Source organism: Ylistrum balloti, unplaced genomic scaffold (genome assembly GCF_031769215.1).
Source record: "Ylistrum balloti isolate Yb309-2 unplaced genomic scaffold, AGI_CSIRO_Ybal_v1 Utg370280, whole genome shotgun sequence".
NCBI lineage: Eukaryota > Metazoa > Mollusca > Bivalvia > Pectinida > Pectinidae > Ylistrum > Ylistrum balloti.
This window is the reverse complement of record NW_026782215.1, coordinates 17,298-161,476: the sequence shown is the minus strand read 5'-3', so window position 1 is coordinate 161,476 and position 144,179 is coordinate 17,298. Positions and strand designations below refer to the sequence as shown.

Here is a 144,179-nt window from a genome sequence, read left to right as displayed (position 1 = left end):
TGACCCTGTTAAAACTTAATCAAATTTATGTGAAAATATTCGAAATAAACTGAAATTTGAACAATTTGTACAGACTTAATCTTGATGTACTCAAACAATTAGAAAAGTGATTAGTTATAGTTTATTGATGTTTCATCTCTGGATCTGCAGAAATTCATTTTTGTATTGAAATCAGATATATTTTCCTACTATCTGCTGAGTCAGGTGATTTACCCGAATTTTCACTTGATCATTGATTGTGTAATGTGTCATCAATCATAACAGAACTGAACTAATGAACCAGTTTTGACAAGAAGAACAAGACTGATTTTACCTGTTTATCTCATCTCTCAGCAACCTACTCAAGTCTACCAGATCAGCGGTTTATAAGCAGTCCTACCACCCCTCCTGGACCTATCATCAAGATGCCACCAAAAGATGCTAGAAATGTTAATGTTGAAAAACAACTGGAAAAAGGTGTGTATAATGTATGGTCTTTTGAGATGATAAAATTGTTTTGGAAAAATGTCACCATTTGTTCAAAACCACTCTGTTAATATCAATTAAAACTTGACCCAAAAAATTTTAAAAAGCAACCAGGAAAAAAATAATCATTGCACAAAGACCACTATGATCATGCTGTCAAGATTAAAACACCATAAATGATGTACATATACATTATTCCTATAAACATTTAGTTTATTGTATTTTGTAGTGATCCGTTTAGAGAGTCAGAACCTTTCAAACGACTTGCCAACAACAGGTCAGACCAGAAGTTCAAAGGTCATTCCTCCTGATGATATTTCAGGTGAACTCAGCCAAAACCCTCCACTTTCTGACGAGGAAACATATGAGAAACAGGTAGCTGACACTGTTAGCACGACAGTTAAAAGTAGCAGTAATAATACTGTCACTTCAACTTCAGATTCTGGACTTGGATCTTCAGATACGACACCTAGTCCGTCCTTTGATCCTTACTCTGCTATGAGCTACCAGTTTGGAGAATCTTTATCTTCACCACAAAAAAAGCGGGAGACAACATTCACCAATCAGATGTCTGCACCGCCTATTACACAACTTACTAGTAAAAATCGAGATGATTCAAGGACACTAGAACCACAATTGCCTAGCAGCACTGCAGATTCCCAGTCAAAGTCAAATGTCAGTTCAATTGAAAATGCAGCTATGTCTGAAATTGGTGAATCATTGAGATCTGATAGAAAGTTTGACTCCATTGGAAGCATGAAGAACCAATCAGATTTGGATTTTGATCACGGAAGCTTTCCTTCAGGGGATGGTCCTAAAGCTGTCACAGAGGAAAAATCTGAAAAGGATACTTCTACTGCAACTCCACAGAAGGGAGATATCTCTGGTCAAGTATCTGCAAGGGAAGATGATACTGCTCAATCAATAACAAAAAATTTGTTGGAACAAAGGCCTGTGGAAAATGCTGGGATTGATTCTGAACACAGCATTAATGCATCTTCTTTGTCAAGATCTACAAATCCTGTTGAAGAGGAGGAAGATTTAATAGTAAATAAGAAAAAGCAGTTATCCTCGGAAAAGGAAGCCATTTTACAAACACTCTCCAAAGTAGATAAAGATGACTCTGCAGACCCATGTATGGACTCAATGAAACAGACTGATAGTATGAAGTCTGAAGATGGGAAAAATTTAAACAAGGAAGAAGAGAACAAATTAAGTAAGTTAAATTTTATGACTGAAGAAGCATTCAGTGTATATGTAATACAAAGTATGAAATTCTCATAGGTTATTACATACACTGCATAACAGTCAATGTACTATGTCCATTGAAATATATCTGAAGTTATATCCTCTATAAATGTAGCTGTCAGAGAAGGAAATTTACGACACAGTTGGATGTGTAAAATGTAGGTGTATCCACTGCCAGCATGTTCACCTCAAAAACTGGAAGTACATTTGTATATCAGTGAAACTTCATATTTCATTATTGGTGGTGCCATGGTCTTGTTTTATCACTTGAGGTTTTGCAGAAAAAGATTATTAATAATCATCTTTTGGAAAGATATTAGAATATGTTAGATGTTTGGCCTGTGGAAATTATAACTTCAGGGGCAAATTTTGGTGTGATGTCCTATAAGCCTTTTGTTCAGCTCCCAATTTGACTTTCATCAGGCAGAATATCTATATAACACCTGTGCAGTGATCGATCTAGTGGATTCACAGTTTACATAAAACATTTTGTCATACCCCTTCCATCTTCTTGAGAGGGGCATATATAATGAAAGTGTTACCTATATCAGTCCATCCTGTCACGTTATGTCATTGTTGCAGTCCATTCTGAATTAATGTTATATATTAAGAACTTATTGACAGATTTGGTTCACATCAACCCCTTAGTGATGTGATGTCAAGTTCTACAATATGTACTTCTTATCAGATTCTAATTTGTATAAGACATTCATGTTTTAGAAATCTTATAAAATTAATGTTGTATTATCATTTAACTCTCCAAAATTCTAATTAATTTTCTCCATTTTCCTATGTATTTGCATTTAAATGAGATTGCCGTCCTAAGGGTGTACATTTAAAGACAAACGTTAAGTTGACATTGATTGTTAACACCTGTCAGTTATACAATTGATACTTTAAGTGTTATTGGCAATGTATTTTACAACTGTTAATGTCCTGGTGAAATGTCAAGATTTTAGGTCATAGGACCATCCATAGTACATGTGGGTGCACCATAAGCACTTTCAAAAACAAAAATAAACAACATAACTGTAAGTGTAATGCTGGTGTAGAATGAAATTTATATGACAGAAATGTAGAGTAATAACCTATTTGTATCTTTTCTTAAATTAGTTTTTTCAAAGTTTTTCTAGGCCTATAAACCGCACCCATGTATAAGCTGCAGGGTTTTAGCAACTTTCACTGGGAAATGACACTGATTTTTATGGAGACCATCCAATTCATCTCTTTTAGCTGGCTCATTTACTTTTTCCTTGATATTTTTGTAACCCCATCACTACTTTTTATTTAAATTTGTTGCTTTCTTGGACCTAATAAAATTGTGTTTCATAATTTTAGAGTCATCAGCTAAAATTGCTGATATCTTTAAGAATGGCAAACCGAGAACAAGACGAGCATCAATGAGTGAACTGGCGCGACCTGCCATGAATTTTCTTGGAAACTGGATGTGGAAACCAGCACTCCATGTGATCAATGGGGCCGACCAACTCTATTTTTAAAATCGAACTTTGATTCTACTGAGTTGGAACATAGATGGTAATATATCCTGAAAATAGATATGAAACTTTGAATGTGATAATCCTAAAATTCTGAAAGAGTATATTGAAGAAGTTAATATTGAACTCATGCGGACAAAGTATAAGTTGATATGATATTTTATTTTAAAAGTCAATCCTGTTTATAATAGTTACCAAAAGTAACTGAAAAGTTAACCTTTATAGACAGAATGATGTTACACACAGTTTGCAGTTGACACTTTGTACTGATTAAATTCAAAACACACTTGGTGTGAAGGAAGTATAAATGTGACTAGATAGCTGTAGAAGTTGAGAATACAGGCCACCTTACTAGCCTCTGACAGTAGGAATGTCACTCTAGTCAAGTGGTAGAATGTCTGGCTAGAGTCTGAAGGGTTGCTACTTCAAACCCCAGCGATGGCAAGTTTTTTTTCATTTCTCCTTCCTATTACAGATTATTTGCTGTCTTTTAAGACAGATGGTTTAAATACAGAAATAGATTCTTAATATGGAGGTTTGGTTTTACCTATATATATATGCAGAAGTCACTTCTGCAGGTTCCAAGAACTTTGTATGAAGTGGTCAATGATGTGTTGCCATCAGGGAAATCGGGGAAGACAACTCTTAATCAGAGACCAAACTTTAACTCTTACTTCTATTCAGTACCCCTGACTTTCTCCAACAAGCTTGATTCTTTTTTATGATGTCTTCCACAATGGCCTTAATCCTCAGACCTTGGTTGTTGTGAATCAATGAAAGCTTGAACAAAGCAGAAAATACCTCTATGGACAGGTATTTGTCTGGCTTCTGGGAGGTGTATACATACTTAACAATGAGAAATTTCTTTGTCTCACCTGAGAGTTGAGACATAGAGTTCCCCTTTCGTGTTTATGATGTTACGTCAATGATGCACAACATTGTGACAACCAATACATAAAAGGGTCAGTGGAGTAAAAGAAGTAATCATTCACCGCGTTATTGTTGGGATTCGAGGATTTCAACCTTCAGGAGAATATGATCAGATTGCAAGCACTCAGAAAGCCTCATGTTTGTTAACTTTTCGCTAATGGGCATAAATATTGTTCCAACATTGTACAAAGGCATGATCTTTATAGACAAGTCTTAAGGATTTAAAGATGGCCTTAATCAAAGATCTTTCTATAACAACAATAGTACATCATTTCTGATTTATGTTGTGATTGCTATATCATGATATAACTCTTAAGGTTGTTGTTCTCATTAAAAAGTTGTATTTACAGGCAGTTCCTGTTAAAAATGTCCTTAATGTTGTCTTAAATATATATTTCTTGTATAGAGGGCATTTTTTAACAGGTTTTGCTGTTATGTATGTTATCAAGGTAAACATTTGTAATTGTAATAATAAGAAAAAATACTTAAGAAATATCTTTTGCTGTTAAGATATTCTTACAAGCTCTTCATGTGATTATAACATGCTACAGATATCAACTAGACAGCTGGTAACTGGAGATGTTTATTTGCTAGGATTTTTAAAATTTGTTTAGCTGTTTGTTGATTTTAATGTGCCATATAAAATGATTTTTGTTAATGGTCAACTTAACACTAGGGACCAACAATTTACTTGTGTGCTCTGGTTTGCAAATTATATTTTGCAAGATGATTCTCACCTTTAAAAATCTGGTACCTGCCATTATGATCAGCACTGGTCAGTTGACTTGAGAACATATCAAATGTACCTTATATTTTCTTGAGATGTAAAGATATCATTATTATAGATGAAAAGTGACATTTTTATGTGTGAAAAGACCAAACATTTTTGAAACATTTCAAAAACAGATTTAATTGTGTCTGAATCATTTGTGTAAAGCACCACCATTGTAGATAAAGCAAAAACGCAAATGTTAAAAAAACATTATGTAAGTTCATATCATGTAATCAAAATTGATTAGCTTAACGTAGATTAATGACATACATAATATGTTGTTATAGATTACTATGGTTGATGTGAAAAGACAAACATTATTTATCACAGCTGAAGTTTTGGCAGCTTAGAATTTAACTCAGCCATGAAATGAAATAAATTTAACTACGTCAAGTTGAGTTGGTTAAGTCATATCAGCTAGCTTATAGCGAATTAATATAAAATAATTAAGTTTTGTGGGCTTTTATTTTCATTGGTTTTAGGAGTAGTCTAAATCCACAAATTCATCAGTAATTAAGTCTAGGAATTGATAAATTGACTGAAATTTGATAGTTTCTTTTTATCAAAGTGGATTTTATTAGTTTCTCTTCAATCCAGTAAATCTAATGTCCCAAGGGCTTTTCTGGAGATTAACAAATGAAATTTGGGCTTTTCCTATCTTTTTTTTGACATTTTTCATGTTCATTTGCTTGATAATGTTACAATCAGAGCGGGAATAAAACAATTAATTCCTGTGAAAACCAACAGCTTCAATTGTTTTCAAAACCAAACTATTACAATCCTGCTCTATCTGGACCAACAAGTGGGAATACACATGTGTAACGTTGTACAGAATAATGTTTTGTCTGATTTTTACTGGATCTTTATTAAAACATAAATCCTGTTTGAATTAAACTTCTAACTAACAAATCAGTAGAGCTGTAAATAGTATATTAGTTTCTGTCAATAGGACTTTCTTATACATAAAATTAATTAAAGTTGAAAGTATATTTATACAACGCTTCTGAAATACTCAGATCCTTGTGCTTGGATGGGCAGGATCATTGACATATACTTTGTTCCTCTTTTAAGTTATCACAGGTCATCATAGGTTCTTGAATAAAAGTGATTTTTTTATTCTTAAAGTTTATAGAAATAAAAGAAAATTGGTTAATTCCTGAAAAAAAAGAAATAACACGAAAGATGATTTATTTGCCAAAATCTTTTTATGGAAAAGCAAATCACCTCCACAAATTAAAACTGATTTTATGAGACAAGTTCAAATCAGAACAATGTGACATCTGAAAATTCTCATCTCCTTTAATGATTATCATTGATATTCTAAATCAAGAAAAAAGTTATTATATTGAAATATTTTTTGAAAATAAAGATACTGTTTGTCCTCTGCTAATTTTGATCTGCACCATGGAATGATAGAGGTACAATATCAAATCTAATGACACAGCTTTATTATATTCCTGCAAACAGCTAAATATCAAGTATTTTTACAATATTGAATTGACACTTTAAGAAAGTATGAAGACGCATTTATGTAAATACTTAATGTAATGCTTTTACCTGTGATAATAATTTCTTTATGTCTTAGAGTACAGTGTACAGTGTAGATAGAGTACAATATTAAGAGCTTCAGAAATATTTCTTTTGTAGTTATTGCAAAACAATATTTAGGAGATTGAAGAATGCTTCCTTGAATTCTTTGTTTCGTATGTAAATGATATTAACCTAGTCTATTGATAGCCTCAGATGGTAGTGCCTTCTGTCAGAATTTATTGCTGTGATCATACTGAGGTATAGACCTATGTCCAAATCTAAATGTTTTGGGTTATTTAACAAATTTATGTGTAGTATGAGGATATCTCTAAAAACTGGAAAAGATGATAGCACTCAATATTCTCTTTATTTCACCATGTTTTATGGTAGAAATCAGGTTGCAGTCATGCTTGTAAATTTGAATTGCCATTGTACCTTTTTGTTAAAAAAACTGAAATTTTAAAACACAACAAACACACACACACCTTCACACAAAAAAATTATTTTTGTTGAAGTCACCTAGTTGTTATACCAGATGACAGGTAATATTTTTTGTAAGAATTCAGCAAAGCTAATAGCATGTAATGCAGCAAGATAAATTACATGCAAAACAGTATCATCTGTATCAGCCATTTCTGTCAAACTTTTGAATTTTGATCAGCTAGTATTGCTAGGAACATTAAGCATATTTGATATGCTTTAGAATGTAGAATTTAAGAGCTCAATTATTGATAATGTGAGCTTAAACTTTTACCTGTGAATGTGTACTAAAATGTACATATATTCATCTGGATGAATATCAGTATCATATTTTTTTTTCTTGGATATATCTTTTTTCAAAAATATGTCATGTTTAAATTTGTGTTATTTTGAATATTCATGTCGGATTGAAAATGAATGCCAGAATAAAGTTAGCTACAGTGCATTTGTGTTTAGGCAATTAATCTCCTGATGCAGTGAAATATATTTCAAATGAAGTTTTACAGATTGAAAAATAAATGCTTTGGTTATTGAAATACATATATATATAGTTTTGTCCGTGTCTTGCTTGATTGTCTTCATTTCTCATGATATAAAACAGACAAAATATTAAGCAACCTACACATGAAATGGGTTAGTATTTACTCACTATTTAATATAATTCACAACTGTGTAGTTTAAAGTTTGAACAAGTTCGGAAGATATTTTCGTCTACTTGCCAATGCAAAAATAATCGTAACCATTGGATTATCCTGACAGAAAACATATCCTATCTGATATGAATATTCAATGTGACATTTGTTTTTTATTGTCTACTTAATCTCACAAATTATTTTAATCAAGAAATAAGGACTCATTGCATTGTTTATCGTTAGGTTTAAGATATCAACTCATTAACAATCATGTTAAGTAGAAAAATCTGGTACTTTTTATTTTACCAATATTTTGTAAGTAGTGGTTTTATAAGGAATGGACTTACCATTGAGAAATTGGGAAAGATAAAAAAAAAGGGATTTTACTGTAGTGATAATTACAAGAAATTGTTACCGGCTATATTATATATGTTGTTGTCGTGATAGATTTAAGGACAGGTGATACTTGGGATTTTTGTTGTCATTGTTATTTGAACCATAAAACCGGTTTATTTTGCTACTCATCAATTTAATAAAATCTGAATATCTATATATTTCAGCATTGAAAAGTGGGAACTGAGAATATGTAATGAGCTCTTTCCAAATTGAAATTGTTTTGTTGAATGCTCATTGTTCAATTTTATGGCGAAAACAGAGGAAATTTTACACTGGTGAAATGAGCATGTTATATGGTGTGCTCCTGTAAAAGTTCCATGTATAACAGCAAATGAAAATCATATTTTACTTTGTTTTGTAATACATTACTTATGTTTTTTATCTTACCAGAAATAAAAAAGATTCTGTATATTTTCAATTGAATCAGTTGTTAAAGTGTAATTGTACATTTACTTTCTGGCTTGACTAGACAAAATATGTCACATTTATTCATTTCTTAATATTGGACATGAAAATATTGATAACTGTATATTCTCTTTAAATTTTGATAACTTGTGATATTTTTGTACTGTTATTTGTTTGCAATATAAACACAGCAATTTGTAACGTAAACATAATTAATCTGACATGACTGCATATGTAGTTCCTTTGTAATGGATTTTTTTTTCTTTTGTTAAAATGCATATTTATTTTTGTTGATATATATATAATTATAAATGTGCGACCGTCAAAACTCCTTTTTCATTTAATAATGATTATCTCGTGCTTAAAAGCCAAGAAAATAATAATAAGAAGCTAAAACACTTTGTTTTATGACATGAAGGTTCAGTCTGAAAAAGGTAATCAAAAACATTTCAAATAGCTTAGCCAAGGTCACTTCATTTATTCCTTGTTTCAATACAAGACAAAAACCAACTTTGTTTGAAAGTAATGACTGTTAAAGATCAATTTTGAATATTTCTCTTCTTGGTTCTCTTGGATGGATTTTGGTTGAGGGGAAAAAAATACACTCACTAGAAATTTCGGATTAACTTGAGAGGAAATGCAATCAATATTTTAGGTCACTTATAGGTCTATTGAAATACTGCTGCTTTATGATAATAGTTCAATTTAAATAAATTTGCTGTTAAAGTGATACTTAAGGTAACTAAAAGTGATACTTCAGTGAAACTAATGTAGACGGTAACTGCTGAGAAATTTTGATGACACAATATACATTTTACAGCAGCATAGTATGAAACATTTCAAAATATGATTTTTATTTGTGTTGTACATAATCACATCAAACTAAATCTGGAAAATAATGGATTGAGGAATTTTTCAGTAACATGGTCAATACATGATGTAGAAATTTGGGTTAACCAGCTGGTCTTGGTGTGACATGTTATCTTTCGCCTCAATACTGAACATTGAAACCCCATATTGTTTGATGTAATTGATAACACTATGAACATATTCTTTTTAGACATACATGGATAGCTTTTTGTTTAAACTATATCATGTACCACTTTGATGTCGATTGACTTTTTCTTTTTGTATCATTGGATATTTCAAACATTTTTTGTGTTGCTGAATTATAGCATTTGAACTGTGATTGATATTCCATTGTGCTATTGTTAATATAAAGTTGTCAATGATCGTAATAATAAATCATGAATAATCGAACATTTTGGAAGATAGAAATTGCCAATACGAAATAAAATCAGTTTAGATTATCACAATATCAAGAAATTAGAGATAGAAATTTATATTAAATCAAAAAAGGAGAGGGATATTAGGAAATGTTGAAACAAAATGAAAAAATTAATTACGGTCCAACCTCATATTGCATGGGTTACGACACCTCAATACACTCCAGAGAAATACTACTAAATATTATGTATAGTTTTTTTTATGTATTTAGAAAATCATGAAAATTGACTGAATGAGTCTGTTGAAATTGATTCAAATTGATAGCTCAATATATACCATTTTTTGTGAAGATATCCCTGAAACAGATATGTCTGTCTTTAAATAGAATTCACATGGCAGGTTTTTGGTCTCAGATTTATTAAAAGTAATCATTTATTCTTTCTAGTCTTTTTTTTTTTGTGATAATATCAATCCTGTTTATGTTTATATATGGAAAAAATGAGTGTTTTCATGACTATTTAAACTACTTTCTGGATATGTTTGTTTCGCAGGTAATTATTCTGGGATGCATATTATGTTTACCCAAGATGCTGATAATGTATGTTATTTTATTGGACTTTATTTGGTCATGGTATCGACACATTTGATTTTGATTCATATGGACAGTAAGATACAATTAATGTAAACATACTTTATTTGCCTATAAAATTTTAGTGCATGATTGTTTTTGTCAAATTTGAACTATGATGAATTTGTGCATCCACAACAATTATCGCATAAACAACATTCCAAAACTGTTATTAGCGCATATTGTAGCTTAATATTGCAAAAAAGAAAAAAAAATTGGAAAGTAAGATTACCATTAGGTATGTATGTTTGCAGAACAATAGAAATGTGTCAGACTAATAAAAGGGGATGGTATTAAACTAGTTCCTGATATGTAATACAAAAATGAAGATGAGGTCTGCGAATTTAACTTTTCTTTTAAAATTTTAAAATACTTCTCATTAGTTTAGAACAATTAAATTTCAGTCAAACCAAATAATGAGAGAGATAGGTGCCTTTGCAGGCCTCTTGATATTTTTTGTTCTTTGTATTTACTTGTAGTCTGTTGATATGTGCTACAATCTGTACAGGAATGCTCAACACTTCAGTACCTTGGGTGTCGGTTTTGATGCTGCTTGATTATGTTATATCTTTCTTGTTTTGGTGTCACTTGTAGGTGCTCCCTTTACTTTTTCATGCCATTATTAATTTCAGATGATGTTGTTATACGTAATCAATGAAGTGGAACATTTTCTCTTATAAATTTCTTTTCATGCACTTTAACTGCTTAATATGTTTACAATGTTATTTTTTTAGAGTTAGGAATGGTATTCCAGATGTCACTATGTTGGTTAACATGTGCATGCCTAATTTTTCATTTCAGTTGAATTCCTCCGAAAGAAAATAAAGGAAATCTTTACGTGAAAAAAAATACGTGAAAATGTCAATTTCATTTCAAAATAGCTTATTGTTACTGTTCAAATCATGTGTAAAACTGTCCATTAAAACATAACAGAAGCGAGATTTTTACTTTTTATTGGTCTTTATTCGTAGAAAGGTGAATCAGATAATGATTATGTGACTTTATAGACATACTATGGTCTATCTGGTCAGCTAGCGCAGTAAGCGTTTAGCGATGAGAGCTTTTCATGAAGTGTCCTAAATATTATGAAACCCTGTCCTTAACTGGAATTTCAAGATAGATATGGATTCCTTTGAAACTATGTCAGAGAATAAATGAAAGGCAAGTTTTAATCCATTAAGTCCATCATACTTGAAAGAATTTGCTTGAAATCCAAGATGAAAACAAAACAAGATTTACATGACAGGTATGTTATTTTCCCCGCAGATAGTCATCTAATAACTTTATCCTTGACAACAGACATTATTACATTTTCTGCGTGCAAATAAAACTTGCTTATTAACGAAGGAAACCCCACCTATACATCATCCAATATTTTCAAAGAAAAATAATGGTTAATCATAATGCTTAATGCATTCATTGATTTATTGATAGTAAGGAAACTGCCTCTTTCGTTTGTATTGCTTTCCTAAACTTAACAAGAATCCAATCCATATAAACAGCGTTGTATTGATGGCCCATCATTTTCACAAACTTATTATGATACTATTTACTCAAGAAGTGGTATTTATGGTACGTGGTTAAAAAAACTAAAGAGCTCGGGACCAATTGTCAACTCCTTCTAAAGCATTTTTTGTAATTAGAACATTCGATTTTACCACTTTGAACACCACCTTACCCATTTTAAAACTAAAAATCTCGTTCTCTTGTTTTGAGACTTTTTCTAAGAAAGATGAACATCAGTACAAATATGAGGTTGTGAACTATACTGAAGCGTATTCGTGAAAAAATAAATCCATATTGGAGAAGAAACAGAAGGAGGACGAAATCACCTAAGTGATCGAGTTTCTGGTTAACCAAAGTTTTGTCGAGTTTGGTGGTAAGATCTTCCAACTGACTATTTGATCACCAATGGGAACTAACTTGGTTGATGAATATATTATGCACATTTAAATGCACCAATCCATCTTTATTTTGACTTTTCTTTCGATCACTTTGGATTTTCCTTAGTCGCCTCCTAGGCTTCAAAATGTATGCTCTTAGCATCACCGACGAGTTTTAGAAAGATGAAACAATTGTATGATATAGTTAAATTCATTATTTGGCTCTGCCGTATATAACTCAAAATTATCAAAAGGTGCTATTCATTCGTATACCATCTTTGAAATAGCAAGTGGCAGACACTGCTAGTGGACTCCGAGTTTTGCCTTAACCTGCATACCGCTTTTTTTATTCCTTCGAATACTAGCACGGTTCAGAATATCTTAAAGATCATCTCCATTTGGTTCCTAACGCAAATTTCAATGTTGTTTTGGTACATCGCTAAAGCGGACGTATTTGTACTTCGTCCATAAAAAAAATCGCAACACGAACGGGTTTTGTTGCTTGTGTGATGAAATTGTATATGAAAACATCTGCCGAAAAACGTTCCATCTCAAACTCAAAACACCGGGTCGCTGCATGACATCACGTCCATCAATGGAATCACATAAAAAATCAGAGGCTTATCAGTGTCGCTCTTGATTTCCATAATGCGACCATGGTTCGGTTCTGAAACGAGTGGTAATGTTTTTTTCATGTACAGAAATTTGATTTAAATGTTTTATGCTCGATTTCTTGTTTTAAATTGAATGTATGCCTGTAATTCGGTTATTTGATTACGTTTTTATGACAAAAAAGTAAATCTATAGAGTATCTGGGACATGAAAGTCAGTCAGTATTTTTTCAACGAGAATATTTGGGCGCTGTGACTAAACAACCTTTTCACGACAAGATGTATCGGCCTTTTATGCCATATTTCTAATCGTGATATCAATGGAGCATTTTTTCAAAGTAACTTTAATACCTTTTATGCTCGTTACTTAGCCTTTTGGTTCGGTTGTTGTATACATTTATCTCATTTGAGAACGTGACATTACTTACTCGGATTGACCAAGGTTTAGATTTTCATTTGTCTCCGTATAAATCTTTCTTTTGTTCATATTTTGCCCTAGTTTTATGGAATATGAATTTGAATTATGATGATGTTTCCATGTTGGTATTATCTTTATGTTTTTTTTTCACTTCTGGGGTTTTCTCGTTAGTAATTGCAGCTTTTAAACTTTCCACCATGAGAGAATAAACTGAGAATGTAGAGAATATAGTTTCTGCATGTAATTCTATGTGCTACAAGGAGTTTCAGCTACCAGAACAGAATTCAACTTTACAATTTTTGCACCTGAAAGGTTTTAATACGCAAACGAGGGTAGTTTCTGAGACTTGATATAGGAACAAGGATGGCGAACAAAAACCGTTGTACTACGACTCATTTGAAAATGTTCTGGCCAGAATTTAAGATACAACAAAGAATACTAAATATCGACAAATGATGTGATTCCGAATAACAAATAGATCAATATATAAATAATTATGATACTTTCGTCAAAATACTTACGGATCTATAATCAATATTTTTACGCGAATTGAAGGAGCACATATCAATTAAAGATAGAATCAGTCCTTCGAACTTCGCCGTCACATGCAGAATTCAAATTAAGGCTTTACTGAGACAAAACCAAATGTGATTTAGTATTTTGGAGTAGTATTTTAGAAAAATTGTGGCTACTTTCCGTGAAGCGAAGTATATTGGTGCCTTGTCGTATACAGACAAATCTACACTTGGGTAAATATGGCTATGATAAAAAGTTAATTACAGTATGTGCTACGTACCTTCATAACACTTCAAACCAGAATTACAGATACGCTTGTTTAAGCCAGAACAGATGTCTCTTCAAATAGTTATAATAATTAATAATAATTATTAAATTATTATCAAAAATGTATATCGAATTGAAACCATCCTTTGAGATACTAGTGTTATCAAAAGTTAGACTCCGCCTTTGATACTAATCCAAAATGGTATTTCCCACGACGAATACGTTTCAGCATTTTTTCCCAAAACAGTTTCTTAGCAGCGATATCTTTTTCCACATTTATTGTGTTACCTGTTATTGGCCAACGTAACGGACGAATCATATCCCATTTTTTCCGTACAAGTTTTGGAAATTCGCTTCTTTCTATATCACTTAACAGAATAATTATGTTCATATTCTCCCTTCCGTCGCGAAATGAATAAACACTGGTCAATTTCAGCGTAAATGTTGACCATTCACGTTCCAAAAAAGTAAAACTAACGACAAATACAGTTTGCCGTGAATTATCTATGGCGTCCATAATGTTATCAGCTTTGTCTCGACCAGGTGCAAAATTCTTATCTTCGCAACAATATTCGATTTCATTCTCTTCTAACCACGGGATGAATGTTTTTGCAACCCAACTGGAATCTTCGTCACAGTAAGATATGAAAATATCATTTGCGTATGTTATATGTTCTAGTGGTTGACGACAAAATACTCGTAAGCGCACACTCCGCTTCCATACCTCTCGGGTAAGTATACCGAATAAGAAGAAAACCATTATAAGGGTCAAGGTGATTATTAACCACAATTTAGATACACAACTATCCTGGAATTGGTCAAAAGATTTTAAGAATTTTCCAATCTTCATTTGGCTGCCTCCTGTAGTAAAACATGTAAGTTCTTCCTTTTTGTATATAACCTTTGTTGATTCTATCCACGAAATGAAGTTCAAATTGTCACAGCTACACACAAGAGGATTCCCCAACAACAAAATAGTGAAGTCTTCTGATTTTGATTTCAATTTTTCTAGGAAAAAATATTCTGTATCGCTTAGTGTCGTAATGAAATTGTTACTCAGATCTATTCTCTCTATCGCAGTAACATTTTCCAGCATTTGTAAAGGAATGTGGTCCATGTGATTTCCAGCAAGACTTAACGACTTAAGAGATTCCACTTGATCTGCGAAAAGGTCGACGTTTATGCTAACGATATTGTTTGACGAAACATCGATGACAGAAAGATTATACAGTCCCTTGAATAATGAAGTCGCCGGTGTAGCAAGGAACATACCTAGATTACACTGACTTGCTGTGAGTCGTGATATCTTCGGAAATTCAGAAAACATTTTAGGGTTCGGATTTGAACAATCGATACCGGACATGTTCAAATCTTTCAAATTTACAAGGCCTTTGATTATTGAATAAGAACAAGAAGGGTGTCCATTTGAATAACTTATATCCAACACTTTGAGATTGTTATCTGCAATCGTTAAATTGATTAAAGATCCTGAAATTCCACTGTGCGTCATGTTAAAGTAAATCAAGTTCTTTGGTAGAAAAATGATCTTTTTCAATCCAGTTGAAATGCTGCGTTTCCCAACAGAGACAATCTGTGTATATTCAAAGTGTACATGAGTTAACGACGAGAAAAGCACCATAAGAGGTAGAATGTGTGGATAATAGACCCGATTATATGAAAGATCTAACACCTCAATGCATGTCTTACTACTCCATGTTGTTACAGCCTCGGTGCTGATAGTTAGTATAGCATTATGGGTAAGATATAGTCTTTTCACACATATAGATCGAAGGTAAAGTGTATCTGTTTTCTCAAGACTCACACCTTTAGTAAACATCCGTCGGAATCCAACCATTGTCAGGGAATTCATGACTGTGTGTCGCAACCCGTAGAGTCCCTGAAGGGCATCCTGTATTGTCATGGTGTAATTGCTTTCGTGTAATTTTAATGTTGAAAGTCCTCTAAAAGGCGATAGGGCGTTTTTCTCAATCTTCCTGATATATGCTCTTATAGACAATTCTGTTATGTTTGATTGATTTAAGCCTTGAAATGACGCATTTAATAAGGACACACTTTCTATCCCAATAAATGACAGCGATAGCTTTTGTAGACAACGTAGGTTTAAAAAGCCATCTCCGAAGGCAAACCCATCAAAAATATCCATAGAAAGAATTTCAAGGTGTGAAATGGTCGATAAAAGGTCCTCGGGATACATTTTCTTTATATGAAAGTAATTGCTCTTAATATCTAATGATTTCAGTTTATGCAGAGATTCAATACTTTTCGGAGAAATTGAGAAATGATTAATTTTGTTGTCTGAAAGATCAAGGTTTTCAATATTCCATACGTTGTCGAAAGCACCAGATGAAATTCCTACCAGTCGGTTTGACTGTAGATTCAATGTATGCAGGAAAGGCAAAATTGGAAAGGAGTCCTGGTGTAGACTTGTCAAGAAGTTGTTTTGCAGACTTAACATAGTTGTATTAATAGGCAGATCTTTAGGTACATACCGAAGATGACATCCTGAACACGTGACACTATTCTCTGTTTCTGTACTTGTGACATAGCAACAGTCGAGTAACGCACCTAAAAGTAAATACCAATTAACAATAGAAGGTTAACGTCTGTTGTAGGTGTATGGTCATGTGTTAACAAACGCTTGTGTATCCCAGCACCACACAAAACTAAATAATGGAGTAAAGTTTATGAAAAAAACTTGTATATCTTATTTGAATCTTTCACTTGAGTTAGAAGTCCCAATGAAATATGTTCTTGTATAAAAACAAATCTTTATCAATTCGACACCAAAATCGTTGTTGTAATAATGCGTTCACAATTTGCAGTTGTTTTTAACCTGTGTAAATCAATCTAGATTGTGACACACAATATGAATCATAGTTATATGTAAAACAAGATGGGAAAGCCGTAAAATGGGAATTCTAGATGAATTTCGAGAAATGATTTTGTTGTATGTTTTTCTTTATTTTGTTACATTGTTTTCCCAACATTTTGTATTTTAAGTTAAGCAAATATAATGAAAATTGGCAAGCATTAAATGTACATCACAATGCTTTTAATTTTATGCTTTTAATTATTAAAGTTAGACAAAAATAGATTAAGCTTGAATGTTTTATCAACTATGCTGCATCATGCTCGTAATTAACATCGGTATCGTTGATCTCTCCTCGATTCACAACAAGGTTATTGTTTTAATGTTATTCACGATTATAAGGCATCACAACAGAAGTGATGAAGCCTGTATAATATCTTTTTTTACTTAACTCTGATTAATCTTCAGTTAAGCAAAGTCTAGATATTGATTTAAGTATCATCGGTTATAGTGTCATGGTATCACGTTGGGGAGGGGGTGGGGGTTTCGTTTGTGGACAAAAGCATATGCAATGCCTTTTATGTAATCTTAACTGCTACACTATAGACAGGCGCGGGACGTATTGGTCTCAAAAAGGCATGAATTATATATTGTTCAACCTCGTTCAGTCGGTAATAACATGAAACAAACATGATCGCAGGCCAGTTTATAAGATAATGCTAAATTCGGGTTTTCGCGATATTTGGTACTTACCTGACTGTTGTATTACCCACAGAAAACATAATATCGTCATATAGTCACCGTATTTCATCTTGTCTAATTCATTTACCGTCCAGGAAGTAGTTCCTGACAATCGGGACTTCGTCTAAACACAGTAAATGGCAGTTACACTACTTTTGGTTCCGCTCTATTGAATTGCCAAGGATCATGGCATTTGTTATTATATAAATGTGTTCAAGTTAAGCTAAACTAAGTTTTAACAGCTTGCTCATTTTATCGGACAAAAGTTATTTGAATACTAACCACAATATGGGAAAACGTTGCGTAAGTGAAATTTTGTATTCCAAATTAGCACTTCATTTGTTCAATCAATAATATCAGATACGTTTTGATAACACTTTGTGGAAATCAGGATGACCATATTAAAACAGGAAGTAACACTGTGTTTCGATAGGTTAGGTTTACCTTTCATACGGGCCTTACCTTGGTGGTAAATATGCCATACAATTGATTCAATACTTTAATTTCTATATAATTATCACAGACGAAGGACTAATTCTAAGGAATCTCAAATGTTCTTCAACAACTAGGTGTCCTGATTTTTCTTTACCTTTACAGAACTTATGATCATATAGCGACAGCACAAAAGAGACGATCATAAATCCAGACAAATTTGATAGATAAAATCGATCATGCTGTTAAAGTAAACAATATACGTTTAAATCAGTTCTATTTCTTCCGAGGTCCCGTTTAATAATTAGAACTGAAAGAAAAATTGGAATAGAATGATAAAAATCGCTATCTAAATAGACCATTAAGGGTACATCTTCACACACGATCGAACGAGCCCGTACTAAAATAAGTAGATCAGAAAGACAGCAGTCAGGAAAAAGACCAGTTTTTAATCTTTGTGTACCACTGTCAGGGAAATGATATGGCATTACTAGCAAACATGAATAAAATATTTGGCTATAAAAATATGAAGATCCCAAGAACAGTCGCCACATGCAGTTTATCATCTTCGTCAGTCCCTGGCTGTTGCTGGAAAATAAAACCTCAAACAAACAACGTTGCCTTTTGTTAGTTTTTAATTTACACAAATATTTCATTATATATCGCAAATCTATTATGACAAAGTCCGGACCGCATTTTGTAAATCGTTCTAGCTAGATCTATAGAGAATTTCTGCAAAACAAATATGATATGCTTGTTTAAATGGTAAACTGAGAGTTACGATTTCCATAAGAAAATAAGTAGATGATTTGGTACAGTTTTCCTCAAAAGAATCCAATGAAATCCGAACTTGTGCTGAATACCCCTTTTAACATGCAAGTATTGTATGTATATTAATAATCAAATGAATCTGACACGGAAATGGTCGATAGATGTAATGTCAAAGAATGGGCATGATTAAAATTTACCACCACAAAAGTCGAAGAGCGAGTTTTGAATTAAAAAAACGATGGCAAGGTTAGACGTTCAAAAGGTGCAAAACTAACAAACTGCTGTGAAATATAATATATCTTGCATCTATCATAATATCAGCTATGTCAAATTAATTTGTTTTCGTCCAAAATATGGATTTGTTTTGTTTCCCATCTGGAATCTTTGCTAAGGAAAGATATGGAAATGTCAGTTTTGTGTCATATTATATGTTCCAGCGGATGGCAGCAAGTCAGTTGTAAACATACACTTCGTCGCAATGCCTCTTGAGTAAGGACATTGACAGCTAAGCATGCTTGAATCTAGTAGAGTGTCTTGCCATCATGTTAGTGTTGTGACCCGGGTAAAATACAAGGCGCTTCATACCGCTCAGTTTCGGTTGAACATCAGTCTAGGAAGCCAAAGGTTCCGGTTTCGTATCCTAGCGAAGGCAATGAAATAAATAATGACACCTTTGTAAGAGTATTGTAGTGATGTTTGATTTAGAAATAATCCACATGTAGGCGTTTATCACGTCAAATATCTTTAAGAAATTCAATGTTAAACAAATTATTTGTCGAAAAACTAATAAGCAGTCTGAGTTGCAAGTAAAATGAAATGTTAACTTACACGGTAAAGTAAAAATAATACATTCAGGGAGCAAAATGACTTGTTCCTTTTATTAATATTGGCATGAATGACAACCGAGCACATGATGGTCGCATCAAGTAACGACGAGTGGAAATGATAATTAACTAAGATATGGTACTTTAATATTGCAAATGCTCAAACATTTTCAAATAAAACAAATTACATTGAATCCAAGATTTATGTCTGGGGCTGGCCTGCTTTAACTGACCACTCGGCAACTGACCACAGTGGATACAATATTAACGAAACCAAAACATATTAATGGTAAATTTATTAATGTTTTACGGACGCGGAAAGTATAGAACATTTCCGTTTTCCAAGTGAAAACCCCCGTTTCCCAATGGATATGAACTGCGTGTATTCATAGTGAAAATGAGTTAGTGACGACAATAGCACTAATGTCATCACTTGTTGACTAAGGAACCGATTACAGAAAACATCTAATACCGCAATGCATGTCATACCAGTCCAGGAATGTAAAGCTTATTAAGCCTATAAAGTTATTAATCAGGTATAATTTGTATCGATATATGATCATACACATCTGTTTTCACAAGATTTGTGTAGATTTTTTCCGAATCCATGATTCTACCTTACAGCCAGTACCATCCAAAGAAGTCGTCCATTATAGTCATGTCGCCATCTGATGTATATGTTTTTAATGTTGAAATTACTCTAAACGGAGAAAGTCAGTTTTTCTCCATCTTTTTAAATGTCATTATTGACAGTTAAGTTATGCTTGATTGACTGATACCTTGAAAGGATGTATTCAATAAAGACACGTTATCTATCCTAGTAAATGAAAGAGATCACTTTTGGAGGCGAGTTAGGTCGACGAACGCAAATCCTTCCAAAATGTCTACAGAACGAATATCAAGTTGTGAAAGTTTCGAAAAAACATACCAAGGATATTTTTGCTGCTATAAAAAATATTTCGTTGAATTTTCAGTTCTTTAAATTTTCATAAAGATTTAAAACTTGCCAGATTTATTGAAAGGTACTCAAGTTTGTTGTATGAAAGGTCAACTCTTTCTATGTTCCTAATATTATCAAATGCTCCGTGTAAAATTCTTACAAGACGGTTTCATGGGAGATTTAATATGTTTAGTAAAGGAAGTACTGGAAAAGAATCCCGATGAAGTCTAACTAAATTGTTGACATAGAGATTTGATACCGTTGTATTATGTGGCAAATCCTAGGAAACATCCCGTAGACGACATCCGGGATACGTAATATGATAGGCGTCTTGTATCCCTGTCAAATGGCAACAGTCTTATAATGCATCTAAACAGCACAATTATGATATTAATCTAACATCGCATTTGTTGTAGGTCTTTAATGATAAATTTACCGGCTGGCTATTATTAGTTCTCATGGCAAATTGAAATATGAATATTGCCCGAAAAAAAATCAATCTACACCGGGAGAATTTCGCCCTCGTCTAATTTTTGTCAATGAACAGGGAGGTCGAATTTCAGATGGATGCGAAAATTTGTTTTATTTATATATATATTTTAAAATCGGGCAAAAATATCCCGGTATACTGAAACTTATTCATGTCAATATCATAGTGTAGTACTAAGTGATGGTATCTGTCTGTATTTTTTTAAACAAAGGACAATGGTGATAATAATAGCAGAATACTGTTCACGTAGAACGAGCGTAGGACAGTGATCTGGGAAATCTGGGAACACCGAAAAGATTGTCTATAATGATAAATGTTTATTTACAATAAAACAATAATAGGTGCAGTATATATACCAAAGGCGCTCACTAATTAACACACTCCCAAACGGAAAAATCATCAAATAAAAGTCTAGCTTCACAATGTGTCAGATCCTTGAACGAAAATAAAAAGTTCTGGAAACATACGAAATCGCTGACCCATGACAAACGCTGACGCACGACAAAGCAGCTCCATGCTTAAAAGGTTCACTGTTGGTTGAATCACTCGAGCCAAGAATGACATAACACCTCTTTAAATCATTAGGCAAACCACAACCTCTGCGGGTCACAGATCACGATATTTTGATTTACCTCCACATCAGACATTGACCTCAGCCCGTGCCTTGTCCACCCAGACTCCTGATATTGGATTGGTCTATCCCGATGCTCAATGGGATATAGTTGGTGCCGTCCTGACAATTAAGAGGTAGATCACTGTCCCGTTATGTGAAGCACAGTCAGTCATCTGTGCCTCCCTCGCATGATCATAAACAACGAAATTTGCATAATAACAATAGTTAAGTAAAAGTAACTAACGAAATATACAAAATATACATGCTTACCTGACACCTACTTAACAATGAAGATTATACAAACAAGCGTATTAATTTGTAAGAATCAACAATATAGACATCGCTAAATAGAGCAATTGTACACAGTTTGTTTGACTGCTTTGTTTCTTGAGGTGGGTATCCCTGCATTATATGGGAACTGCCTTACAAACATGCCTGGTGCGTACCATTTTTATCAGTTAGAAAAAAGTGTCTTGTCCGTCAGACCGACCTGTTCCTCAGCTTCATGAGAAACACAATCCACCACGTTATAGGTTGTAAGCATGCTACGAAGTAATATGCTATGTTAAACTTTTTTTATTTTTGATATATATATAAACACTATTTACATGAATATCGTAACAGCAACAGAATACAGAATATAAACACATCATTTCCCATATTGTCTAGATGTCTGCAATACAGGACAAAGTGAATCCGGCGTTAGTGTGGCGGTACTTATTGTCTGAAGTCAATCTAAACAATTTAGTAACGTATAACACATTTTATCTATCAATTACATCAACAAGTGTGTAGAACGCTTATTAAGTTTTCCTGTTGAACATCGTATATCGTTACTATAACAGTATTCTGATATACTGAAAGATTACTGTCATCCGACAAATTCTTCCTGTTGCTAAAAATACAACCATTTTTCATGCCTCCTAATTATAATTGAATTAGCCTGGTTGATTCGTGGTTTCATCATTGAGGTTCAACGATCAATTTCGAGTATGGAAATAATCAAACAAATGAAGAACGAATGTCAAGATTAGATTTGTTTAAAATGTCTTTTATTCATGATTTTTTATTTATCAATCATATGACTTTGTGCGTGTTTGGATAAGTTGGGTATTTAATATTCGTGTCTCATTCGTCTATCTATAAAGATAAAACTTCCTGGTCGTTGGGTACTAGATTGTGCAAAGGACACACGTTAATAGTACCTTCCATTTCAAACTTATATATACTCAAGGGATAAAGAAGCGCAGGGTGACATTTTTCACGATATCTTGCGATACTCTCTAGATTACAGTGAACGTGGTCCTGTATCGAATGTTGTATTATTGTATTGCGTGACGATGTCTTCTGTGGAAACCCCGAAACTGGAAAATCACAGCAGTGTTGTGACATTGAGTTTCACCGCTCATCAAACCACTGCTTGTCATACCATTAGGTTGTCTTCATGGAGACACATCATTTTCCAATACCGACCTATTCCCTTTTTAGCATTTGTGGGACTAGCAGGATAGACAGGTTCGACGACGACAGTCTCCCCCTGTTACGCTGAGAGCAACCCTCTTAGAAGAATGGGCCAATGTCGCAATGAGGAGGATAAACTCACTCATGAACTCCATGCCTGGGTCAATCAGAGCTGTGGAGCGAATGGGGGACATAATTGGTATTGACTAGCCATCTAGCCATCAGAGTTCTATTTCATTTCACTTCAATTACTCTTAAAATCACTTATCAGATACACATAATTGATTCTGCGGTTTATTCTGTATGAATTAATCTTCATTCTTACTTTAAAATGTTTAACATTATACTGTTTATCCTGTGTTTGAGTATATATACAATAGAGCTGAAACAGGCACAACCCTTATGATTAAATATATTTCATAACTTCATATATCTGATAATTTTAGAATGACGATCGTAAAACTTGCCCGTAATTTTAATCAACCTGCATCTACTGAAACCCTGTATTACGAGCTTTTCGGTCCGTTGACAACTGTGACAAATCGTGATTAATAAAATCTGTTACCTGTAACTGAGCGGGATCGGGTTATCTCAGTCTCAGGCTAAGTCATTGTCATTTTACAGAGAATAGTTTGCGTTTGAAATATGTCAAAAAAGACGCCATAACCTCCAATTATGAATAGGCATGGTACGGCATCCATTAACTTTTGAAACATAAATCGCTATTAGTCATGAATAACTGAACCGATTCTTACCCGAATTTGGTCAGAGGCATCCTTGGGGAAGAGGGACAAAGTCTGTATAAATGCGGGGTCTCGGCCGAACGCTGCCGGAGGGGATTGAAAATCAGTTTTGGATAAATGGTGGGTCCGGACCCAGTGAAAAATAACTAATTGGAGTGCAAGACATACCATATATTTCATCCACGAGTTTGTAACCCGTTTCTACCACCATCGAAATCTATTTCAGGTTTGGATTATCCCGTCCTGTACCAAATGTGTTTTATTTACGATATGACCTTTGGTGAAATGCCGCCATTTCATATTCTAAACTGATAATTTCAGAAATGCAAGAAGATATTTTAACTTATTACAAACTATAAGTAGAAATTGATTGGTGTGCTATCTTCAAGGCATTCTAATTTCCGTGGTTGCGTGAAGCACCCGTCGGGTCAATGTTCATTTTGCCAGCTCATCAAAACATGTTGAAGTGTATATATGTTTATACATTGAATTGATTAATAGATACCGTGGGAGTCGAACAGCACTCAGCACATTGTGGTAGAAATCAGAGTGATAAAATTTTATTGTTTTTCTTTTCGAAAAGCTAGAGTTGATACCTCTTATTTCAAGAGAGTCGTCCCTATTTTATATCAGCTTAAAGTTATCCAACAGAGTGTAATATAGAAGAAATCTGTGCTAGTTATCGTAAATATTTCTAATTTCATACGTAATGAAAGCACAACACTGACTGGTTATTGCTATACTCAGTACAGACATTTAAAACCATGCGCCAGGTAAAACCAGTCGAGCGAAACGTAATCTAAATGTTTTCAATACAGTACCTTCTTCCTGAATGACAAAACAACATGGAAAAATACAAATATGTGCTCATATTCTATATTCTGTGGGTATTACAACATTCAGGTACGTGTCTTTTTTCTCTATAATGTGAAAAAATGTAGAATCACATATGATAGGGAAAAATGATGTTTTGATGGAGTTCGTCATCCAGACTAGCAGATTGTGAGTTGAATGACCAGTGTCAATATGACGGCTCGATTAGTTATTATCAATATGGCTACTTCCTTGTGCTTGATTTTACCTTTTAAAACAACGTTACATAGACACATTGCAGAAAGAGATTATTCCTTCGATGATCAGGTAATTTATAACTATTTGGTACATCATTTCTTTAACTCGTTCATATATCTACAGCTTGTTAACCTTAACCAGTTATTACTTATTTTTTTTAAAGTTTAAATGCCTTCATGTCTATTTTGATTACGTTAACCGTTGTTAACAGACAAGCGAGTGTATGTGATTATAAATAATAATGTAGACTTTCCCATCCTTCTGTGCTCAAAATGATTGTTCGTATTGTCTTCAATTTATTCTTGCTGATTATCACCATTTTACCAAGAAAAGTCACAAATGCTTGTAGGCCGGGAGCTAGAAGGGTCCACCGTGCCCTCCCCCTCTCCACAAACCAATATTTTTCTGAAGCCCTGATCACGAAAATAAATGTTAGCATTGCGGAAGTTGGGACGAACATCCGGTTATGACGTCATCAAGATGGCCGCCATTGGGAAATTTACCAAAATGTGAAAACACTCATAAAATCGTTATTTTTGCACCCAATTTTAACAAATGAGGTAACAAAATGACCGCAATAGAATAACAAACAGATCTATTAACAAAACAAACTACTATGAATAGACTCATTTCAACAAAAATGAATTTATGTCGATTTTAAGGTCAAAATTTCAATTTTTCACAAAATACTTGTAATTTTTGGTCAGATCTTTACCAGAAAGCAAACAACCTCAGTCATGTTTCAGAAACGTTTTATTCACACTATTGAGCTGAATGACCACACGCTATTTGTTCATATACCATTTCTTTGTGTCTAAATATCTAACAAACACAGTTCATGTCATTCGAGGGTACAATCCAGATCACTGTGCTTTCACCCTCGGTTTGTACGCTAAACTGATCTAACACATCTGTCATCTGGTATTCAGTTTACTGCAGGTAACCCTTTTTGTAGTTACTGATAGTATCGTCATTTAATGCTGCTGTTTCTATGAGCGATTGTAACACATCATCCAACTTCATCATCGCGTCTGCTGGGATGAACGAGAACAGTTCCTTCTAATCTTGTTGAGCCTTGTATTGTTCCAATAGCAACCTTTCCAAGCACTCAAGTATGGTCTTATGGCAGCGCATCGCCCTGTCATAGTGCTTTCTGGATATCACACCTTGCAATGAACCTGAGGCAATTAGCTCTGCTTCAAGTAAGATGTCAGACAAACCAGAGCAAACCATCTTCTTCCCCACCACCATCAGATAAGCACACACGAGGTGGAAGGTACCAATCAATTCAATGTGCTTCTCATACCCTTGAGGGTTGTTCCAAAGCAATGGATACGCCTTCATGCAGACTCCCAGGTCGAAGGTTGTTATAACATACGGCTGGTTTACTTTATGTGTGGCCTCTTCAGCTTATCTCTTTTTTGCATTCTTGCACGGTCTTATAATCGGTGATGGGTTGGGTGATGACTGGGTAATAGTCAATGGTGGTGAGATTTGTTGCTTGGATACCAGTTACGTATGGGAAGCCTGACCAACCAGGTACGTCCTGTGAGGCTGTGCGCATCATGAGAATGAGAACCCCGACAAAATTGCGTCTCGTGGCGCGTTTTAGGGTTTCCTCGCCTCCAGGGCATGTCAACTGTTGGATTGTGAGGGACGGACTCTTTCGTTGTGTCAAATAGCATTCAGCAAGATTCCCAACTTGATCTGTTCTCAGAGAGCGCGCTCCACTTCTGCTGACGGTCGGGATTTCAGGACGAGTTACCCCCTGTTGCTCTCGGTTTCCTCCGATGTCCTGCATCATAATACCATGAGCAGTGTGAATAAACCCCATGCCTGTCAGATCGTTCAAGAGCTGATCAAGGAGGTCAAATCCTGAATGGAACACCGATGGAGCATCAAGATCACAAACAATTTGGGTGGGCAGAAAACTTTATGTTTCTTCTACAATCAGAGCAATAGCTGTCTCAAGTTCAAGAGAGAAGGAGTAACTATCTGAGTGTCTCATTCTGTTCAATAAGGTGATCAGTTGTTTATTTCTGAACAGATGTCGCATTGTCATACAGATAAGCACATGCTTTGGTAATTTCCATTCTCCATTGGTAGCGGCACTGGATATGTCTTGGCCAAAGTGCCACCCTGTTGGCTGGTGACGTGTCAGCAGTTGGTGTCCCAGTGATCACAGAACTTAAGTACTTCTTCAGCTGCAGTGGGTGTATCTCCTCACTGTTGTTGGTGGCCATTTCAGTTTTGCCGATTGTTCAAAACTACTCAGAATCAATTGGTATAGGTGGATGGCGGCATTCTTAATAATGTCAGTGGAACCTAGTGCATATGCACTCTTGACAGCACTATTAACATCAATGTCCGAGCTGTATACAATGCATGGTGTAAACTTTGTCTGCTTATCAAGTTGGCAGAATGATAATTTCCCACAATAGTTGACATCCTTCGCCAGTTTGACCCTCAGTTTCTCACTGCGGTAGTTAGGGTTGGCGAACTCCGTCTCTTGCAGGCCCGAAATATAGACCTGAACAAACTCACAAATTGTGACAAACTTTTTGTCACATATCACATCTTTGTTAATCTTATCACACATACACTGATACGCTGTCCTATGTGCCAGTTCAAGCTTTCCCTGCTCTGTCCTCTTCTCACCATCAGTGCGTCTCCATTGCTTTGGGTTTGTAATGTATTTGGCTCTACAGCTCTTGTGAAATTGCACCTCGCATGAAAACAAATCATGTCCTCTAATTCTAGTCAAGAGTTGTTCATCGGATTTCTGCTCTGCTACTTCTAGAACTCTTCCCCAACCACCAAACTCAAACTAAGAAGTTCCTTTACTTGTCCAGTTAACCTTCATCTTGATTTTTTGCGAACTTCGGAGTTACAGAATATAATATTGGGCTTGATGATAGTGGTATCACTGTCCTTTGAAGATCGCCGAATTGTTCTAGATGAACATGTTGCTTCTGGCGTGTCTGGAGGAACCTCAAAGTGATCAAGATCAAAGGTGAACCTCTGATAACATTCACGATGATATCCATCGGAGTCTGTATATGTTTCGGGAATAAGGTCGCACACCTGCTGCATTCTATGTATGGAACCGACTGGTTGGCAAATTCTTCTTTTATCTTGTCCAATGTTTTGTTACCATCTTTCATGTTCACAAATAACTGCAGTTGACCACTTTTTCATCCTTGAATATGGATGACACATCTTGTTTTCATATCAGACGTTGATGCTTTACAATTTTCACCACGCCTTCTCTTTGACGGAGGGCCATCATCTTTTGGGGGATCCTGGGTATGAGAGGAATATTGCATCACTGTCCTTGTATGTATTGAAACCAATCACTATATTCTTGATCTGTAACATACAAAAAATGCTATCCTACACTTGCTTTTGACTTTGTGTTAAGTCGTTTTGGCATACATGTTCCAATCCCATTTATATGGTATTTAGCTTTACAAACTTGTCGCTTTTGAGCATCTCTGAGGAGAAATTAGTTTTCGAAATGTGTCACATAGTGTGCACCAAAATTTGGGTATCTTATATCATATTATATCCAAATGAAACAAGAAAGCTAAGACTGTATTTCTTGTGTTATATGATGGCGTCCGTCTTCATGAAGTTGTGATTGACTGCTCCTGGAAATTGACATGAATCTGTGCATGTAAGAATTTTGACAAAAAAAATGATGACAATTAATTTGTGAAAATGTTAAATTTTGACCTCAAAATCGATATAAATTCATTTTTTAAAAATAAATCTTTATAGTAGCTTGTTTTGTTGCTAGATATGTTTTTGGTCATTTTGATACCTCTTTTGTTTAATTTGATCGAAAAATAACGATTTTAAGAGTTTTTTCACATTTTGGGTAAATTTGACTATGGTTGCCATCTAGATGACTTCATAACCGGAATTCGTCCCACCTTACGCAATGTTGACATTGATTTTCGTGATCAGGGCGTCTTCGGGCTTCAGAAAAATATTGGTTCGGAGATTTGTGGGGAGGGGGGCACGGTGGACCCTTCTAGCTCCTGGACTATTGTTATTTACTGTTTCAGATGCGTTGCCCGCCTGTTGCCGTGTCAAAAGTTTTCAAGACAGGTGTCTTGTTACGTGTTCCGGGTGTCGTCTGCGGGATATACCACAGGATTTGCCAGTCAATATGACAGAGTTGAATTTACCTAACAACAATTTAGTTAGACTACACCGGTATTCCTTTCCAAAGTTACCTCTACTAAACACACTGAATCTTCAGTCAAATCATCTCGTACGAATTTCGTCTGGAGCATTCGACAACACTTCGAACATACAAAGCCTGAATCTCGCAGACAACAATCTTGACCATCTATCCATTGATCCGAAAAGTTTCGAATCTCTGAAAAAGCTTAATTCGTTAAAGATTCAGAACAATTATTTCCATTTGAAGAAAATATATCCTGTGCGTGCTTTATCAAACGTTCCGCAACTTTCGGATCTTTTCATGGATATTTTTGAAGGGTTCGTCTTCGGAGAGGAGTTTGCAAACTTAAGTATGCTGAACAAACTAGATTTGTCATTTAGAGGGAAAGATAGTGTATCTTTTCTGAATACATCGTTTCTTAGCTTCAAGCAATCAAACATAACAGAATTATTTATACTGGCATACTTCAGAAAGATTGAGAACAATTTCCTGTTTCCATTTAGAGATCTCGTTTCGTTAAAACTGGTCTCAGTTAGAAGTTTCATCACTGTTAGAGAAATTCTGAAAGGACTCCACGGAGTACGAGCGAAAGTAATGGATTCACTTGTAATAACAGGTTTTCGACACAAATTTACGAAAGGTTTAAATCTGGTGGAGACAGATATTCATTATCTGGCAACTTTATGCGTCAAAAAACTAAAACTGAATAATAATGGCATTGCCCTTATAAGTACAAAAGCGCTGACATCCTGGACTAGTAAGACTTGCATTGAGGAATTGGATGTTTCAGAAAATAACTTCTTTAACCCACAGGGAATTTATATATTGGCTCTTTTTACTTCATTAACTCATCTCGAATGTGCATACCTGCGCGATATTCCGTTTGTTAAGCGAAGTGTTTTGACAGCCATGGAAATGATACTTTTTATTCCGGAAAATTTGATATATGTAAACTTCACACATAGTAGAATAGGTGGAAAGTTGCCTAATATTACAGTTGCCAGAAATAACAATCTTCAAGTATTGGATGTAAGTTATTCAGGTAAAATAATGAGATGTTCACATGGAATTATCAAAGGCCTTGTCCACTTGAAAGAGCTAGACATGTCCGGCATTGACTGTTCATTGCCAAATCCGAATATGTTCGTTGAATATTCCAATTTATCGAGACTCACAGCAAAGCAATGTAATTTTGGAAACGCCCTGGCTACAAACACGACTTCGTTATTCAAGGGACTGAATAACCTTTCTGTAGTCGATATTTCATCAAACAATCTTGTAAGCTTAAGCATTGACCTGTTTGCAGATCAGAAAGACTCTCTTAAATATTTGATTCTTGCAAAGAATCATTTTAATCACATTCCTTCACTAACGATAAGCCATTTTAGTGCGTTGGAGAGAATAGACCTCAGTTCTAACCTCATATCAACATTAAGTAAATCAGAATATTCTCTACTTGATGACTTTAAATCTAAATCGAATAACTTTAAAATTGTGTTGTATGGGAATCCTCTGGTGTGTAGTTGTGAGCAATTGGATCTCTTGTCATGGATAGAATCAACAGAGATTATTTACAAAAAGGAAGAACTTACATGTTCTACTCCAGCGGGGAGTCAAACTAGTATTGTCGAATTCATGGAAGATTTTGATCAGTTCAAGGACAGTTGTGTTTCCCAAGTCTGGTTGGTCATTTCAATAATACTCATTCTTGTTTGTTTCGTCTTTGGTGTCCTTGCACGAGAGGCATGGGGGAGAAGTGTGTGGCTACGATCCACCTGCCGTCAGCCGTTCGAAAATTTGACATACAAATATGACATTTTTATATCTTCTTGTAGTGAAGATTCTAGCTGGGTAGCAAAAACATTTATCCCATGGTTAGATTCCACGGGCATTGAATATTGCTTTGAAGATAAAAGTTTTAAGCCTGGTTATGACCTAGCGGATAACATTATGGACGCCATAGATAATTCACGGCAAACTGTATTTGTCGTAAGTTATACTTTTTTGGAACGTGAATGGTCAACATTTACATTAAAATTGACCAGTGTTTATTCATTTCGTGATTCCAGAGAAGGTATGAATATAATCATCCTATTAAATGATATAGAAAAAGGTGAGTTTCCAAAACTCATAAGGAGAAACTGGCACATAATTCGTCCTTTAAGATGGCCAAGCGACAATAATCCTGGAAAGGCTCTCGCAGCCCAGGAAGTTTTTTGGGAAAAACTATTGAAACGTTTTCAGTCGGGAAAAGGACACGTATCAACATCAGTTACTGAATCCATCTTGTAATTAAGGAGTTGGAACTAACAAGTGTTTATTCATTTTGTGATGGACGAGAGAATATCATTATCCTGTTGAATGATATAGAAAGAAGTGAGGATAAAGTTGGATTTGGTTCGTCCTGCATTTTGGCCAGACGAAACATCAACACAGACAAAACTGTTCAAACGTATCAAATGGGCAAAGAACCAACATGTGACAGAGCCTACTATGGAGTTCAGCATATAAAATAATCAGTATAAAAACTTATTTGACACGATGCATGCTGTTGTGTTACATAATAGTAGATCACAACCAAGTTAGACGTGGACCACCTCCAAATTTAGCGATGAGGAGATATAGAAACTTCTATATCAAGGTCCTCTGGAAAACTACGATTGCAATCACTTTGGCGAAAGTTTGTCACATTTTAGTGACCTAGAGTAATTATTATTTCTTCTGATAATGTATACATACTATCGAAGTTTATATTATCAAAAACAAAGAATGAACGGTATCTGCATAATAACTTGTATGTATACTTCTGTATGGTATGTTTTAGTTAGTTTTGAAAAATCATTTTCCAGTTACATATGATAATCTGTACCCACTCATCTCAGCTATGATCCGTCACGTTGTCCTTCTCTTGAACTGATCACACCTAATTCTCAGCTATGATCCGTCACGTTTTACTTCACCTAGACTAGTTACACCTGTCCTCAGCTATGATCCGTCACGTTGTCCTTCTCTTGGACAGATCACACCTAATTCTCAGCTATGATCCGTCACGTTTTACTTCACCTAGACTAGTTACACCTGTCCTCAGCTAGGATCCGTCACGGTTTACTTCACCTAGACTAGTTACACCTGTCCTCAGGTGTGATCCGTCATGTTTTACTTCACCTAGACCGGTTACACCTGTCCTCAGCTATGATCCGTCACGTTTTACTTCACCTAGACTAGTTACACCTGTCCTCAGCTATGATCCGTCACGTTTTACTTTACCTAGACTAGTTACACCTGTCCTCAGGTATGATCTGTCACGTTTTACTTCACCTAAACTAGTTACACCTGTCCTCAGCTATGATCCGCCACGGTTTACTTCACCTAAACTAGTTACACCTATCCTCAGCTATGATCCGTCACGGTTTACTTCACCTAGACAGGTTACACCTGTCCTCAGCTATGATCCGTCACGGTTTACTTCACCTAGACCAGTTACACCTGTCCTCAGCTATGATCCGTCACTGTTTACTTCACCTAGACTAGTTACACCTGTCCTCAGCTATGATCCGTCACGGTTTACTTCAACTAGACTAGTTACACCTGTCCTCAGGTATGATCCGTCACGGTTTACTTCACCTAAACTAGTTACACCTGTCCTCAGGTATGATCAGTCACGGTTTACTTCACCTAAACCGATTACACCTATCCTAAGGTATGAACACTAATAGGTTGGGTTATGTTTTTGTCAAAAGAATGTTCAAGTATAACTTCTTTGCAGAAATCATGAAATAACTTCCTTAGTCCAGTCATAACCAGAGCTGACCTGATCTAAGTTCCGTATCTTTACTGCGGATCAACGATAATTGAACTTCAGTTTTCTACGCTTTCATATAGTATTTTATAATAAAGTTTTGACATTGGTATAGCGTACTGTCAAATGCACTCTTCATATTCGTTATCATTTTATCTTCGTTGGCTAATTTAATAACTATCTGTTATAAATCAGTTTCGTGGAAGAAAACAACCTTAAGAGCGGATGGCTTGTGTATCAGAATTGTGCTGATCAAAGATGTAGAGAATTACTAAATTCAAGCAAATTGCAGCTTCAGTTCTAGTGATACTTGTGTAATACTCAACAGGAAACTGTATGTAGATATATGTATCTACAGTTTAACTTGATATAAACGATGCTCTTTAGTAGTCTAATTTGGGAATTAATCTCAGACTGGACAGAGTTATCTCCCTTCCATCCTTTATAAGCGCTACCTCCCTACATCCATTATATGGATGTATCTTGTTACGGTAATATGACTTTTTACGTTTCATTTGGAGTGAACATAGTAAGATTTAGTGGGCCTATTAAAATCCATCTTATAGGTGAAAAATACGAAACGAAAAGGTAGGACTGTAAAATTTATCATTCCCATAATTGAGACTTTTCATTGTTGGTTTATACAGATTATGAAAAATGTGTGAATATATTTAAGTACCTGAAGTCAGGTGCAGGCTGACCAGACGTATGCTTCAAGCTGGTTTTCACGTATAGACAAATTTCTCTCATTTATGTATGTCCACTTGTTTAAGTGTATATAGTACAACAGAAATATGTAACGAATGTTCTAACAATTTGTATATTTCCTTTGAGTGATTGCTTCACATATCACTCCCATAACAGTATCGCCTCATTTGTAAATGATACAATCATGAAAGGTGTACATGACAGGTTTACATGGTAGAACTATATCTTGACGTGGTCACTCCATAATCCAGCTTTTTCTTACTGCTTTAAAGTAAGGATAATAAGAGGACCGGTGTCAAAACGGCCAATAATGATGTCAAATCAAGGATTGATAGAAATTGAATGAGCATTTCTAATAACAAAACCAATTGTTCAGTGTTCATGAAAAAAATACTGATCTCATGTCAAATTGTTTCCATCTGAAGTGGTTAATATTTCATGATCAAACTTGAAAACAAAGTTGGTTTTGATTTTAATGCATTGTGGAGTGATCCAGGTCAATTTTCGTATCCAAACAAGTATAACTGGTAAACATCTCAGTTGTACATTTCCTGCTTTGAGCCTCTTACAACATATACGAGTCATGGGAGGACAAAACAGCTGTATGATGCAGTTTTTTTTCTTCAATCCTTTGAGGTGAAATAATATCTGTTATTTATCCGTTAATTTAATTCATCTTTTTCAGAATACAGTATCAGTTTATCATTATCACTTTTTTCCATCTTGTGTTGTTACCATCACTACCTCTTTCAGTGAGAAGACACGATATAATATCTTAACTTAAATTCCTTTCGTTAACTTGCAAATAAAATATGTTTAAATCAATATATTTTACATATATTACATTACTAAAGAAAAAAAACACTTTTTCCTGATTACATGAAATTATGATTTAATGAATTTCATCAAGATTTATAGTTTAATGCCTTAAAGGCTGACCAAGACAGTTATGTTTGATTTTAAACACCAGCCACCAATAAATTCTGAATGCAGTTAAAAGAAATTACGAAAATTTCATCAAAGACACTCAAAATAAAAATCATATGTGAATTCAATTTCAAGTACATTATGGCATTGAAATAAACTGCTAACAAAAATTCATGTTTCATCAATCATGAAAAAAGTTAACTTTAAATTGTGCATATATGTGTATTGAAAATGCTGACTGAAACAAACCTTTTTTTTTTCATGCATTACAAGTTACAAATCAATACAACAATAATATTATTTCTATGTAGATCAGGTTTAGGACATTTATAAGTTGCTAGCAAATTGACAAACAAGGTCAAATTTTTTAAGTTAGATAATCTCAAAGGGTTTTTTTTTTTTTATAAATTTTTCGATTATTATTATATTTGGCTCAATGAATTAGAAACAAAACAACCAACGATAAAATTTCACAATCACACACATATCAGAACATGTAATAAAAATCCAATATCAATAAATGAATAACATAATAAACAAGAGTCACTATGATATATATATAATATTAAAATAAATATCCATTATGACCATATACATGTAGGGATGTCCAAAGCTGGAAAAGATAAATCCTTTCTATTGTAGAAATATCAGTATGTCACATGGACAGTAATATGGCACAGAAGTTGAATGTAGTATACGATTTATGTTACACTGACCAATCCTATAGTTACTGGAAAACACTCTGGAGATATACGCGATTTTATTTTTGTATTGATTCTTAGCAAATAACATCACAGTTAAAACCCTTGTCTATCTTATAGTACACTACACTTACCTTCATGTAATAGAACTCATCTGAACTTTGATACACAATCAATGTTACAAAAATTAAAGATCATTCAATCAATGACAACAAAATTGTCCTGCTTTCTTTATGATTAATTATTCATAATTTCTTTAAAAAATTTTTAACATGAAATTTAGATATATTGAATATTTGACCAATTTTAAAGTGAATCCTTTTCTTTCACAGAATAAAAATATTGTAATGGAAAGTTATTTTTCTTTTTCCTCCACTTCGTCAATGTTGTAAATATCATTTCGCTTTTGGAAACCAATGGGAATCTGGGCACGCACTTCATCAACATATCTGGGGTCTACATCACTGTATATGACTCCCTCCTCATGTTCCATGGTTGAAATGACTGACCCCCAGGGATTTATCAACGAACTGTGTCCCCAAGCATGGTAAGTAGCAGTTTCATCCCTAGCAGGTGAAACTGTGGCCACATACAGTTGATTGTCAAGGGCACGCCCTCTCTGCAGCAGCTCCCAATGGGCAGGGCCTGTTGTCATATTGAAGGCTCCTGCAATGCAAAATGAAATATTTCATCTTTATAACTACTGTACTGAAGTATAAGGATAAAATTGATGAAGCAAATAAGATAGGGAAAGTCATACCTGGATACACAATAAGCTTGCATCCTCTTTTGCTATAGATTTGTGCCATTTCAGCAAATCTGATATCATAACAAATGCCCACTCCAATTTTACAATATGGTGTTTCAAATGTTGTAAAATTATTTCCAGGACTAAGCGTTTCGGATTCTTGGAACTTGATTTTACCCGGAATGTCAATATCAAACAAATGCATCTTTCTATGTTTAGCTATCATTGTGCCTTCTGGATTGTAAACAGTACAAGTGTTGTACAATTTGTCACCATCCTTCTCTGGTATGGATCCGCCTATCAAGAAAATCCCATTATCTTTAGCAGCTTTTGATAAAACTTGTGTCGAATCGCCTGGGATTTTTTCAGCATATTCTGGAAAATACGACGTTCCATATGGTGAGTTGAAGCATTCTGGAAGTGCAATGACCTGTGCTCCTTTCGACGCTGCCTCTTTTACTAGTTTAGCAACTTTAACAAGATTGTCAGCTTTCGTTGTAGAGACAGCTAATTGTACCAGGGCTAAACGGAAAGTAGCCATTGCTGATGTGAGATTTTAGAGTAGTCTCCCTTAAGCAGATTTTCGGAATTGCTCGTGTTTCTTCTTTATCGGCTACGTGTCATCCGAAAACTACGAGTGGAAGGGGAGGAAGATGGCGGCTGCTACTGCTAGAGTTGACGAAATGGTGAAAGATTACTTGCTGTATCGAGGTTTTACCAACGCACACAGATCGTTCGAAGCGGAACTGAAAAATGAAAAAGAGAGAGGTTTAAGGGTAATTATATGCAATGACATTGATTGATTAAAGAATAAGCAACGAGTCTTTCTAGTTTTATGGTTAGTAGTGCGAGATAAAGCTTTTCGAATAAGAAAATAATTGGTACATTAGCAGAATACTTTGTAAAAGCTGTTTTTTCATGCAATTCTGTGTTAGTGACTGAAGGGCTTACTCTCTGTATTAATTTGGCCTCTTTTGCATATGTTTCAACGTGTCGCGTGTTCCATCTTTTATACAATCTCCAATCAATTTGGACACATATTCTTAATGCAATGTGACCCTGGTAATGCCCATGACTGTTATCAGACTTGTTTTTATATTCAACATAGGTACTTTTAGTTAGAATTTTGTGTAGTAGGAAGGAGTGATGAATAACACCTGTCACCGTAGGGGTTCGAACTAGCGACCATTTAGTCTCTAGCTGGAACTGTCCCATTCGATGAAGGGAAATTCCCACTCCCTAAGATCCAAGGACGGTAAGATGACATATACTCTCAAGTTCTACACAACTTCCTCCTTTATAAAGTCTTCAACCCCTAAAACAACAACCCATATTGAACATCAACACAGAATCATCTTAACTATAATCTTAACAATAGGTGATAGCTTCTACCCTAGAAGTAGTCAGTGACATCAAAGCTTCTACACTTGAAGTAGTCAGTGACATCAAAGCTTCTACCCTTAAAGTAGTCATTGACATCAAAGCTTCTACCCTTAAAGTAGTCAGTGACATCAAAGCTTCTACCCTTGATGTAGTCAGTGACACCAAAGCTTCTACCCTTGAAGTAGTTGGTGACACCAAAACTTTTACCCTTGAAGTAGTCAGTGACACCAAACTTCTACCCTTGAAGTAGTTGGTGACACCAAAGCTTCTACCCTTGAAGTAGTCGGTGATACCAAAGCTTCTACCCTTGAAGTAGTCAGTGACACCAAACTCTTACCCATGAAGTAGTGGATGACATCTCATGATGACTTATTCTAATACCATTGATCTGGCGTCCTGCATTGTGTATTCTGCATCATGCATCGATAAACAATTTAACACTTTCGACTTCTTCTCAAAAACCCTGGATTCAATTTTAATGAAATTTTGCAGAAACCTTCCCTGGCCTAAGATGAATCTAAATTGTAAATTATACAGTCCCCATGCTCTAGAGGCCTGACCTGCAGAGTCAAAAGGGATCAGATTGACTCAGATTTCAAAAACAACCTTCTCAAGACTCATATATGGTAAAATCAAAAACTCTTCATGATTGGAAGCATCTTTAAGTGCTTTACCAAAATTGTGAATTTCATGGCCTCAGGGTCTCCCATATCCCCGTGGGGAGGGGATAAAGTTTACTATATTTTACATTAGAAAACTAGAATGTTGAGCATAATTTGTTTGATTTCCATTGGAAGTATTTCAAACTTGGTTAGAATTATAAGTGAAGGATGACAGCTTGATGGTATGTCCATTTTGATCCTGACAGACCCCCTGGGGGCTGATGGGTGGGACCAAAAGGGGTCAAATCTTTTTTTCAAGACCCAGATATGGTAGAATCAAATGCTCTTCATGACTGGAAGCATCTTAAGGTGCTTTAACTACCAAAATGAGTCTCACATTTCTTTCTGGGGAGGAATTTTTCTTTGGACTTTACTGTAATTTTCATTGAAAAATAGTATTTTTTAGCAAAACATTGGTTATTTCCCACTGAAAAGAACTATAAGAATGATCAGTATAGGATGACAGTTATGTTTCACGACACTTGATAACTATTCTTTAACCTTTATATTCAATATTGCTTATCTGAGGTGACCATCAAGGCTGCTAGCCTCTTGTTTGGATATTGTTGCTATCAATTTTTAACCAATTACTTTAAAGGTTAGGTTTTCAAACCATGACATGGAGTTGTGTTTTTCTGAGAATCAGTTTTTGATTCCACAATTTTTGAAAGAAGTATCACATTTTCTTTTTTCTGCATTTGAATCTTGTCAAGAGAACTCTTCAAATTACTGACCATTTTCTTTCAATCTGTATGCTTTATCACAATTACACGATTATTGTTTCATTTCCACATTTGTATTCATAATTGTACAATCATACAATATGGGTAAGGCGTATGATATTCTGCCCACAATACTCTTTTTTATCTAAGATCCTGTCTTTCAGTTTTCAGTCACAATAACATGAAATTGTGCTGTATGGATGACATTTTGATAAAACAATTATTGTTTATCTGTTTCTTACAAATTTGCATTCATTTCACTCAATTTAGTTTCTCTTAGACATGAAACAGAACATATATGTACCCATATTGTAAAGTTTCTTTATTTCGACTTAAGGCTGACAAGTTGGTGGAACAGCTGTACACCTATATAGTAACCTATGACCTTGCATCATTACGTGAGTTTTGGAACAACCTGAATCATCGTTTGTTCTCACGACTAGAGCAACGATACATGCCAAGTGTTCGCAAACTGGAAGTCGGCCTCCTAAAGTTCTACATTGTGTATGCATCACAGAACAACCATCAGGACAAAGTTAGAGAATTCTTCGAAAAAATGACACCAGAAATTCAAAATCAGTCAGAATTTAAAGATTGGTTTTGTAAGTAAGATTATGTAGATATTATGGTTTCTTTTTTATTGTACTGATTTATAAGGACAGTCTTACCAATAATAATATCATATACTTATTTTAGGAATAAGCCCATACCTGGAAACAAGCCTACTCATATTTGTTATTGCTCAGTAAAATTATAATTATCTTGCAATGACATAAACATAATATATATACATGTGTGTTTCATGTTTCACTTCTATACAGACTTTGTCCTTCCTACCTGGAACATAGTATGAATAAATTTAAACAACCACTAATAGAGACAGGATCCATTCTCTGTATGATATTGGTAAAATAATTTTTTTTAGCAAAATGAAATGTTCTGCTTTATCTGTTTTCTCTTAAAATTTTGTATTTGGGCAAGTAAATTTTTATAATTGCTATAATTTACGTAATATTGAAGGTTAAAATGATGTGAACTAAAGACATTCGCTCAATACAAGAATAAATTGTCTTCACTAAGAATGAAATTTATAGATCAATCAAATGCCAACTAGGTAAAAGTCATTCATTTTAATTGTTTTCTTGTAGCATTTCCATTCATCAAATCTCCAGAGGAAAATTCAAGCTTTGTGATGTACTTCACAAAGCCCTGGCAGGACACATATTTCTTGTCCCTTCACAACTTCCTCAGTGTCATCATACAGGCTATGCATATCCTTTTGTTTCATGTGCAAGAAACTTTCCATTTAAGATAAGGGATGTTGAAATCATATCTTTTAGAAATTTTGAAAAGTTTTAGAAAATACAATGTGTTCGTTTGTTTGTTAGTATTATACCATACATGTAGATTATCTCATTGGTGTGTAATAAAGTAATCTTTGTGTTTCTCAGACTTCTTACAACTTTTTGTATGTTAACATTTATTGGAATTGTAGCTGCATGATGTCAATGCACAAACTGATCCAAACAAAAATTTATATCCTTGACATTTTGGACCTGCTCCCACCCTTCTGAACTTTGATATTGAGCACAAAAGGATGAAGAATTTACAAGAGGAGAATGAAATGTTGAAACAAAAGGTGAGAGTAAAGAATAGTTGTTTGCTTCAGTTTTAATATCAGTATTTTTACTAAATCGCCTCTATCTACCAAGTAGTACTGTCATATAATGCGTGTCATTCCAAGACTACCTGAAGTTCAATACATTTCAATGAGTCTCAAAATGATGCTGGTGAATTTTGCTAGAGTCCACAAAGAAAGTGTAGATATGTATCTCTGAGTCCAGTAACAGACACCTGGGTCCAGAAATACACTCTCCTTGGTCTACCCAGAGGCTTTCCTTGGTCTAGGAAAAGGTCAAAATCTATCATCAAAATGATGGAGGTTATGATTGCCAGCAAAAACCCCTAGTTAAAAAATGCTCATCTAGGTTTAGACTCTCCTAATGTATGTCTGAATCAAACACTGCTGTTGTGAAGGAATAGCTAATTCTATAGCATGGCTGAAATGATTACACCACCAAGCTCTGCTGCCTTTTAATACTAATATGTTTACACCTTTCAATAAATAGAAAAACCCGTCAGTTTTTTTAGCTCACCTGGCTGGAAGGGGCAGGTGAGCTTATGCCGTAGTGTAGTGTCCATCATCTGTCATCAGTAGTTCATCAACCGTCATCCATTGTCAACATTTTTCTTTAAAAAACTTCTTCTCAATAACCAATGGACCAAATGTTTTGATATTTGGTTGGTATATTCCTAGGCAGAAGCCCAACAAAGTTTGTGAAATGACCTTGACCTATATTAAAGGTCACAGGTGTCAGATTTCTTAAAATGACTCAATTTCTCAAATGACTTCTTCTCATGAACTGACAAAGCTCAGAAGCATGATATTGGCTTGTATGTTCCTAGGATGAAGCTTGACAAAGTTTGCAAAGAGAAATGACCTTGAAATGTATTCAAGGTCACTGGGGTTCAAATTTTAAGGTATATAGATATAGATATATACCAGGTGAGCGCTGCAGGCCCATTGGGCCTCTTGTTTAATATTTTCTCGCATATTAGTATTAAAACACATGCCTTCAGACAAGGATAAAATAAAATCAAATCATGAAAGATACTGAAAACCATTGTACTTTTTGTAATTTCTGTGAAAAATACAGCTTGCTTAAACTGTCAAGCAAATTATATATCATTGTGCTGTAATGCTCTCGAATTTGATTAATATTTTACATGTTGAACCCCTTGGGATTTTCATAGGACCACAAAAATTAAAGCCTTCAAAAATATTCTTTACTGCATAGTCAAAGTTACAAGAAATTAAAACAGATAGTCAATATTTCTTCTTGATTTATTCAGCTTCATGGCATTACCACCAAACCAGAGACAGACAGCCAAATGAGAAATCAACAGCCAAACGAGCCCATTAGCAGGGGAGCTAACTCTATGGATCTTATCTATGACTTTTCAGCATTGGCAGAGTATGTATGACTAGGATAATCTGCATTTAAGAATTCTCTCACTTTGCAAATACAATCTCATAGCCTGTATTTATCTTACAACAAACTCATGCCTTGTAATAAGCCCACCTGCATCTATTGCAGTTTCCCTAGATATTCAAGCAAATGCCATATCATTGTGCTGTAGTGAGCCCAGTTACGCAACGTAATCCAGATAGTATGTGTTGTCCCTGAGGCTTGATGCAGGATATTAAAATCTTTTCAGCTCTTCCAAGTAAATGTTACCTAATGTTGGTATATAGTCCCCTTGAACTGTAGTTTACTGGATGAAACTTTCCTTTCCAGTTACCGATAGTTCTTCTCAGTTCAGTAATTCTTAATGAATACCCTCATAATCAAATTGACTATGGAGGTTATCAGCATCGTCAAATACAAAGTGGTACAATGTATTAATGATACTGGCATTCAGTCCAAAGGCTTGAAGGACAATGAAACATGTTAATTTATTGAATTTTACAACGTTTACAGTGAAAGTTTTGAACAAGAAAAGCAACAGAAGACGTCACGGAGATTCCCAATCAATTTCCCTGCACCCACACTCCTTGGGAAAAAAACAACCAATAGAACAGGGGGAAACAGTAATTCCAAGAAAACTGACCAATCAGCATCAAAGGCAGCAACTAAACCTGTTGCCAAGGCAAAAGTCTCAAGCAAACCTGTTAACATACAGACCAAGCAGTTAAAGCCTTCTCAAGTCCAGATAGGGGCAACCCCTCCCCAAGGACCATCCAGAGGGGGAAATGGGGGCTCTGATCAAATAAAACATGAAGGGGACCATGGTGACCATACTGTGCAAAGGTCGCCAGCCAAGAGCACAACGGTTGGTACCGAGGACTCTCACGGAAGCCCTGGCTTGTCCAGCAGTGTACAACAGCGACGGAAAGCCATCGACCAACATATAAATGAAAGGGGACAACTACTGGGTAACTCTGACACAAAAACTGAGAAGGTACGAAGAATTATTTCTGCGTGTGATAATACTGTTATAATGTCAAGCTCTGCAACACATGTTAAGGAGTTTAACATTACAAGAAAATAGCATGTAATGAAGGTGATTTACAGTGAGTTATAAATAGCCTCATCAGTAACATATAGTCATGTCTTATTCTGATTATATAGCCTTATCAGTAACATATAGTCATGTCTTATTCTGATTATATAGCCTTATCAGTAACATATAGTCATGTCTTATTCTGATTATATAGCCTTATCAGTAACATATAGTCATGTCTTATTCTGATTATATAGTCTTATCAGTAACATATAGTCATGTCTTATTCTGATTATATAGCCTTATCAGTAACATATAGTCATGTCTTATTCTGATTATATAGTCTTATCAGTAACATATAGTCATGTCTTATTCTGATTATATAGTCTTATCAGTAACATATAGTCATGTCTTATTCTGATTATATAGTCTTATCAGTAACATATAGTCATGTCTTATTCTGATTATATAGTCTTATCAGTAACATATAGTCATGTCTTATTCTGATTATATAGCCTTATCAGTAACATATAGTCATGTCTTATTCTGATTATATAGCCTTATCAGTAACATATAGTCATGTCTTATTCTGATTATATAGCCTTATCAGTAACATATAGTCATGTCTTATTCTGATTATATAGCCTTATCAGTAACATATAGTCATGTCTTATTCGGATTATATAGCCTTATCAGTAACATATAGTCATGTCTTATTCTGATTATATAGCCTTATCAGTAACATATAGTCATGTCTTATTCTGATTATATAGTCTTATCAGTAACATATAGTCATGTCTTATTCTGATTATATAGTCTTATCAGTAACATATAGTCATGTCTTATTCTGATTATATAGTCTTATCAGTAACATATAGTCATGTCTTATTCTGATTATATAGTCTTATCAGTAACATATAGTCATGTCTTATTCTGATTATATAGTCTTATCAGTAACATATAGTCATGTCTTATTCTGATTATATAGCCTTATCAGTAACATATAGTCATGTCTTATTCTGATTATATAGTCTTATCAGTAACATATAGTCATGTCTTATTCTGATTATATAGTCTTATCAGTAACATATAGTCATGTCTTATTCTGATTATATAGCCTTATCAGTAACATATAGTCATGTCTTATTCTGATTATATAGTCTTATCAGTAACATATAGTCATGTCTTATTCTGATTATATAGTCTTATCAGTAACATATAGTCATGTCTTATTCTGATTAATCAGATTCATGTACTTAATTGTCATTTTACTTCTAACATCTATCATTTTCTATTGTGAATCATCATTTAACTTTATTAAATTTAAAAATTTTGACAGCTTTACAAGATAGTGCAAATGTTTTTACTTTCAAGGATAGGATAAATTCTCCATAAAAAGTATTATTTTAAAGATAAGATTCATTGGCAGTTCCTGATTTGTTGTTTAAAAAGACATACTGTTTGCTTTAAATTCTAGCAAAACCACAAAATATTTGAACCATTAAAATACACCAGATGTACACCAGACCTGAAAGTGAAAAATGTTTTACAAATTTATCATAAGCAACATTGAAATATTTCTGATATTTTATCTACTGTATTTAACTAGTTTTGGTGAATTCTTTAGTAGATATATTCCTTTGTTTATTGTGAATTAATTTTCCATTATGGATGCTTTGAGCAATGATAATGATGATCTACCACAAAATATAGACTTAACATTGGTCTATACAAACCTGTAAATGATTACAGAGGGAGGGTGATGTTAGCCCTGTAAAGCGAGGATTGATAGGGAAAGCCACACCCCCAGTTACCAGAGCCCAATCAGCAGGAACTTCAGACACACCCACTGTTACAACTCACCACACAACTAGATCTGTGAGTGTTGTAGAGTCATCCAGGACTTCCAGTCACACTAAACAAGTGGAGATGGTCCAGTTTCCCACCGAATCTAAGGCTCCTGCACCAGGTATCAGACAAAGATCAGATAATCTATTTATAAGTATCCCTGTACTAGTTATGTAATTTGATACTAATTTTTAAAATGTTACCTTATACAGCAATAATGTTTTCTGAACTTGTTTTTCACTATCTTTTAATCAATTAGTTGTAACTTTCAGGTGCTGAATCCTGTCCGTTTCTGCCACTGAGTCAAGTAAGTCACAATACAGACCTAACACTAATACAGTGAAGCCTTAATGTGTAGTGTGATTGTATCATTACTGCATTCAGACATAACCATGTGATAGATACCACAATCAGCTCATGTATCAAAATTGATTTATTTGAAGCAAACTTAAATTAATTTATGACAATTTTGGAGTCATTTTTTTTGGCTTGAATTGACGGGAAGAATAAAGACATCTTATACTTTGTTGAAACTGAGTTGTGTAGCATTACTGTAGAATATATAAGATATGTGCAATCAATATTTGATAGTCTTCATTACTTGATGTAGAATTGTATGCGAAAAGAGGTTTAACTTAAAGAGTTACACCATATCTTTAATAATATTCTCTTGATGTATGTCCTGTTTTGTAGGAGGAATATTGTGAGCACAGAGCTGCATTGTCCTATTGTCGATTCTCAAACACTGGTCAGTATATTGCCAGTGTGGACGTGGATGGAGTGGTCAAGTAAGTGTTGTGTCCAGTGGATTGTTTTGTTTATTATTTGCTTACGGTGAGTCTTTTAGGGTCCATGACATGTATCCATGACAACAGGTCTGGCAGGGACATGGGATTACTTTTTCTAGAAAAAAAATTTTTTTTACAATTGCTTAAATATCAAAGTGAGTCTCTTGAGGTTCAAAACTATTTGAATGAAAGATTATGTTAAAAGGATGAAGCTGATTCACCCAAGAAAAGGGACAGCTGAGATTTAAAAAAAAAGCTTCTTTTGATCTTCTTTTCAATCTTTGCCATTGTTTAGGATAATAAATACATTTTAGTATCATATGATAGCAAATAGATGTATTTGTATTTGTACCACATTGTCAAAATGTGAACATAGTCAATTTTTTGCTCAAGGTAATGAGACAAGAAACCGTACAAAGTGTGTGTATGTGTAGTAATATTGTTTTGGTCACAGTAAACTGTAGTTCTGTTATAACTATGCAATATCAAAAGAAAAGAACAGCATTGGTTAAGGCTATTCATATTCCTATTTTGTATTCCCATTTCATCTTTTTGAAAATTTGAAAGACAATAGGACATTCTTTAAATTTCTTTACAAACATGCAATGAATTTTCAAATTACATACTGCACAATTTTGTTTCGAAAGAGAATTGACAGAGACATGAATGTTATAATTATGAACCTTCAAGGTGGATAACAAAATGTTTCAATTTTTTGGTCCTGGGAGTCAGTACAAGATTACAGACTAATTATCAAAATGTGTTTAGGACATTACTTAGTGAAAAATCATGTCAGTTTATCTGTTTTAAAGAATTTGTCCTCAGATCTTTTTTTCTGATATTGTCAGATTTCATATATATTTCCTCTTATTATCATAGGGCTTGATATATGTTGTCTGCACAGGCTTTTAATAATGAAGATGTTTAGTTGGTATTTCTTCATGTGCCAATTACATCAGTTGTGTCAGTGTAGAAATAAGAAATGTCTCTTCTCAGTAATTGTCTAGAGCTAAATATTACAGAGTTTGGACATGGAGTCCCCAGCCTACCACAGCAGCCACTGTCATGTCTAAATCAGCTTTTCTATCCTTGGAATGGGCCAGCAAGTCTGACAGATGGGTATGTTTAAAGTGGTCTGCAATGAATCCAAGTCAAGGGTGTATAACCAATTCTACTCATGGACTGGCAATATATGTATTTTAAAATGTTTGCAATCCTGGAAACAAAATGAAGGCATTGAAATGCAGATGCTTGCGTTTCTGCTGTAAAACATTTTGGTTAAAGGACAGGTCTTCATACTATAAAGTAATTTATTGATGAATATGAATTACATTTTACAATAATGAGACCAGATTTTATTTTTTTTGGGCAGTTGTTACTAGGCAACAGATCTGGAAACATTAGATTGTTCGATGTTAAAGAAATGAAGTCCTTCTATGAAGCAACAGCTGATGCAAGCTACCCCAGGTAAAAAGACATAATTTATACTAACGACGACTTTCCAGTTAATCAGTTATGTAATTGTTTGAAGGGAATTCTTTTGTCTTTAAGTGAGCAAATTTCTTTTCCGTTGTTTACTGATACGTGTAACTGGTGATAAAAGCATTTCATGCCTAATGACCATCATTTCAATGACATCATTTGATGATAGTATGGTGCATGTCAGGTTTACGTCTTTTGAGTTAAAAGGTGAAAAGCGATAAATTACATGATGAATGTGATGAAAAATTCAACCATTAGTGAAAATGTTTTTGAAGTTCAACACTCCACAAAGTGGAATTAAAAATCTGACACCTTGGTTGAGATTTCTCCTTCAACAACCTAAAGGGTAATACATTCAGTAGGATTTTAAGGAGTCACAATCTTTCATGTTGATGGACTTTTTATAATGTTTGTTTTTGGGTTTGTTGTAGGGTTATAAACCTATGTGCAAGTCCTGCGGGCGGATCTTTTGTGTGTTCAGCATCTGTCAATAGAGCTCGGTCTGGATCCTCAAGTGGAGAAAGTGGCCCTTCCCCATCCATAAGCAAGGTTGGAAAGCTGACTCTGTGGGATCTACGTACCATGAAAGTCAATGTGAGTTTATTAGTCTGTAAACAGTAAAGATTTATATCAAGAAAATCTGATACACATTTTTTAGGCACCATGAAAATAAATATTTGTTTGTGACGGTACAGAATCTTTATAAAGAATTTCAAAATCCATAGGAAAAACATTCAGAAGCCTTGCTTATTCTATTCCAGTGAATCATAATCTAAATTATGTATTTATATTGTGAAACCCTATCATTTGAATAGTCCAGATTTCACAAAAATAAGTCGCAAATAGTGAAAAGAAAGTTCTATAGAAAATCACTTTCAAATTTTTTTTTATGATTTCTGATATCAATCCCTGGCGAAATGCCCTCAGGTAATATATGGCATTGGGGAAAAAGAGAGTTAATATTTTTTATTCAATAGGCAAGGTCTTTTAAATAAAACTTCAAGCCGACATGAAAAATTTGAAGCTGGAAAAGTTTTGTTTCTTTTTAATATTTAAATTCCAAACCTATGTCCTTGCAGAAACAACTGCCTATTGATCCTGGCCCTATGGCGGTCAACTGTTGTGCATTCAACCATAACGGTCAACTACTTCTGACAGGGGCTGCTGATGGTCTCATTAGAATGTATGGTGAGTTTTTCTTGTTTAATTATTGATTCATCATTTTATGACAATAATGCCATGAAAATTTAGAAGACAAATCACTTTGATCTTGCTTTCAGAAAAAGATAATCAATTATTTGTTACATGTTTATAGATTTAATTGAACAGAAAAACTGAAATCAAACAAAAGTGAAGAATGTTGAAAAAATTATTGTTGCCTATTTCACTTCGACTGCCAAAGCTGACAAAACAGTGTTATCTCCCTTTACTCATTCCTCTCTCTCTCTCTCTCTCTCTCTATATATATATATCTAAGGCAATATTTCATCCAACCAGCTTACAAGTTGTATTACATTGGTAAATGAAATCAAGGATCCAATACAACCAATAGAACTTCCTCTGCTACAAAAGAAAGAAAGGAAGGGGAAGATTTCTTTTGTAGAGTGAAGAAAAAGTTCAAGGACATTTTCTTTTCAATGTAGTGCTGTTTATTTTGTACATATAGCTTTCAAAGTTTGAAAATGAAAGACTTTGAACTTATGACATTGAATGTCTGTTTTTCATCAGAAATGATTTCTGATTTTCACATTTGTTTCCTCTTTTCTTGTTAGATTTTGAAGAAGAAACAGAAAAATCAAATTTCTTTCATATTTTGAATAAAACATAAACAAAAATTTGAGGGTGAGTTATTATTTATGCTTTTAGGATTGCACACTTTTCATTAAAGTGGTAGGAAAGAAAAATGATTGTCTTTGTTAAAGAAAATTCAGGGGAAGATAAAAAATGTGTCAATGATTTTTTTTGAGTACCATACACTGATATGTGTGTTTGACAGACATCCAGCAGTGCCGTTGTATTTCACAATGGGAGGCCCACAGTGGGGAAGTTCTGAGTCTCCAGTTCTCCAATGATGAGACTACATGTTACAGTATGGGATCAGATTCCAAGGCAAGCTAAAGATTTTCTGTGTGAATTGATCTGTGTGGCAAATTTTCAAGTAATTTTCAATCGAAGTATCTAGTCTGTCTTTTTATTTTTTTAAGAACAGGAACTACAAATATATAGTGTAACATTTTCTCAATTTAAATAGGCATATATAGTGTTCACCATGCTATCTTCTTGTGGAAATAGGAAAAATTAGCACTGCAATGGTAATGAGATTGTATCTTAGCTTCTGTGTGGCACCTTTCTCTACAGTTCCTACAATGGAGTGTTCACAAGCCAGGACTGCAGCAACAGGAATTGCCAATCCATCCTGGAGCCTCACTTCCATTTCTTGCAAGTGGACTTTGGGGAGGAAAAGAGATACCTAAGGGGAGACTATTCTCGTTTGATGGAGAGGGCCAGTATGTCTTAACCTGTGACAAAAACAAAGGCTTAATATACAAGGTATCTTAAATCTAATGCTACATATAAATACAGGACTTTACTGATGAATTTTTTTTAAATTCTGGCATGTCTTTTGAACTCATGTGAAATAAAAACAAACTAAATACATTTTGAAAGTTTAGCAGAAGCAGGTGATATCTTTTGTATATTTTTAAAGTCATCTTGACTATTTCTGTTGTCTTCTTTGTGACAACATAATGTAATCTGGACGTGTGATGCCATCATTTCATGACAACAAAGTTGTGACATCAATCTACAACTATTTGTTTCATGCCAGATTGATGAAAGTAATTGAAAAATCTTTCTTTGAATTAGGTTTTCGTATATTGCTAAAGTATATTGAACTTTCAAAGAAAGAAAATGTCATTTGATGAGACTCAGTCTAGTTATATGGAAACTTGAGTTCAAAAATGTCATGTGACTTATCAAGAAAAAAATAAGAATCAGTTTTCAGGATTTGTGTGTATATATAGTTTTCTGTAAGCATCTTTAGCATCACTATTTTGACTCTGACATATCTTATGTCTTCACTGTGACTTTAGCATCACTATTTTGACTCTGACATATCTTATGTCTTCACTGTGACTTTAGCATCACTATTTTGACTCTGACATATCTTATGTCTTCACTGTGACTTTAGCATCACTATTTTGACTCTGACATATCTTATGTCTTCACTGTGACTTTAGCATCACTATTTTGACTCTGACATATCTTATGTCTTCACTGTGACTTTAGCATCACTATTTTGACTCTGACATATCTTATGTCTTCACTGTGACATGGTCAAGTCATGATGTCATTTGTAATGCTGGTACACTTGAAATGTTACAGCATTACAACCCCAAGGTCATAGTTCTAAGCATATCTACTTTTGTCCATCATTTACAGTTTCAGTAGGAATGTGAACAAGTTCTATACCATTTTCCTGTAATATGCCCACCTATAAGCTTTGAATTCAATGCTGGTTCCCTGGGTTTTTTGTAGCACTGAAACTTATCAGTCATGTGATGAATATGTATCAACAGTTAGTCACATTGGTTAGATATTATTTTACTACAATACCTGTTATATTTTTGTTGCCTGGTTAGTGGTAATAAGTCCCAGATACAAAAAAATAGCAACAGAGAACTTCAAGTATTTAGTCTTTATAATATTTTAATAGTAAATTCAAATATGCAAAAATGTAAATAATAATAATAATGAATAAACATTTTATAAACACATTTTATAGGCAAAATATGTATTATTGCAGAAAGGCCCCTTTATATATAATGTATGTATGTGAGAAAAATTTTGTTGACTTTTTGATATCACATTTGTCTGAAAATTTTGTAAAAGTCATACTTAGTATACATTTCTATGTTTTTTCTAAGCTTTCTACTTAATTTGATGCTCTCATGGAAGTTTTAAGGTCATCTGATCTATAGATGTCATGTTTCATCATTACTGTGCACCTTGCCTAAACCTTTTTACATTTTAAACTTCTCAAGTAACAATAGTGAGAATAAGTTGAAACGGTCTGAAACTTGATATTGTCGTCATTTCCGCTATCTTGGAAAACAACTTTTACACATCTTCCACTCTTCTGTTGCTGTTGATTTGACATGATGTCGGAAAGTTGAGAATTTGAAATGGATTTTTTTTCACCTTCATGTATCAGATGTTTAGTGCAACAGAATGTTTGATATCTAGCTGCCAGATGTCAAAAATTTTCATTTGGGCCTCACCTCAGTGAGGAATCATACCCTCATATTCATTTCAAAATTCAAAATTCCAGTTTCTAAGGATAAGATAAATTCCCAATAACAGGGTCAAACCCAAATTCACCGTTTTTAAAAATATAACAGGTGATACACAGGTGCCAATATAAAACTTCATAGGTAGAAAGATCACAACAAGGAGAAGTGTAATGCATGAAAACCATCACTCTCTTTTGCATAATGTAGGAGTTATTGTCCTTTGATATTTTTCATACTTAAATTTGTCCCAATTGGGGAGCATAACTGGTCTCTGACAGCCCTTGTCATTGATCTACTCATATAAACTTGGATTCCTCAAACTCTTCAAATACCACACATTACTTGACCCATCCTTTTTATCCCCACCTCTACATGTTTATAGTATTCCTCCCTCTGTTCGTTGAACAGATGTCACGCTTGTCAAAACTTACCTGTATGGCTGCATGTTTATAATGGTACAAAGGTGAAAATATCCCTGTATAAAGTATTGGAATGTAAGGGGCTGGATTGTCGTATATTGTCCCTGTATATGTGAATGGAAGATTGTAGTAGACCTAGATTATGCCTAAAGGACTAGGACAACTATTTACTAGGTTTGTATGATATGATTAATTAATTAATATTTATAGGGATATGATTTAAATTTTTTGTGTATTGTAGGTCAATGGTGGGCTGTCCAAAACATTGGACTTGAGTGGACACAAGTCAAACTTGACCACTGTGGATTGGTCACCTGGTATAGACACGAAGGTTTGTCTCACTGGAGCTATGGATGGAAAAGTCAATATATACACTCTACTGTCACACTGAAAGGATTCTAATGGACAGTGTTAAAAACATTCTCTTGCCTCGAAACATCAGTGTGATTAGACATTGTGCAATGAGGGCAAAGGTCATCACAAAATGTCAACATCATTGGGATTCTTGTCAATGTTGCAAATACATTTAGTCAAGTGTTAAGGTCATTTTTGAAAAGACTGTTCCATATCATTTATATCATATTGGAAGACTTAATACCTTTATTTCGCCCTGTGATCTTTTACTACAAAATATTCTGAATACTTGCCATATGAAACATATCGTAATCTACAAAACACAGTTGACCATATTGTGTAAACCACTTAAGCAAATTATATTATATAAGACACAACACTGTACTGTGGTAAAAAAAGTTTTTTTTAATTATTTGCTTATATAGAATGATGTTTGCTACATAAAGTGTTGTATTTTGAATTCACACACTACTTGTGTAAAGATATCTAGTTCTGTAAATGTTGAGTTTGTACTGTTGAGATTAAGGGGATATTTGAAACTTCTTGACTGAAAATTTTTCTCGTCAAAATTGAAGCATAGATTTGTGTTAATACAAGAAAATTCTGGTAAAAAAGCCATAAAAATTGTTCTGACTTTGACACTACATATATTAGATAATAATGATGTTAGTGTTAGCAGTGTTTTGTTGATCTGACATATCAGAGAAGACAGAAAAAATCAGAACTGATATTGATTTTTGATCTCTTGGGTATAAGTGTATTGACACCTAGATTTGTGTATTGGATTTTATTGTGTACTGAATGAACTGAGACGACTAATGCATCCTTGGATGAATATACATAAAATATTTGGAATTAATTAAGTTTAATATTGTGAGATATTAGCATAAATGGATGTACTTTATATGGACAATTTTCGTATGTAAAACTGGTACATTAAACATGTGTTCTACTTATGCAATAGCTTTTGTGCAATAGGTCTGAAGGCCATCTGAAATTTAAGATGAATTTATGGAGGTGAATGGAGTGATATTAAACAAGAAATATGAGTTCTTTTACCTGTGAATGGATTACATACCAAGTAGTTTGCAAATTTTCACATCAGTATGGACAACAGTTTTCTACTTTTGTTTGTGTTATTTTGAATCTTTCGCTATCTCAAGAACACTTGCAAATACAGCTTTAGTGGGATGGACAGCTGCCGAGTGTTAAGTAATGGAAGTAACTGAAGGTGCAGATTTCTGTAAAAATACTTTAAGGAAAGCATGGAGATCAACAAAAAGTATCTATTGTTGAATGGCATACTGCTATTTGATGTGAAAATTGCAGAAGATCTTGTAAAATATTGATAACCAAAGCACTGTTTCCACTAGATTTAACAAAAATATTCTGTTAGGCTTCGCTTATCTGATCACTTTCCTTGTCACTCTTTGTTATTAATGTATTTGTTATGTTTGCCTATTTGTGTTAATTTTATATTTATATTGTCACATTCCAAATTTTGTGTTTTTTAAATTGAATTCTTGTATTTCTGTGATTTTGGATCTACTTAGAAATAAAAAGCCAATTAACTCATTTGAAAAACTAGAGAATATGTTGATTTTTTTTGGCGTTTACTTCATTGATAATAAAAATATTTCGTGTCTGAATAGTTGAAAATAGACCTCTTTATTACAGATTAGTTTTTGATTAACGAATGCCTCGTTATGTGTCATCGTTGTAAAATTATAATGCAAAAGCAACCAAAGTAAATATTTGGAAATATTTTACAATTTGAATTATTTTTCACATCATTATTTTAACAGCTTTGAAAAAAAAGTTTGTTGGATGATGCAGTGCCTCTCATGTGTCCAATGTCTGTCATGTGTTTTATTTTGCTGGGTTTATGACGTTCATTATAATTTGAGACAGGGTTCCGATGCATTATCTAGTGGATACCTCTATGAATATCATGCGAGAGGCCAACCACATTTTCTATGGAGTAATTGGAATTAACATCTTGTCCAAGGTTGCAACCACAGCAAGACAGGAAAGACAGCTTCCTGAGAAATACCAACCAACCAGGAGAGGGATCTAACCACACTTTTTGGATTTTAAACAGTTTGCGACTTTTTTTTTTGGTCAGCTAAGAAAAATATATATGTATTTCATAACCTGTGGCAAGCAACACCTACTAAATGTTATATGATTGAAAATTCTATCTTCCCATGCTCTAACAGCAGAGAGAGGCAGGGCCAAACATGGGAAAATGGGTAAAAAAAGTTTCGAAACTCACTTTTCTGAAATAACTTCCTTAATTGGGGAAAATTTGTAGTTTCCTACTTCTGATCAATCTTCTTCAATGTATCTGCAGTTTTCTTCTCTTCGTCCTGCAACATATGGATTGTTTTATATTGCACTTCTTCTGTCTGGTCTTTGCCTGTCTGTATTTGGTATAGTCCTGTCGTCCAGCAATGGTCCCATCCTATGGTCTTTATCAAGAAATTGTGTAATCAACCATTGCCTTTGACCACTTTTGAAATAAACAACTTTGTAAAAGATATCTCATGAACGCCCTTAATGGATTAACCCGCTCAACAGATTAAGATCAGATGAAAATGTGAACCTCTGCTCAGTTTGTTTTTAGCTCACCTGGTCTTAAGGACCTGTGAGCTTAAGTCATGGTGTGGCATCCAGCAACAGTACGGCATCCTGCAAGTTCTTTAAAATCCTACTCCCCCTGTAGGATTGATGGATTTTGCTCAAATTTAGTCTGCAACTTTCTTGGTTGAAAGAAAATCAATCTTTCACAGTAGTAAGGGGCCCAAAAGTGGAAATAGTTCTTTGAAATCCTACTCCTATTGGAATGATTGGATTTTAGCCAAATTTGGTCTGCAGTATTTATGGGTGAAAGGGAATCAGTTCTGTATCAATTGTGCATCCTGGCCCTGATGAGTAAGAGGGTTGGGCCCTATGGAGGGAATGTCATTTCTTCAAAATCCCTGTTTTACATCAGGATATTGTCCAAGTTTGGTCTAAAGCAATTTGTTTGAATAGTGAATCTGAGTTCTGTTAGACCACAAAACAGGGGCCCAACAGGGAAATCATATAAGAAATTGTCTGTCATATTTGAAATTCTTTATTCAACGGCTAAATAGCTCAATTAGCCAATGCAGGCCCCTTAATGACTACTCTGATCAGTTTTCAAACAATTCTTTAAACAAAATTATCATTTTGTAGTGCTTATGAAACAGGTACCATTTTGCTTTGTCTCGAAAATGCTTGTGCCCAATATTGTGGTGAGGTTTGTCTTGTTCTTTTCTTTCTTGTACTACCAAATTTCATGCTTGTATTGGTTGAAATTTGTTTTGTATGCACTATTAATTTGTTTGATGTGTTACTATGACTTTAGTATTAAGGAAGGTTGCGATAGCTTAGTTGGTTACAGAGTTGGAACCTGAGGTGAGGATCCAAGGTGCATAGCCTGTGACAGTTTGTTTTACAGAAAACTGAGAAACAGACCAGTCAGTATTTTCTTAATTGTGTTATTGGACGAGCCACAATACCCTAATTGCTCTGGACAGCATTAAACAGGCCAGGGCAATAGACCTGGCAAAAAGAAGACCCCCAGTGTTTATACTCATTCCATTCCTCCTCTGATTGTATTATTCCTGTTTGGTGGTCTGCCTTGGTTTTTAGTTCACATAGCCTTGCAGGCCCATGATGAAGCCAAGCAAAGCAAAGTTTGTGAAAAGAAATTATCCTGACCCATATTGATGGTCACAGGATCAAATTTGTTAAAACCTGTAAAAGACTTTATTTGGTAAATGAATAATCCAAGAAGCAGGATATTTGGTAGAAAGTGTTTCCAGGTCAAAGCTCAACAAATTTTTAGAAAATCAGAAATGGCATTTTCCTTTAAGTATAATCCAGGTCATAACTGTCACTGTTTAAGAGTTGGGTATTAGAAGCTATTTGTTGTGGAAATCTGCCAAAAAAAAAAAAAATTATTGGATGTGCCTACTTTGTATGGCAATAGTGTACATGCCAATATATTTGTGATATAAACACTGATTCTATTTTTAGGTCACAAGAGACTTCTGATGGCCTATTCTAATCACCTTCATCCGGTGTTGTGCATTTTGCATTGTGCATCTGTAATCATTTTCAGCTTCTCAAAAACCCCTGATCTGATTTCATTGAAATTTTGCTGAAACCTTCTCTGGCCTAAGATGAACCAAAATTGAAAACTATACAGCCCCACCACCCATGAGCCTGAGGGGCGGGGCCAAAAGGGGTCAAATTGACTTAAATTTCAAAAATCTTCCTCTCAAGACCCAGATACGATAAAATCAAATACTTCTCATGAATGGAAGCATCTTAAGGTGCTTTTCTAAAATTTTGAATTTCACAGCCCCAGGGTCTCACATTTGCCTGTGAGGAGGGGGTAAAGTTCACAATAGTTTCTATTGAAAACTAGATATTTGAGCATAATTTGTTTAATTTTTATTGGAAATATTTCAAACTTACTTAGAATTTTATGAGTGAATGATGACGATGTGAAGGTATACCCATATTATCATGGCAGACTCCCAGGGACTGATGTGCGGGGCCACACAGTGTGATTCTGTTTGCCAATCCTTGTACAGGGTGTCTTGTCATTAACCACACTGTGTTATGCTGTTTGACAATCCTTGTACAGGGTGTCTTGCCATTAACCCCCCCACACTGTGTTATGTTGTTTGACAATCTCTGTACAGGGGGTTTTATCATTAACCACACTGTGTTATGTTGTTTGACAATCTCTGTACAGGGGGTTTTATCATTAACCACACAGTGTGATTCTGTTTGACAATCTCTGTACAGGGGGTTTTATCATTAACCACACTGTGTTATGTTGTTTGACAATCTCTGTACAGGGGGTTTTATCATTAACCACAAAGTGTGATTCTGTTTGACAATCTCTGTACAGGGGTCTTGCCATTAACCACACTGTGTTATGTTGTTTGACAATCTCTGTACCGAGGGTTTTATAATTAACCACACTGTGTTATGTTGTTTGACAATCCTTGTAGAGGGGGTTTTATCATTAACCACACTGTGTTATGTTGTTTGACAATCTCTGTACAGGGGTCTTGCCATTAACCACACTGTGTTATGTTGTTTGACAATACTTGTACACAGGGGTCTTGCCATTAACCACACAGTGTGATTCTGTTTGACAATCTCTGTACAGGGTGTCTTGTCATTAACCAGACTGTGTTATGTTGTTTGACAATCTCTGTACAGGGGTCTTGCCATTAACCACACTGTGTTATGTTGTTTGACAATCTCTGTACAGGAGTCTTGCCACTAACCACACAGTGTTATGTTGTTTGACAATCTCTGTACAGGGGGTTTTATCATTAACCACACTGTGTTATGTTGTTTGACAATCCTTGTACAGGGGGTTTTATCATTAACCACACTGTGTTATGTTGTTTGACAATCCTTGTACAGGGGGTTTTATCATTAACCACACTGTGTTATGTTGTTTGACAATCTCTGTACAGGGGTCTTGCCATTAACCACACTGTGTTATGTTGTTTGACAATCTCTGTACCGAGGGTTTTATAATTAACCACACTGTGTTATGTTGTTTGACAATTTCTGTACAAGGGGTTTTATCATTAACCACAAAGTGTGATTCTGTTTGACAATCTCTGTACAAGGGTCTTGTCATTAACCACAAAGTGTGATTCTATTTGACAATCTCTGTACAGGGTGTCTTGTCATTAACCACACCGTGTTATGTTGTTTGACAATCTCTGTACAGGGGTCTTGCCATTAACCACACCGTGTTATGCTGTTTGACAATCTCTGTACAGGTTTTTTTTATCATTAACCACACTGTGTTATGTTGTTTGACAATCCTTGTACAGGGGGTTTTATCATTAGACACACTGTGTTATGTTGTTTGACAATACTTGTACAGGGGTCTTGCCATTAACCACACAGTGTGATTCTGTTTGACAATCTCTGTACAGGGTGTCTTGTCATTAACCACACTGTGTTATGTTGTTTGACAATCTCTGTACAGGGGTCTTGCCATTAACCACACAGTGTTATGTTGTTTGACAATCTCTGTACAGGGTGTCTTGTCATTAACCACACTGTGTTATGTTGTTTGACAATCCTTGTATAGGGGGTTTTATCATTAACCACACAGTGTTATGTTGTTTGACAATCTCTGTACAGGTGGTTTTATCATGAACCACACTGTGTTATGTTGTTTGACAATCCTTGTACAGGGGTCTTGCCATTAACCACACAGTGTGATTCTGTTTAACAATCTCTGTACAGGGTGTCTTGTCATTAACCACACTGTGTTATGTTGTTTGACAATCTCTGTACAGGGGTCTTGCCATTAACCACACCGTGTGTTGTTTGACAATCCTTGTACAGGGGTCTTGAAAATAACCACACAGTGTGATTCTGTTTGACAATCTCTGTACAGGGGTTTTTTTTTGATCACTTGTCATTAACCACACTGTGTTATGTTGTTTGACAATCCTTGTACAGGGGGTTTTATCATTAACCACACTGGGTTATGTTGTTTGACAATCTCTGTACACGGGGTTTTATCATTAACCACAGTGTGATTCTGTTTGACAATCTCTGTAAAGGTGTCTTGCCATTAACCACACTGTGTTATGTTGTTTGACAATCTCTGTACAGGGGTCTTGCCATTAACCACACAGTGTGATTCTGTTTGACAATCTCTGTAAAGGTGTCTTGCCATTAACCACACTGTGTTATGTTGTTTGACAATCTCTGTACAGGGGTCTTGCCATTAACCACACAGTGTGATTCTGTTTGACAATCCTTGTACAGGGGTCTTGCCATTAACCACACAGTGTGAGTCTGTTTAACAATCTCTGTACAGGGTGTCTTGTCATTAACCAGACTGTGTTATGTTGTTTGACAATCCTTGTACAGGGGGTTTTATCATTAACCACAGTGTTATGTTGTTTGACAATCTTTGTACATGGGGTTTTATCATTAACCACACAGTGTGATTCTGTTTGACAATCTCTGTACAGGGGTCTTGCCATTAACCACACTGTGTTATGTTGTTTGACTATCTCTGTACCGAGGGTTTTATCATGAACCACACTGTGTTATGTTGTTTGACAATCTCTGTACAGGGGTCTTGCCATTAACCACACAGTGTGATTCTGTTTGACAATCTCTGTACAGGGTGTCTTGTCATTAACCACACTGTGTTATGTTGTTTGACAATCCTTGTATAGGGGGTTTTATCATTAACCACACAGTGTTATGTTGTTTGACAATCTCTGTACAGGTGGTTTTATCATGAACCACACTGTGTTATGTTGTTTGACAATCCTTGTACAGGGGTCTTGCCATTAACCACACAGTGTGATTCTGTTTAACAATCTCTGTACAGGGTGTCTTGTCATTAACCACACTGTGTTATGTTGTTTGACAATCTCTGTACAGGGGTCTTGCCATTAACCACACCGTGTTATGTTGTTTGACAATCCTTGTACAGGGGTCTTGCCATTAACCACACAGTGTGATTCTGTTTGACAATCTCTGTACAGGGTTTTTTTATCATTAACCACACTGTGTTATGTTGTTTGACAATCCTTGTACAGGGGGTTTTATCATTAACCACACTGGGTTATGTTGTTTGACAATCTCTGTACACGGGGTTTTATCATTAACCACACAGTGTGATTCTGTTTGACAATCTCTGTACAGGGTGTCTTGTCATTAACCAGACTGTGTTATGTTGTTTGACAATCTCTGTACAGGGGTCTTGCCATTAACCACACCGTGTTATGTTGTTTGACAATCTCTGTAAAGGTGTCTTGCCATTAACCACACTGTGTTATGTTGTTTGACAATCTCTGTACAGGGGTCTTGCCATTAACCACACAGTGTGATTCTGTTTGACAATCCTTGTACAGGGGTCTTGCCATTAACCACACAGTGTGAGTCTGTTTAACAATCTCTGTACAGGGTGTCTTATCATTAACCAGACTGTGTTATGTTGTTTGACAATCCTTGTACAGGGGGTTTTATCATTAACCACAGTGTTATGTTGTTTGACAATCTTTGTACACGGGGTTTTATCATTAACCACACAGTGTGATTCTGTTGGACAATCTCTGTACAGGGGTCTTGCCATTAACCACACTGTGTTATGTTGTTTGACTATCTCTGTACCGAGGGTTTTATCATGAACCACACTGTGTTATGTTGTTTGACAATCTCTGTACAGGGGTCTTGCCATTAACCACACAGTGTGATTCTGTTTGACAATCTCTGTACAGGGTGTCTTGTCATTAACCACACTGTGTTATGTTGTTTGACAATCTCTGTACAGGTTTTTTTTATCATTAACCACACTGTGTTATGTTGTTTGACAATCCTTGTACAGGGGTCTTGCCATTAACCACACAGTGTGATTCTGTTTGACAATCTCTGTACAGGGTGTCTTGTCATTAACCACACTGTGTTATGTTGTTTGATAATCTCTGTACAGGATGTCTTGTCATTAACCACACTGTGTTATGTTGTTTGACAATCTGTACAGGGGATGAGGATGATGATGATGATGATGAGGAGGAGGAGGAGGAGGAGGAGGAGGAGGCGGACGATGGACAGATGGATGGAATCATTCTGATTTAGGAAACATAAGACAACGATTGTGTCGATTTTATATCTCCTTGATACCACAACGCTAGAGGACAACATGCTTTTGAAATAGTTATTGTTTGAATCGTAAGAGTTGTGCAAGGTTCTTGTAAGTAGCCTTTTTACACTTCGTCGGTGTCCTGAACAAGGATATCATCCGATGCCGGACGCGAATAAACAGACCGACATAAGTCAATTTTAGGTCTGTCAACAATTGTTAATAGGGTTTGTGGTGTGTAACTTCCTGTTTCATGTGGAACAGTACATCGCCATATCCTTTCTGAATCCTCAGATTTGGGAGTATGGAGGCATACTGCTTCCGTCCGCTTCAACACTCCTACGTGTCTGTTGTTACCATCGCAGGATTTGCAATATATCAATCTAGTACTTTTACAAAACTACGGACTTAAATATACAAGTCCGTGACAAAACTAAGGTTGGGAACACATTTCTATCGCTAAGTAAAACAATTATTGATAGGAGTCATGACGTCATGCGACTTCTGTGATACACACACTGACACAAGAGTAACGAATATTAAAGCCCCAATATACGTAACATTTACCAAAAATTCAGTGTAGAATCACACATAATTATTGAGATATTCTCTAAGATGTAGTTAAAATTAAGTTATTCAAACAATAGTTACCATGACTTTGTGCATAAAGTATCGATATATGAGCAGTTGAAACTCGCTATTTGTAAACACACCTCCATTTTAAACACGCCGCCATCGAAATTACGATTGTTGCCGAACCACGTCGGAAAGTTCATGACCTGATCTCGCGAGAGTTGAGGTTTCTACTTATAGAGGAAGCACATGCAGATATGTCTACGGTAAGTTTTTGTTTACAAACATTGTTTGCGAAGTCTTGAGGTATTCCTGTGATAAATATTTAGTTTTTGGGAAATTATTAGAAGGAATAATTAGTTTAGAAACGATACGACGCACAATTATAACGTAAGAATTCAAAATTGGCCTGATGTATGATTGGAAAAAAAGGAAGCGACTGGTGAACGTCTGTACTGTGTCTGCCATGTTTACACACGCGGAATATGCGCATGCGCAATGTCATCGCTACGAGCGGTAATGTATGAATTATTGTGGGTCTGACATTGTTTATCTTCCGATTTTTTCAATTTTTATTTAAATTGAAAACAGTCAGTTTTATTTTCTTTAATCAAAGGAAAGTACCTGTTTTGTTACATATATTACGTGGAAAATAAGATAAAGTTTTTTTTGTGATTTTTACGTATATTTGGGCTTTAAGAGAATAAAAAAAATAGCACGACAGAAATGCAACATCGGGTGTACGATATCTCGAAGTTTACATTTGCATAGTTTTAATTGTCAAGTTTATGTGAACGACGCCAGCATTACCCCGTTAGTGAAGCATTAGTTAGCTTATAGTAAAGAATTAAATTTCAATTTCTTTTATACAGTAAAATGACACGGAAAAACGACAACAAAACTTCTCCATGGTTCCAATGAAAAATAACTGAAAACAATTAACGACCGAACTATATTCTAACATCCTTTTGTTATCTACTTAACTAACCAAGAAAATACCGACATGTTCATAATTCAAACAAATTCGAGGAAACTTCTGAAAACAAAGAACAGAAAGATTTATAATAGGGCTACACAAAGAGAACAATACCGGGTATTCCAGAAGTTTGAGTTTTTGAACTTTCCACATTCGTCACGCAACAATTCCAGAACTGTCGATGAGGTCTATCGGTTTACATATTCCTTTTGAATTTCCAGAACAATTATCGATAATCTTATCCACCAAAAGAGATATCACTTGTAATTTCAAAGGATTATGCAAAGGACACACAAAAATTAGCTCTGAAGAAGAGCCAAATAAATCCAACTGCATCGAGGAAGTGTGTAGTCGAAACAACAATAACTGCTGGAGTTGCTTTGTATAAACTACATAATTAACAAGTCAGTTGAAGACATTTTTTTGATGCCTGTTCTAGAGATTCAACGAAAATAGACGGGAAAAACGTTTTCTACAAAAGGGCTGGTCAAATATCCCGGATAGAAACGTATTTCGACAAATATTGTTACTCGTGAGATAAAATTGTAACAGTCTTTGCTTGTGTTACACAATGCAAGTTGTAGAAACCGTAATGTCATTGCCATTGTCATTAATTAAAGTATCAAATAAAAAAAGATTCATTATGGTAGTAATCTGTTCGCAAATAAATAAATAAACAAATATTTGGTTTCTTCATTTTCATACTGTTTTAACTGTATCGTTTATCATGGAATATTTAGGATCAATTGACCGAATACTAGTGTAGGATAATTAGATATATAATGTCACAAAGCTGAAATAAATTTTATAACTGATAGATATTAATACACAAAATGTAAAGATACTGTGTGTCGTTTCTACATGTTTTATTTCAGATCGATATTGATCAGCTGGTTTTTGTTTCAATCATAGTTTCTTATTTTTTTTTATCTGAAAAATCTGATGCCTTTCTTTTTATGCTTTTAACTTGTGTGATTACATTCTCGGGGTGTTTACCGGGAAAGTATGAGAATGATGTTGAGAAATTGATGTAATCATCTTGTTTACGCTATATCTGATGATTAATAATGAACTCATAAACCATTCCCCGTTACATTAATATAAGATCCTCCTGAATACCCGCCCAACCCCAAACCATCACCCAATGCTTCGCTTGGAAAAAAAGGTCACGCCACAACTGATAATGTATTTCCAGCGCAATGGTTTCGGTATAAAATTTTCGCTAATTTGATGCAATTGGTGTTTAGCGCCAGTTATAAGTTACACATTACACTTTAAATTTCGGCTAATATAAATACGTTTTAATTGTTTTCTTACCATATCGGCGATGATGTCAACATTAAAATGAAATAAAACCGTTTTATCACCCTGTCCATGTCCGGAAAACATACGCAAATCATTGTCTTTGGCAGTCAAATAGGATTAAACTTGAAGACCCAACTATATCGATTATTATACAAAAGACACACAAGTGAAAAGTATTTTTCAAAAGAAAATTCAAGATGGATACAATACATTCAAATAGATGTAATGAACTTAACTGTATCACACAGTTGTTTTGTCCTCCTAGAGGTGTAAATTGTTGATATCTGTAATGTTAGCAATTAAATATTCATTTAGGTAAATGTTAAAATATTGATAGGGAGGTACACATACCCTATAATTTGATAAATTTTGCGATTTTCTATATAGGATAATTTCAGTGGAATGTCGATTAAAATGATTGTACGCGCATCTGTTGGGGTTTTACGATATAGAGAATACATGCTCAGTGTATTAAGACATAAGCTGTATTTTGTCGAGCGCAAAGAAAGACAAAAGTAGTCAGTTTCTGGTGAACCACTTTTATCTTTCTGTCCCGATGTATTACATTCATCTTGCAATATTGATTGAAAATCAGACCATCAAAAATTCAACAGTTTTGTTGTTCAATCTTTGTTTACCTGACATTACGCTGGATTTCCTAGATGACATGCGCCAAAATAATTGCTCCGCGCGGAATTCAAACTTAAATCGATATGACAGCAATTATATGAATTTTCGTTAATAAACATGTTCATTATAACATATAAAATACGCTTATTTTGACATTTGTAGTATTTTTAAACGTAACATTTAAGTAAATTAAGAAAAAAAAAAAAGAATACAGCCGTTTTCCGTCACTGCCGAACACAGCAAAAATAGAAGTTTTAGGGGTATTCTGACAATGGAAATGTCAGTTGCAGGATAAAAAAGCAACAACAACAACAACAACAACAGAAAATAAAATGTGACCATGTCGTATCCTTCTTCGATGTAAGTATGCATGTAGGATTGACGTCTTTCGGAGGAAAACATGACTTAACTGCTTTGTCTTTCCAGCTCATTGAATCATACATTGCCTTATATTGTAGTAATCTCTGAGAAATAGCATTAAGTAACTGCCAAATCTAAATCAAATTAGGATTTATTGGTTAAATGTCTTGCAATGAAATGTCAAGGAGGTAATAAACGATACCGGAAATATACATCTCTGATTTGAAAAAAAATGCATTTGGTGTGTTGACATATCATTTCTTAAAAGTAATATACGTAAAGCCGAATTAAAGTTTTGAAATGAATAAAGAAAATAACATAGTGAACAGACGAACAGCCAGTGAATTGTATGATTTTAATTGATGTTAATTGATCAGCGGGCACCTGCTCCCTGTTTCTTAATTCTATCGCCATTGTGCAGGAAATCATGAGTATCATCTATTTACAAAACATTAATATTATCATTATCATATTATTTTGGCATGGTAAATGGCATGTCAAATTACTTTACAAATACAGACACAGATTCATTAAAAATTCTGTGATTTGTCTGTCATGCATAATGCAAGTCTGATGTCATCCTTACAACAGCCAACATCCGGTTTTTCAACCTCCCCAGACATACTGATATTCATATCCATTTCGAGTAATCATTTTCTACAGTGATATATATATTTGAAATAAAATAACCGATAAAGGAATTTTCACGAACAACAAAATTAAATAAAAAGGAGAAACTTTAAGTGTAATGAGTAAACACAGTAATTGGTTTTTAATTTGATAGTGGTAGGTACGCAAGATGGAACAGCCAAGGGGAGCTAATTATAGAAAAAATTAGCCTTGGGTCTCAAAATTCGGGAAAGCCTTGTTATTTTGTGATCTGGGTCAGTAAAATTCGGCGGGGCTGAACCAGGGATTACGTGTATGTTTCGAAGATTCTGTTCAGGTAGGATAACAGGATTTGATTTACACATACGAAGGTAAAATGCAGTTTGTAAGGGAGAAATAACCGGTACTTTGTACAGATAATGCAAGTAGCCGGCGCTGGTGCATCTTCATCGATACCGGTAGACTACACCTTGGTGAAGCGATGAAAAATGGTGCGCAAGAATTTGTTTGCGAGCTTTTGTATTCGTAAAATATCATGCATTACAGTGTTGACATCATTTATTGTATGTGTTGCAACATGTGGCATTTTGTAATTACATATATTGATTAGTCTGTGGAATTGTATTGGCATGTGAAATGACGGGAAGCTCTGAAGCGTCGCCATCTTGCTCACCGCAAGGTCGTTATACATTAACTCTGAGTCCGTTCTACGCTTTCATTTCCAAGCTAGTTATTGGGAATTTAGTTTTTCTATTTTACTTGTTTAATATAAGTTTTGTTTTGTCATCGTTATTCGATATTGGTGAGGTTATTTGAAAATGGCACAGTTTGATTGATGGTAAACTGCACGCAGATCAATTCTAATAATCCCAATACTTTATAGAGTCTTGTGTAAATATGCATATAATATGCTTATAGTAGGCATATGAATCGAAATGCAACGGTCACTATACATTTTTATTGGGGAAAAATGCATTTAATAGTCCAGAAAAGTCCATGTTCTTAGATAATTCGGTCAACGACCAAGATAACATTTTTGTCAGTACTACATGCATGGTCTAGGTCTAGTCACACTATTTTGAATAAAACGTTCCTCAAATGAAAGACTCCTTCGTTGAAGTTTCAGGTGTATGATAACATAATATGTGCATCTTATCTCAAAAGCCCTAAAAACTAGTTGATTCAGGTGATCAGCATTTTTTCCATTTAAATTCTCAAATGCTGAGTTTTGAGTTCAGTCAAGTATGTAAATATAGCTAAGGATTAGATTCAAATAATTGAACACAAGCCCTCTGATGTTTCAGTAAATATTTATATGAAGTGTGACTAGCAGTTGGTGTAAATTGAAATATTTAAAAACAAAATCTGACTGGTTACATTTGCAGTGCTTTGCAATAAGCATTTTTTATTTGATGTTGTGTATACACTCACTCAGCATTGGAAATACATATGTATATGTGAATGAATAACTATCCACGCCCTGGCATGATGATCAGAGGGCAACATATTGCTTTGGCTTTTAAAGATCACAACAAGATTGTGATACACATCACAGGAATTGCCCATGAATCTGGGCCACACTCCTGCTGTAGAAGGCCTAACCTGTGTATCAGGGGTCTCTGACTGTAGTGGTATGTATAGTAATATTGACTTGTGGAAAAGTCGTTAAGATTCAAGATTTGAAGAGTGTCTGAGTGGTGGTTTGATAATACATCCAACATACCACACCCCAGCTTCCCATTGTAATCTGTAGCATGGTGCTTACATTCCTGTGAGGAGAAACCTCAAGTCTTATCTCTGGTTTCCTGTACTGCACACTCATACACACATGTTCAGACTAACAGCTGAATATATATATATTTTTTTTATTCAAGGCCATTGGCACAAGTTTATTATGTTTGTAGTGATTTACATCTTAAATTAGCAATTTCCAAATTATTGTTCAAGGCCAAGCTGAAAAAAGTTTCCGTTGCTTGAAATATAAGTGTTATATATATGTACTAATCTTTGATAATTTGACATATGGGGTAAAAGATGAAAGACTAAAGGTTGTACCTAAATTAATTTGGTCTGAAAGTGTTATTCTATAATATATCTCTTTTAAGTTAATACCCTTTTTGTTGGAGTTGATAGACTTCATTTTGTTTCTTTTACAAACCAACATTTGACATGATCATATCATCACGGTTTTTTATCTTTCTACTCCGTTCATCAACAAAATTCATTGAGAAAATTGGTTATTCATCACTTTCAGTCATTACAGTGAAAATCATTAAAAAAAAATTCGGTTTCACTTCTTTTGTTACTTGTAGAATATATTTCTTGGAGGGTGATTCACATAGAAAATCCATCTGTACTGAAAGTCCAGTAAATGCCAGTTTCTGTTGGGTATCTCTAGGGATACAGTGCTGCTGATTGATATTACTGGACTGTGGGAGATATTAAGTACAGTTTCCCTGTTATCTTAGAGAAGGATGCTCAGGTTTCAGTGCTGTTGGTTGGGGGGTCAGCAGGAGTCTATCAGGAATGTTATCTTATGCATGTACTTGTACTGGTAGCTGCTGCTTACAACATCACATCAGCTGTCATCAACACTATACTATCGCCCTGACATTTGTGAATTCATCTCTACAGCACATTAAAAGTAACATTCATTTGATATTTCTATGACTTTGACCAGTGATTTGATGTTTTTTTCCAGCAAAATATTAATATTATGCATTACAAAAATTCCAATGGCCCATAGTATTCATTCCTAAGCAAGTTCTAAGAAAGAGAGTATTTTAGGTTAAAGTTACAAAAGAAAGAAATATAACTGCATGGAAAATGCATTAACTTTCTAAGAAGGTTAAACATACAGTCTGCCAATTATGTGATAAATCGGCTAAATCAAAAAGTCTATCCGATTTAAACCATTAAAGGATTTTCCAACACTAATATTGATGTACCCTTCCAGTAGCTGTATAGTTACTGTCTCGATGCTGGTAACAGCAAAATTTTGGTGATTATAATTGGATGATGGCTATTGGAATCAAACTTGCATTGTTTCCGTTTGTCTGTGGTCAATGATGAGGCTTGTTGTGATAATAACAAAAGTATGTGTACAAGGCATTGCTCAATGTTGATATGTGATGTTTCTGAAGAAAGTGCTTTTAAGTCAAGAGCTGTGGCCATAATAATGATAAAAAGACAGGTGTTCGTAATGTTAATGGACCTGGGGTTTTGATGTGGAATGTATTAAATGAAAATATGTTTATAAAATAGAAAATAAGATTACTAGAGCTCAAAAGTTAAGGTATTGTTGGAAAAGTTAACCAGACATTTGCTTCCCCAATTACTGTCATCACACTGTAAAGACTGGCAAGTATTACTGATACATTTATCAGCCAATGTGCTAGAGAAACAGAGGAAATTCATAATCTTTGTATACAAGGCTATTGATGTGTGGATAGTGTTGCTAGCTTCAGTTTGCTATTGTACATACTTTGTAGGTTATTTTTATCTTTTCTTCAAAGTTTGCTTCATAAATTCATTAAGTAAAGAAGTTTCCTTTTTCCTGGTACTAAAATTATAAAATTCATGTTAGAGCAATATTGGTTTTATTAATGAGTAACAACAACAGAAACACTTATATAGGTAGGTCAGCAGTCATATTGATATTGGATTTGAATTGAGCTTAAAATATCTATTTATAAATATCCAAGATTAATTGGATTAAATTTATGTTATTTTAATCACACACAATATGTGTTATGTTAATTGTATGTTAATGTTAACTATATACAATGGTTCTCTATCAGATAATGTAATGGAATCAGTGAGTTAAGTTGATATAGAAATTTTGAAGCTGAATTATATACTGATTATTAGCAGGTTATGATAGGACTTCTGTCACAGGAAGTTATTATTGTCAGGGTATAACTTTGTTGATGACCAACCCCAAGCAGGTTCACATTTTATAGACATTGTGAGGGTTTTCTATTCATTTTGTTCCGACTCCTGATGTCTTTTGTCATTCAGGCTTCACCTACAACTGACCGGCAGGTATTTGATAATTGGACATTGGTCAATGATAGCAAAACTAGTTGTTGTAATGGTCAGCCCCCTAGGATAGTTGTAATTCGCTTCTTGCTATGTTTGCAGTCAGACACATTATAATTTGTAATTCTTGTGGGATTGGATGACAATGACTGTGTATGGTAATGTTTCTATAATGGATTTGTCAGGGTGTTGAAAGACTTGGACAGGCCTGATATTTATGTACCTGTTGTAGTAGACTAAATCTGTGTACATGGAGTTGATCCGCGACAATTTAAATGTCCTCAGGTACACATGTATAACAGTTGTTGCTAATATTACATAAATTTATATATTCAACTGTAACAATATAGGAACAAGTTTAATGCGGGATCAGATTTACTAGCTCAGACTCAAGATTTTCACAGCGAAATATATTAAATTTGTCAATCATTCTGATGGTTTGGCCTGAGCTCAATAATAGACTGTTTAGAATTAGGTTTTGATGACCATGCTGTACTGTATATACTGATCCCACTTACAAGACTAATATCATATCAAATTCCATCTCTGTTTACTTATGGATTGCCACCTCATTGTGTTTATGAATACTACTTAATTGTTAATTGTGGTCAGTTGATTCAATAGATTTTTGGCCGTATAGTTTACCACACATGGAAGTCTTACAATAATAGGGTGTTCATTTATAGGAAGAACAATAAGATGTAGAGTTGTATATGTTGGTATGTAGATAGAAATATAGATTTATTTTGGTCTGCCTAATTCATAACTTCCCGTAAGGTGAAGTAGCAACAAAGTGACAATCTGAGTCCATTGTGTTTCAACTGAAAGCCTTTGTTTGTACAGATCAATAAATATATTAGTTATGGCTACCATTAATTGAACAGCATGATCTGATTTAGTTATATGAAATTATTTTGTATAATAAGTAAGTAGATACTCTGTACTGTTGTTAATGTATAGGAGAGTACAGTAATGTCAGAAAAGTGATAAAATTCATTACTATTTTCAATTGTGGAATATTACAAACAAAAATTCCTACGAACAGCAATAGTGATGCCATGTGACTAGAAGTGTACTAGTCATGTGGGCTTCCAACACTTCCAACGTTTGTGCATCTCCCTGACTGCAAGGATGTGGCCAGTTTGGCCAGTATCTGAGATTGTTATACAAACCCACAGGGAACTATTGGGATATATATTCCTAACAAATCAATACCCAGATATCCCAACAGGGCATGGTTTATACAAGGAACAGCAGTATACAGTTTTCCCAATTTTTCAAATGAGTATTTTTCGGTGCCAGTGTTGATCTGCAGTCAATAAATACACATCAAGCAAATTTAATCTATACTTACTTAGCTTTGATAATGTGTGTAGGCTAGACATGACATAATCTGCCCATATGATTGAGTGAGACAAATTCTAAAACTGTCCAAATAATACATATATTAAAGTATGATTAAGAAATCACGTTGTCTGGTGAAATATATCAAAGTAAACTAGAAGAACACATAGATTTTAAGTACATTTGTATTAGTGGTTTCATTTCAGAATCTTTGTGTGTGATGCTTAATTTCATGAAATATGTAGACAAATTGTTACTCGACAGTTGTCTATGACTTATTATAACAAAGGGGACTCAAATCTATGTGTTGTTCAGGTTTATTATAATATGCATATGTATAAAGTAGCTGTTGCTTAAGACATCTAGATTTAGTCATGGTAACTCAGGTGTCTCAATCTGCCCTCACCATTGGTATTTTATTTTGCTACCTTTCAGTTTTTGATGTAACATTGTCAACCACACATAAGAGATTCCATAAATCTGTAAGACCACTTGAGCTATTTCATTTTCTGAAAGATAGCCATTCCATCACAGAATTTGCCCAGCAATTTGGCCACTAGCTTTAAGGTCATTGAGGTGCATTCCATTTATTTTGGCTTTATGCTATAGAAGTATATATCTAAATGAACACTTCAATAGCATGATTGCTGGGTCTGTACTGTGGCTTCAAAGTAAGATTGTAAAGGTAGGGCTTTCGCTGAAATAATATCAAAGAGCTAATGTATGCTTGTATTTGATAACTAGGATCATTATGTCGCCTAGATCTCTACATCTTGTTACCAACCTTCAGATAGCTGGCATTTCGATTCATTGATGATGCTCAGATTCACTCAGCGTAAGATTTAATATGGGCAACTAATGCTGTGATTTAGATTCAGTACACGAAGAACACAGAAGGTTTAGGGAGATATGTATTGTATCTGTAAATATCAGGATTCTGTACATGTATCAGTGAGTGAAACAATAACATATCAACTACATTTCTGCAGTACATGATTTTGTTTCTCGGTTTGTTGGGTTTGTCGATTGCCCCATAAATTGCCAGTCATTTTGAGGTGGGGTTGCCTTGTAGCTGGTGACTACCTCACAGAATAGCTTACAGTGGCTTGTCCTTGGCAAATTTTGATTGAGCTGAATTTTATACAGCCATTTATGAAGGGTGTACAGAACTATTTTTACATGAAATTCTGATGCTGTGGGATAATAAAGGTTGTAGAACTACATACAGTAACACTGGTATATTGTACAAGAGACAGTCTGGCCCTGTTTTCTGTAGAATCCAACAGACACTAATCGGGCAAGGCCAACATCTTTAACACATTTATCAATGAATTTGCCCTATTGATAGAGCCCTCTTGTGTAGTGCTAGATAGTAAAACAGCTTGTCATGGGGCCAACATGGGGGATGGCTGTAGTATATCTCCCACTGAAAAATGGGTGTGTCATGACCATGATAATTACAAAATCACTTTAAATTTACCATTTGAACTGAAAAAAAGAAAGGAGAGATATGTACTGGCAATTACGATCTTGCTATTGTAAGTGCACATGTTGTTTTTTACAATATGACACATGTGTAGTAACTTTTTCAGATTTCAACAACATATAGAGCTCTCTTGTATTAGAAGTCATCAAAAATTATATAAATATCGGAGAAAAATATCAACAGAATGGTCGGGTGATCCTGAAAACCAAACTTGGAAGACATTTTCCTACATGTTTTGTTACGTGACTGATAGGAAATTGAACATTTGCTTTTGTTTCTTTCTTGTAAAAGATTAATATTCAGACAAACATGGGGAAATGAAATACAGATAACGAGATTATATATTTCACTTGAACATTCATTACTAAAGGTTATGAAGTAAATTGAGACATCGCAGAACATGTCTTTTAAATTATGACTATGCTTGCATGCATGTAAGACGCTGTATTTATTTAAATTTACCTTGAATGACCCTGACATCTTTCATGAAATAATGAAGATGTAAGAAGAGTGATTTTTGCAGCATATGTCACATGCCATGATGCATATGAATATGTTGTATATCCTGATTCACCTAGAATGGCCTCATGATGGGGCTGTGTAGGGAACTGTAGATATGTTTGTTTCTGATAACAAAAAATTCCTCCTCTTTCTGCTGACCTGATAAAGGTATGTGGCTCTATAGAACATACCTATGATGTACATCTGAACTAGATTCAGAAACATCTGCCCAACCAAAAATAAAAACGTGGTCTACCAGAGACGTTATTAAACCAATTTATGGTATACGTATCAAACACATGTTAATCTGAATTCTGCATTTACTGCAGACATGAAATTAATTTTATCATTATAAATAAAAAGGTAAACTAACAAGAAGTATCTTCATTTACTAATTGAAATTTTATTAGTGGATTTTTCATTGCATTAGATTAAATTTGGTAATAAATTGCACTGCAAAATAAGTATATTTTAAAAAGATTGGAGGTGGGAGGAAACCCACATGGTCAGACAGGTGATCTCGCACCTTTTCACATTCATTCGAGGAATCAAACCCCGAATGACAGGGTAAAAGGTGAGTATGTTACCACTGTACCATCCAACCAACGTTAACCTTCCTCTGATAAGAACAGAAATGTTCAGTTATCATGTAAAATAAAATAATGAAGTTTGTTTCAGAAAGCAGAGTATTTTCAGCCTTATGTTAAAAATTTTTGGCTTTTTCTTTTTTTAATTGAAAAAGTCTGTTTGCCTCAGCTATATATGAGTAATTTCCCAATAGGTATGAAAGAATCAGGATTATCTTAAAATCCCTAATTTCTCATTGTATACAGATGTCAAACAGTTGTGGTATTGGAAATCTCTACAATAACTAGTAATGTGCCTGAAATTTTAAGATATTTGTCAAACAGTTCTTTTGTTACTGCTTCTAAAATACTGTAGTGTCATGGGTTATAAGATAAGTATTACTCTGAGCTTTATTTGTCCTTGGGTCTTAAGTTGAACTATTTTGGATTAAAATGTTTTTACGGATTACATAATATTTGTTATCTTCTTTGTTAACCAAAAATGTGATACCTTTATTTTTTTTTAATGTTTTGCAAAATGTTGCACAAGTTTTAGTTCATATTTCCTGCTACTGGTAGAAATTCTAGACACATTTGTGAAATGTGTACATGTATATATGTACCTGGTATTAAATGAGCAAGCTAAATATCTACAAATATGCTGTTTTATTAAGCAGTTGATATGGTATACGCTTGACAAATTGTAATGATGTTTGAGATGTTTGATGGGGCAGTGGAGCATCCACATGTGACACTCCAGCAATAACCTGTGTATACAGTATAGCAGAATATGAAATTGCAGAAAGGTATGGAGTGAACATGCAGATCTGGGATGATGTCATTATTTCACTTTATGATTTTGCAACTAGATTCTTTGCTCAAAATATTTTGGGTCCAACATTAACCAAAATTTATATATAGTTAGATCATAGTATGAACATCTCAACACACCCATCCCTCATTTACCAGTATATCTTTCAACTTTTATTATAAGAAGTCAGGAAATTTGGAATCCGAAGTACCTCTGAATCTCAAAGTTTTATGTTAAGCTCAGTAAGTTAATTAAGTGTGAGAGCTATTCCAATCAAACCTAGAACATTGTAACATTTTTGCAGTGTGGAGAGCTAAAATAGAAACATATATTGTAGTGTATTTAAATTTGGCTTTAAAATTTTGCTACCAACAAAGCGGGATGAATGAGACAAAATTACTCATAACTCATACTCCTACACAACTTATACATAGCAGGAAGAGGACAAATCAAAGAGGACTCAAAATAAAGCCTTGGCGCAGCACAGACACTGTTCACAAATATGTATACATAATTGATAAATATACATCATTTTCTGCAGCCAACTATGCCAACAGTGCTGTACCTCAACCAACAGCAGGTCATGTTATGTGAAAATCAGTGGATATACAAGTCAGCTGCAACAGATAATTCCTCAAATATACCCCTCTTTGTCAGTGTATTGTGGCGAGTACAAATGGGATATAATGCGATGATGGCTTCATTATTTTTAAGTGTGTATGAATTTCTGTGTTGTGATTTATACTGTGCTGTGCTATTATACAGTATGCCATTTCTATTATGCTGTATTTCAGCTTGTAGTTGAAATGAATGTACTTAACAATTGTGTCCCAAGATATGACCCAGATAGAAATCATCCCGTAAACCAAATTATACACATATATCAAATTCACCTCTCCAGACTGCAATTGTCAGAGCAGGTTATACTTACAAGATTTGTCATGAATATTTATAAAGTAACAGATTATTATTTTATGAGGTTGGTAAATATTACACTTAGAAGTTGACAGCATTCTTACAATGTAAGTGTGATAAAAGTAACGATAAGAATGTTCAAGGTTTTACAGATATATGTGATTTTTTCTTGATTTGAAAAAAAAAAATCATGATATAGCTGTCAAAAATGGGTTAGATGTTGTTGATTACTTCTGACTTGTACTATAATGACAAATTTTATTATGGAATACTGACAGAAAACGATTTTGATTGATCATTCAGATTCCAAATTTTTGAATATGTAAAGAAAACCCCATAATGAACAAATACTGTTCTAAAACCCATTTTCTGCAGGTGTATATACCACTGAGACTGCTACTTCAGAATTATCAGAACAGAAATTTTGAGGCCAATAAATACACAATGAAGATAGATTTTTTTGGACATAACAATGGAAGTCACAGAGAAAAATTCTATTCTAAAAGGCAATAGATTTATCAACATTTCAGTTTTAAGTCATCAGTCTCCACTGTCAATGTCTACAAACAGAATTTACATTTGTTTAATTGTCTTTCTATTTTTGCTATAGGTTTTAGGTGTAAATTTCCTTTAGGTAGGTAAAATACAACAGTATTTCATGTTTTATTTGATTGCGGACATATGTATACACATTTATAAGACTAGGAGAGCTACATGGATAGTATCATATACCTGCTGACAGGATTCTTGTTGCTTTGTAGAGTCTGATGCCATAAATTCAGGCACCTCTAGAATTATGGGGATATTTTTGTCAGAAGTTGTGTGACAACTTGACAGGAATATGAGATGGATTTGACATGGAGAAATTTAAAAGACCTGAAATGCTTGGGATAGTATTTTATATGTGGACTTGGCCAATCAGTTCACTTCTCAGTAGAGTGGGAAAATTAGAAGAATATACTGCATGGTCAACATTATCTATTTGTAGTAGACAACTTTGTTAGTTTCATCGTGATAAGAAAAGTTATTGTTTTTATACTATCAAAGAAATATATAGTTTTGATACCAATATGAATGAACTTTTTTAGAATTATAATAGAAGAATTTTTTAAAGAAAATATGTGTTATAGAATACTGGGTACAATTTCCCATTTAAAAAAATTTTGAAATGAACTCCAACCAGCCATTTCTCAGCAGGAATAAAATGTAAGGGTCATATAACCTTGTGAGGTCATTTATCCATCAAAATGGTGTACCAGCTTACAATACAAGGTGTCGGGGAACTGAAATCTGACAACACTAAACCTCTTTTACCTGTAATATACACAGTCCAAGGGAAAAAGGGCCTTTTACTAAATAGCTACACCTGATCCCTGTATTGATGATAAAAACGTGTACCATATGTTTGCTAATAAAAGCACAATGACAAATGATTAAGAAAGTACACAGGACTAGAACAGGTCAAAATGGAAATTGAAACAAGTTACTGTTGGACAGAAAGTGAATTTCATTTTGATGTAGAAATATGTTGTTTTATGTCATTGTCAGAAAAAATGTAACTTGCTTTAAAATTTGACCAGAAATTTTCATTTTAAAAGATCTGGTTAAAAGGCATTTCACTTGCCTTTATGGACCAGAATTTCACCAAACAAGGTTGAACACATTTGGATGGACAGTTGTAATATTATACTGTAATATTAACAATAATAATAGTAATAATAAATGCATTATTTTTGTTTCTTACTTTTTCAGGTCATGAGCAACCAAGCATAGGTGACAAGGCTTAGAAATTGAATCTGGTTGTCAGCAAAAGGATTGTGAGCAGGCAAGCTTGAGGGGAATTCAAGTAAGTCAATTATCTTATTGTAAACTATTGGGGTTTAAAGCTGATTATCTCTCCATTGTGAATATGAAAAACAAACATTCAATCGTGGTGATTGATGCTAGATTACATGAAATTAAAGCCAATTTGGAGTATCCTTGGTGCACTTAGGATACTTAAGGACCATCATTTAGTTTTACCGTAGCTGAAAGGTTTTCATTTCAACCCATTTATACTTCTTCAATGCTTGCATGAAGTTATATGAATATTCCTTGCAATTGATATATCTGTACCACTGTATGTTTCACTAGTGAACAACAGATATCGACTGCCAAAGTTTTTGTGCACTTGTCAAGATCAAATTATGCTGAAGGTTTATCAGGATTTGCTATTCATAAATATAAGTTTGATGGTTCTAAATATATGAAATAAATTCTAAATTTCGTCAGAACATTGGAAGACAATGGTATTGAAATTTACATTTCAGGCAAAATCAGATTTCATAATCAAGCAATAGTCGACACTCTTGTTCCTAAAGATTAACTGCAAAGTTTTATGAAGTTTGTTTCCAATAGTGATCAGAACAAAGTCCTAAGGTATCATTTTCAAACGTTAATATCAGAAATAGTTTTGGATTTTCCAGGAAGTTTGCTTTCAAAAAGATTTGATGGAAGTGCTTGATGTTAGTTAATGATGTAGAGCTCTTTGAAGTACATGTCATGAAAAATGTATGTATTCATTTGCACAGATACAATCATCTATTTGTTGGACAAATAGATGGTGTATCTTGTTCCAAGGGAAATGATATTTACAGCAGTCATTTTCACAATGAAATTGTCAAATGATGCTCCTTCCAAATCTGAACTTTACTGATTTTGAAACTATCACGAAATAACAAATTGAATCATCATATATTTTACTAACTCATGCTAGCTCGATTAAAATCATATAGAGGGGTCTTAATGCAGAAAACAGGAGTACCCAGACATAACCTGTATGGTTGCTCTGGTTGGAAAGATCACCTCTACCTTTTCCAATTTGTTAGAGAAATCAAATTTTGGATGTTACAACTCAGTTTTTCTTTGCTGTCTGCCTCTAGGATACTTCAGACAAAGTTAGTGAGGAAAAAATACCGAAATGTCATATTTATCACATCCTTGGAGTGTGTATGTATTAGTTCTCGGTTATATGAAGAGAGGCTTGAAAACATAGAAATTTATGATAGAGAATAACCTGATATTGTATAAAACTCCTCACAACTGGCCAATAAAATACATTATGTATATTTTGTACCCTAAAGAGATATGGTAAAAATTGAACCTATCTCTAGTCTGGATAAGTCCTGACACTAAATTGCTGCTTAGGAGTTTTTCTCATCCTGTAGATAATGAGATGCATTGCCAGACGAAAAAATTGTCTTATCAGAAGTGAAAGTAACTTTATATTAGTGTACAAATTGATGTCTGTTTCGAATAGGCAGAAATGGAGAGGTTTCTTGATCTGATTTTAAAGGGGGTCAATTGGTTAGGAGCGCTCTAGGCATTTGGGAGTACAAGCAATTAAGTGTAGACTCCCACACACAGTTTCACACCCATCAAAAATTGATAATGCTTGGGGTTATGTCAGTGAAATTTTAACAGCAATATGGTCAACTGTTCAGATATGTCCTTATCATTTGGAATAAAAATGCTGCTGGTTTGGTGTTCTTTTTGATGTCTACCAATAACATTATACATGAAACTTGCTACAGTTTAACTTCAGCATGCTTAAAACATCTTCCAATAAGTAATTATGAATATATATGAGGTCATTTCAGTAAATACTTTAATATTGTTAATGTGTAAATATATTAAGTGTTTATAGTACTTGTGTTTAACTCCTTATTATCATGATCTATGGAGTTGTGTAAATCAAACATTGCTGAGTCATTCTCATTTATTTCAATCAGATGTACTATAGCAATGAAACCTAGAAAGAAATAGTTGATGTTTAATTTATATTGAACAGATAAGATGTTTCACGAAACCTTGATATCCAACCTTTATTTTTTGAGGCAGACCATTAATGATATAAAAAATAGGATATCATATGTATTAATTTTATTATTGCATGAAGGCTTTAACTGTGGTGTAATGTGTCTGCTATTTGATGGACCTCTATGCAAAATATATCTGCAGCAGTGAAATCTGTTGTCAGTGTGTTGAAAAATTTATATATTTATCCATTATCTGTTCGTTTTGGAAATTCTGATTGTAGCTGAAATGCTGTGCTATACTTTAGATTATATACACAGTACAAAATTAGTCTGTATATGGGACCATCAAATCTCATCCCTTACCTAAAGGGAGACTTGATGTCTGAACATTGCAGGTCAAACTGGCCAATTAAACATGTATAGAAAACTGATAAATTTTCATAGAGAGCTTCCTCGACTCTGAGTCTAGATAGTATGGTTCCACTTGTTTTAAGTTGAATCTTTAAGAGGTAACCAGGAAATGTCATAGTAAAGTCTTCACTTTGTGGAGAATTATTCTTTTTGTCGTTGATGTCATTGTCAGAAGATATGCTGTAGAACTTGATACATTGCACTTATTCCCACTGTGGTCGCATTGCAGCAGTGATACTTTACAGGAAGTGTATGTTGGTTTTCTCATGGAATCTCAAGGAGAAAGCTAGGGTGTTTCTCTGATCCAGTAACACAGAATGTTCATAGTTCGTGTAAATAAAACATTTCTAAGTGTTTGTAAAATTCTCACACCCAAAAAATGTCATTAAGAAAGTAACTAGTGTAACAAACTTTGATTGGAATTATTTTCTTGTTGTGAACTGTTGCTTATTTACCCTGCAGTAAGCCAAGGGAACCAAAACATGACCTGTGGCTTGGGCAATGATCAGCATTTGTCAGCAGTTTTACTGACTGGGCTTATTTTGCTAGGCACAGACTTATTGCCAGATAAATTCAAACACAATAAAAAAGAAAATTATTATGGCATCTGTTACATTAAAAACTGAAGATTTAATTTGATTTGGTTGTTGGTGGATTCCAGTCAGACTTAATAATTTAATTCTGAGGATTCATACTTATCGATTACTTGGAATCTTATCGGGTGAGGTTAAATGTGATACTGCCTGAGAGACAGCTAAGATGGTTCAAATATCAGGTCTTCACACTGTCTTGGAATGTAAACAGTTCTGGTCCATTTATGACGGTCAGTTTGCATGCAGTTTGTTGTTTATACTAGACTGTCTGATTCACTGGAGAATCTCTGTAAATGAAAACAAGACAATAACCTCTGAAGGCCTCTGTGTACTGTCTATTTATCCACATAAGCACTCCAGGGTCTGATGAAATATTTTCTTTCCTTGAAATAGGGAAAGTAAGATTTAAGTTATTCCTATCTTTTCTTAGCATACTCTTTCTTTTTTGTTCCCTGAAGTACCTCGAAGAACAATTTCGTTGGTCCAATTTGGTGAATTTATTCACTGTTAAAAACTGGGGTGGTTGTTATGTAAATTTTGGTAGGTATTGCTTATCTTGGGATCACCCTGTACCATCCTCTCCAGCTGTTTTGTTGTAATTTTTACCAACTAGGTGATGTCCCTTTAATTACCTTTACTGTACTTCACCCACCAGGGGGTGCTTCCTATCATATTCAAATGTGTATCCAGAATAGTGAAGGACATAAAAGAAACACAAACTTCATTCATAGTTTTATTTTTCAATTTTACGGGAGGCCTGTAGTTTTTTCTGTATGTAGTGAAAGGAAGTATATCTGAAAATTGATGCCAGGGAAAAACAGGTTTCTGGATTGGTGGGTCTGGAATTGCAAGGTCATAAACATATTTAGCTGAAGTAAAACTACTGCTGTCAGTTAATCAGTCTAATTTCTGTTGAATGGTACATTACAATTTAGTAATAGGTATTACCTTTTAGTTGTTTACAGATATGTGCATCTGTCTGTCTGTAACGATCTTATAGTCTGTTGGGTGTATAGTAGGATTTATGTTTTGCAGTCTCTAATGGATTTCAACAACTGTATTCATTTCATATTTATTCAACATAATTGAAGATCCAAGTGATTTCAGTTAGATTGTTAAATAAAATCCAGACATGATAGTTTTGAATCACAAAGTATAAAAGTTCTAATAAGTTTGACCTTTGACCAGTGGTGTCTGTCACATTGTCATTGATATAACTCAGAATTAGAATTCTGTAATCAGTCACTTCCATCTATAGTCTATATTTTTATCTTGTGTCATTTTTGTCCTGAGGTTGAATTTCTTCTGGTTTTGAATTACATGATTTGATTTGAAGTAGTGATAATATTAAACTGCAATACAATCAACCCTACTGTTAATAAATGTAATGGATAGCTTTTCTATTTGTAATCTGGCATTTATCTGTCTTCAGACAAACTGTTTTTGTCTCTCTGTAACAGTGTACATATATTGCTTTGGAAAAGGTTGTATTGCTCTTAAGGACTTCAAAACAATGATTTCAGATTATGCTTTCACAATCTTGCTTAGGTAGTTTGAGGTTTTCATACAAATAAAAAAACCCACTTTGTTCCATTTGTTTTGTACTGTGGATTTATTTTCACATTTTCAGTATTATCTTTTTATTGATAGAAATGTAAACCAGGAAATATGACAATGAACAGGAATTTGATTGATATGGTTACCATAGTATATATACCTTATAATTGACTTGTCTGACAGATATTTGAAATTTGAAGTGCCCTTCAGGAATTATTGTATTTGTCAAGAAGGCAGCTTAGGAGACCACCATAGTAATTCTGACTCACACCCAGGAGATGGCTTTATTGTCAGAGAATAAAGAAGCATTTGTTTGAATTCATTAAAGAGCAACAGATATTGGAGAGGTTTTTATAAAGCATGGGTTTGCTATTGAATAGATATTTACAGTTATTTTTCCCAATAAGGACTATCGCATTCTACAGAAAGTGTTAGCTTTTCCTACAATACACTCAGATAATTATCATTGTATTATATATGTAAGTGTCTTGTTTATGTACAAGGACACCAAGTCTACAGATTTTTCAGATTTCTGGTTTACCTGGATTGGAAACTTGAAACACCTGTGATATTTTTAGTTAAATTGACTTAAACCTTGAAAAGCTGCTGTGTACAAAATGCCACCAACATTTGTTAAGGCCAACTCTAAATGGTGGACTAGAAAGATCTAGCAGATGGTTTGACTTGAAACTGTTGATAATTGTGATGATATAGTAGAATCATGTGCAAATGATATCAAATTTCTGATTTGCAGTATGTTTATGTGGCTTTCTTAAGTTGTTTATCTAAATGTGTACATACACCACCTTATTGTAAGATTGCAATATTTGCTGGAATAATGGAATATATACTAATTAACAGAAGGAAATTTCATCCAATCTTTTGTAGTTGTTGCTGGGTTGTGATTCTGATAATATTATGTGTTCTGATGTGTAAATAGGAGAAAAAAACAAATATATCTATCTGCTTTCCACTGCCTTCTTTGTGTTGTTCATGGAGTAATATGTCAAGGAAAAGGCATGCCATATTTATCCTCACACAAGCACCTTTCCCTGGTGTTAAAATTTACAGTTAAGAGTTTGGGTATGGCTCATTTCTGAGATCTTCAAGCTTAGTAATTTATTATTCTACAAGCATGAAGGAAGGGGCTTATTTAGGGGCACAAGCTTAATTGTAGATAGATAAGGTAAAAGATTGGAGTCCAACATTTCCTGTTGGACAGTTGAGAATTTTGAGAACCCAATGTGTTTCTTTAATGGAACTCTCAGTTTTGGAAAAAGTGGGGACATGTTTTAAAAAACCCTATAAAAATTCAATGAAAAAAAAAAAGATTTTTGGAAATTAAGCTGACTCACTTCTCTATTATATAGACTTGAAAGTATATTGGAAAACAGGTTACTATGATCCCCTTTCATAATAAACAGGAAGACAGGCTTACACAGGTTTTGATCCTGAAAATCAATGTAGTAATTTACACTTTTGTAATGAGTGTGTTACCAAGACAGAGCTAAGCTTTAGGGAATTGTAATCAGTTCTTTTTTTCACCTGAGATATTACACATCTCAAAAGACCATAATGCTGGGGTATTGATCGATAAAGCAGGCCGTTTATATGGCGTAGAGCTGGGAGAAAAACGCTGCGACAGTGTTTGTGTCGAGATACAACTATACCTGCTTGGAGTAAATATGGGCAATCTAGCAATGAACTACACATGTATGACTCATAACCCAGACTTTGTTGACACAGCTCACAAGCAGGCAATGTCACCTGTTTTATTTTCACGTAAATAAACTTGAAATTTTAAAGAATTAAATGAGGTATATGGAAAGAAATAATCCTGAAGCAATTTGTCTCACCTTTTCATTAATGTCTATGTGATATAAATTTCATGCACCACTGCACGTTTTAGTATTAAAGATTGTTGTATGTAGATTTTTACACAGACATGACTTTCAAATACAATGTTTGCTTTGCTCTAAGAATAGCAACTTAAACCACCGAGTCGACAAGTGGGAATTAGTCTTTCAAGCTGACAGTGTGCCTTGTGTTTTAACTGTAGCAGTGCTTCAAAACATCAATTAAACAATTGCAAATGGTGATGCAGTTTATGGCATGCAAATTTTTTTCAATATCAGAAAAGGAAATTGGAACCGATTTTCTATCGCAGATTGATTAATTACATAATTCATTTTACATGGTTGTTTCTATATGAATTGGAAAACAAGAAAAACTGTTTGAAAGGTCTGAGAAATGGATCTGGGTGTTCTCCGAACAACTTGACAATTTATGAATTTATGCAGCAAATTTTGGGCAGGATTGTGCAACGCTGGTTAGAATTAGATGTAGGTATTGATTAAGAGAGAGTGTCTGTGAGTAGCATCCTCAGTTTGTACGCAATGCATGTCCTTGTTGATTCTTCCCGTTCCATATTGATCTGTCTACCACATAAAACTTAAAATGTTAGATGAACAGCCATTACGCCTTGGATATCCGGGATAGACTTTTTAACTGCTGTAGGTCTAATGGTTCAATGCCCAGCTTGTCTTGATCTGGTGTCAGTTAATCAAGTTTAAATGTTGATTTTTACTGGTGTATATGTGAAGATTTAGATATGAATTTTATGGTCTTCAGCAACTTTCTACTTCAGAGCAACATTGCATTCAGGCTCAGCTTGCCTTCATCATTTGTAAACATAATAAGGAAATGAGTATGGTGAGTCAGAAAACCAGTAAAGCAAACAATTTCATATTAATTAGTAGAATGATTACTCAAATAGGTCAGTAGTGAATATCTATTTATAAGAAAACATTATAGTTTTAGGAATATATATATGATTTTGCAGAGATTAGTTTACATATCTGATTTGCTGGACACATGATGCATACTTTTCACAATCATCCTATCAAAAGTTCACATGCTAAAAGTAGGGAATGCCATGCTAATTTCCTGTTTATTGGTAGAAAATGTCCCAACCTTTTCAAAATGTAGATAAATCACTGAAAAATATTGGCATTTGAGTAGGATTAAAGTCATGACACTGTTTGCCATTATGTGTCTACTTCATTATTCCTATTCTTCAACCTCTACAATGTTAAGCACTCTGGGTCTGTCATTATGTGGATGTCACTTATTATGGGCAGTTATTCCCCTGCTGTAACTGTACCTATAATTAGTCGAGAAAAAGTATCAGTTTACTCATTCAGAATTACTTTGAGTGTCATTTGATCTCTTTTTGAAATTTCCTTTTGAAATATAGTTGACAATTCTCTATATTGATTGAGGTACTTGTAGCAGTTGTCCATGAATGGTGTCAAATTATTTGATATGCTAAAAGTATCAGTTGAAAATTAATTGAAAAACATTGCAACTGTTATCTGACAGTTCCATATCAATCATTTACTTTTGTTTACATATATATATATCACTAATCATTGGATAAAACCTTAAATTACCTTTATGTCCACTTTATCACTGACAAAATTGAGAAGTTTTTGGTCATTCTTGTCAATACCGGTATACTGACACCCTAAGGACTGATAATATGATTACGAGCATCATTCACCTGTCCACTGTGGCCAACTGAAGCAGTTCCTCTACAGCCAATGTACCTTATCACCTGACTAACGATTTATGATGTTGACTTGTCAGATCTTAATGTTTACAAGTGAGATAATCGCTAGACTTACCTGTAGACAGCCAGGTATATTGGCCCTGACCTAACAGGTGTATGTAAGGTTAAGTAGAGAGTGGAGACAGTGACTTGCTTTGGATGTGAGGTCATGACCATCTAACCAGTTTCAGAGATTCCCAATGGAAACTCTAACAATGTAAAGAGTTAGGTGACAGTGCAATGAATTCTAATATATCACTTATGTTTTGATACTGCAATTAAAGCAGCACACTTTCAAGGCATGACACCTAGAAGCTAAATGTGGAAATAGTTTTCTTTAGAAAACATCATGATGGTATACTTTATTTCTTTGCATCAGTTTTGATCTTCTGTTGACTGTTACTTGACTGTTACCATGTTCTTCATTTAATGTGTCTTCTTTTCAATGGCATTTCTGATGATTTGACTCTGACACAAACACACATTAAAAGGATTTGTGACCTCATGCCTAGTGGTCAGCTCTTGTTAAATCAGCCAAGCATTGAGTGAATTGACACAGAATTTGTTCCTAATAACAGTGGCTGGACTCAGGGATAGTTGATAGTTACCATCAAGTTAATGGTCAGATAAGTGGTGAGCTTGGTCCAGTCACACCTGTCTATACCACAGGTAAATTGATTTGTAACACAGGTAAAGGTGGTCTATAGATATTATCATTGTTTATTGATGTTGAAGTGTTTCAGCCTATAGGCTGTCTCTTCCTGATGAGGTATAAGTATCAGATCTGTATGCTATGATAGGATGACCTGGTGGATTGTTTTCAAATAACAGGTAAACAATTAACAAATAGGATTAGTGGTTGACTGTTTATGAATATTTAAGTTAAGGCCAAACAAAAAATTGTTGGGTTACATGTTTGCCGACCTTTGTTCAAAGGAAAGCGGGACATTTTTTTAATGTAAAAATGGTGTTTGCTAGTAAATCAGATACATTATACTAGGTAAAGTGTTTCAGGTTTTCATTAGTTGTTTTTGTGAAATCATAAGAAAATGATAAGACAAGGTTGAAGTGATGTCAGGTTACATGATATGTTTATAGAACAAGGAAATGCAGAAATTTAATCTCTGACAAGTTTACATCTAATTTCCACACCTTTAATAATTCACTTAATTGATAGGTTTATGAATCATAAAATTCAAGATATTTGACATCTAGTATATTGGCTTACATTTATTTTACTCCAAAAACAAAAAAAAAAAACCAGATGAATTAGCCAACCAGAAATGCTAGCTGTGTATTGTGTGGGCAGTAGTAGATGTATAATAAGCTCTTGTGCCAAGGTTTTGTTTTAAGGTAACAGGTAAAAAGATGGATGACTCGGTATCTTCATTGTCTATAAACACACGTGGGATATAAAACAAACCTGTGGCATCTTCACTGGCGTCAGTTACCTGCGGTCTTAACAGTTGATAGTATCGAGTCAGTACATTGTTTAAAAAACTACATTCAAAATATTGATTGACTATATGGTTGTAATTGAAACTTTGCAATTTTAAACTAGCATGTTTGTTGAAGTTTAGCTAGCCAACAATTAGTGTATACTGGACTGGTTCTTTAGAACAAAGTATAGATGACAAATAGCAAGCCCTCAGTATGTTGTTTTCTGGTATTCAGGATTTTAGAGAAAGATGTCTCTTGAAAAAAATGACTTTTCATTAAAACTGAGATACATGGTTAATTTATTTATTGCAAATTATTATACATTTAGAAATAAATTGATGAATAAACTAACAAGTAAGTATGTTAATACACTAAAAAAGGTTAGCAAAACTCTTTAAAAGGTCAACATATATACTGTACAAAATACAAATAAACTTGTTTCCTGTAGCGCCTGCTGTGTCAGCCCCAACATTTCTCAATTCATTTCTCGATCTGTCCTCAATTTAGAAACTTCCCATTGCCAGCCTAAATTTTCCTTCCTTTCTTATTTCATTTTAGGCCTATCCCTTACCTCAGGTGGTGTCTCCTCCCCAATCCTAGTTGTCAAACTCCCCCCACCCCTAGATATCTTTGCTCTCCAGCTATTCTACAATGCCTCTTCCTGTGTACACGTTGTAGTAATGTCCAGACAGACTACAGACAGGTGATGTAACCTTTGTAGATCTGTGTTAATCAGCTGTCAGTTGTTCATTCCAGGAGGCTTTACCTGTAATGACAGCTAATGACATGCTTATCACTTGTACAGATCATTGATACAACCCATTATTCATCACCTCTGATATCTCAGCTATAATCGCTACTACTCATTGGTCCACATGTTGTAGTGGGAGGTAGAATGGTGCTGATGAAGCATGTGAAAGACCTAGAATTTTTCTCCCATTTGTTTTCTGTTTGTTGGATGAAGACCATTTTGTCTATACCATATTTTCCGGGTTGTAAGCCGCACTAGTATATAAGCCACAGGTCAGTTTTTAGTGATTTTTCCCCCCAATTTGATCAACATATAAACTGAATCGAAATATAAGCTGTACTTCCTTACGATATAGTGACTACTATTGTTAAGGTTTGATATACCACCAACAGAAAATGGAAGGCAGTTCTTATGAAGTGGTACCCATTCCGTTGACCAAAATTGGTTGATAAAACAGACATCAGAGGGCAATTTATCAAGATTGTCTTTGAACAATTATTAGTATGCAAATTAATTATACACAGATAATCCTTTATTTTATTGATGTATTAAAAAAACGGAGCCATTCGTATCGTAAACAAGCATGGCGGTTGTTCTAGAATTTGACATTACTCAGTGACTTATCGATCCAAGGATGCGTAAGGTTATTGTGAAAGTCCAAAGATATTATTGTGAATTATTTTAAAAGGTACGATTAATTAAATCCAGGAGAATGTTGTTTTTATTTCTATTGTCAAATCATCCTGTATACCATTGCAAATGATGGTTCAAGATGATCTTTTTCAGTCACAAACACTTGAAGGCAGAAACATGTTAAAAAACTTTCTTTTTTATCCTGATTTTTTTCCATCCATATAAAGGTCACTCGACTCAAGAGGAAAAAAGGTGCGGCATATAATCGGAAAATAGAGTAATCAGTCTGCTTATTTACAAGTTTTGATAGCGTTGTCACATTGTTATTTATAACTTTTGATAGCATTGTCACTGGGGAATCATTTGATGGATAAGAGTTTCCTGACAAAACTGATTCAGGTTTATGTCGATTTTGTTTGATATTTCTAGAAACTTTGATGTATGTTGTGGGATAAAGGAAGATTCATGCAAACAGTAAAGCAGATAGAATACACAGATGAAGTAATTATTGATGTTTTGGTATTATCATCAGCTGTAGTAAAAAAAACCTATAAATTTCTCACAGGTGTTTTCATCTGGATAGCATGAATGCTACCTGCATGTATGCTGTGTGGTTCAATAGATAGATCCAGCCTAAGAGATTGTAAAACATTGTCCAAAATATTAGGTATCATAATTTTTTTCTGCTTTACTGTGTGGAAGGTGTTTGTTTGAAGGATGCAGGCTTTGTTTGAGGAAGCCTAATGCCCTGAGCTATGTGAACTATGTGTGCCTCCCTTGTGTGCTGACTGTTACACAGGGTTGGTGTAAGGGGGATCTAAAGACTAGCATTCCTACATATACTGTTTGCAAGTACCACAGGGGAGCATAATCTCTAGTTATATTCGTATGTAGAGAAAATGATCAAAGACTGTTGTTATTGGGGATGTGATTCGAGATCAGGTTTGTAATCAACTGATCTGAGGTAAATAGGACTAAGATTGTTACATATCATTGAAGTATTTTTGTACTGTTAATAAATGTAGGTATCAGACTTGTCATTTAAATGTTAAACTGCAAAAAAAGTGTATGTGCCTGTGTAGGGAGGGGGTATTGATAAGAGGTTTTATCAGGTAATAATGTATTGATTCATATAGAAAATGACATGAATTCCCATTTGATAAATAATTTATACTAGAAAGCCTATGGTGATCGAAAATCAAAAATATTGATGAAGAGTTTCATAAATCATATGAAATGGAAATGAATTTAAGATCCTATATATCATGTGATCAATTATTCAGGCAAATATTGTAGAAAATGGACATTTCCACATCAAACTTGTAGTCATTTCGGCTCTATATATCTTATAATGGTTTTTATTTCTAAATCAAAATTCAGTCTGTGCTTGTGTGACATCATTTCATAAGCATTTTGTAATTACACATTTGTAATATGCAAAAACGCTATTCACTGAATAGCAAGGCAATCAAACTTGTTACAACTCAAAAGACTTAAGATGTTGTTAAAAAATTATGTGTTTGAAAAGTAAGGACCACATTTAATTGTTGCAAAGTCCATGACACATTCCTACCATTTCAGTAAACTTAGAATTATGATTCATCTTAATAGCATTGAGAACCCTTGAAATCTTTATATAGATAACATTAATGATACACATAATGTAGAGCAAATAATTTTGGTTCTCGATTTGCTTGCTTGCATAATAAATATAAAGGCAATAAAAAGTTTTATCTTAACTTGACAATGATGTCATATTTCTGTCAATTCCTGCTGAACAACTTCATACAAAACATCATTTTCTTTGTTACTTTTTTGCAAGCTTTTAAAAATGGATAGGTTTTGAAATATCCTGTCTATTATTGGTGGATTACCGTATTTAGGCAATGATAAACCCATGCTTAGTAAAAGTCTTGCATCCATGAAGCACCAACCAACATTGCACTATAATGAGTTCTCTCACCTACTTTAAATTAGAGACATGTTTTCTCCTTTGGTGTTCATTGCAGAATAAATACGGTTAAATATTAAATTTAATCCTTTTCACTCACCTTTGCTTCTCAACATTCAGCTCAGCAGATCACCTAATAAATCTACCTTAATGTTTATCTGCCCCATCTGTTTAACAGAATTAGTAAATAAATGTGAAACTAGTCCTCAATAAGAACTTTTAAGCTGGTACATATTACTACAGATCCCAAATTAGTTCTCAGGCATTCATTCCCCCACCCCTGGCATAATTTTACCTGGGTCTGAGTGACCAGAGCTACACAAATATTATTAGACTTAGGAAGATTATGTGAGGGATGAACTTTGCCTAGTAGCATTCAAAGATAGAATTATCTGTTTATATAACCCCTCTGGATCCTCCAGCTGAGGCCAGAGATTCTTAAAAACCAAAAATCTGATAACAAATATTCTTTATCATTGATGGAAAAGCAACAAGAAGCGATGTTGTGCCTTTCCATCATTTCAACTGGAAGTTCGCCAGCTCTGTTCATCTGGTAGTCTGTGTGAGTGTGTTAACCTGTCCCCATCTGTAAATCTATTTCTGCTTGGTGTACAGGGCAGCAAATTGCTGAAGTTTTCAGAATATTATGTATCATTGTCTCCAACAGATATCTTGTCATGTTTTTAATTAGGTGAAGAGTATTGAAAACAATTATATGCATCATTCAAATTGATATACATATATATTTATGTAAGAGTTACCTCCCTTCAAATCTTAACCACAATCAGTGAAATGATTCAATTTACTGAAGTATGCCATTAGATATTCAAATTTCAATTTCTCTTTAAATTTCTTTTGAGACACCAGTAATGTACTGGTTAATTGTGAAGGGATAAAATCTTCTTTAGAAAATATACTTTATTTCCATGTATTTCAAAGTTAATTAAATCTGTTCATATTTTAGTGGGTTAGGTTACCAACAGTAAAGATTGGTATTTTATGTCTGGTCAAAATTTCCTATTAAAGAAGCCTTGTTTTCCTATATCTTATCTCTCATGGTGTTTGGTTTGTTGAATGGATATCAGTGATTATAACATCTTATTAAAATCAATTTAGGTAAAATTTTTATTAGTGTTTTTTATTAGCAACATAGGAAATTGAAATATATGAGAATCAGAGCACTTTGATCTGTTTATATATTTTCCTTTCTCTTAAGTTGGAACTGCCAGTCATATTATCACACCATTTATCACCTGGAAATGTCGGGGCTGTTACAATTTGCATCGGTAATTTGACAACCATATTTATTGCAAGAAATATGTTAGTAAGTGTGCACAAGAAACTGTAATGATGTATGTAAAATCCTCTACCTTGTGCCTTGGACTACTTATTCCCTTTCAGTATAAAAAGTACTGATTTAATCTATAGATCAGTGTGTTTCCTGGAAAGTTGTTTGGATGTAAGGATATTTCTGCAGATTCTGTTATACTTACAGACATGTTAGTTTCTTTTAGAAAATTGTCTAAATGTGAAGACAGAGTTGAATGTGTTTCCAGATAGGGTCATCTCTTGTGTTAGATTTAATCTGGTCTTTTATGAGCTAACTCAGACTAAAATTTATTCAGAGACATGTTTACCTCTTGGATCTTTCCTCACCTGCTTGTACCATAAATATCATGACCAGGAATCTCACACACATACTCACCATCTTGCTAATTCTAGTCATATGTCGTATGATAACACACACCATCTTCAAGCTCTAGGCAAATGTTGTATGATTAAAAAGCAATAGAATATCAGTTGTGTGCATTTAATTTGTTTATACTGACTCTCAGATCTTGACTTAAATGTGCAGCATTTGTGAATGTACTTAGTTTGACACCATCAATTTTTAACATATCACTTTTTGGCAAATTATCTTGGTAGCATAATGATGAATTTTTGTGTCTACATCAATTGCTATATATATTTATACACACAACATATAAAAACTTCAACTAGTGCAATTAAATCTTAATGCAATACTTTAAATGTGAAAGCACTGAAATAAGATTATTGCAAAAATATATATGTTTACATTACTTTGATAAATATTCCTTCGCAGCCCTTCTGTTGGCAAGATCAATGGTAGATAGATCCAATCAAACTTAATATGAATTCAAAACAGTTTCTGTATTTGTTTTTTATGTGTTTTGTGAGTCAAAGGCCAGGTCAGCTGTTATTGGCTTACCAAGAGATACCTCAACCGTCATCGTCCTCCACAGTCTATAGAAATCGATAGAAGTGGGAATGATTCAACAGATTTGTCCTCATGCTTTATCATGCTTTGTTGACTGCAAAGTCATGGTCATTGATTCTTAAAGTGGTAATCTAATGAGATACCATTACAACATTAAGAATTGATAATGTTAAACAGCAGTCTGTCTACAACAGTCAATTATCCTTGGTCAAAAGTAGGTATAGTGCAGGCCATAATTCACAGCAGGCCAGACTAGCTTTGACCCAGCACACTGCTACCACAATATCTAGAATGGACACCCTTACAAAACCTATATTATTGTCAGTTTAGTTCTGAACAGGTTTATCATATTCCTATCAGTTCAAGAAAAAATAAATGAAAATTATGTTAGTTTTACAGTTGTATTTTCTGTTATATCTTTGTAGATGGAGGTGTTATTGATACTTATCCTCTTGAAATTGTAAACAATATTTATGTAACAAACAAGGCTCTATCACACTAAAGAGAGAAAGCACTGGAGACGTGTGCTGTATGAAAGACTGGTGATGAATAAGGTATTGATTATATATATGACAGCAGCCAGTCTAGGTTTCCCATTAGGCCAAGTCGAGGAATGATTCAAGGAATGCATCAGCATAATGTATCCAGTGGTGTGGTAGAGGATCCCACTGTACAGGCTGTCTGTAACTACGGCCTACTACTATCACTAGTACAGCTGGTACATCAACTGCATGCTTCATTGGCAATGCCTCCTCCCTGATCAGTCCCTGCCTGGAGTATAGTAGTGTACAGTATACATAAGTGCCGTGTGGTCACTGGGGCGTGGGCTCGCTTCTCCGGTTCATCAGGGCGTGGAGAAAAAAGGAGTCCTTACTGAAAAGTGTGATCCAAGTGAGTAATACAACCCCAAAACAGGATGTTTATTTTGTTTTTCTGAACTCCACATACTTTTTCTCACCAGTGAGGATTTAGTTGATCATCCGCCAGGCAACAAGGGTGTGGTTATAACCAGCTACAGAAAATACATATTGCTGGCGTGTACAAGGGGCAAAAGTATGTGCTGTGTTATATATAGAGCTACATTGATACGTTTGTGCTGACACCAAGGTATTCTGTCTGGGATATATGTAATATATTGTATGAGTGCCCCAGCACAATTTATAACAAGCAGGGATGTTACAAGTCAGTATGGTGATGCTACTGACCGAACACCAGTGTTAAATAATTAATGTGTAACTCCTTGCCTTATGTGATCCTGTGCTACATCTGATTATAAATATTGTGGATTCCTACATGGTATAAAAATGTGTAGAAATAGTGTGCTTTCAACAGTTGTAAGTTCCTATGGATGATTAATGCTTAATCTCTTTTCCTGTGTCTGTATTTCTGAAATTGTCATTACCTTTTTCCTACGTGTTCTGCATCACTGACACTTGTATCAAAATTTCTATAAAGCTATAGGGTAATAAACATCAAAAGCAGAGTCGTCCATATAGGGGGCAATGTTCTACAAATATAAATTTTTATCTAATTCTCTACCTTTGTATATTTGTTTGCCCTGCAGATATTTTCATGTTTATATTAACAGTGATAATCTTTAATATAAATATAACATGTTTGTAATACTGGATTATGGTTACAACATGAGCTGTGTGTTACAAAAATTCAAGTATACCTTCATTAAGTTATCACTTCAGAAAATACCTTCAATTGCCTCTTTAGCACACTACACATGTTATGGATGAGTTGTATGCTTATGTATGCAGCATTCCCATAGTATAATTTGGTGCGTTGGCTATAGATGAGAAGACACTTTACAGCCATGTGATAAGTTTCACAGATGAGTAAAATTTTTGGGGATAATTATTGTGACTATATAACTATGAAGATATGTAGGAAGGTGCTGTATATGATGTATGTTTTATATGCTGTAAATAGCTTAGAAGTTCTTACTGTAGCTGATGACGACATCTATCCTGTAATACTATATTACCACACTTGATATCATCATGGCTGTCTTCAGAACAATTTGGATGAGGGAAATAATTGATGTACTGTAGATAAAGACTTATTTTATTCTGGACATAAACTTAAAAAAATGTGGGACAGTAAAGCAGGGAGTGGCTGTAATTTAGGCTCTATACAGTATACAGAATTCAAAGGAAAGAAAGCAGGAAACACTCTAGTATGGGTTGGCCAGCCCTTCAGTTAGACACATCTATACAGTGTTAAAACAGTTAGGAAAGGAGAATTGTTTGTCACCAGGTGGGATTAATATTCTGCTGGTCATAGGTGGTGGTGGTGAGGTGGGGGTTTGTCACTGGAAGTAGGGTGCTAAATATGTGATGGGCGGGGTACCAAAGAACAAGCAAAGAAGGGGACATTCCCTATATAAAGTATATTAAATCAATTTGAATGGGTCAATTTAGAAAAGTTCTAAGGATTCATTTGGTAGATTAATCACTGGTTAAATCAGTATAAGTCACAAAGTAGGGGCAGTGATGGGGTAAGGGGTGACAGCACTGCAGTGTAAATTATCAATATTTTACACCAGATGGGATGGAGGGAATAAGAGGGGATATCTCAACAACATTTTAATGTGTGTGAGGTGAAGTGAGGATACCTAACCTTTGTTGGAGGGTAGATGTACTACACTTAAGATCAGGGCGAGGGGGAGTGAGACTTTACAATGGTACTAACAATTAAACTTGGATTACCAAAGAAAATGAAGAGGAGTGATGTTTCAAAAGTACACGTATATTCACATAGGGTCCTTGAGATGTTTTCAGCAAGAGATGGGTGGAGAAATGTCCTTTATCAGTGTATTAAACAGTAGGGTGAGGGAATGCCATCTATTTAACTTGATAACATAATAACAGGAGGGAAGGAATTGGGGCTGAGTAATTATCTTGTTATCTTCCTGATTTGTGGATAAAGCAGACTCCAGTAGAGATGGGCTGTTAATTAGAGTGATTTTGGTGTATTATTATGTAAACTTGGCTGTACAATACTACTGGGGAGTGTTTCCTAGGATGTGCATATAACTGTCTGATCTGTTTGACATGGGGGTACAGTATGTGTACACTGGATCCTGATGACTGATCTGCCAAAACACCAGAGATCTTACCAGGACCTGCCATAGACTTGATACTGGGCATGTAGAGATAGATACCCTTTATAGTACTGGTTTACAGCCAGAAATGATAGCAGTTGTATTGTTTAAACACTGTCATGAAAGATTAAGCACTATTATATAAGATACAAGATTGAGCTATCATCATGACTAATACTTTATTTTTGGTTGTAAGATGATGATGTATAATTTCTGTAAAGAATGAAATATCTTAAGGGTCATATAGATCTATCTAGAATTTTTTTTCAGCAATAAGCACATGCTCAGTAATAAGCCCATCCCTGTATCATCAAACATCAAACCTCTGATAAACTCTGTGCAGTACAACATTCTATTGCAAAAGTAGCTTACATTGACCTATATATTTTCTGTGGATATTTGCTTTTACTGTCTTTTATGAAAGGCTATTACCAGTTGTAAAGTATATCAGAATTGCCTATTTCAGCTGTGACCTTTACAAATGTGATGCCAGCCACATCCACTGTCTTGTCTGTTTCGGAAGCAAGCTACACCCTCTCTCATACCCGTTTTGGGAGCAAGACACACCCACTCTCTTGTCCATATTGGGAGCTCTGTACCTCTTGCCACTACCCTTTTCTGTTTCTTGAGTTGTCAGGTTTAGTGTCGTGTCTGGGTATAATGGGGTCATGTTGTTGTAGGTGGTTTGTGGGGGAGGTGCCCTTGTACATGACAAAGTGCTCTTATTGATACTCTAGTGTTTATTCATGTATGATATTATGTCATAACTTCAAAAGAAACTAAAATGAACCTATAATTACTTACCTGAGGAGCTCTTCATTTCAAATGTAATTAAATAACAAAATCAAATTAGATATATAAAAGATATGATTAAACGCCTACACATGAGTATACATATCAATATTTAAAATGTATGCAAATGTTATGCTTAGGTGTGCTGATTTTACAAACAGTAAATTCTAGCTGGCTTTGTAACTTGTTACCGTACATATTATCAGATGTGACTCATTCAGCTGTAAAATGTTTTTAAAACATATTTTTATAGACTCTGAATATACAAAATACATTTAAAGACTTTTTACTTAACAGACCCCAACAGTCAAGATCAGAGACATGAATGTGGCAAATTTGTTTGCTGGAAGTAACTCTTGTTTAGAAATAAGACAATCTCTGTTTTGGAGGTAGATATGTCAAGAAAAACATCTTGCCATTTTAGATTGTTTATTTTAATTACATTGACATATTCACTACTGTGTAAATATAAAAGTCTGTCATTACTCTATGGAAATAACCTATGTTTCAATTTAAAAATGAAAACTAAACTTTATAAGTATTGGAGCAAAATAAGAACCAGAAAATTTGGATGGGAATGGCTTTGCCGTTGATTCATTATGAGGGAAAGTAGTCTATAGCTTAGCTTTGTATATTCCTGAACATCTAGAGTAAATGAAATACCGTCTGGTAGAAAACAAGTCCATGTTTTTTGTTTGTAGATGTCAGTACAGTTAACTCCGATCTGTTATAAGGGGTATCCTTAGTGCTTAGTGTATTGAAACAAAAATGAATTGAACTGCACTGTTTAGAGAAATTTGTATAGATTAGCAAATCGAGGCAAGGGAATGTCATTTAGAGATAAAACTATAGGCGTAAGGTACAGACCTTTGTTTGATATGGATATTATTGTAGAGAGACTGCTATTTTTAGCTTTAATATTGAAAATGAGACATCAATGATTGATCTGCTTTGAAATCAAGACATATACATTTTCTGAAAGCAACATACCGTTGTAGTGATACAAGTTTATAAAATAGACTTAGAACACGTATGGGCCATAAATGACTTGATAGTTTGGATCAGAGACAGAACCTGAATCTTGGTCACTTAATAAAATTGTGATGGCACATTGAATTTGTTTGATGACTACATATTGTTATTTTACAGATAAGTGTTTTTCTCTTAGAGTATCAGTATACATTTGCCAAAACCTAATGTCATATAGGATGTAGTTTTTATTCGAAGTGTGTGCCATTTAAGTATTAGTCACCAGAATGTCTAGCTAGTTCGGGGCTGAGGTATTGATTCGGGTTTAGTCATCTTCCCCAGGAGTATTCCGATAAAAAAAACACAACAGGTTGTCAGTGGTCGACGTTAGACATCAAAATTTCAAAGCTGTGTTTTTGGCTGACAGCTTAACAAAAATCTGTCAGTTTTGTTGTGTTCAATATTATTGAGTATTTTATGTATTTGTTTAGAAAGAAATTCATTTTGATATTTCAGTAATCAGTGATCAAAGACTTGATTGATTTGAAGAATTTTTGACCAAGGTTTATGCATCAATCAAAATATACCAGTAATAAGTCATATTTTCTCAGCAGTCTCCCATCCACTGAAACATTGAGGGACGAGTAAGGATGAGTATAAAAACTTCTATATAGGTCTGTTGTAGATAACTATGTAATTAGTGTAAAATTTCATTTTCATAATTGCCTCTTGTGAGTATTACAGTCTGGTACAGACTACTATTCCCTCTCACTGTTGTATTTGTTTTCTACAAAACTTTGTTGGATATTATGTTGGTGCAGCATGTAGTTGTATGTATTAGAAGACATAAGTTGCAGTTCTATTGAGTTACAATTTGGCAGAAAAAACACCAAAACAACTGAAAACCATATGAAAATGCTTGAAAATACATCAAAGCTGATTTGCAAACTTTTTAAAAAACATCTGAAATTATTTTTAAAGCTATCAAAACCACTGAAAAAATATGAAAATGCTTGAAAACATCAAAAAAGCTAGAAAACGTTTGTAAAATTATGGGTTACAGGATGGATGATTACCTAGGGATTTCTTCACTGTAATATGACAAGAGGTTTGTTTGCTGGTTTTATAACCAAGTGACCAGCTAGAGTCATTTTAAGACAGGGTCTCATTTAAGAAGATGGTGGCCTCATTGAACAACATATGGGAGGTCCATCACTTGCCATCCAGAGCAATGAATCAGTAATGGTGTCTTGCCCAAGTACACAAGTAATGACAGCACAGATAGGTCAATTTCCCAGATTGGTTTCAGGAGAAATCATTATTCTCACTACAGGCAATCTTATCAATTAGTATTCCACGAAAAGAATCCATATGGCTGATGTAATATGATATCAGAGTTGGAATTTAGTAAACTGATGATTTCTGTTGTAAACAACTTGTAATTGGGACTAATTTTATAACGATGCCAAAGTATAGAAGCATATAACAGTCTGGTCTACATGTATAAATGATAGAAACTACCACAAGCTATCACAAAATCATGGCATCCTGTCATTAGATAGCTGCAACCTTTCTAGAACAAATCATTATAGGAATTACCATAGAGATGTACAAGCACTTTATCCTGAGTATAGGTCACGGGCTATATGGAGCTGTCTCTGTAATGATTCAGTATGTACTTGCTACCAGCCTAATTGGAAAGATTTCAGAATACAAATGCTGTTTTGACATTTGGTCATTTTAAATATGCCTTATTATGTGTTTTGTAGGTTGTGATGCATAAAATTGTCCCGAAGAAAAATTTACATTCTATTTAAGAGAATAACATTACAGTTCTGTAATCATATATAAAACTACCAACTGAAACTCGATCAAACAGAAGTTTTTATCATAATTATTGCTGCGGATAAAACTTAATACCTGAAAAACCTTGTAAATGGCAACTAATTTAAAAATTAAAAAAAAAAACCAATATTGTTGCAAACGAGTTGGTTGCTTGTAAATAACTTTCACATATTCAACAATTTCTGAACAATAAAGGTACACCAAGTGAAATTTAAAATGTTTTTTTTTTTTGGCTGGCTTTGGTTTTGAAAAGAGATATTAAAACCACTAAGCTAGGGAATAAGTATGAACAAATTCAAAATTATGTTGTCATAAAATTTTAGGTTCTCTGTGTAAATTACTATAAATAGAACTCAAACAGATTTTACAACCAAGTGTTGTGTATTTCATATGTTGCCTATATTGAAATGGATAACCTCAGCCATGTGATTAGCTTCACTGTGTTGGGGGAAACCTTCAGAAGAATTAGCTCATGTAGGGTCACACATGTTTGTTGCTATGATTGAATTTTGATGGTGAATTAATGTGCAGCCATATTGTGTAGGGGGCTGTTTGCTGTGTTTCGGTAACTCAATAGCGCTGAACAAATTTGTATGGAATGTATTTTTTGGCCCATTTACATTCACAATAGGCAGGATCACACATTGCTGATATGGACTGATAGGGTTCAGATTAATGATTAGATTGAGTGTTTCGATATATTGCTTCGGAATACTTTCTACACCAATGGTAAGCCAGACGTTTACTGTTAGGTTTAAATGTTATTTTTGATTTGGACTTCCTACTTTGTTTGAAAAAATTTGAATTTGTTCTTTACAGGCTGAAATTCTCTGAATACAAGTTTTGATCTTCTGACTGAACACGATACTGCAGTGTTTATGATGATGTGCTTGTTTGTCACATTTAACATCTCATTTAGACAGAATATAAGTATAAGATAGGATAACCGGGTAGTGTTCTGTGAAGTGTGGTCTGGAACAGCAGGTGAGGATAATAAAATCTGATGACACATCAAAACACTTATATATAGATAAATGGTAGGAGTATTTTCACACAAATTTATCTTGAGATCAGGATTACTCGTAGATATGCAAATTTGTATTCAAAATACAAAATGACAGAAAATATTGAGGCTAAGATTAAATTTATCACTGCATTGTCAGTTACAGTTACATATCAAGTTTCTTCCATTAAAGGAAGGAAAGATTTCTCTGTGCACGATGGTAAGTAACTAACTTTGTCAGAACAGAATTGGTCAATTGGGTAATGGGACTCTACAGCAACAGAGTGATAATTCTGTAGATTTTAAAAATGGTTAAAGGAGGAACTCCTAGGGAGATGTCAGTAGCAGTTGACTGCAACACGACCATTACTGATGTTTAAAAGATTAATAAATGATATAGAAAGTATATTGAATTCACAAGTTGATCAATTTTCTGTGACTAAATTGTGATCAATGACTAGAATGGATGTAAGAAGATTCAGCTGCTTTAGTGGGCTCTCAAAACACAAGTGAACACTTCAGGTTTGTTTTCTGTGAATTAGCCTGAGCTCTGGATGTTGTTTACCACCTTGTGCAGTTTTCAACTTTTCCTGATGGAAAAGACAATGAAAATAAATTGAAAACACCAAACAAACCAGCGGGTCACAGCTGGTAACCAGAAGGCAATGTTCAGTACAGAAATGTCTCTCTGATCAGCAGGATGCTTACAGAAGCAATGTCATTCCCCTCAGCAGATGGCTGATGGGCCAGACTACCATGTAATGTTACAGAGTAGGAGAAAACCTTATTGATTATAGCTTTATGGCCATACGTTTGCCCTCAAAACAACATAGCAGTGCCTAAAACATAGACTAGTCTTTGTTTGGTGTTATACATTGTTTTCTCTCCCTTGATTTTATGGCAGTCTGTGCCTTCTTGACCTGTGAAAATATTGGAGGATTTTGTGAAAAATTGGGAGCAAATTCGTGGATTTTACTTCGTTTCCGGAAAATGAAATTCATTTTGGAATGGAGAAAGTCTTGTTTTTCTGCAGTTAGATAGGTCAAACAATAACAAATGAAAAGAGCTTTTATGGTCCAAATTCATTGTGTACCTATTTGTGCTGACTGTGATGATTATTTGTCTTTAGACATGTAAACTCTATTGCTGAGTTTGAAATGACATCTGCATAAAGAAGATGTTGATATCCATCATTTAAGTACTGCCATTGCATGATAAAGTGGATTGTAAAAGTGCAGCTCAATTCCATTATTGACAATTCTATACTTAAAGGATTATTCTGAAGCAAAGAATATCACACGCTGTTTATTATTGTTATTGTTTTGATATTTGGTTTGAATTCTTTATAACAGGTTTTGATATCAAAATAATAAGTAATATTTAATATATCTATACTTTATTTATGTATGGTGATGATATAATACAGCAGAACTTTGGGGGCCAATAATGGTCCCCATTCCCAATTGAAATTATTCTATGTTGAAACCAAATTTAGAAAGCTTGCAATATGCTCCTGAAACTTTCCTCACAATTTTCCAATTTCTTTCCCAAGATGACGCAAAAAGTGAATAAGAAAGTCTGATACAGAATCATAGATTCATCATATGCATTGTGTACTACATGTCTCTTAACTAACCGTCAATGTTGACACAATGTATACAAACACATCAATATAATGGTCTGATGAGAACACTTTTACTTTACTACATGTTAGAATTGTTATGCAGATGTATGTAAATGGGAAAATTACAGGTCTAACAAACTTGTGGTGTATGGTTTGGTACAGCTTGGTGTATTTACCATAAATTATCAGTAAAGCATTGGGCCATGTGTCAGGGTGTAGCATTTGTAATACAGATCAATAGACTGCAGTGTTTAGATTGGATAAATGCTGCCCTGACTGGTACAGTTACAGTAAAAAAAACAATTAACACTTGCGAGCTAACAAATTAATTGTGAAAGGTATTATTCTGATGAAAGTTTATTTTATTACTTTAAATTAAAATCTGCACCTCAAACTTTCCTTACAATCGGATTGATTCCATATTGTTAATAAGCCCATCAATATCAATTGATATTTGGGAAAATTGCAAATAAATGCTTTTCATTGCCCACTCCTAACTTTGGGAGATAATTTGTAAGTTTGTGCACTAGGATACAGGATAAATTTTAGGCCTGTGGTATGTTGAGACCTGTGTTTTCCCCGTGTTCCCTTCTATATTCCTAAGTTGCAGCAGTGATCGCTTAGCTGGGTAGAGCATTACCTCACATATCCTCAGATGAAGATCCGAGGTGTGTTGCTGGATACTCCATAGTGGTTCGGGTTTCTAGGGAAGCCGAGAAAGGACCAGTCTGTGCTGATGTGGCTATGTCTTTGCGCTATACACTTTACTCTTATTGCTCTGGAAGACGTGACGGGTCTCCTGTATGTTGTTCAATGAGGTTGTCACCAGCTACTATAAGGAGACCCTCGACATGACCGTGACTGTTCACAGGGTGATAAATCTAGCTAACAAATATATTAATAATGTATATCCTCATTGCTCTGGAAGACGTGACGGGTTTCCTGTATGTTGTTCAATGAGGTTGTCACCAGCTACTATAAGGAGACCCTTGACATGACCGTGACTGTTCACAGGGTGATAAATCTAGCTAACAAATATATTAATAATGTATATCCTCATTGCTCTGGAAGACCTAACGGGTTTCCTGTATGTTGTTCAATGAGGTTGTCACCAGCTACTATAAGGAGACCCCCGACATGACCCTGACTGTTCACAGGGTGATAAATCTAGCTAACAAATATATTAATAATGTATATCCTCATTATTGGTAAGTTTGGTAATTAAAGATAGTACTCCATTTCATAAAGCTGTCAGTTATTGTGCTGGTATGTTTTCTCTGAGGAGAGGCTTGGATCAGTAACACAAATTATTCTGGCTATTTATAGCAGCTTCCATGTTATGCCAACATGTTGTGCTTCAGTTATTTCATTTGTAAGATGTAAACAGATATTTTTATTTTGTAATGAAATATACCAATCCTCATCGGGTTACAATGACTTGTGAAATTTTCTGACTCACATTACTCAGGCAGGGTGCTTCATCAGATATTCTGCATTTCTTTCCAGTAACACATTTATAAATTGATACTAAAATATGTTATTGTTCACAAACTTACTTAAAAATTTTGTAGATATTAAAATAGTTTTTTTTTTTTGAATGCCATCAGGAAAGGGTTTTTGCTTAGTGCTAGATAATTTAATTCAGGCATTGTGAGTCATTTTAAATTTACAAATGAAAACTAGCAAAGGATAAGCTGACAAAGATTTAGGTAGTTCAGGTTCCCCTGATTTGCTATTCTATCTGCTGCAGTGTAATGTGTAAAGTAGAGTTGATATTTCAGTAGCTGGTGAATCATTTGTTATCTCAGCCATAGGAATGTCACGTTTGTTTTTCTTGGACAGGCATAAATTAGTTGTACTTAAATGTTTCTACTGACATGCTGGTCTGTAGTGGACTTGGTTTAATCTAATTATTGATAACATGTTTGGGTTGATGTTGGGGTGTAGTCTAAGGAAGGAGATGTTGTAGGTAGAGACAGAACTTGGATGGAAATCAGAATTCTAATTGAGGACATAGGTCTAATTTAAACATTATGCAGATTTTCCCTCTTTTTTGTTGAGGTGTAAAGGAGTGGTTGGAGTCATTATCCTTTTATAGATTGGAAGTTGTCCCTTTTTTTTAGCTACCAATTTTATTTCTGTATTCAGCTCATTTGCTGGACAAGTGTAAGTCTACAGCAGACATAACCATGATTTTTGAAACCTAATTGATTGACAAATGTCAAAGGTCAGTCTTGTTAATCATGAAACTGTATTTGTGCCATTTCAACATCTTCATCATTAATCATTATGCTGCATCTTTAGAAAAGTTGGGTTGAGTTTAATGTTGTGATATATCTACCAACCTGAATTTGTTAAAGGGACATGAAATATGACCTTGGATTACACCAGAATTAACATGATGGATGTCAGTACATCTGTTTATCCACTGACCTTTGATATTGATGTCAGCAAATGATTTATGAAAATGACATATTATATGGACTACTAAATACTTAATGTTTTGCTTCACCTCTCCCTGTCAGTGTTGTTTTTACCTGATGATGTTGAATGATGAGAGTCACCGAGTAATGAAATAGATCAGGTCTAGTCTCATTGAATCAAAATACCTAATGTCAACCACTTGTTACAATATTTTACACACATCCTGGAACATTATGTTTGGAGTCCCAAAACCAATTTCGTCCAAGAACCTTAACAACTCACTCATAATGCTTGTTTTTAGTGGGATTGGTAATTACAGCTTCTAAATATTGTAGACAACACCACTAAGTGTCTCACAATTTAATTTTCTTCCTTTCTCCCTCTGTGTTAAGATGGATTTGGATTTCAAACCACATTTTTGAAATTAGCAACAGATCTGTGGTATTTGTAAAAGAAAATGTTTTAAATTTTTTTTAAGATGAAACTTCTTCCATACGAAAACCTCAGATAAATAGGATGGGGTTCGGAGGTGGATTTTAGACCTAAAACATTCAGGTTAATAGGATAGGGTTTGGAAGAGAATATTAGACTTAAAACCTCAGATAAAAAGGACAAGGGATGTGAAGATGGATTTCAGACCTAAAACCAGAGATATATAGGACAGAGGGTGTGTAGATGGATTTCAGACCTAAAATATCAGATAAATAGGACAGGCATTTGGAAGTTAATTTCATATCTTAAACTTACATAAATAGGACAAGGAGTGTGTAGATGGATTTCAGGCCTAACACCTCAGATAAATAGAATAGGGGATTCCAAGGTGAATTCCATACCTAAAGTCTCCAATATCAACACTTCAGTAGATCTTTGTCAAAGATTTGTATCTATGGAGTATTTGGTAACATGACACTACAACTAGATTTATAACAAAGGGCAAACAGGTTCTGTGATGTACATGTGATGTCATAATATGGAAATGACAATGTAGCAGGTCAAAAACGGCAGCTAAACTGCAGAATTTTACTGTTTTAATGTGAATGGTAACACATGTTGCCTTAATAAATTTGTTTTCTGGATTGTGGTACATAAAGGGATAGGTGTATCTAACAGAAATGCAGCCAGGTATTTGGTGACATAAAACACACTCAAGAGACAGCCACTATAGACAGATATTATGTCATGGGTTACATTTCTCTCCTGTTTTCTCCATGCCATAAATACCACAATGATAAAAAACAGAAATTCTGGGGGAAAATCCAAATATTTCAGTCACATCTTGCAATAAATAGGTTATCAGAAAGGACTTCATTAGAGTTAATCTGATACATGTGAATCATAGTTTAAAACAGATCGCAACATATTGTAACAGAATTTGTCAATTCTGATAGTAGTCAAGGATTTTTTTGTAATTCTGAATCTCTTTGCTTTTTGTAGGACATTCAACAGTAAGGAAGGATGACGGAGAATGGCCCTCAGACGAATGGGCCATCTAGCCCCCCCTCAGGGAAATACATAGATACCATAGGTAAGTTATATTTCAAAACCCTTAGACTCCTAACACACCTGTCACATATTAATGATTTAGCCAGTATTAGTCAACACATGAAAAATTTGGTTAATGTTTTTGTGTAGGTTGGAGAAGTTATGAGTAAGTTTTGTATAGTGAACAATACGCTGGTATACACTTGCATAAGTTCAAGCGAGGTGAGGTTACCGTCTCCCAACTTGAAAGCTATGCATAAGTCGAAATACATCAAAATGCCTACTTTATCCAAAATGTATTTCTAACCCATGAATAACAAATGCTGTTTTGCAGTCGCTGTAGGCAAGAAACACATTCAGAAAGTTCTGTGGTTGTTCATCATCAAAAACCCATGAGACTCTGCTAAGTCTCGTTGGTTTCAGATGATGGTTGTTGTCAGGAACATATCAAATACACGTCTCTACATTTGAGTGAAGTATCTGAAAGTTACAAATTCATTCTCAATAAGACACTAATACATTATGCATACATTCTACTTGTTATGAATAGAGTGTGTCCGAAAGTGGGGATAAAAGGCATTTTTTATCCCCAATAAATATTAGCATATTTATCAGAATTTTGATAAATACATTAGTTAATATGCAACAGGGCTGAAATATTGAAATACATGTACAATCCTTCATCGGGGGAAAAAAACTAAAATATCATACATTAGTTATTAGTTTGTGTCCCTTCTGTCTTATCTAGATTCTATATTTTGATGAAGGTAAGCTTGGGATTTTGATATGTGTAGGTGAAGTCTAGATTTCCAAGAGGAATAGATTACTGCACTATTCATGCACTTCCATCTTGGCTAACAAGAATTATTAAAATAAGCAGGTAGCTTGTTTGCAATTGTTGTGAAATAAATAAACTTGTTTATTTGAGCTGTCAATTCTTTTTGTTAGTTAGATATGGTTTATAAGTCTTTTAAGTCTTAAAATGCCTAAACCTTCTTCCAAGCTTTTAATGTTATATTTATGGTTCTGAAAATGTGTTTTTATTTTTTTGATAAGCATACTAGTTGGGTGAGGAGATTTTGATTTTATTTGTCAGAGAACAAACAAGACCCCTTGTCCATGTGCACTTGAAGTGCTTGTACTTGTAAATATCGGTTTATTGCAGCCAGACATGCTCGTTTGGCAGTCAATTTAGATCTGATGGGTTGATGCAGTGTTATGTATACTAAATTTACCAACGTGTGTTTTGCCTCTAGGAAAATGTTTTTCATCTGCACTGAAGTAGTATTATTCAACCACGATTGTTTCAGTTTAAATCCTTGTGAATTTTGGCTTTTATGTTTTGGAAAACACTCGGAGAAAAAGGTTCCAAACAAGAAAGTTTAGTGTACTGGAATGTTGATCTTGAAAAGTACATTCCTTCCAGATGCCCTTAAAAGTTAACCAGACATGAACAGAAATAAGTGTCATGCCCTATAATCGACTCATGCTGTCTTACACTGTCTGATTTTTGTTTTGTTTGCCTGGCTTCTTTACAAAAGCTTGACAGGATGATCAGACTTGTCCTGTCCTAAATATTCCTCCAAGTCTTTGTGGGTTTCTTTTTTTTTTTTTTTTTGAGGGAAACTTACAAATTTTCATTTGGACTTTAGATATTGAAATAAACTATACATTACAATTTTTGGCTCACTTGTATTGTATTATCTGAACTGTGTTAATGTTAGTAAAAAATAAACATATTCTACTTGAAAGAGTAGAATTTAATTTTAGAGAAATCTTACATTAATAGGTATTGTTTGTCATAGACTAGTAGATTATCTGCAGATTTATGTGACATACTTTAGGTTCAGATCAAAGACATGCCCTACGTCCTACCTTAATTATTCTATCAACTAAAGTGGGTTCTGTTGGGCAATATTTTACTAATTTCCAGGTTTATCCAATTTCTTATGAACAAAATAGAAGCATAAAACAATTGCATTAAAAAAAGAAATATCATATTTTTGTATTTCGAAATTTTTAAATGCTCTAAGCTTTCCTGAGCAATTCATAATGAAGTCAAAGCTTTGAACATACCGAGTAGTTCTGGCTCGTACTTGTGTGTATTTTATAATGCACTGCAGCAATACTTGACAGCAACGTAGCTGTTTTTACCTGGCCGGCTGAATGGGGGTGTGATGAATCATATTGGGAACTGTACTAAAAAGCCATTTGTCAACAGTGTTGATTGTGGACTTGTCATCACAGGGTTAAAGCCTATCATTATGGAGGGGTTAGAGACAAACTGTGACACAGTGGAAGGTGGGCTATGTCAATGTTTAGAAATCTGTCTGCACTCCTTAGTATCTGTTTGTGGAATAGAGGCTCTCGGGGTATTTCCAGTCCTGAATAAATATAATAAACTTGTTTCTTTGAAATTTCGGACACATTCCCCCTGTTTTCATTTTTACCTAATTTTTTCAACTGGATCAAAAGTGAGCTTAAAGGTATTCAGTGATGTAGGTTCTTTTTAATACTTTTTAAGACTTAACACAGTTGTCAATATTTTTCTGTTGATGCTCTTTAATTATATCAGGTGTGGGGACATGCAGAGTTACTGACATCTGTTCTTACCCACCAGGATGGAAAAAGATCAATTTTGATGAAAAAGAAGAAAGTTTAGAAAAATAAGAATAAATAAAACTTGTAACTACAACCAAAATTTCCTTGGAAAGTCAAAACAATAGAAATTGATGATTGTTTTTCAGATCCAGATGACCCTGAATATCAGCGGCGCATGATGCGCCCTGCAGATGTGCGGGAAGATGTGAAGCACATGGAGGACCGTAGTCGTGTGTCCCTCATCCTCAACAGTGAGGCGTTTCGTAAGGAGTTGGAGGAAATTGTGGATGAGCAGATCAAATCGGGACCCCACCCTGCAAGTCTCCTAGCATTACAGCAGATCTCTGACCTCCTCCTCCCTCGCAACCACATTGGCCGTGCCAGACAATGTAAGACATTGTCCCATTAAGGGCCTATTTTCATATAAGCTTCACTCCTCCATTCAGACTCCTAATGCAAAATTTTTGGTTAACTCCACATTGTGCACAATCAAGCTTATTGAGCTTATTTATGCAAATCTCTTCCCCCAGCAACAGGAAAATACTCATAAATATCACGAGTAATTACGACTTCACAAGAACAAATTTACTGCTACCAATTATGAAAAAGTTTACATTTCATAATGTGTTTATAATGTTGCTTTGACCTTGACAGCTCTTGGCCCCGTCATTCCAATATCAGATATCCATGGCACGGACACGATCAATTACTGCAAAGGGGAGAAACTGCTGCGATGTAAGGTGGCTTCATGTTACAGACTTATTGAGATGAAGGGCTGGACCCATGGAATCTTTAATCACATCAGTGTAAGTCACCATAATACAGATGGTTTACTCAATTATGTGTGGAACACACCATACAGCACTTTTGCACCTAAGATACACCATTAAATTATGATTGCACTGAACGCAGTTACTGTATGCTGGCAATGTAACAATTATGTGTTAAGAATTGACAATTAGCAAATATCTGATTGAACTAAAATAAATGAATCTATAATGAACACTATCATTGATTTGACAAAACTATTGATTGGGAGATTTTTCAATTTTCGACAACTACTATATGTTAATGAAGCATGAGATAAACAAGCATAAAATTGGTGAATCTTACATTATTATATACGTAGACAACACACGTAAGTTATGAAGTCTAATGGCAGTTCCAAGCAGACATCTTTCTTTGTAATCTCCTGATTCAAGTCAATTGCTTCCTGGATTGTTTTGAGGAAACTGCATTTTCATTTCATCTTCAGCTAAAATATAAATGTTATAGGAGATAGTGCCCAAGTGTTGGGTCAATTCAACATTTGTTAGTTACTGCTGATGGTTTAACTGTAACATCTGTTTTGGTTTCAGGCGAGAATCAACCAGGAACTGGAACACTTCCTGATAAACCCCTTTGGACTGCTGTACTCTGAGGTTACAGCTTCATCCCTTGTCAAGGTTGACATGCAGGGTGAGGTGGTAGATCAGGGCACAACAACCCTCGGCATCAACAAAGCTGGCTTTACTTTGCACTCTGCTATTCACCAGGCCCGCCCTGATATCCGGTGCATTATTCATCTACACACACCTCAGGCTGTAGCTGTATCTGTAATGAAATGTGGACTTTTACCGCTGTCCCAAGAGTCGGTAATTTGTGGTGATGTGAGCTACCATGATTATAATGGTATCTTAATTGACCAGAATGATCGAGATGCCTTACAGAGAAATCTAGGACCAATAAATAAGGTTGGTATCATATGGGCATACCACTTCGATACTGGGAATAAAACTGAAATTATGAACTAATGAAAAAATATGGCAAGAAATGAATAACAGTCAAATACATACAGATGCCTTTAAACATTTTATAAGGGGAAGTTCACCAGTGACAACTACCCATAAAGCAATAAGAATGGAATTAATTTCACGTTCTCAAAATAAGAACAGGGGTCAGGTACAAAGGTAACTTTAAATTATACTTTAAAATCATATATTTTAGTGAGGCTCCAATTTGGTGGTTTAAAGCTCACTTGGCACTTGGCTGAAAGGGCAATGTGAGCTTATGGCATACTGCCGCATCTGTACGTCTGTCTGTTAGTTTTTCATAAAAATCACTACTAGTCATAAACAACTTACAGGATTTTGACCAATTTGGTAATTTATCGGAAATTGTAGTACTAAAATTGGTGTAAACTTTTTATCTGTTTATCATTTTATAGGAGTGCAGAATTCAAAAAAATTAATCCCCCATGAAAACTGCTTGCAGTAGGTTTCCTTTATGATGATCAACTGAATAATTTGATGAATAAGATCAGAATTTGTTTTTATAGATATATTTTGATGAGTGACGGTTTTTGATGTGTGTTTTAGGTGATGTTCTTGAGGAACCATGGAGTGGTAGCCTGTGGTGTAACAACAGAGGAGGCCTTCCACTTTGCCTTTAATGTAATGTCGGCTTGTGAAGCACAGGTAAATATCTACAGTCCATCTACAGTTCATGTTTCCAAATGAAAGTATTTCCAGTTTAAGCCAAATGCCCAATATTTGCAATTATACTCCTGAAAATTTTCTTCTTATCATCAATGTTCTGCCCAAACTGAGGCAAAAAAGCCCCATCTGAAACCAGTGAAAACAAACCCAGCTGTCAGACATTACACAGTTTCTAAGGATTTTGTAGATTTACTGGTAAATTATGGCAAACTTGTATTGTTATTAAAATCATAATATGTTTCGTTATACTACTTAAAGTATGAAAATGCTGACTCGTTCCAAAAAGAGTACAAAAAATATGTAAATTTACTAAATTATGACTTATATCTATTATAATAACAGTATTTTTGTCTGTAAGTAAGTATAGTAAAAGGTCATAAGGGAATTTGGTGATTGCAAAAGGTTTAATTTGGTTTTATGGGGTTAAACAACAACCAGGGTCATATGAGGACGTGTTGAGAGGAACTAATTAAACACCAAGGACTTAACTATGGAAAATGACTTTTTATAATTAAAAAAAAAATGCAGATGTTATAAGATCATCACCTCCTTAAAAATTACTTTAGTAGAGTGTAATTAGATGTACATGGAATTTATTCCGTTAAAACTCAAAATTGTATGATTCTGCACCTTTATAGATGTCATTTGATTAAATGTCCTTTGCAGATGAATGCTATGGCTGCTGGTATAGATAACCTAGTTCTTATCGATCCTGAGGTTCGTAAGAAAGCGTTCATGATAGCAAACCAGGGAGGTGGAGGAGTGGATACTGGAGGAAAGAAGTGGCGGCAAGGAGAGCTCGAGTTTGAGGCCCAAATGAGGCAGCTAGATAATGTTGTATGTATCTATCGTAAATGACAGAACACTGCCCTTAATTGATGTGCTTTTGCGAAACATTCTACAAGTACTACATTCTTCTTTTACGTCAAAATTCTTTCAATATCAACTTTAATATTTGTATTCATGGATGCTCTTATTCATTTTTGTGTTCATGTTTATAGAAAGTTTCATAATTGTTGAAATGCATTTTTCAAAATTGTCAACTACTTTATAAAAGATGATTCCACTGATGTCTAAGATTTCCCACATTTTTTCTCTTCCAAAGATATTGTCTATCATTTCTTCACCTTTCTACAACAAACAATAGAAATGAGACTTGCATGGCCATAACGAAAGTCTGGTTTATAAAGTGTGTGAATTTACCACAAAATTTATGTTATTTCTCAATGTTTCCCTGATTTGTCAATGATTTGAGTGTCTCTTTGGTTTTCAGGGTTACAGAACAGGATATGTGTATAGACAGCCAATTCTTAAACAAGAAATAAGACGGGATCGTGCAAATGATGTGGCAGAACCTCCAGCATCTAGCAACCTTGCACACATGTTTGAAGGCGATTATGAAAATTCTAAATACATGTAAGTGATTGTAAGTGATTGACGGTTTGTTTCTATCAGGAAGCTGAGAATCAAACTGGTATATGCATACAAGGAATATTTCTTGGGCTATTTGGGCCTCCAGGGAGATAGCCATCCACTACCATCCTCAAAATGACCCTTGCTGGTCACAGGGGCAATTAATACAGCAAATTATAAAACATTAACACATGACTTAACTAATAACTAACTTATAATTGTGTTCATAATGTTGAACAAAATTTCTGCCGCGATCAATGCTCAAGGTACAATTCAATACAGCACGTGCAAGAGACTGCCTTATTAGATACACTGAATTGAAGTCTGTTTTGTAATTTCATACCTGATCTGACTTTCTATTTATTTATAACTCCAAAGAAAATTACAGAATTTTGCAAAAACGTCAGTAGGTCTGCAACAATAGGTAACTTGAGAATAGACTTAGCAACAAAAAAAAATCATGGAAAGTCTGTGGATAACCCTTAGGATATTACCGTTATTATGTGTATGTAGACTGTTGAATAAGAAACTGAAAATCATGTTATTATTAAAAGAATATTGACAATTTGGCAAAAAATGTTTTTCAGAGTAAAAAGAGAAAATGTTGATAGAGTACAGAGTTCAGCAATGCTAAAAGACTTGTTGACTAATACAGGTTTTATGGATATTGTCTCTGTAGGTCCCCATACAAAGTTGCAATAGAGAAACAGAAGCAACATTACAAGGCTGGCTGGCTCAACTCCCCAAATAACTATGTCAAGCAAGAGATGGAAGAGACTGGCACATCTAACCCAAAAAAGATAACTAAGGTATGGTATTAAGGCAAACTCTTCTAGAGTTTTTCTCTCTTTTAAATTTTACTTACTTTGGTATGAACAGACATTGTAAGACTGATCAACACAGTTTTATAACAATGGATTCTAAGGTTGTATTTATTCGAGGTAGTGAATGAAGGTCACATAATACGATAAGATGTGATCTTTTATGACATTTAACAATTTGGCTAATTTTCTGAAAAGCTGAGATGATCTCCAATTACTTTTGTAGTATTGGTTAACATTTTGATATTTTTGAAGTAATATCACTTTCATCTTCTTGGCTTAAAAAAATTAACATTATGGAGGTGTATCTAATTGATGAAAGTGTAAGATTTCAACCAAATATTGTATGTAGGTTTACTTTGACTTACAGAAAATAGCGAACTTGCTTTTAGAATCATTCAAGGAATGCTGAAGTATTTTTGAAAATTTAAGTATCAGTCCAAGTTACATTAATATGAAATATTGAATTATTCTGATCTGGTCTTTAGTTTGGGTTTGACAAAGTGGCACTCGCTTATAGACTTATCTTAAATGTTGGAGGGAGCCTGAGGGAGCAGGGCATTCATTAACAACAACTTTGATAGCATCTAGCAGAAACTTAGAATAAAGTCTCAAACTTATCAGCAGTAATTGATGGAATACATATATCTAGAACATAAACATATAAAATAGAATTTGATTGTCCTGCCTTTGTTTATTTCTGTCTTCTGAGCAATTTACATAAAACATTTTATAACACCTTTTGAGGATTATGATATTTCTTGTTTGATTTTGTTCAATGACGGATGTGAATTACATGTTGTTTTTTTCAGTTATTTTGTTCAGTGGGAGATTTGAACTTTATTTTCTGTCTACTATTGATACAGGAGTATTTCTGTGTCAATATTGTTGAGTAACAGGTGTGAATTTGAAGTTTTTCTGTCAACAGTGGGTACAGGAGGATGAAGATTCTCCAAAACGGGCGGCCATGTCAATGAGACTAGATAACCCTAATCAATTCGCACCACTTGGTGACAATCCCAAGGAATTTAAGCAGAGACAAAAACAGGTAATGTACACAGTGTTAGGCAGCTCTAATTACAAACTGTACAGTAGAGTTCTATCAGTAAGATCTAAGAAAAGAGCTTTTGACATTATTTTTTCAAAGTTTCTTTTTCGTATTTAAAACAGGCTATAGTTTGTGACAGAGATCAGTCACTGGTTTATTGTTGTATGATTTCTGAAAATATATATTGGTAATAACAATGGATGATCCTTACAAGAGATTAAGTCATTAGCCTGTGATATTTTGTAGTGTTTGGCTATTTATGAGTTTTCAATGTAGAGCTTGTCGTATCACTAAAAGTTTGTAACTGTAAATGTATTTGATACAGATCAGAAAGGATTACTATGAGGAGAAGGTGAATGCTGGACCTCAGTCACGAGTACTTGAGGGAATGACGTGGGAAGAGGCACAGAAACTGAAGGTAAGTCAGGAAACATGATACAAAATTAAGAAATATTACTTTTGTTAGGTGGTAAGACACATGCTTCAATTTATCACATCCCTTGTGTTAGGCCACACTTCAGTTGGGTACACTCCCTTGTGTAAGAACACACCTGGTGGTAGGACACACACTTCAGTTGGGTACACTCCCTTGTGAAAGGACACACCTGGTGGTAGGACACACACCTCAATTGGGTACACTCCCTTGTGAAAGGACACACCTGGTGGTAGGACACACACCTCAACTGGGTACACTCCCTTGTGTAAGGACACACCTGGTGGTAGGACACACACTTCAGTTTGTACACTCCCTTGTGAAAGAACACACCTGGTGGTAGGACACACACCTCAATTGGGTACACTCCCTTGTGTAAGGACACACCTGGTGGTAGGACACACACTTCAGTTGGTACACTCCCTTGTGTAAGAACACACCTGGTGGTAGGACACACACTTCAGTTTGTACACTCTCTTGTATAAAGAAACATTACGCAGTAGGACACATTTTTCAGAAGGATACAATCCTTTTTAGAAGAACACACCTGGTGGTAGAACACATACGTTAGTAGGGTACACTCCCTTTAATTAGGTCACACCTAGTGGTAGGACACCCTCTTTTGTAGGTTACACTACCTCTCATTAGGACACCTGGTGGTAGAGCCCTCTTTTGTAGCTTATACTACCTCTAATTAGGACACTCCTCTTCCATGATAGAAAATAATCAAATAGAATATACTTGGAGGAGGAGTAACCTTGTTAATACCCCTTCTATAGTTTCTATACCCTGGTAGTAGGTTGTAAACCAGCATCGTAGAAAGCAAATCTTGTAATAAAACACTACAAATACCTACATCCATTCATATTAAAAAAAACTAGTAGCTATAGAAAGCTGCTATATTTATGGTCAAAATGTCTCACTGTTAAAGTCATATGTCTACATAGAATCTTCTTGTGAAGAAACAGCAACATGTTTATCTCCATGTAGCATACCATCAACTATCCCAACAATCATATATACATCCTGACATGTCTGCTGGTGTTACTGGAAAATTGAACAGAAAAGGCTAGCAAGAGCTTGTTTAGTCTGTTTTATTTTTTTGATAGAATTTTATCATTGCTTTACCATAACATCGTCTTCAAATATCATTATCATTTCCTTGTGTTCCGATCTCATTCATAGAAAGCATGCTGTTCATTACAACTTTTGCTCAAGCTCAATGGTGAATCTGTTTTAAGTATTCCACGCAGTTTGATTTTTTTGATGCTTAAATGTGAAACGTTTGCTGTTTTGAGATTAATTTTGCACCATGGTTCTGGTGTTTGATATGATTAATTAATTTTACTGATATTTTGTTCCATTTGTTTATTTTTTGTATGACCTTATTTCAAGTTGTATTAATGTAGTATGTACTGTGATGTGTGTCCTTATTCCATGTGAAACACAATTTTTCTCAGTGTAAAGATGTGTTTTGTGTTGTTACCAGTGACGTCGTTACAAATGCTGATCTGGTGTTTGTATGAACAGTTCATTTTGACATGAAATGCATATTGAGTTTCTTTTTCTTGCATTATTTTCTTTACTACAGGCTGAAGGAAAACTAGTAAGTGTCCAGATTTGGTACAGTGGTTTGAGTTATCTCCCCTTGGTAATATTGCATCAGCTACAATGATTATTGGTTTTTGACATTGAGGGAGATATGAAAGATATAAGGCTTCTACACAAATAAGATTTATTTATCAGTATAATATCTGTGAAATAATACATGTGAACAAATGCACAACAAAAGCATAAAAGGAAACAACAAAAATAAGATATCTTTTATAAAAAAGATATTAAAATCATTGTAGCTGATATGATTTTGGGATCTCCTGAACTGAATTTTTGATTGAGATGTACAAGATATTATCCATTACATGTGTATCCCTATAGTCACTATGTATTCAGATTGTGATAATATTGGCATTTGAGGATAATGAGGAGATATGTAACTTACCTGTACTCTACATCAATGACATACATTACCTGACTAGATAGTAATTGGCTGATCTCCAATTAAGAAATGTGATCGTATTGTTACATAAGTTTATACATGTATAATTTCTGTATTTTGTTTAGCTATTAATTTGGTGTTGGTGCTAGTAGGCTTGTTAGTTAACACAAAAATGTATTTCTAGTTTTGATACTGTTAACACTGATAACCATATAATACCTGAGAGCATGACTTAGGGTAGACCAAACCAGCTACCTATATTGCATGATATTATTGAATTAACCAATCACCTTAGCATAAACCAGATTCCATTGTTTAGTGATTATCTGACTTAATATAATGGATTTTCAATTCATTGGTTAAGGATATGTTTCATTTTTTTTCTGTTTCTATTTTTTGTGGATTCTTAAATGGTTATAGCTGTATAATTAAAATGCAGTGTATGAAAAAAAATGTAATTGGTGATATTCACATGACATTTAATGTCAGTCATCAAAGATATTGTGAAAATAAATATAAATAATTATCTGTCAAACATTTAACATCAAATATAAAAAAATCTATGGTATATACCTGTATAATCACTGCAAAAATATCCCCAACTTTGACACTGCAAAAATAAACTTCACCATGATTATAAAAAAAAAAAAAAGACTCCTTTTATTGCTTCATTTGTATCTATTTTAAGTAAACATTTCTCCCTTTTGCTCAGATTAATCATTTGGTTAACTTTTTTATCTGATATTTTAGCTACAGTAATATTTTGTGGTTTTTTCATATCTTCTAACCCTCTTTCTCTTAATATTTCAAATGTATTCAATATTTGCCATAGGTAAGAAAGACCTATTTGAGAAATTTAACTGTAAAAAAATCACAGGATAAACTGATTCACTGATGGTTTTATCCAATTAAAATAATGCCAATATTTCTGGGCTTTTAAGAATGTCACCAAGAATCTGACCTAGAATGAGGATGTTATTTATGTGTTCTTGCACTTAATCACCGCCTTTTTGAAAACTTAGAAGCAAGTATTTTTTTAACAAGCATGATCGGGAACTGTTCTTGTACAAGAGACTTTTAAAGGTTTACAAAATAAAGATTGTTATCATTTTCTATGAATGTTTTTGATATTTTGGATGAAAGTTTTCAATAGAAATATTAGAATATGTTAAATTCTATTAGTTTAAACTATTTGCTCCTTTATCAAGCAAGATCATAGTGTGGTGCTGCGCAATGATATCTTAATATCAGGTAAACTTTGCTGTGGGCATTACTGAGTTAAATAAAAGAAGGGAAAACATCAGGGAAGTTATTTGAAAAGTTGACAAAAAATCAAATACTATTAGAATGTATCACAGCCTTAAAGAGAATTTATGATAAGATCAGGTTATCTAGATCACTGACACACATCATCCCTTGTTTTTGTTAACATCTTACCCAGATTAACATGTCCTGTTTTGAACTAATCATAAGATTCCATGATCCCAGTGTGTTTGTTTTTAATATTTCATATTTTACCATTGGTACTAATTAAGTTTTGCCCAAAGCTTAATATTAAAATGAAGTTTGATAATGATATCACATAATGTTTTGTCTGTTATATATTGTAATTTTGTTTTTTATTTTTTTTTTTCAAATGTCTTCGACACAAAGTTGACAAAAATTAAACTGTTTTTCGAAGAGAAAAAAAAATCACAGAAAAATGTCAGATTGTTTTAATTTCATTTTCAATGTAAGGAAATTTAACAATTGCATGATGTGTCATGTTAATTGATGATTGAAATGCCTCAAGTTTACACAGTACTGAGTACAATACAAGGATGAAAAATTTAGTGATGCTTCACAGACGTGTGGGAGGCTTTATTGGCTTTTCATAGCTAATTGATGATAAAGTGGATTCAGTATTGCTAGTCATTGTAGCTGCCTGTTTGTGATAGTTGTTTCTTTATCATGCCTACACTCAATAACTGCTTTCACTATTAGCTTTTGTGCTTCTTCATGGTGTAGTAATATAAAATTTCCATTTTGTTCCATTTCTCTAGCATCATTTAAATGTTTTCAAATGAAAATTAGTAAAAATCCTTTTTTTTTCTTTCCCATTTCGTCATTTGACAGCAAACCATTTGATACTTAGCCTGTTTCTGGTTACTGCACCAGGTTGATGAATACACTTTAGTATGTAGTGGATTGGAGGTTGAAAATGAAATCAATGGAATACACTTCAGAATTTCTGGAATCGACTTTCCATGCTTGTTCATATGTATCAATAATATTGTATTTTGAATGTGAATATCACAATAAGCAGTTATCCAAAGAAGAAATTCATTTGTTTTGCTGTCTATGCTGCATATTTTATTTCATAATAGCTCATAAAGATAAATATTACATTTGTGTGAATTTCATGCATAATGATGACATCTATGTTTTTTCCTTTTGAAAACAGGTAACCCACTTCAAATTTCACAATGATTATAACCTTTGAAATAACAATTGTAAAAGACGATGAAAATTTAACTGTATTGGTTCTTTTTAGGACGGTTCGTTAAGTCAGGTTGGTGACAGTGTAATCGTAATTGGAGCTGCATCCAAAGGCATCATTCAGCGTGACCAGCAACACAATGTACAAGTGTACAAATCCCAGTACCAGGCAAACCCATTCGAGTCTATGACTGAGGACGAGATTGAGCGGTATAAGATTGAGGTACAGGGAGGCCATGTGGACTCCGGCGAGCCAGGTAAGAATCTATAGATCTTTAATAACATCTTATGCTTGCCTCTGATTGGTCAAAATTGAGAAATTGACAGATTTCACTTAAATGTGGTATTGGGGACTGTATCATGGATTCTATTTTCAAATCAAAATGGTGACAAATTGAAATATTGACCAATTCTGTTCAGATTTTGTATATGGAAACTCCGGGGTATTGTGAACACTTTTGCAGATTTTATTTTTGAGCTATATTAAAAGGGCAACTATTTCCTGTCTGTTGATCAGTCAAAATTCAGATATTTCTTAATAAAGGAGTAGTTTGGGAGATTTCAGTTATAGTGCCTATTACACATTTAGTAATTATCAAAAGTTAACTGATTAATGAAAATTTCAGAATGTCGAGATTTGTAAGATCCAAGTTTTTAAAAAAAAATTTAAGAAAAAAAGATCAAGGTCCTTGAAATGTAGTAATTACAAAAATTGTGAAGTCAGTTAATCAATTTTTGAAATGCAGATAAATAAGAAAGAAAAGTAATGACCTATTTGTATTAATAATGCAGAATTAAACCTTTTGTTTATAGAAGAAACAATTGAGCCAGGCCCAGATGGAAAGCTCATCTCCACAGACGAACGCATGCAGACCATACAACAGCAACAAAAGATGTCACAATCTTCCCTGACGGAAACAAGACCTGCTGAAGAGGGTGAGTTATCTCCCTTTTCCCATTCTACTTGTACTAAAACTGTTGTTTGGTAGAAGATGGAATTAGACTCTCTTGTTGATGTTGTCAAGTGACTTGGTGGGAGATTTCTGTTTATATTATAGAAAATTATTTACGATTTGATCATGAAAGTTTTCCCTAGTGGAACTGTTTATTGCCCTTGTAAAAACCTGTGTAAACTACCCTTATGCCTATTTCATATTTTTCATTTTTATTAGGGGAGATAACTGGCTAAATCCATAAATCACCTCTTAAAATGTTCTGAAAATGATACAGAAAGCAAAACCAAAATGAACAATTTACATTTTGTCTGGTTTTTAAAATTTATGAAATGAAGAAGACAAGAATTCTGTTTTCTTTTTTAATTGCCCTCTCCCAAAAAATGTTGATATGACAACATGCTTTCTTCCTATTAACTAAATATAAAAACAGAAATGACTCACCAGTAATTTTCTACATAGCTATTATTGATGGCTTTGCTTATAAGAGTAATGAGTTTCATTCTGTTCGCTTTGTTCTATATCAGCATAGTCATTACTGTGTGGGGCTATACTCGTACAGATATTTAGAAACATATACATTTATAACATATTGGTGGTGGAAAAGCTAACAGAAAGAAAAAAAAAAACATTGGATACAGTAAGTGATATTTAGCAATATTGACAATCTATGGATTTAAATGTATTGAGCGAGTCGTTAACAATAGAATGTTGAAAGTCTTGATTTCTAAGCAAATCCTGAAAGAATCTGTTTTGAACCAGTGTTCACTAAGTAGATTGATAAGGGGTGGGGGAGAGGGGGAAGAAGCTGAAACGTATGTAGAATTATGCTAAAAACAATCTGTGGGGAAATGAATATGTCTGCCAGAGCACACAGCAGTCTACATTTTGATTTGTCTCAGAGTATACAAAGTGTATGATATACAAAGTTCAATAAGATGTTGAGAAAAATGTTGATTCAGTTTTTGGCTGAGAGTAAATCATTGCTCCAATACCAGGGATTAAAAACCTTTTTAGAAATACTAACAAAAATGTAATTGCTATACCATATTTGCTGTGATTAGTGCCCACCTCTCCAATCTAGACAGATTTATCTAAAAGAAAATCTGAAAGAAATGGAATCAAAAAGTACTCTGCTTGTCAATAATTACAGGAGGTATGGTAATATATGCCATATGTTGGACATGGTTTTTATGTTGTTAATTATTTACAAAATTAGATTAAAAACTGGCAACCCAGTTACTGAAATTGTTTGGAAAAGATATTTTCAAAAGAAACTTAAAAGTTTAAAATCTACACAATGATGTTTACAACTTGGAAATAATGAAAAGCAATTTTGTGAGAGAATTAAGTTTTGGCAGTAACCCAGTCTTCAATTGAAGTAACCTGTCAATGGATTTTGGTATTTACAAAGCCATGTCTGATTGTGTGTCTGTAGAATTAGTTCATATTACCTTGCATGCTTGTTGTAATTGCATGATAGTGCGTTCAGCTGGTAGTGTATCCGGTCAATCTGGAGCTAATGTGACCAGTGGGCTGACCACTGCTTCAAAGTCCCCGGTGGTGGAAGATGATGATGACGATGACGACGATGTATTCCTCAAAAACCCCTCCCCTCCCACTCAATCTCCCCTTCCCAACACCACAGGTCAGTAGTCCTTCAGTAACATATGCTGAAACTATGCTCCTTACAATTCCATACTGAAAGTACACTCCTTGATGCAGCATGTAATGAATAGTGATATGGTACTTCCTGGAGGAAGCTACACTGGTATCACACTTTGTACATGAAATATTAGCTTGATGCGTTTTCATGCTGACGTGCTTCATACACAATCTATACTGATAATCCCATACGATTTATTTTGTTCTGTTTCATTCTGATATCATGCTCCTATACAAATTACACTCTATTTACTACCCTAAATTCTCTTGTGCTGATATCATGCTCGCTATACAGTTCATACTTCATGCTGATATAATACTCCCTACGAATCCTATATTGTGTTCTGTATAGCTACAATTCTATGTAATTTTGCTGTTTCTGTAATCTGTTCATATTGCATGAACGTTTGAACACCAGAATAAACTTCTGTATATATCACCAATACACAGTGACCTAAACATGCCCTATGGTCAGTAAGGAAAGACCTAGGTAGGACCAGTAAAAGTTTGTCAATCTTTATGTAGTGCACATTCTTGATAAGCTTATTGCTTAAGACTTGTTAAAGCTAGAAGCATTCTGTAATGTGTTTATTTGCATTAACGATATGGCAGTCTAGTTATCGTGCAAAGCTTAAATAAAATATTTCCAAACTATCAGTCATCAGTCTCGGATTATTGTTCTTTGTTGCTATATGATATAATTTATTTATTTGATTTTTGATGTCAATATTCACCCAATGAAACTTTCATGTGGAGAAAAAAATAAAAGAAAAGCAACACCACCAATAAAAAACCCAACCCAGATGAAAGGATTATTGTCAAGAGTAAGAAAATTACTTTTTTTAATGAAGATGTGTTACTTGGTACAGTTTCAGGCCAGACTCAAACTGAACCAGTTTCTAAACGTTATCAATGGCTCATTGTTTGAATGATGTACATATTTATGTTTCCATCTTTTAGATTCTATTCTGGCTGCTATTATGTAGCATCCTACATAGATTTGTCTTCACAGAAGCTACGAGAAATATGTGTGTCAACCTTCACACCTGTTAGACTTACATAATTTTTCAACGGTTGTGTGTCCGTCCTAATTGTTTTTTAAGAACGAGTGATTTTGAGTTGTTGATTTCATATGTAGCTATGGGATGCCATCTCAATGTTGCATTATCATTATTGATCATCAATTTTCCCACCAGGCTGGCTGTAGATAGTTTGGTGTATAATTAATTTTCAGGTCTGCAAAATTAAACTAAGTCATCATTTGATTTCAGTGTTTTCTTTCATCAAGCAAATATTGTCTGTCACTTCATGTTATGATGTAACACTAGGTACAAAATCACAATTTCTGGGTTTATGGATGATGTTACAAGAAGAAATTTCTTATATAAAAATACATTAGGCACTTTTCTCATCATCAGAACTTTCTTACACACTTCTCTTGTCCTTTGACCGTCATAATTTCAGTTTTTGTTTCCCAATAAATTATTTTGTTTAGCCACTCCAAGAAGTTCAATTTTAGTCCAACACAGCATTTGTAGTCCCCATGTTCCAAGCTTTATTTGTAAAATGTTTTTGTACGTTTTTGTATTGTTTGCTTTTTCATTTATAAAAGCTTTCATTTTACTTTCATAAGATTAAATTTTATTAGACATAGCAATGCTTGCCCAGTGTATTCTATGAATACATAAAAAATATTTCTTTCACAGTCTCAGCACCTCGCAAGAAGCGAATGTCGAAGGAGACCAATATAGATGATATACTAGACCCCTATGTACCGCCTAACCACATGTACAGCACGGATGATAAGTATCAGGGTGGGTGACTGCCACATGTTCATACTTGTGTAGTCATGCGCTTGCTCCATATTTGAATGCAGGGTTTTATTGCGGAGTTGGTTCTAGTTTTTAATTGTTATAATTCATTTGTGGGGTTTGTGCATTTTGATACGTAAATCATGACAAAGTCTCGGCCATACTCCAAATTGGATTCAGATCGTGTAGTCATCAAAGACGATAGGTTACTCTCAGCCATTATGGATAATTTGAAAAAAAAAATCATTTTAACTTTGATCGAGATTTTTCTACTGCACCGGTCAGAAATTACAAAATGATTTTCAAATCTTTTTCATTATTAATTGATTTCCAGATGAAGAAAGCTCCTTATCTGACGTCAGTCTTTCAAACAATGTTATTTTCCCATACCATGGTCAGTAAAAAATGAAACATGTACTTGTAATCAGAAATTTGCTTCAAAGAACATTTAGTATATAGAAAATCAGAATTACTACCAAATACGGCAAAAATGTTCGAATATTTTTAAGGCAGAAGCAGAAGATGAATTTTATCGTATGTAATATATTGTTTTATAGACAAGATATCGTTGAATGGAGAACCAGAACCAGAAATGCTTGATAAGGTTGGATATGTGGGTCTGGTATTCAGCTCGGACCAGATATTAACATCAGTGTTACCCAGAAGTTTATCCAAAATTGTATTTGCAATATCAAGATGAATGTATTTATTGAAATTTTAATCAGAAGTTAACCCAAATTTTATCTGTAGATAAATATTATTCATAGATACTATACTTTATGAGAAATATATACCAATTAACAAATTAGAAAAAGAAACAAAAGTTTTTCAATTAAAAATAATCAACGGTCAGAATCTGGTCCAATATATTGATATATTGGTAGACATCATTCTACATATCCTTATGTATAAAAAAGGGCTTTCCAATTAAGATCACCTTAATTATATATCAAGACAAATATTACATAACTGCATATTGAAGAAAATACTGTATATAATCGGGAACAAAGAACGGACATATTTCATGTCAGAAATTTATTTAAATTTAATACTGCTAATCAATATCTATTATATCCTTGTAGAAGAACATTTTTACTATTTACTTTCTCATTTGTTTCCAGTTTGGCCTTTTACTAGAAATCTTGCAAAAGAGCATTAGTAGATTTTTTAGTATTTAATAAATGCTGTTATATCTTACAAACTTATTTCTATCAAGATTACATCAATTTATAAACTTGCTTCTTAAACTAATAAAATTGAGTTATTTCTCCTTATTATGATTATTCCTTTAATTGTCACGCTTGGTTTCATTGCAATTCCCCCCTTATTTTGTTGCCTTTTTTAGCACGTCGGCGACCCAAATCGGGCGCCTGGAAGGAGACAGCCATAGATGATGCGTATGTTGCCCCTGTCCCCTCTCAGCGGTTAGGTACAGACAGCTCATTGTGTACCTCCTCACATTTTGTAGTGTAGAATTGACCACAGATTCTCCAATCAATGTTCCTTGAAAATTTGTGATTTAACTTTTCAAAATAAAACAACAGGAAAAAAGGACTACAGAATGGGAAATAACGGGGTATGTTTGTAAGGTTAGGTGAACATCACTGATTTTTGAATTTTAGTGAAAACAATGGAATGGTGAATATTTTTTCTTTTTTAATTTGCTTGTTTTAGTTGTAAGAAGAATGAAAAGAGAAAGATGGTTGTTGAAACTGTGGTCCTCTGAATTCACTTAAATCATTGGCTCAGTTTTGTTGGACTGTAGATGAGGTTTCCAATATTCACCATCAATTCTTTTAGATTTTCAGCTCACATACACATGACATTAAGACTTTTAAGAAGTTTGAATTCCTGTGGCACATAATCATTCTGATCACTAATAGATTCACTTTTAACTTGATTTGCCTCCATTGTGATGATTTACCAAGATAATGTGGTGTTTTGGTCTAGATTTCAGGTCGCAGGGGAGACAATACTACATGTAGATAGGGGAGACAACTCCTCTAACACTGGAAATGGCTTGCATGCAGTAGTGTAAAATACAAAACCCCACATTATCTTGAAATTCTTTAACAGGTTGTTTTCTTCACAGATTGACTTGATAAAAATCATACAAGCTCATTTAATTTTGCTGTGGTATCATTTAATCATATACTGGGGTTATTTTTAGATTCATTATCATTAATGATTGAGATAATTAACTCACCAGGTGAATGGAAGTTACAATGGGATGTGGTTTCATTGAAATATTTTGTGACTTGCAGATCTACAACATAAAGACTAGAATTTGTGTGAAGAAAGTAGGATTATGACACTGAAAATTTAGAAATACATTTCTTACAAGACTGCATGCAATCTGAGGCACTCTGAATGGCCCCCAAAAAATTTTCACTCTATAAAACATCTAAATTTCACAAGCTACATGCATGCATATGTTGTATGAATTTACTTAATTTCCTTAAAAATTTAATGACAAGAACTATAATTAAAAATAAAATTCAGGTTATTATTTAAATGGAAAAAATATCTCATTTTGACATACAACCAAACATAATGCCTTGATAAAAAAAATTTGTTATACTTGTAACATAAGCAAAGGTGTTTTCTATTTGTTGTCAGTTAATTATTATTTAATTTGTTGGATGTTGTGATTTGCATTTCAAGATGTTGTTTTTGATGTTGTGACTTTTATTTCAGATGTGTTTACTTTTAACATGCTTCAGTACAATTAGTGTGTAAATGTTATTTGTATATTCTAGTTGACCTTCACTGCAACCCCTACAAACCACCAATGGACTGGTCAGGTACAAATGGCCATACAGTTCATGGTTGCTTGGTAGGGAAGGGAAGGTTAAGCATGTTTGATGTTGTTTTTGCATGTGTAACAGAGCCTGCATCTCCAACTTCCCCGGCACCCGTCATACTCCAGCGATCAGAGTCCACACGGGAACCCCCAAAAAGTCCAGAACGTAAGCATGCCATGTGACCTTTTGACCCTATGACCCCTAACTTTGATGCCACTTTGCAGCTATCCAGGTTTATCTAATTTTAGAACTATTGAATTGAGAACTGTTTATTAAAGGGCCAAAGTTCAGGCCTGTTCATGTTTTTGGTTCTGATAAATATTTGTAAAAATGAAGATCGGTCTTTACACAGTTTAAGACATCTTGAAAGTTGTACAGTTACTGTCACAAAACAAAGCTAAAATTCAAATATTTGCTGCAAATTTTTTTGTCTGACCCAATATCGTTTAATTCTTTGATAAGTCTTAACAATTTGTTTCACAAAGTGGTTTCATTTCATTCACATTTAATCGTCACTTTATCATATGTTAATTAAATATACCTTTGGAGGACATTAGGGATTTCCACTAGTTCATGCTATCAAAACTTTTGTCTACTTCTGTGCATACTATTTAATAAAATTAAAATCTTCACTCAGTATGTTTTACATTTTAATTAATTGCAAACTGGTTTGATTTCTATGATTATATATTTCATCCTGATGCATACATGAGACGCTGTGCACATACCTATTTTGCATTTTTTTTTATCATTATAGAAATTTATTTATAGTGTTAACTTAAAATTTAAAAGATATTTTTTATCTATACACAAGAAAAACAATAGCTGGAGAAAAGAATTTCCAGCTTTATAGCTTGAGATTTCAACCTTTTCAGAATTTTAACATAATGCAAACTTTTAATATTTCCAATAGAGTGAACTTTGAAATTCTATATTCAGAACTTCTGTTTTTAAAGTCAGTTTCTATCTCAGCCTATTTTAAAAAAAATTGAAGGCCTTAAGGTGTATATCTTGGTTTCTGAAATAAGACTGTGCAAATGATAGAAGTGGAGATCTCCATTGTTTTCTCCAAAGTTTCCCCCACATCTATCTCGCTAACATGAAGTTGTCTGAGAATGTAGATAGTGTAATGTAGGATCACTGTTTTTCACAGTAATACAGGAACTCACTAAGTCTAACTTTGGGCGCTCTAAATCTGAACGTAAGGCTAAAGGCAAAGGTAAGCTGACACCTCTAGGACGGAGGATTATCTACACAATCCCCTGGGGATGGAAAACTCTTTCTGAAACCACTCTCCATGGGGATTGTGGATAATACTTGTTTCATTCCACTTGGGATGGCAGATTAACCATTTCTGTTTTGCTAACTTTGACACCTGCATGCTTCTTACCTGTTTTATTAGTAATACCTAAATGGCCAGTATTGAGCTTCAAAGTTTGAATTTGAACACATTCTTTCAATGTTTCTTATGTTTAGTTTGTATTACGCCCTAAAATAGAGATAATGACATTAATTTATGGTATCTAAAGATATCAAAAGATAACTTATATCTGTTTTGTTCAGTATTGAAAGAATAATTCAAAAGATAACTTATATCTGTTTTTGTTCAGTATTGAAAGAATAATTCAGAATTAAAAGCATGATTTATGTGAACTGAAAAATGAATAATTAAAGTCAGTCAATGATAATGTAATATAAAAAAAGTTCTGATTTTCTAACTTGTCAAACTAAAATTTCAACCACCAAATTTTTAGACATTCATCTTCAATAACCAAAAGCTTTATATCCTTGCTGAAACCCTTCCTCACAACTTGGATCCTAATTTGTCTTGATGCTGTGTCTTATTGTGTCATGTTGGTTAGATTTGGCTTTTAATGTTGTTTCCTTGGTGTTGGGTACATATTAATTTAGTTGTTTATGCATCCAAACTATCAGTTTTTGTAAAACTGATTAAGGAAATATGGGCTGAGTTGTTCAAATTCTATTTGTAAGGATTTAATTGAACAAAATTGTTTAAGAAATAAAATATAGAGAACCATTGTGACATTATACCTGCTGAAATCGGGTCACATCTATAGTAAAAAGCCTATAAAGGCCTCAAAATAAGCACCATTTTGTCTTCTGTTTTTAGTGGCCTTTATTGACAGGTGTGAATGCAATATTAAAGAAATGAATCTCTGTTATGTATAGCTTTTAATTTTCATTCTGTTCTGTAGTCCTTTTATCTGAACTTTTACTAAATAGAAATACTGACTATCCTTAGAACAACTTGTTAATTCTGGAACTGACCACTATCTATTCTTTCTGTCACTAATTGGTAGTGCCGTTTGACTTCAAAGCATACAGGTTTAGAATGTTTCAACCAGAAGTACTTGCTTACATTTATTTGAGATATCAATGGATATTTATTGCATTATTTTGTAAGTAACTCAATATTTGGGAGTTTAAAGTTCAGTGCACATGGTTAATCTATAAAGTTAGCTAAAAGGTATTATGTTTCAGAAAACAAGCATAAAATGCGGGCTACTCAGTACTAGTCTACCTTGTTTGTGTACCAGTTCATGGACAGAAAGGGTTTAAAAACGTGATCTTCCTGTCCTTGAACAGGATATCTTCTCTTTAGAATTACCTGCTATCTTTTTAATTAAATAGCAAGATAATCAAGGACTTTGTGTAGTTGAAAATAATTTAAACCAACACCTAATTAAATGTAAAGAAAATTAATCTACTTGCAAGTATTTACTGTCTTAGAGAAATAAGAAATAAAAATCATATGAATTTGTTGCATTAGAACAGAAATGATGAAAGTTTTACTGAAGAAATCACTGAGAAGTTATTTAATTGTACTAAATTTATCTAGTTGGCTTAGTTGGCTCCCTGTCTATAAAGAACTACACCAGAATACCCAGAGTATTTATTTCTGTCTTGTACTTTATCAACAATATGTCTATGAAAATCACACTTGGATTTCATTACTCCTTGGTTGTCTACTATATGATTAACAACAAACCTAATAACAAAATAACCCACCATATCATATTACAGCTCAATATTGATTTTAATACTGTAAATATCAGTAACATTTCCATAAAATTTGTAGCAGCTTGCCTCATACTTTAAATAGAATGAACTAGCAATCCTGTACCGAAGGATGAAATACATCAAAGTTTACATCATTATGGTGTATAAACTATTGTCAATGGTTTCACAAATATTCTACTGTACCATTCTGGGTAATGGATATTTAAATTCAGTATGATATACTACTGCACTTTTTTCAACTGACTTTATATGCTTGAGGTAATCGGAAAATATTTGTTTTGGTTTAAGTTATCCATTTACATGTATTTTCTATTTCAGCTATTTCCTGTCAGCAAATGACAAAAATTTTTTGTATCATCAATGATTTTTTTTTTAAATATTGTTGTGCTTGTATAATCCATTTTCATTAAATATTGTGAATTTGTGAAATCATATATTTACTTAAACTCCTTTTATTGATGTTGTCAGCTAACAGACATATATTGATGTACATAATTTGTGGTATGGCACATGTTATTACCATGATGTGATAGTTGCAATTTTTTGGTCAGGTAACTGTACTGTCATTTATATGAAGTTCAATTTTTTCCCCCAAAGTTCTTTTAGTAAAACTACTTTTGCTGTCATCCATTTCAGATCGTAAACTAAATGGCGATGAGAAGCCATCTTCCCCCGCCAAATCAGACACGCTGAAGTCCACAGACAGCGCTAGCGGAGGAGAAACACTTGAAGATCGTAGCAGTAAAGAGGTGAGAAAAGCCTACTTAAACCAATTATATTTTTCTTTTATAGAATAATAAGAAGATTCATCTTCCCTCTTTATTTCAAGAAATAATGAAACTTATAATTTCTTAACTTAGTTTGCCCTTAAGTAAATGATGCTTGTTAAATAAAGTCTGGAACAATTCATTCTTTACACTTGAGGCCGTCTGAGACAGTTGTGACCACATGGGTGGGAGTTTGGTTTGGCACTGCCCAATGGTAACCGGAGCATTTAACATACTGGATATTAACAGATTTGTAATATGAAAATAAGCTTCATCAAACCATGACAAGGGATATTGAAAACAATTTATACCTTTTCACAGGGATCTCCAACTAAAGAACATCCATCACCATCCAAGGATAAACAGAAGCAAAAGAAGAAGAAATTCCGTATGCCTTCCTTTGGCAAGGCCAAGAATAAAGAAAGTAAAGAAAGTGCCATTTAGTCTGAGAGTAGGAGATAGACATGTGACTAAGTCATGTGATCTTTATATGTGGAATGATGCAAACTTTTTTATAATTGCACAGAACAGAAGCATACATTTGTGCTGACTGTTTGATTGTGATCGGAAAGACCAGAAATATTGGAAAAGAAACAATTGTCTTGGTGACAAGAATTTTAAAACATTTTTTGGTCCAATTTTTTAGAACCGACATGTTGGGATGGAGCTTCTAGCTTCCTGTGGACAGATTAACTCAGTAATGTGTATATGCAGACTTTCCCTTAGCTTATATTCATTCATACGCTTCCCCGAGGATTGAAACAGAGAAATAAGCAAAGAACAGCCAGCAGTATTGTGCCCACTGTCCAGATATAGGTGTGTTTGGGAGAACACTTACAGAAACCTGCCTCCACTAGTTGTTGGGTGTACCACCAGCAAGTGACCTCTTGATTTCGCTGGATGTACATTCATTTACTTAGGATTCAGTGTCTAAAGTGCAGTCCCAATGAAAGACTGGGTTTTTTCGTCTGTCAGATTATTAAAGACATAAAGCAGCATCTGCTTATCTGTCTAGAGCTAAGAAAACATAGGCCATCTGTCACAGGACTCTGTTGGAGATGTCGATATATGGATAGGTAGGCAGTTATTGTACTTGAAGCAGATTGTGGGTGATCAAAGACGATGGCCGGTTAAAGTCTTAATACCTTAATGCACTATATTGTTGTGCTTGAACGAGAGAAATATTTTTGTTGACGTACCAGGTAGGGAGTTGGGTGCTTTTCCTGTGTTTTATTTCAAACATCTTTGTTTCGTTTGTTTTTTAAATTTTTTTCATTTTTTATTTTGTTTAAAAGACGACTAAATAATAACATGCTCTTCCAATCACATCATACATGTATTTTACATTGAAAGTTCGTTAAGCATCCCAGCAATGTTTGGATAATGTCTCTACATTTATTGTCGTTTATCCACTGGTTATATAAGATGTTCATGATCACCATTTTGATTTGCTTGGATAGCTTCAGAATAATATAGACATAATATGGTACAAAAAAGTTATGTTGAAAAAGAGGTTTTGTCACATTGTCATATTTATTGACACATAAAGGTAGATATCCAAGGTGAAGGTTAGACATTGGGGAAAGACTGGGAATAATTAGTGTGTTCAAGGGAAGTAACTCTGAAATTGGGTGAAGTTGACCCAGGCTTGTTGCAATACTAATTGTGTGTACATAAGTGTCAGTCCCGTAAATGTAGTTCTGTCTCGCTAAAAAAAAAAAAAAAAAAACCATAAACAAAATCATCACATTCACTCATGACTAGTTCTGCGGTTCTCTTGCTTTAAATCAGGTATGGATGCACCTGAAGGCAGCACTGTTTCATATTTACACAAAAAATAAATAATTCCTTCTTTTGTCATGTGATGTTGTAAAATAATTAGTTACAGTATATTTCTCTCCACTCCCATATTGTACTGTGTTCAATAAAGTCTGCCTGAAGATTTTTACTATCAGTCCTGATATTTCATCATTTCTGGATGTTTTTTAGCATTCTCTGTAAGTTTGTGGTATGTGTATGATAAGTGGCATATAGAAGGAATCACACAAAGTTCACCAGAATCGTTTAAAGTGGTAAATTATCTTTCATGCTGAAAGAAAGTTGAGAAAATCAACAATGTGTTGATTGAGAAACTTAATCACATACTTATGTGCAATTTTTTCCATGGTTTCATTTCAGTGTAACATAAGATGGAAGAGCTTATTGCGTTTAAAGATGAAAGAAAATCCTAATGTTCTTGTATAGGTGTTTTTTCGATGATGTTAATACATTTTGATATATGGTCTTGCCATTTTTTGTATATTGTCCATACTCTATACATTGGTAATGTGTTTGAAACATGGTTGCTCAACCGGTATTTATATTTTAGTGCAAGAACAAGAGGTAACAAAACTTGTTGAAATACCTAACTGGCTGACAGTTACTCCTCTTTTTGAAAGGTCACCAATCATGATAAATCTCCTTATAAGGTGATGTTTCGTTTCGATGGGGAGTCATTTGATTCAAGGTGGGGGTCGAGTAGGGTGGGGCCATACAAGTTTTATAGATCTGTAGTGAAGGGGAAGGACTGGCAAGGTGTGCGGCACAGGCACAGCGGACTCATCGACTTGTACACCAGTATATAACTGTTTAATGTCGTAATATCCAAGTTGATCTTTTGCTTCACTATAAACCAATCTTAAATTGACAAAACCTGTAATTAAGTGTAGTCACACCATTTTAGAAATGGGCTTGTAAATTGTATTCTGTTTTGTAATCTCCGTCACTAGTCAACCATATGATTAACTCACTGTTTTTACTTAGGTTGGATATGTTGAATATTTAGCAACTCGGGCAGCTTGTCAGCTTGTTTCTAGTTTTTTTCAAATAGCGTTTGCTCCAGATGGTTTTCAAGAATGTTATATTGTAATAAGTCACTTGTGATGGACAGAAAAAAAAATCTGAAAATTTAAAGGATTCTGGTTAAATGTTTTTTAAAATAGCTTTTAAATGTAACTGTCTTTCCGATTATTTTCAATATTTATTATATTTATAATTATATTAAGGGCAGTGACTGAAGGATTCAAAATATTAAAGTAGCCATTTTATATGCATGCTGATTGGAGTCACGAATGCTAAACCACAAGTAGAAGGCCTGTCCTAATAGGCTTATAACATTAACAACTGTATTTACAACTGGTATAATTCTTTACAAATATTACAATGATGTATATATTTCAATGCCTTATTGTAGTGATGGTTGGAGAAATTCAAGTTAGATACTATATTAATTCATAAAAATGAAAAGGCAGGATTAATTGTTATACATAACATGAACATTTTAGGTTGAATATTCGTCTTATGTAAAACGAATTCATGGTTAAACTGATAAAGATTTTTCCATTTAATACTCTGCAACAGCAAAGAATAGTTATTCGGATTGGATAGATACCACTTTGAGAGTGATTCGTTCACCCAGAAATCATGATAAAAGATTAATTTAGATAAATCAGCAATAAATGAAATATTGACGGCCATATAAGTCAGTGAGCCGGTCAGATTTGTTCCAGTTCCCTGCCATTTTATTTTTTCATTTTTTTTTTTTGCGCCAAATGTAGTACTGTGATTTTCATATTATGAATTATGTTTTATGTGTAAATAAACCATTATTGCCATTGATTTTACCTGCTAAATGATGTGTTTTAAGTTTCAAACAACAAAATGTAGATTTTTATGTTCATCATTTTATATTTTCATTTCATTGTACATGCAATGTATTTTTTGTATCAAGTTAACATCGTATGCACTTAAAATATCCACACTTTGCAACAGATTTGTTTTATAAGTTTTCACAGCTTGGTAACCATAGTCACAAGATTTTGACTTGCTTTGCAAAGCCACAAAGTGTTGACATGAAGATCAGGGTCATGACTTTTGTCAAATGATAGCACTCCTTGTTGCAGTATTTTTGACCTTGTTGTAAATTTGGCATCTTTGTGGCCTTGTAGTTGCAAACAGAGGTCATTTTCTTTGACTCTTTTTTTGTCTAATCTGTTTTTATGTTTGTTAGTGTTTTCTGATGTCAAAGATGCTGTAAACAAAGTCAGATTGGTCTAATTATTTGTGTATAGTTCTGATCCTGTCCACAATTTACTGCTCAATGTTATTTCCGTTTATTTTTTGTACAGGCCTTGTGCCGTATAGGCTTGGGGTGTCTGATGGACATTTTATGTTTAAACTATTCATTGAATTACTGCATCTCATGGTTGCCTTCAGCTTGTAGTCCTTACGTAAAGTCATGCTGTGTCAATAAACCATCTATACTTAAATTGTGTTTGTGTCTTCATTCCCCAACATCATCAGACCACTGACAGGAAGTTTCACACAGACAGAAAGCCTGTAAACAAACAACTTCACTCCCAACATCATCAGACCACTGACAGGAAGTTTCACACAGACAAATCCTATAACCAACCAACTTCACTCCCAACATCATCAGACCACTGACAGGAAGTTTCATACAGACAGAAAGCCTGTAACCAACCAACTTCACTCCCCAACATCATCAGACCACTGACAGGAAGTTTCACACAGACAGAAAGCCTGTAACCAACCAACTTCACTCCCCAACATCATCAGACCACTGACAGGAAGTTTCACACAGACAGAAAGCCTGTAACCAACCAACTTCACTCCCCAACATCATCAGACCACTGACAGGAAGTTTCACACAGACAGAAAGCCTGTAACCAACCAACTTCACTCCCAAACATCATCAGACCACTGACAGGAAGTTTCACACAGACAGAAAAGCTCTAATCAGCCAACTTCACTCCCAAACATCATCAGACCACTGACAGGAAGAGTCATACAGACAGAAAGCCTGTAACCAACCAACTTCACTCCCAAACATCATCAGACCACTGACAGGAAGTTTCATACAGACAGAAAGCCTGTAACCAACCAACTTCACTCCCAAACATCACCAGACCACTGACAGGAAGTTTCACACAGACAAATCCTATAACCAACCAACTTCACTCCCAAACATCGCCAGACCACTGACCGGAAGTTTCATACAGAAAAATCCTATATCCAACCAACTTCACTCCCAAACATCATCAGACCACTGACAGGAAGTTTCATACAGACAGAAAGCCTGTAACCAACCAACTTCACTCCCAACATCATCAGACCACTGACAGGAAGTTTCACAGAGACAGAAATCCTATAACCAACCAACTTCACTCCCAACATCATCAGACTGACAGGAAGTTTCACACAGACATGTAGACCACACCAACTTCACCTCCAACCAACATCATCAACACCACTGACAGGAAGTTTCACACAGACAGAAAAGCTCTAACCAACCAACTTCACTCCCAAACATCATCAGACCACTGACAGGAAGTTTCACACAGACAGAAAGCCTGTAACCAACCAACTTCACTCCCAAACATCATCAGACCACTGACAGGAAGTTTCACACAGACAAATCCTATAACCAACCAACTTCACTCCCAAACATCATCAGACCACTGACAGGAAGTTTCACACAGACAGAAAGCCTGTAACCAACCAACTTCACTCCCAACATCATCAGACCACTGACAGGAAGTTTCACACTGATGGAAAGCCTGTAACCAACCAACTTCACTCCCAAACATCACCAGACCACTGACAGAAAGTTTCATACAGACAAATCCTATAACCAACCAACTTCACTCCCAAACATCACCAGACCACTGACCGGAAGTTTCACACAGACAAATCCTATAACCAACCAACTTCACTCCGAAACATCATCAGACCACTGACAGGAAGTTTCACACAGACAACTTAACCAACCAACTTCACCCCAACATCATCAGACCACGGAAGTTTCATACAGACAAATCCTATAACCAACCAACTTCACTCCCAACATCATCAGACCACTGACAGGAAGTTTCCTACAGACAAATCCTATAACCAACCAACTTCACTCCCAACATCACCAGACCACTGACAGGAAGTTTCACACAGACAAATCCTATAACCAACCAACTTCACTCCCCAACATCATCAGACCACTGACAGGAAGTTTCACACAGACAAATCCTATAACCAACCAACTTCACTCCCAAACATCGCCAGACCACTGACCGGAAGTTTCATACAGACAAATCCTATAACCAACCAACTTCACTCCCAACATCATCAGACCACTGACAGGAAGTTTCACACAGACAGAAAAGCTCTAATCAGCCAACTTCACTCCCAAACATCGCCAGACCACTGACCGGAAGTTTCATACAGACAAATCCTATAACCAACCAACTTCACTCCCAACATCATCAGACCACTGACAGGAAGTTTCCTACAGACAAATCCTATAACCAACCAACTTCACTCCCAAACATCATCAGACCACTGACAGGAAGTTTCACACAGACAAATCCTATAACCAACCAACTTCACTCCCAAACATCATCAGACCACTGACAGGAAGTTTCACACAGACAAATCCTATAACCAACCAACTTCACTCCCAAACATCATCAGACCACTGACAGGAAGTTTCACACAGACAGAAAGCCTGTAACCAACCAACTTCTCTCCCCAACATCATCAGACCACTGACAGGAAGAGTCACACAGACAGAAAGCCTGTAACCAACCAACTTCTCTCCCCAACATCATCAGACCACTGACAGGAAGAGTCACACAGACAGAAAGCCTGTAACCAACCAACTTCACTCCCCAACATCATCAGACCACTGACAGGAAGTTTCACACAGACAAATCCTATAACCAACCAACTTCACTCCCAAACATCATCAGACCACTGACAGGAAGTTTCACACAGACAGAAAGCCTGTAACCAACCAACTTCACTCCCCAACATCATCAGACCACTGACAGGAAGTTTCACACTGACGGAAAGCCTGTAACCAACCAACTTCACTCCCAACATCATCAGACCACTGACAGGAAGTTTCACACAGACAGAAAGCCTGTAACCAACCAACTTCACTCCCAAACATCACCAGACCACTGACAGGAAGTTTCCTACAGACAAATCCTATAACCAACCAACTCCACTCCCAAACATCATCAGACCACTGACAGGAAGTTTCATACAGACAAATCCTATAACCAACCAACTTCACTCCCAAACATCATCAGACCATTGACAGGAAGAATAACACAGACAGAAAGCCTGTAACCAACCAACTTCACTCCCCAACATCATCCGACCACTGACAGGAAGTTTCACACAGACAAATCCTATAACCAACCAACTTCACTCCCAACATCATCAGACCACTGACAGGAAGTTTCCTACAGACAAATCCTATAACCAACCAACTTCACTCCCAAACATCATCACTGACAAGTCCTCCAACCACACTCCCAAATCATCAACCACTGACAGGAAGTTTCAACCAAAACCAACTTCACTCCCCAACATCATCAGACCACTGACAGGAAGTTTCATACAGACAAATCCTATAACCAACCAACTTCACTCCCCAACATCATCAGACCACTGACAGGAAGTTTCACACAGACAAATCCTATAACCAACCAACTTCACTCCCAAACATCATCAGACCACTGACAGGAAGTTTCACACAGAAGTTTCACTCCCAACATCACAGACCACTGACAGGAATCCTATAACCAACCAACTTCACTCCCAAACATCACCAGACCACTGACTGGAAGTTTCACACAGACAAATCCTATAACCAACCAACTTCACTCCCAACATCATCAGACCACTGACAGGAAGTTTAACACAGACAAATCCTATAACCAACCAACTTCACTCCCAACATCACCAGACTACTGACAGGAAGTTTCACACAGACAAACAGGAAGTTTCCTATAACCAACCAACTTCACTCCCAACATCACCAGACCACTGACAGGAAGTTTCACACAGACAGAAATCCTATAACCAACCAACTTCACTCCCAAACATCGCCAGACCACTGACAGGAAGTTTCCTACAGACAAATCCTATAACCAACCAACTTCACTCCCCAACATCATCAGACCACTGACAGGAAGTTTCATACAGACAAATCCTATAACCAACCAACTTCACTCCCAAACATCACCAGACCACTGACCGGAAGTTTCATACAGACAAATCCTATAACCAACCAACTTCACTCCCAACATCATCAGACCACTGACAGGAAGTTTCACTCCTATAACCAACCAACTTCACTCCCAACATCATCAGACCACTGACAGGAAGTTTCACAGAGACAGAAATCCTATAACCAACCAACTTCACTCCCAACATCATCAGACCACTGACAGGAAGTTTCCTACAGACAAATCCTATAACCAACCAACTTCACTCCCAAACATCATCAGACCACTGACAGGAAGTTTCATACAGACAAATCCTATAACCAACCAACTTCACTCCCAACATCATCAGACCACTGACAGGAAGTTTCACACAGACAGAAAGCCTGTAACCAACTTCACTCCCAAACATCGCCAGACCACTGACCGGAAGTTTCATACAGACAAATCCTATAACCAACCAACTTCACTCCCAACATCATCAGACCACTGACAGGAAGTTTCACACAGACAGAAAGCCTGTAACCAACCAACTTCACTCCCAACATCATCAGACCACTGACAGGAAGTTTCCTACAGACAAATCCTATAACCAACCAACTTCACTCCCCAACATCATCAGACCACTGACAGGAAGTTTCACACAGACAGAAAGCCTGTAACCAACCAACTTCACTCCCCAACATCATCAGACCACTGACAGGAAGTTTCACACAGACAAATCCTATAACCAACCAACTTCACTCCCAAACATCATCAGACCACTGACAGGAAGTTTCATACAGACAAATCCTATAACCAACCAACTTCACTCCCGTTAGTTAAATTAGGAAGTACGTAGTGCATAATGATGGTCAGTATTTTAATCACATTCACCTTAGATCACTGAACAATGAGTAGTAGGACGCTCTACATATTGATCTGGCAGAAAAATATACACAGAAAATTATTATCTGACATGATCATCAGTTGCCATTTCTTATCAGCTGCAAAGCAGCAATAAATATATATATATGACAAAACAGGTCCATCTATCAGACCGTTTAATAAGACATCAAATGTCTCGCTCGGAGTGACAACATCAGATTACTAAAATGCTTGTTCAGAGAATACCTGGATTTTATGCATGCCTGTGTCTGTGTAAAAGCAGAAAATCAGAGGTCAAGGGTCACATGTCTAATACTTTACAATCGGTATAACCTAGCTCGGAATCCAACATCAAAGGTCTTTTCAGATTGTTTGTTGTCAATAGAAATTGTGCATTGAATGATATACTAGGATATGCATGTACTGTAACAATACTTGGAGGGGATATTGCTATCAACAGCCAGGATGTGTCGCTCTTGTGCAATGACTACCAATATCAAATAGTTTACCGTCTGGTAATGAACAATTGAAATGCTCTCGGTGACATATTTGCGAAACAATTCTATCACAAGTTCCTATGAAAATGTTACACAATAATATGCTTACAGTATAAGATCATTCACATATAAGAAACAATGACTCTAGGTTATGTCATCCATTGTTCGTTTTGTTCACAAACCAATCATGTTACCAGTGACTGCTTTACATGTCACCTGTTAATGTTGTATATGTTACCTGTGACTGTTCTATATGATACTTGTGACTGTTCTATATATTACCTGTGACTGTTCTATATGTTACCTGTAACTGTTCTACATGTTACATGTAATTGTTCTATATGTTACCTGTGACTGTTCTATATGTAATCTGTAGCTGTTCTATATGTTACCTGTAGGTGTTTTATATATTACTTGTGACTTTTCTATATGTTACCTGTATGTGTTCTATATGTTATCTGTAACTGTTCTATATTTTACCTGTAAGTGTTCTATATGATACCTGTAACTGTTCTGTATGTTACTTGTGACTGTTCTATATGTTACCTATAACTGTTCTATATGTTACCTGTAGCTGTTCTATGTGTTGCCTGTGACTGTTCTATATGTTACCTGTGACTGTTCTATATGTTACCTGTGACTGTTCTATATGATACTTGTGACTGTTCTATATGTTACCTGTAGCTGTTCTATATGTTACCTGTGAATGTTCCTTATGATACTTGTTACTGTTCTATATGTTGCCTGTGACTGTTCTATATGATAATTGTTACTGTTGTATATGATACTTATTGCTGTTCTATATGTTGTCGTAACTGTTCTATATGTTACCTGTGACTGTTCTATATGTTACCTGGTGGTCGGGTGGCGCAGTGTTAACGCACTCGCCTTTCACCTAGCCGACCGGGGTTCGATTCCCGGAACGGACGTGAAAAGGTAAGGGGTCACCGGTTTTCCCCGGGTACTCCGGTTTCCTCCCACAATAAGGCCCCTCGCGCGCTTACATCCGGGCCAACAAGAGTGATTAGTATAAGTTTAAATAACTTGTTTCGCAATTGTTGTAAAACAAATAAAGTTTATATTTATATATGTTACCTGTGACTGTTCCATATGATACTTGTTACTGTTCTATTTGTTACCTGTAACTGTTCTATATGTTACCTGTAGCTGTTCTATATGTTGCCTGTAAATGTTCTATATGTTACGTGTAAATATTCTATATGATACCTGTAACTGTTCTGTATGTTACTTGTGACTCTTCTATATGTTACCTGTGACTGTCTTGTAAGTGACCCCCTTATTGGACAGTGACTTATAAGTCAGCTAAAGGTAACTTGGAATTGTTGGACCCCTCTATTGTACCAACCGTGATGTTTTACATTTTACAGTGTAAAAAAGTATACTACTAGACAGTCATGTTTCAAAATAGTAGTTCTAATTCACACTTGACACGGTCGAACCGAAAGTAGAATTCATTAATAGTTCTAATTCAAGTTATTCCCAGAATAGAAGATTGTGATGTGCGCCAGTTGATAACAAAATCATAAACATGTATTAGAAATATTCACATTATTCGTTAGGTGATATTTTTTTTATAATTTCCCTGAATGAAAAATATGCATGTATTCACGTTGAGCTCTCTAGTGTCTGAATTTGGAATTTGGAATGTTTTGAGATTAGAGGCGTAACTGCCTGATAATAATTAAAATACACTTCTGTTCGTTAAACATTAGGCGCTTTGGGTTCTTATACCATAGGTGGGGTATTAATCTCATATATGTGCCAATGACAGAATAGAACATCCTGATATAGAGAGAGTTACTCATTTTGACACATTTTGATCTCATTCTAAACTGTTCCGTTAAAAATGGGTTGTTCCAACAATAAAACATAATTGAAAACACTATTTGTATTAATCAAATCCGCAACTTGACAAATGTAGACTTAGGATGGGGATGACCTGCTTTGATTGTCGGAACACAGTGAAAATTAATTCACAGAAATGAACCACCAAGACCAAATCACACATGTTTGGCAACATCACTTGTAATTCCGGGAACGCTGTTACGTTTGTCTGTGTTATATATAATAAAGTATGTGTAAATTAGATATATGCCACAAACTGCAACATGTGTGAGAGAAACAGATTTCGGCTCTTACGGGCCATCATCTGTCCACCATCACACATATTGTGTAGTTTTCGGCTCATCTCCATAACCTTTCAGGATGAAGTTTGGGAAAATTTATGCTAACTATCTTTGCACCATTTCTCCGGATGGCGCTATGCTGACCATCTGGTGGTAATGGGTGGCGCTGTTGTAACGCGCTCCTTTCCACCCAGGTGTTAAGTTTCAAACATATCTTATTGCCGTTAAGCAAACGGACTTGGCACAAGCTACAACAACATTAGTACAGCCCTTTCTTTTAGAAGAAAAACAGTTGCATATAGACATTACAAGATGGTTCAAAATAATTACGTACATATCACTTTTAAATGAGAGAGGAAACATTTTACCGCACCAACCGAATCATGCTATCACACAACACAAGCATGCTCGCGAGCCAGGAAAATTCGGACGTAAATTAAACTTATTGGAAAGAAATAATTATGAGATTTCATAGAGAGACACACGAACGTGGAACGTGACCTGTCTAAAACCGGCTAGTACCCAATCGGTTACACATATATAAATAAATCCTTATTATCACTTCAGTAGTCTTCATGGCCAATTAATAATTTATATTAACTTAACGGTAAATGTTTATGAAGATTCCTGAACATGGCAAGACGTTTGGCGTTATATCTACCACAAGCAAAGAAGAAATGATGGGCATTTTTATAAGGATATCAACATGCACAAGAAGGAGAGTCGACAAGATTGATGTTGAAGAGATCTTCATTTAATGGGCTGTATTTATGGCGGAGTTTGGTTAATAACATATTTAGCTTACGATCTCTAAATATGTAGTAATCAGGTACATTAAATGTTTCATTTTGTTGAGAAAGTCTTTGGAGATCTTAAAAGAGGGCGTAGTTTTAATAATAGTGTTTATATCATTCCACAACCTTAACGTAAAAGGTATGAGAGAATTGAGTGTAGATTGAAAACGAAAATTAGGAGTGGAATAAATTTCAGAGTTTCTCATGTTGTATTGAGTTGAGGAAGATACTCATGGAGGAAGAAGGTCTGTTAAGTATAAGGGAGTCATATTGTTGTGAATTTTATAGAAAAGTTGAAGTGGCGAGTGCGTCGTTTAGATAAGACTTCCCAACCAGTTTCGAAATAAAGAGATGCTCTGCTAGCAAATGAAGGCAGACCAATCGTACATCCATCCCAAACTTCACAATAATATTCGAGCAGCGGTAATATCAAAGTTAGATAGATTTTATTTAAAGTCTTGCAAAGTATGTTCTACCTTACGAAGTATCCCAATATGCTTCGTGACATTTTTACAATTATTATCAATATGTTGAGTCCAATACAACTGCCATGTAGGAAAAGGACTAAATGTTTATGATGCTCAATGAAATCAATATCAACATTATTAAAAACTTCATTTATGTCATGTTCCGTAACGGTATTTGAAATAAGAAGCGCTTCCGTTTTATTGGGATTAAACTTTACAAGCCAATTTTCTGCCCAGTTTTGATTGTTTCAGAATCTCTGTTAGTAGTAGTTTCAAGTTCGATTGGGGAGTGGGAAGAGACAGAAAGGGAAGTATCATCGGCAAATAGGCGGAAATAGTCAGGATTATCTGTTATATCATTTATATACAAGAGAAAAAGATGTGGACCTAAGACAGAACCCTGTGGTACACCAGCATTTGTTGTTTTAATACGAGAATTAACATTATGAATAAAGACTTGTTGGAATCGGATAGTCAGTTTAAAAGGTTTCCAGTGATTTCATAGTTTTTTTAATTTATGTACAAGATCTGCATGCAAAACACGATCAAAAGCTTTTGAGATGTCACTAAAAACAAGACAGGTACGTTTACGGTCTTCTAAATTTTTACATACATTATGATACATTTCAATTAGTTGATATACTGTTAAATGACCTGGTTGGAATCCATATTGGTGTTTCTATATCAATAGATTGTCTATTGAATAATTATGTAGAAATTTTGTGATACGTTTTTCGAATACATTCCCTACCGTGCTTAATAAGGCTATAGGTCTATAATTACTGAGACGTTGTTTATCGCCATTCCTGAAAATGGGCGAGACCAGTGCTTTTTTCCAGGAATTAGGATATATTCCTTTCTAAAGATAGGAAATTACTGAAATGACATAGATAGGGCAGTATGTTTTAACATTTGATGACTAATTTTATCATATCCCCCGGGGTATCGTTCGGTCTTATCGTAATAGATTTATATAGAATACATTGAGCGGCGTAATTTAAAAATCTATCATTGAAAATCAAGCACATATCATCACATGTATGAGCATTTCTAACTGCTTGTTACCAGTCAGTTTTTTGTAACAGGTCGTTAAACATACGAAAGTCGGCATTTTTGTAACATCAAATCATACGTTTAAATTTGTGGGTAAGAAAACCAATAACTTTAATTTCAATGATATTTGGGCCATGGTCTGAAATGTTCAATTACGTCAAAAAAGCAGCAAAACGAAGAGACTTAACTGCGCGACATAACGATAACAATCGTCTTGTCGCGACGTAACAAAGGAAATTAGCTGCGCGACAGAACGATAACAGTCGTTTTGTCGTGACAAAACAAAGATTATTAGCTGAACGACATAACGACAACTATCGTCTTGTCGTGACAAAACGAAGATAATAAGCCGCGCGACATAAGAGTAACTATGGTCTTTTTGCGACGAAACGAAGTTAATTAGACGCGCGACATAACGATAACTATCGTCTTGTCGTGGCGAAAAGATTATTATTAGCGGGGCGACATAACAATAATAAGCGAGCGAATAAATTACTTTTTTTGTTATTTCGCGCTGAGTTATGTCGTCTTTTCGTTAGTCGCTGCGAGAAGACGATAACTGCGAAAAGAAGGTGATCCGGTGGCGGCGACAAAGTGAAACAACAGAATTGCAGAATTCAGCCATCCGAAGCAACGTAACTCTGTAAACATAAATTAAGTTGGCCTCTTGTAAGTATGCCCTTGAATAGCATTAATGGACCAAACTGACGCCTAGCAGTCTCACAAGCAACATTCTGTAAAAGACAGGGCATTTAAAGTCCCCCCTCTACTTGTCAAGGGCCAATAGGGGTAGGTTTACAGGGCAAATCACCTGGAAACGACTTTCATGAAATATGTATGGGTGAATGAGTATGTTATTGACTATGGGATGATAGAAAATATGACGACATTTTGTGAATTTCTATTATATAGTACAGCGTCCTTGTTAAATTTATTTATGATCGGTGTTCCCGGAGGTACTTTTAACACACCTAACATGTCAATAATGGAGGCCGAGATTGACAAATAATTCAAACCCGCGTAGGAGGAACCC

General features: G+C 34.6%; 5 protein-coding genes across 9 annotated transcripts; 3 read left to right on the top strand and 2 right to left on the bottom strand.

Moving 5' to 3' along the window:
• Nucleotides 1–14,067: 14,067 nt before the first annotated feature.
• Nucleotides 14,068–17,545, bottom strand: LOC132552802 (toll-like receptor 2 type-2). The gene is made up of 2 exons (XM_060216997.1): nt 17,488–17,545; nt 14,068–16,490 (listed from the first exon to the last, which is right to left on the bottom strand). Exons 1-2 carry the CDS (start codon nt 17,543–17,545, stop codon nt 14,068–14,070), a joined length of 2,481 nt encoding a protein of 826 aa, XP_060072980.1.
• Nucleotides 17,546–28,763: 11,218 nt separating this feature from the next.
• LOC132552789 (toll-like receptor 2 type-2) lies at nt 28,764–31,304 on the top strand. Its single transcript, XM_060216982.1, has one exon. It carries the CDS (start codon nt 28,764–28,766, stop codon nt 31,302–31,304), a length of 2,541 nt encoding a protein of 846 aa, XP_060072965.1.
• A 3,344-nt stretch (nt 31,305–34,648) lies between these two features.
• Nucleotides 34,649–36,436, bottom strand: LOC132552784 (omega-amidase NIT2-like). The gene is made up of 2 exons (XM_060216977.1): nt 35,908–36,436; nt 34,649–35,813 (listed from the first exon to the last, which is right to left on the bottom strand). The coding sequence occupies exons 1-2, from the start codon at nt 36,434–36,436 to the stop codon at nt 35,503–35,505; spliced, it is 840 nt and encodes a 279-aa protein (XP_060072960.1). The 3' UTR covers nt 34,649–35,502.
• Nucleotides 36,437–36,548: 112 nt separating this feature from the next.
• On the top strand, nt 36,549–53,447 carry LOC132552790 (WD repeat-containing protein 91-like). The gene is made up of 16 exons (XM_060216983.1): nt 36,549–36,671; nt 39,000–39,264; nt 39,811–39,933; nt 40,219–40,301; nt 41,576–41,697; nt 42,205–42,685; nt 44,480–44,696; nt 44,848–44,882; nt 45,269–45,363; nt 46,386–46,482; nt 46,736–46,830; nt 47,277–47,439; nt 47,925–48,033; nt 48,842–48,954; nt 49,204–49,395; nt 51,798–53,447. Exons 1-16 carry the CDS (start codon nt 36,549–36,551, stop codon nt 51,945–51,947), a joined length of 2,463 nt encoding a protein of 820 aa, XP_060072966.1. The 3' UTR covers nt 51,948–53,447.
• An 11,843-nt stretch (nt 53,448–65,290) lies between these two features.
• On the top strand, nt 65,291–133,559 carry LOC132552780 (alpha-adducin-like). 5 transcript variants are annotated; one of them, XM_060216974.1, is made up of 22 exons: nt 65,291–65,383; nt 76,463–76,556; nt 104,896–104,986; nt 107,691–107,933; nt 108,199–108,350; nt 108,903–109,277; nt 109,902–110,000; nt 110,688–110,858; nt 111,295–111,437; nt 112,114–112,243; nt 113,184–113,303; nt 113,629–113,721; nt 115,328–115,342; nt 118,266–118,467; nt 119,024–119,146; nt 120,647–120,811; nt 122,535–122,642; nt 123,985–124,068; nt 125,528–125,608; nt 126,597–126,662; nt 129,122–129,234; nt 129,574–133,559. In XM_060216974.1, exons 3-22 carry the CDS (start codon nt 104,917–104,919, stop codon nt 129,694–129,696), a joined length of 2,676 nt encoding a protein of 891 aa, XP_060072957.1. In that variant the 5' UTR covers nt 65,291–65,383; nt 76,463–76,556; nt 104,896–104,916; the 3' UTR covers nt 129,697–133,559. The 5 variants fall into 5 exon arrangements, with proteins under 5 accessions (XP_060072957.1, XP_060072953.1, XP_060072955.1 ...); XM_060216970.1 differs by lacking the exons at nt 120,647–120,811; nt 123,985–124,068; nt 125,528–125,608; nt 126,597–126,662; XM_060216972.1 differs by lacking the exons at nt 115,328–115,342; nt 120,647–120,811; nt 123,985–124,068; nt 125,528–125,608; nt 126,597–126,662.
• Nucleotides 133,560–144,179: the final 10,620 nt, after the last annotated feature.

Bases quoted from the DNA above. Each gene is read 5' to 3' on its own strand.
- LOC132552802 (XM_060216997.1), bottom strand. From the start codon at position 17,545: ATGAAATACGGTGACTATATGACGATATTATGTTTTCTGTGGGTAATA. The intron at 16,491-17,487 runs GTAAGTACCAAA...ATTTACTTTTAG, and splicing joins GTGGGTAATACAACAGTCAG to GTGCGTTACTCGACTGTTGC.
- LOC132552789 (XM_060216982.1), top strand. From the start codon at position 28,764: ATGTTGACATTGATTTTCGTGATCAGGGCGTCTTCGGGCTTCAGAAAA.
- LOC132552784 (XM_060216977.1), bottom strand. From the start codon at position 36,436: ATGGCTACTTTCCGTTTAGCCCTGGTACAATTAGCTGTCTCTACAACG. The intron at 35,814-35,907 runs GTATGACTTTCC...TTTGCATTGCAG, and splicing joins CAAGCTTATTGTGTATCCAG to GAGCCTTCAATATGACAACA.
- LOC132552790 (XM_060216983.1), top strand. From the start codon at position 36,549: ATGGCGGCTGCTACTGCTAGAGTTGACGAAATGGTGAAAGATTACTTG. The intron at 44,697-44,847 runs GTATCAGACAAA...TGTAACTTTCAG, and splicing joins ATCTAAGGCTCCTGCACCAG to GTGCTGAATCCTGTCCGTTT. The intron at 47,440-47,924 runs GTGAGTTTATTA...ATGTCCTTGCAG, and splicing joins TACGTACCATGAAAGTCAAT to AAACAACTGCCTATTGATCC.
- LOC132552780 (XM_060216974.1), top strand. From the start codon at position 104,917: ATGACGGAGAATGGCCCTCAGACGAATGGGCCATCTAGCCCCCCCTCA. The intron at 107,934-108,198 runs GTAAGACATTGT...TGACCTTGACAG, and splicing joins CATTGGCCGTGCCAGACAAT to CTCTTGGCCCCGTCATTCCA. The intron at 125,609-126,596 runs GTAAGCATGCCA...TGTTTTTCACAG, and splicing joins ACCCCCAAAAAGTCCAGAAC to TAATACAGGAACTCACTAAG.